The sequence below is a fragment of the Ursus americanus genome, chromosome 7 (genome assembly GCF_024610735.1).
Source record: "Ursus americanus isolate L20-20 chromosome 7, mUrsAme1.1.p, whole genome shotgun sequence".
Taxonomy (NCBI): domain Eukaryota; kingdom Metazoa; phylum Chordata; class Mammalia; order Carnivora; family Ursidae; genus Ursus; species Ursus americanus.
In genome coordinates, this window is record NC_142133.1 from 5,314,353 (window position 1) to 5,458,053 (window position 143,701).

At 47.1% G+C, this 143,701-nt stretch overlaps 2 protein-coding genes across 3 annotated transcripts; one reads left to right on the forward strand and one right to left on the reverse strand.

Annotated features, from left to right (window-relative positions):
* The first annotated feature begins 2,036 nt into the window (after window positions 1-2,036).
* On the forward strand, window positions 2,037-67,930 carry TGFBRAP1 (transforming growth factor beta receptor associated protein 1). Of its 2 annotated transcripts, none has more exons than XM_087863235.1 (12): window positions 2,037-2,180; window positions 26,301-27,001; window positions 36,173-36,367; window positions 38,657-38,811; window positions 48,606-48,688; window positions 51,534-51,875; window positions 53,837-53,894; window positions 55,683-55,826; window positions 58,375-58,518; window positions 59,082-59,241; window positions 62,189-62,622; window positions 65,295-67,930. In XM_087863235.1, exons 2-12 carry the CDS (start codon window positions 26,314-26,316, stop codon window positions 65,469-65,471), a joined length of 2,580 nt encoding a protein of 859 aa, XP_087719361.1. In that variant the 5' UTR covers window positions 2,037-2,180; window positions 26,301-26,313; the 3' UTR covers window positions 65,472-67,930. The 2 variants fall into 2 exon arrangements, with proteins under 2 accessions (XP_087719361.1, XP_045627578.1); XM_045771622.2 differs by lacking the exon at window positions 2,037-2,180 and adding an exon at window positions 5,598-7,872.
* A 20,927-nt stretch (window positions 67,931-88,857) lies between these two features.
* GPR45 (G protein-coupled receptor 45) lies at window positions 88,858-89,991 on the reverse strand. Its single transcript, XM_045771586.2, has one exon. It carries the CDS (start codon window positions 89,974-89,976, stop codon window positions 88,858-88,860), a length of 1,119 nt encoding a protein of 372 aa, XP_045627542.2. The 5' UTR covers window positions 89,977-89,991.
* Window positions 89,992-143,701: the final 53,710 nt, after the last annotated feature.

Genomic DNA, 143,701 nt, shown 5'->3' on the forward strand with positions numbered 1-143,701 from the left:
ATAATTATTTCTGAATTATCTTTTTTCCCCTCTTTTTTGTTAATACACATTTCGACTTCTAGATTGTTTAAAGCAGAACACAAATGCTCCATCAACTACTCAATCAATAGAATTTAACTTTATAAAAAAATTCACTGTGTTGTTGAATTCTGGATTCTTTTTCCTGCTCCATTCTTTCTTTTTTTTTTAAGATTATTTATTTATTTATCAGAGAGAGAGAGAGAGCACGCGAGCGCGCACACAAGCCAGGGGAGCAGCAGAGGAAGAGGGAGAAGCAGGCTCCCCGCGGAGCAAGGAACCTGTTGTGGGACTCAATCCCAGGACCCTAGGATCACGATTCGAGCCAAAGGCAGACGCTTAACCAACTGAGCCACCTAGGTGTCCCTTTCGTGCTCCATTCTTACCACTGTGGAATCTGGGACAAGTCTTTGGGACTTTGCCTCAATCAACTCACCTATAAAATGGAGACATTAGTAGTGCCCACTTCATAAGGATATGGCAAGGCTTAAATGAGATCATTGCTATAAGATCATTGTCCAGCATTCAGGAGATGGTCACCTCTGCAACCAGTTTTGCACAACTCTCCATATGTTGATACAGTAGGGCACTAAAATGGAAAAGCACAAATTCTAGGCCCAGCTGGGTCAGTGATTAGCTGATGACCGCTCACATATTCTCCCAGGGCCTGGGAGACTGGGCTGGATTTGCTCTGATGCCTTCCTGCTCCCTGGCTCCACTGGCTGCTGGCCTCCTTAGATTTGAGTCCATTCACTACCATTTGCCCTTGAAGTCCAACTGCTGGTCATAGCTCTATGCTTCTGGGAAACCCCTTCCCCATCCCGGGGCTAAGCTGGTTCCATTGGGCAGAGCTGAAGCACTGTTTGGGGGTGGGGCATGTGTGTGACCATGAACTCACAAGGGAGGTGGGCTAAAGGACAGGCCACAGAAGATTGCTTGTTGATGGTTCTTTATTTCCTTCATTTAACTTTATTGGGGGGAGGGGCTCGTTTGTTCTCGCTTTGAAACGGAAGACCGCAGAGTAGAATCCAGTATTTGCCTCCTGATTCAGGATAACATCTTTGTTTTACAATCCCGTGGGGGTGGGGGGCAGAAGAAAGCTGAGGCCACAGGTCACTGTTGGGTTCTAAAGTCAGGGGAAATCATTCAGAAAATTTGCCGTTTATATGCTAATAATTGAACGCTGACAACTCTGGAGGGAGCTTCCTAATTGTTTCATCTTAAAATTGGATTTTGACTATATATTGAAGAGAGAAGTTCATGGATTCATAGTACCCCAGGATTCTTCACTGTGGCTGGTGACGCAAAGGAATAGCTGCTGATGGACTTTACTAAAAAGTGTGGGTAAAATAGACCCAGGACTCCCTTTTCAAATAAATACGTCATGCAAATGTACAGCTCTCTAGGGATTCCTTTCTGCCCCAGGGGCCCTGGATTAGCGGTGGGCCTGGGGGTGGTGGGCAGCGCCCTCCCAACGGGACATTTCAGCCCCACAGCAAATACCACCAGCTAGTCAACTCCCCGAGCCCAACTTTGTCAGATGGCAGCGTGGTCAAGCCTTTCCAGGACTCATTGATTGATTGGTTCATTCATTCACTCAGCAGGTATTCCCGAGAGTCTGCACTCTGCCCAGTGCCCCGTCGGTGTTAGAAATTGAGCGGTGAGCAAATCAGGCAAGGCCGGTGTTTTCCTGAAGCTCTGCGTGCCGGTGGGGGAGGGGAAAATACATTAACAACAACAGTCCCCGCCAGCATTTCTGGAGCACCCACCCAGGGCCAGGCGGTGTTCTGAGTGCTTTACACGAATTAACTCATCTGACCCTGCGCACCGCCCCGAGGCGGGCGCCGTTGTCCTCCCGGCAGGCGGGAGGAAACTGAGGCCGAGGGGCGGCCCACGAGGGCGCCGCCCGCTGATCAGGGTCGCCCCGGGCCCGTGGGCGGCGGGGCGGTGGGGGCCGCAGGCCCGGCTGGAAGGCGCGGGGACCGCGGCGCTCCCGCCCTCCGCCGGCGCCGGGCGGCCGCCCCACGTGACGGGAAGCAGCGGCGGCGGCGGTGGGGCCGGACCAGCCCAGGAGCGGCGGGCCGGGAGCCGGCGGCTGGCGGCGCGTAGCCCCAGGCCGCAGGGCCGGCGCGGGACGGCGGAGGCCGGCGGGCGCCGCGCCGGTGAGTGCTAAGGGCGGTGGCCCGGCTGGGCCGAGCGCGGGGCGCGGGGGGGCAGCGCGCGGAGGGGGTGGCCCGGAGGGAGGGGGCTGTGCGGGGGGCGGCGAGGGGGTGCCTGGGGGGTGGGGGCGGGGCGCGAGCCGGCAGGTGTGTGCGCGCGGGGAGGGGGATAGGTGTGTAGGCATGGGGGGCTGGGGGCTTGTTGGGATGATCAAGTGTGCACGTGCGTGTGCGCTGGGGCAGGTGTGCCCGAGCGTGGGGTTAGCGGGTGTGGACGGTGTGGGCTGTGTGTACCTTTAGGCGGGTTAAAATCCAAGAAGACCCAGTCCCGGGTTTGGGGCAGGCTTTCGGTTTTCGGGGGGTGGGGGGTGGGGGAGGAGCCCAGGACTCCACCCCTGCGCCCCTAGCCTCGCCACCCGGTGTAAGGAATGGTTTTGTCGCTGTAATTGATGTTTCCTGGAGCTCTTGGGATTTCAGAGTTCAAATTCCGGGTCACGTTCGGGCCTGAATTGTTGCCCGCGAACTGGGAGACTGGGGCAGGGGTGTGCCGGGGAGAAGGGAAGAGACCTCAAGGGCTGGAAGCTGCCACCCCTATGGGATTTTTCCTTTCCATTGCCTCCTGGAGGTATAGATGGAAGTTGGGTTCTCCTGTGGGTTATATGGGTACGACTTTACAGACAGAAGCTATGGTCTCCACTTGTCTGCACCTGTCATTGCTTCTGTCCAGGGGCTGTTGGGTGATCCTTAAGAAAGCCCGCTCCCCCACCCCCAGGCTGGTGGTCCTGGGGATTCTAGCTGGCTGCTGGAAACTGGGGTTCACACAGCTTCTTATTGCTAAAGGACTGTATTGGGTGGGCGCTGGGGTCAAAGCCTGTCCGAGCAGGGTTTAATCCTTGATGAAGTGCTCCTGGGTAGGCGTCTGTCCCTTGGGAGTGAGGGCAGGCGCTGCCGGCGTGATTTTAGTGACACGTTAAGGAATTGACAGAAGTGTGTGAGGAGGGTCCTAGGGCAGTGTGAACTGGCCGACCAGAGTCAGAACCGAGGTCATGGGTGGGCCTGCCTGTGCCCACTGCTCCCTCCTGGTGGACTTGCTTCTCTTTGTTGGTCAGCAGGAAGCTCCTAGCCCTATGGTCAGATAGGAAGGAACTTCGGGCTGGCTGCTTCCTCTGCTTTTTCCTTCCATTTCTGCTGGCCCGGCACATACAGCAGTCATCGAATTGGCCTCTTTGATGTGTGGCACCAGAAAGAGTACTGACCAGAATCCCTCGGAACTGTCTGCAACAAGCCTTCCCGGGCTTCAGTTCCTCTGTAAAACGGGGACAGTGCTGCTCCATGGTGGTGATGAGCACAGGACTGTGGGTTCATACCCTGCCCCTGCCGGTTTCTAACTGTGAGCCTTGGGCAATATACTGAAAGTTCTGCCTCTCGATTTCCTCAATCAAAATAGTGGTCATACTGGAAAGATGCATGTGCTCTAATAAGAAAATGTGCATTTGGCACAGGGCCTGACACTTAGTAGGTGCTCAGTAAATTATTACTAAATGTAAATGAGGCTATAGAGCTCTATCTCAGCTCTGAAAATCAGTAGTTTTATGCTCTGAGAAGTTGGGTTTTTTTTTTTTAAAGATTTTATTTATTTGTGAGAGAGAGCACGCGAGTGAGCACAGCCAGGGGGAGCAGCAGAGGGAGAAGCAGACTCCCTGCTGAGCAAGGAGTCGCATAGTGGGACTCGATCCCAGGACCCCGGGATCATAACCTGAGCTGAAGGCACATGCTTATCCGACTGAGCCACCCAGGCGTCCCTGCCCTGAGAAATTGTTAACCCAATGAATATTTTAATCTGGAGTTAGACTTCTAGTGGGTTCTGAATTCTAATTTGCTGTACACATTCACAGTGGACATTTTACAAAGATTTCAGGTGAGAGGTGTGGCAGTGCCCCTCGCTTTCAGCTTCTCTGCCTTTCCTCCTGCGCTCATGAACGGAACCTTGGTCTGAGATCTAGCGGAGAGCTGGTCCACCACGGAGGAGCCCGCGATGCTTCAGCCTCACCCAACCCTCCAGCAATAGCAATTTGTAAGAAGACATCTTCCTCTAGTTGATGAGTTTTAAAAGCACAAAGCTCCCTATTTTTTTTTTTTAAGATTTTATTTATTTATTTGACAGAGAGACAGCCAGCGAGAGAGGGAACACAAGCAGGGGGAGTGGGAGAGGAAGAAGCAGGCTCCTAGCGGAGGAGCCTGATGTGGGGCTCGATCCCAGAATGCCGGGATCACGTCCTGAGCCGAAGGCAGACGCTTAACCGCTGTGCTACCCAGGCGCCCCACAAAGGTCCCTATTTTAAAAATGCTAAGTTTTCTAGGCCTTATTTGGAGCTAGCATTTCTGTTCAGGGAGGAAGGGAAAAAAAAGTAGTTATTATAGTTTCTTCCTTCACACTAATATTAAAAATGTGTGATCCTTTAAGAAAGCGTGAGGAAATTTACTTACTGGGTTAAGCCTCTTCCTCTTGGTCTGAATCCAGTCCTCATTAGAAATACATTAAAGTAATCATTTGTGGCGGCCAGGTGTTTGGATACTGCTGGAATAATTTGGCCAGGACTCTACAACTCATCTCCTCCATGGCGAACCTGACCCGTTTTTCTTTATTAAAAAATATGTAACTCCTAAATGAATGTAGAAATAACAAGTTAATTTGGGGCTGCCCCAAACGAGCTTGAGTGTTTCATGCAAAAGAACAGGAGCACTCATTGAGCATGTTGTGAAATCTTGCAGATGATTGGAGAGCAAGATCTTTTCTCGATAGTCAAGTAACTGCTGTTGAGTAAATCAAAGACTCAGGAAAGGGGCGTCTGGGTGGTGCAGTCGTTAAGCGTCTGCCTTTGGCTCAGGGCGTGATCCCGGTGTTCTGGGATCGAGTCCCACATCAGGCTTCTCTGCTCAGAGCCTGCTTCTTCCTCTCCCACTCCCCCCGCTTGTATTCCCTCTCTCACTGGCTTTCTCTCTCTGTCAAATAAATAAATAAAATCTTTAAAAAAAAAAAAAAGACTCAGGAAAATACTGAATGTAAAAGAGGACAATGGCCTAGCTTCCAGCAGGCGCTCAGCAATTCTTTGTGGCTCTTTGAAGGTCCAGTATTAAGGAGATGCTCTAAAGGAGATACCCTTGAGACCCAATCCCCCCTCTACTCCCTTCCGCCCCCTCCGTCCCTTCCCAAATCCCTTCAGTTACAACAGCTGACAGTACTATTATAGGATGTATATAATATATACTTATATAGACATACCATGTCCATGCACGTGGTGTGTGTACCTATATACATTGATGTTTATATATACATAGTATATACATACTTACGGACATCTGCATACCACACATATGCAAATGGTGTGTGTATATATTTATATGCAGTATGTATAAATGGCGTATGTATATGTATGTGTACACTTACATATGTATATTTACATGTATTTGCCAAGGAAAAGGATACCAACCATGGATAGTTATATATAGGTATGTGCCAGGCTAATATCTAGATGACAAAGGAGACATTAGCCATTAGCTGTGTTTTTTTCTTCTTTAAGATGCACTTTCGGGTCACTGGAGCAGATTTATTGTGGTATAGCTAGTCTTACACTATTCCTGTCACATGAGAGCAAAGATAACATGAAGTGCTTGTCAGGTAGCGTCCTAATCAAAAGAGGGAAACGTCCGTGGTACAAGTCAATACACTTGCTGTTGATTCCTGGTGAATTTCAAGATTGAGTCATGAAGCAGATGGCTGTGAGAAAGCAAAGAACACAGGGGGCCAGCAAGGGGTACCGTTTCCATAAGAACAATTGAAGTTACATGAGCATATATCCTGTTTTGATACAGTTACTAGGTTAGTGGGGCAGAGTGTGAGCATATATCATTTCTGTATCTGCAAGTTAGTAAGATGGTGCTGACACTGAACCCCATTTGGTCAGAGGCATTTATTTGTGGCTAAAGTTGTCTAGGGGGCCGTTGTGCCAGGGGTAAGCCGTTTGACAGCAAGGGGCTAAGCTGAAGGGTGATAATAGGGTTTCTCTTCAGGACTCAGGATGGGAGAGTGAGGGCCCTGCTGGGAGCTGGTGTTCCTGAGCGGGAGCTACCGTGGGGCATCGTCTGAAGGCCTCGTACCGTGGTGGCCTCACAATGGGAGTTGTCGCTTCCTTCAGGAGGATGGAATTCTAAGAGAGGATCCGAAATCAACTTGCCTCCTTCCGTCCTTAGAGCGGAAAGAATATGGCCCTAGAGTCAGAAACAGGAACTGGGGTCGAAGGTGGTTTCATCACCTTGTAGCCGTGCAACCTTGAACAAGCCCCTGAAAAATGTCTTCATGTCCATAATAGTATCCACCTCTCAGAGAGCTGTGGGAGTGGAAGAGAATCATTTACATCAAGTATGTGGTATCCAAACCCAGTGCTTAGGGGCTCTGCAGGGGTGGCCGCCAAGGCATCCGCCAGGGCTGTCTCTGGTCGGTGCCCATCCTCAGTCCATACTAGGAGCAGTCTTTACCCCGGGCAGGCTGTGTGTGCAGTGTTTAAGGGTGTGGGTGCTTGAGTCAAGCTACCTGGGTTGGAATCAGCTCTCCACGGTCATTTAACTTTTCTAAACCTGTTTCCTCCCCTGCAGAATGGAATAATGATAGTACTCACCTGTAGGCTCCTCATGAGCCTGGAGATAGCACTTCGTACAGAGTCTGGCACACAGTGAGTCTTCTAGAAGTCTTCGCTCCCCTACGGTACTGTTATTACTACCCTTCCTCCCGAGGAGCTAGAGAGTAGTGCAGGGGGAGCTTGTAGTCCAGTCCAAATTTCTATTTTACAAGGAGGCAACAGGCACAGAGGCCTGAAGTGACTTGCCCAAGTTCATAAGCAGGTGTCCAAGTCGTGACAGCTCAGGAGCCCCAGATTGAAAATTCCTGCTTTGGACAATTCCTGCTTTGCCACGGTTTGCCAGGTTAGCTCTGGGACCTGAATCCTTACAGAGGGCATTGGAAGCCTTCACCTCTGCTCTTTTCCAGCTCTGCTGACCCACAGCCCTACTGTTCTCCATCAGAACCGTTTGCCTGCCCGCTTCTCCTGAAGCTCATAGCATATCAGATTTTGTCCCAGCGGGAATAAGTTCACATTTACCCCAGTTCAGTCTGAAGTTGGCTGTGGGAAGAAACAGTTCAAATGAGCAAAAGTCCCAAACTGTCCTCTTTGAAATGCATTCTCAGGAGAAAAAACAAAACAAAAATGATAAACTTAGTTTATAGGCATTATTCATACCTGTCATTTTAAGCTAGGACACCACATTTGAGAAGAATCAACTCCAAAAGTAACTCAATAAAGCAGGTGGTAAAATCGCCCCTAAGTGCAGCCTGAGGCTCTGGGGGCATTCTGGTCATTGCGTGCTCCCCTCCGTCCTTCTTAGCGACACTCAGATCGTTCTGAGCATCTCCTTTCGTGCTAGCAAAGGAGATTCCCGGAGCTGCCTTTTCTCTTTTCAGTTACGCGAAGGCAGGATAATAAACCAATAAACTGATTACATTTATCTTTTTAACTTTCTGTTTTGAAGTGGCTGTGGGCTTACTGAAGAGTTGGAAAAGAGTATAGAGCTCACATATACTCTTCCCCAGCTGCCCCTTTTGTGAATACCTCGTGTGTCTATGGTACAGTGATCAAAACTGGTAAGTTAGCATCAGTACTATTAACCAAACTACACGCTCTATTCGTTTTCAGCAGTTTTTCCACTGACATCTGTTTTCTGTTCCATGGTCCTGCTTCTGATCCAGTTTCCCTACATGCAATGTCTCCTTGACCTCTGATCTGTGACACTTCCTCAGTCTTCGTTTTTCATGACCTTAGTAACCCGTGAAGAGAGTCAGGGATCTTGTAGACTGCCCTCAGCCGGGGCTTAGCTGGTGTTTTCTCGTGATTAGGTTGCAGTGATAGATTTTTGTCTAGAACAGCACAGTGGTGACGTGCCTCAATTACATTTTAATTTAAGGTTGGCATGCATTCCATATCCCCACCTCCCAACCCCGGAAACAGCAGGGGAGACTGTGCCGAAACTTTGCTGGGTCCCTAGCGCTCTGCCCAAGCCCCACTGCTGGATTCCTCTGTTCACGCCCCTGCCAAGCCAGGTCAGAAAGGTCCTCTTCCCGGGGATGTACTGTATGGTGACTAACATAATATAATAAAAAATCATTAAAAAAAAAAAAAAAAAAAAAAAGAAAGGTCCTCTTCTTCCCCATCACGTCTGTCTTGTTTCCATGTGCCCAGCTCCTTAAGTACCCTGCTATATTCCCTTGAGGATTTAGGTGAGATTTTTCAGAGGAGCGAGTTGCAGTTTAAGAAACAAAAATGTCAAGCTTTCTTATCATTAAAAAAAATTGTGTGTGACCACTGAGCCTTTAAGTCCTATCAAATCTCATCTTTCAAGTGGTTACTAAGGTAAGTTACATATATTTTTTCTTGATCTCGAGATTATGTCAGTTGTAGTTATAGTCGATTTATATTCCTAAGAAGAGAGCTGATTGGCTTACAAGACTCCCAGAATTCATCTTTAAGGTGTGAACTCAAGTTTTGAGACGCCGGTGACATTAAATGTGTTATTTCTGCAGACTGAAGGCAATTGTCAGTGCCCACAGGAACCGGGGATGTTTAGCCCTTCGTTTTTAGTAGAGGACTTTGATTAACATTTTATTTTGCTAATTTAGCACAAAACGCATCTGAGGGTAGTTTGCAGAGGAAGAATTTTTGCTTGCAAGATTTGCCTCTTCCACCCAAGAGTGAGTTTTGAGTCTGTGACTTGGCTGTTCATTCAGTCAGAGGCATAACATAGGAAATAGAGGCTTCTAGGCCAAAGGAAAAAAATGGGTGTCCAGTCCTACCTACCTATCCTGCTTGATGCCCACAATGAACGTGTGGTGGGAGGGAGGAGGATGGGCAGGTCAGAGTGGTGCTCAGGGCCACCAGGTACAGAGACAGAGGCTGGACACCAGGCAGCAGGTCCCAAGCCACTGCCCACACTGTTTCTGCTTTCTGTAGTAAGCTGGCCCGAGCTGGGCTGATACCACCTAGCCAAGTCTATCTCCTGACGTTTCTGGCTGGCCCAGTGCAGGCATCAGGTCAACCTCCATGGCTGGGACCACAGAAAATGGGCCCCCTCACTGGCTTCTAACTTTTCCTACCCGAAATGGCCCTCGGGACCAGCCTGAACCAGCATGGCCGTCCCACAGAATGTCGTGCTGTGCTGCGGAGCCCTCCCTTCTATCCTCCTTCTTCCCCACACTGATGTGCTATCAGCTCTGCCCTCTTCGTTTCCACTGCCTCTCCTGATCACAGGGGACCATGTAATAACCCGTTGATGCGGAGCCAAAGACAGCTGATGGAACCCAGGAGGCTGTTCTGTGTGCTCTCCCACCCCTTTCCAAGAACGTGAGGACGCATGACGGCTTTGCATAACCAATCCCTTCTAGGTTTGGTTTTTAGAGCTGGTGTTTTCAATTTTCCCAAAGATTTTCCCCCGTAATGGGTATTGGCATCTGCTTATGGCTTCATAGTCTTGATAAGTATGTTTACCTGGCGTAAGTGAGAAACTTCTTAAGAAACATTTTTTTTTTCATAAAAGGAAAGTCTTTTATTAAAGTGGCAAAATATAAACTTTTTAAAAGTCCTTGTTTCGTATAGAAATACTGCAGGTCGCAGGAAGATTCAGGAAAGCAGGCACACTTCCACCTGATTCCCGAATTCCTGTGATCACCCAGTGTGGGGTTAGGGGTAAGTCTGTAGTCCCCCTACACCCACCTTCGACCCCAGTTTTGACCCTCACATGTTACTTGTTTCCACATGTACAAGTGACTACAGTTGGCAGATGGGAACGAGGCAGTGTTTTTTACTTTAGGGATTGTTATGTTGTTAAATTCAAACAAACCATTGTAGTTAATGGTAACTATTTCCTGACTCATGGTTTCAGACCCTTGAAAACGTGCTCAGAGAGTAGCTTTAGCTCAGGATCCCTCTTCACAACTAGTTGGTTGGTGGAGTAGCTTGGACACTCGAGACTTAGATCCTGGTACTTTCAAACTCAAGCAGCTAGCGGACTCAAGAATTGGGAACTGAATGTAGCCGAATAATCAGGAAACAAGGGACTACCAGGGACTGGTGTGAATAGGTCAGTAGCTGTAATTTGTCTTTATATATAGGAGCAAAAAGGTTGGCCAGGGTTGGATTTTTAAGGGCTGCCTATCTTTTTTTTTTTTTTTTTTAAAGATTTTATTTATTTATTTGACAGAGAGAGACAGCCAGCGAGAGAGGGAACACAAGCAGGGGGAGTGGGAGAGGAAGAAGCAGGCTCCCAGCGGAGGAGCCTGATGTGGGGCTCGATCCCAGAATGCCAGGATCACGCCCTGAGCCGAAGGCAGACGCTTAACGACTGAGCCACCCAGGCGCCCCTAAGGGCTGCCTATCTTATGCTGAGTTCGGAGTTTATCTGTGAGGCAGTAGCATGAAGCCTTTTAAGGAACGTGACAATATGATGATGTTTTAGGCATGAGGCCCACGTTCCTGCCTGTCCTCATGTATGGCTTTGAACCTGGCCTGACTTCAACCCAAACATTAGGATGACCATTTGATCTCTGTTCACTTATAATGGATTACTAGAAACTCAAAAGAAATTAATGTAAATTGACAAAAATAGCAAATCTAACTTTTGGTAGAGTGTCCTTTTTAAAATGTAGATGAAGAATTAATCCTTAGCTTGCCATAGGAAGGCACTTCCTATCGTACCCATTGATGAGTGTTTGAGTTTTGACCCTCTGGCGCGATCGATCTCTGGCACACAGCTGATAAGGCTCTGAAGAGGTTGTCTCGTTTTAAAGTGTTGCTGTAATTCTCCAGCGCGAGACTGTTTGCAGACGCATGGGACACCGTGTCCATCTTGAGGTTGCTCTCGTATTCCGCGCACATTCAATGACAGCAGCTAGCAGAGCGTCATCCTTTTGGTTCGAGAATAATAATTAGTGGTAAAGATCTCATCTTAATCAATGTCACTTTGTCATAGCATTCTTATAGCAGAATGTATTTCTCTTTTTTTAAGATTTTATTTATTCATTTGACAGGGAGAGAAAGAGAGAGAGCACAAGCAAGGGGAGTGGCAGGCAGAGGGAGAGGGAGAAGCAGGCTCCCCGCTGAGCAAGGAGCCTGATGCTGGGCTGGATCTCAGGACTCGGGGATCATGACCTGAGCTGAAGGCAGATGCTTAACTGACAGCTACCAAAGCATGCCAGAATGTATTTATTTCTGTCTCAGATTAGGGGTCTAGATAGATAGATGGATAGGGGTCTAGATAGATAGATGGATAGGGGTCTAGATAGATAGACACACACACACACACACACACACACACACACACCAATATGTGTTTTTTTCTTTAATCTTATAATGTTGGACTATAAGCCTCTTTCTACATGGAGATAATCTCTTTCAAACATTGTCTTAGTCCATGTTTATTCTTTCTGTATGACTTTTTAAAATGAGGCCTGGCCTTGGTGGGATTTAGTACAGAGAAAATGAAGAGGGGAACAAGGCAGTTAGTAATACCAATCTCGAACTGGTTGAAAAATAAGAGTGGAGATACAGTTGACTTGAAAAACATGGGTTTTGAACTGCGTGGGTCCACTTACACTCAGATTTTTTCCATAAATACGATACAGTACTGTAAATGTATTTTCTCTTCCTTATGATTTTCTTAGTAGTAGTTTCCTTTCTCTACTTTATTGTAAGAGTACAATATATAATACATATAACATACAAATGTGTGTTAATCCACCGCTTATGTTATTAGTAAGGCTTCTGGTTAACAGTAGGCTACTAGTAAGTTAAACTTTCAGGGGAGTCAAAAGCTATACATGGATTTTGGATTGTGCTGGGGGTTGTTCAAGGGTCAACTGTGCTTGTGTGGAAAGTGAAGCTGGGGAGAGGTCCAGGAGGGAAGAGGCTGGACTCCTGGGAGCTGGGGCCCCAGAAGATGCAAATACCCACCCTGTGCAGGGCATTTACCTTCTTGGGCATCTCATCACATGTTAGCGTTTTCCTCTGTCTTCCAAGAATCTAGGGGGATTTGTGGAAATCGGTGAAAGCCTGCCCTGTGTTGGACTTTGTAAATACGGGTACAATGTAAAGTAAGCACTGGATTTAGATGAATCGAGAAATAAGAAGTAAACCACTTACATCTATGGTAAATGTTTTCATTAAATGAAATTTTAGATGAGGAACATGCATCTTGTGAATCTTACCAAGTTTATTAGGCTGAGGTTCTGTATCTATTTCCACAGTAAGCTGGTTTGGGGAAATGAGTAGGTTTTTAGTGTGTGTGTATGTGCACATATAATTTAATTACTATTCAGTACACCTAAAGGAATATTTATAGTCTAAATTAAGATATAAGGAATAATAATAAAAGCATCCTCAGTTTGGGGCACCTGCGTGGCTCAGTTGACTAAGCATCCAACTCTTGGTTTCGGTTCAGGTCACGGTCTCAGGGTCCTGGGATTGAGCCCTGCATCAGGCTCTGTGGTCAGTGGGGAGTCTGCTTCAGGATTCTGTCTCTCTCCCTCTGCCCCTCCCCACCAATAAATAAATAAATCTTAAAAAAAAAAAAAAAAAAGGAAAGCAACCTCAGCTTAAGAAGCAGAACATTACTAATACCTTTGAATGTAGCCTGTCCTCATTCTCTATCCTGCCTCCCTGGATTTGTGTTTATCATTCCCTTCCTTTGCTTTATGATCTTAGTATGTATGGCTGAAACCCTGTCGGATGGGTTGTCATGTCTTTGAGTCTTACAGGGCCTTGTACATCAGTCAGTGTAGCGTGCTCTGCAGCTTGCCCCTTAGCTTGCGACCTGTCCTTGTTGGTAGCTGCAGCTCTCTCTCTTGCCGTGGAGCGCTGCATCCTGTCCAGGGATCATGAGCAGTTTCCCCGTCTCAAACGAGATTGCAGCCAATGACGTTCTTGCCTATGGCCTGGTGAACAGAAATTCTGTAGGCCAGGTGCCTAGAAGTAGGATGGTTGGCTTACTCTTAATGTCAGAGGCTTCTCCACGGTGCCAGCATGGTCTTGCCAGTTTAGAAACTTCCACCAGCATTGTGGAGAGTTCTCATTGCTCCCATGTTCTTGCAGGCAGCTGATGTCATCGGACTGCAAATGTTCTGTCAGTTGCATGGTATAACATGAAGTCTCACTGTAATTATAATTTGCAGTTGCAGATGATGAATCAGGGTGAGCTTTCTTTCATGTCTGTTGGCTGTTCTTGCTTCTTCTGAGAGACGCCTGCTCATGTATTTTGCCCATTCATCTATGAGGTCATTGTTATTTTCTTTCTGCAAGAGTTCCCTGTATCATCCATGGGTCTTTTTTTGTCAGATATGTGATGTCAGTGTCCTTTCCCATCTTAACTTGTCACTTTGTCTTCACGGTGTCTTTTGAAGAACAGAGGTTTTACATTTTAACATGAACAAAGTTCTCTTTTTTCCTGGCGTTTGTACTTTTTCTTGCACCTTATTTTAGAAATTCTTCCCTACCCGAAGGTCATAAACATATTTTTTCCATGTTTTCCTCTCAAAGGTTTAGTTATGCCTTCCATTCTTAAGGATCTTAATCCACCTGAAATAATTTTGATACGTGGTATAAGGTAGGAATTGAGTTTCTTTTTTTTCCTCTACGTGGGTATCCAGTTGTCCTGCACTGATTACTGACCACGTATAGATTCCATATACACCCCATGATATACAGGGCCGCTCTTGTCATAGTTCGAGGTTCCAGATGCACACATCTGTTTCCAGGAGCCCGGACATGTTCTCTTGGGTTCCCGTTATCTTAATAACCGTAGCTTTATGTTACATTTTATCTGTTGAGTCAAGTCTCCTTACCTTTATCTTTTCTAGAAATGCCTTGCTTTCTTTGGCCCTTCTCTGCCATATGAATTTTATAATCTGCATGTTGAGTCCCACACACGTGTCTAACGGTGAGAATTTTTACTGGAATTGCGTAGATAGACCCTAAGTGCACAGCCCAGTGAATTTTGATGAATATGTACACCTGTGTAACCAATACCCCAAACAAGATCTAGAATATTTCTGTCACCCCAGAAAGTTTCCTTGTGTCCCTTTCCATTTTGTCCCCCTTTCTCTCCAAGGCAAGCACTGTTCTGATTTCTCTTGCTAGAGATGAGTGTTGCCTACTTTTGAACTTCATATAAATAAACATATACCGTAAGTGTCTCATTTCTTTCATTCAGTGTTTTTGATTTCATTCATATTGTTGCTTAGCAGTAGTTTATTCCTTTTTATTTCCAAGTCCTGTGAACACCCCACACTGAAATGGATACAAATGAGTAAACCTGAGCTGTTTCCTATTTGGGGCTATTATGAATAAGGCTGCTGTGCACATTCTTGTTAAAGTCTTTCTGCAGATACTGACATACACTCAAGAGAACTGGAAGCCTTCAGAGTGGAATTACAGAGTAACAGGATAAATACATGTTTAACTTTATAAAAAACCACCAGGTTTCCACAGTGATGGCATCATTTTTTTTTTAATTGAAATGTACTTGACGTACAGTGTTATTAGTTTTAGGTATACAACGTAATGATTTCACAACTCTATACATTACTCAGTGCTCACCATGACAAGTGTAGTCACCATCTTTCACCATACAGTGTTATTACAATATTATTTTTTTAAAAAGATTTTATTTATTTATTTGAGAGGGGGAGAGAGAGAGAGAGCAGGAGCAGAAGGGGAAGGAAAGGGACAAGCGGACTCCGTGCTAAGTAGGGAGCCAGATGTGGGGCTCGATCCCAGGACCCTGAGATTGTGACCTGAGCCGAAGGCAGATGCTTAACTGACTGAGCCACCCAGGTGCCCTTACGATATTATTGGTGTATTCCCTATGTTGTACTTTCCAGCCCTGTGACTAATTTATTTTATAACTGTTGATTTGTACTTCTTAATCCCCTTCACCTATATCACCCATTGTTCCAATCCCCTCCCCTCAAGTGACCACCAGTTTGTTTTATGGTTCTATCTCTATTTTTTGTGTTTTGGGGGGGTTGTTTTTTGTTCTTTGCTTTTGCTTTTTTGATTCCACATGTAAGTGAAGTCATATGGTATTTGTCTTTCTCTGTCTGACTTATTTCACTTAGCATAATACCCTCTAGGTCCATCCATGTTGTCACAAGATATCATTCTGTATGGCTGAGTAATATTGCAGTATCTATATTTTATATGGATACACACACACACGTATATGTAACATATACATATCATGTCTTCTTTATCCATTCCTCTGTCAACGGGTGCTCAAATTGCTTCCATATCTTGGCTATTGTACATAACGCTGCAGTAAAACATAAGGGTGCATGTATCTGTTTGAATTAGTGTTTTCATTTGGGGGGGTGGTAGATACCCAGTAATGGATAACTAGGTTGTATGGTATTTTTATTTTTAATTTATGGAGGAACCTCCATACAGTTTTCCATAGGAGTTGCATCAGTGTACCTCCCCACGAGCAATCCATGAGGGCTCCCTTTTCTGCACATCCTCACCAACATTTGTTATTTCTTGTTGTTTTGATACTAGCCATTCTGACAAGTGTAAGGTGACATCTCGTCGTGCCATGATAACTGATGTTGAGCATCTTGTCATGTGTCTGTATGTCTGCTTTGGAAAAATGTCTGTTCAGGTCCTCTGCTCATTTTTTAATCATATTATTTATTATTTTGGTGTTGAACTGTGTAAATTCTTTATGTATTTTGGATAGTAATCCTTTACTGGATATATCATTACAAATATTTTCTCCCATTCAGTAGGTTGCCTTTATATTTTGTTGATGGTTTCCCTCACTGTAAAAGTTTTTTATTTGGGGACATAGCTTATTTTTGCTTTTGTTTCTCTTGCCTGAGGAGACCTATCTAGAAAAATGTTGCTGAGGCTGATGTCCAAGAGATTACTGTCTATGTTTCCTTCTAGGAGTTTTATGGTTTCAGGTCATACATTTAGGTCCTTAATCCATTTTGAGTTAATTTTTGTGTATGGTGTAAGAAAGTGGTCCAGTTTCATTCTTTTGCACATAGCTGTCCAGTTTTCCCAGCACCATTTATTGAAGAGACTGTCTTTTCCCCATTATATATTCTTGCCTCTTTTGTCATAGATTAATTGCCCATGTAAGTGTGGTTTTATTTCTGGACTCTCTGTCCTGTTCTGTTGATCTATGTGTCCTTTTTTGTGCCAGTGTCATACTGTTTTGATTACTACAGCTTTGTGGTAGATCTGGAAATCTGGGATTGTGATACGTCCAGCTGTGTTCTTCTTTCTCAGGATTCCTTTGGCTATTCAAGGTCTTTTGTGGTTCCATACAAATTTTAGGATTATTTAGGATTATTATAGTTCTGTGGAAAATACTTATTGGTATTTTGATAGGGATTGCAGTGAATCTGCTTTGGGAAGTATGGACGTTTTAACAATATTAATTATTCCAGTCCATGAGCATGGTATATCTTTCCATTTATGTTATCTTCAGTATCTTCCATCAGTGTTTTATAGTTTTCAGAGTACAGGTCTTTTACCTCTTTGGTTAAATTTATTTTTTGGTATTTTATTTACGATGCAATTGTAAATGATACATTTTTAAAAATTTCTCTTTCTGCTACTTCATTATTAATGTATAGAAATAAAAACAGATTTCTGTGTGTTAATTTTGTACCCTGTGACTTTACAGAATTCATTTTTTTTTTAAGGATTTTATTTATTTATGTGACAGAGAGACAGCCAGCGAGAGAGGGAACACAGCAGGGGAGAGGGAGAGGAAGAAGCAGGCTCCCAGCCGAGGAGCCCGATGTGGGACTCGATCCCAGAACGCTGGGATCACGCCCTGAGCCGAAAGCAGACGCTTAACGACTGCACTACCCAGGCGCCCCTACAGAATTCATTTATCCTAATAGTTTGTTTTGGTGGAGTCTTTAGGGTTTTCTGTATATAGTATCATGTCATCTGCAAACACTGACAGTTTTACTTCTTCCTTACCAATCTGGGTGATTTTTATTTCTTTTCCTTGTCTGATTGCTGCAGCTAGGTCTTCTAGTACTATGCTGAAAAAAAAGTAGCAAGAGTGTACATCCTTGTTTTGTTCCTGGTCTTAAAGGGAAAGCTTTCAGTTTCTCACCATTGAACATGATGTAAGCTTTGGTGATGGTACCATTTTATACGTCTTCTAACAAAGTATGAGATTTTTAGTTGCTCTGCATCCTCATTAACGTGTGGTGTTGCCAGTCTTTTTAATTGTAACCAGTCTAATAGGTGTGAAATGTAATTTTGTTATGGCTTAAAATAAATTTTTCTGATGACTAGCGATGGTGAACATCTTTTCATGTTCTTATTGGTCACTCATATACCCTTTTTTTATAGTTTATTTATTTTAAGTAATCCCTACCCCCAACATGGGGCTCAAACTCATAACCCCAAGATCCAGAGTCACATACTCTTCCGACTGAGCCAGCCAGGAGCCCCTCATATACTTTCTTTTTTGAATTAAAAAAAAAAAAAGTTTGTCTTTTAATTATTGGTTTGCAGGAGTTTTTATATATTCTAGATATGAGCCCTTTGCCGGATATATATATTGCAAATTTTTCTCCCAGTCTGGGGCTTACCTGTTCATTTCCCTAATGGTGTCTTTCAGTGGACACAAGTTTTTAATTTTTATGAAATCCGGTTTATCAACTTTTTTTTTTTTATGGTTAGTGCTTTTTGTATCCTAAGAAATCTTTACCCCAAGGTCTCAAAGCTATTCTTCTGTGTTTTCTTCTAGAAGCCTATAGTTTTACTTCTAAAATAATTTTATGCATCTCAAATTAATTTCTGTATATGGTGTGAGGAAAGAGTATTTAAGGTAAATTTTTTTCCCTCATAAGGTTATCCAGTTGTTCCAGCACCATTTATCAAAATGATTTTTGGTATTTGGTACTGGTGCCTTTGTCAGCAGCCAGTTGAATGTGTATGTGTAGGTCTCATTTTGGACTTGCTCTTCTTCTTTTTTTTTTTTTTAAATGATTTTTTATTATATTATGTTAGTCACCATACAGTACATCCCCGGTTTCCGATGTAAAGTTCGATGATTCATTAGTTGCGTATCACACCCAGTTCCATGCAATACGTGCCCTCCTTACTACCCATCAGCGGTCTATCCCATTCCCCCACCCCCCTCCCCTCTGAGGCCCTCAGTTTATTTCTCATACGGACTTGATCTTCTGTCCCATGGGTTATTCTATTCCGAAATTCCATTGATCTGTTTGTCTTTCCTGATACCTTAACTTCTGCAATTTTATAGCAGTTTCTGAAATCAGTTAATGTAAGTCGTTCAGGTTTCTTCTTCATTTTTAAGGTTGTTTTGATGATGTAGGTACTTTATTGCCGTTTCAGTTTTAAAACCAGCTTGTCAATTTTGGCAGGAAAGTCAGCTGGGGTTATAATTTAGTGTTTCTTAATGTTGGACGATAAGATTGTATGTTTTTCTCCATAATTCCGTCATACTTAATTTTTTAATACTATTATATCTTTTTTTTTAAAGATTAAAGTGTTTAATTGTGGATGGAAATGCAGATTACTTTGATATGTTGATTTTTTAAATTAAACAGTATTTCTAAAATTTTAGTAATTCTAATAGGTTATTTGTGAGTTTCCATGTAAACAGTAGTAGCATCTGTTTTTGTTTTTGTTTTCAGGTTTTTATAACTGTCTTTGTTTTCAGGTTTTTATAAGTGCCCCTTAACTGGCAGAAACTCCCAGTACAGTGTTGAGTAGAGATGGTACATTAGTGTGCTGGGGCTTCCATAGCAAAGTACCATAAACTGGGCGGCTTCAACAACATAAACTTAAATAAATACGCAGCATAAGCGTATTGCCTCACAGTTCTGGAGGGTAGAAGTCTGAGGTCAGGGTGTCGGCAGAGTTCACTCCTGAGGGCTGTGAGGGACTCCTTGTAGGCCTCCTGGCCAGCCTTCCGGTAGCCTCAGGCATTCCTTGGCCACCTCCCTGTGTTTTCACGACTTTCCGCTATGTGTGTCTGTCTTTTATTCAAATTTCCCGTTTTATAGTGACACCTGTCATATTGGATCGGGGCTCACCCCAATGACCTCATCTTCACTTGGTCATCTTCAGTGACCCTGTTTCCCCATAAGGTCCTATTCACAAGTAGTGGGAATTAGGACTTTAGCGTATTTGGGGGATATAATCCACCCATAACAGATGGTAATAGTCTTGTTCCTTGTTTTATGCTTTTTCTCTTTTATTTTGTAAATGTGGTGAATTAAACGAACAGATTTTATTACCTTAAGCCAATTTCACATGCCAACTTCTTCATTCTGTGTGTCTGTGTTCAGTGTGCTAATATTTAATACTTCTGCCTGTTGATTTTATAAGTAAGAATGATTAGGATTTTCTTTTTTCCTATATCCTTATCAGGTTTGGATAGTAAAGTTACATTTTATACTGGCTTTATAAAACGAAGTGGGACATGTGCCCCTCTTTTTTTTTATTCTCCAGAGGATTTATTATTTAAACTTGGTATTCTCTGATTCCTCATTGTTTGGTAGATCTTGTTAGGAGAGCCGTGTGGACATGGTGCTTGCTTTCTGGGACAGACAGTGTCCACAAAAACAATAAAGCTGGTGCTCTTGCATTGCTTATAAACTCATCCACGTCAGCTCTCCTGGGCCTCTAGAACCTTCTATAACTGGTGTAACGGATCTTAAGTCAAGAACACGGAAGAACATCTTTAGAAGCTCATGGCTAACCTCAGAATTGCTGCTGCCCAGCTCGGTGTGTAGCAGAAAGAATGGAATTGTCGTTTTTTGAGGTGAGGTTTAAGAAACATAAAGAATCTGAGGGCAGATATCAAAGCAGCAAGACCCTTTCACAGTGGCTACAGGCGTGAACTAAAAGATAATGTTTCTGTGTACTCCCGCAAAAGGAAACGCGTATTTTCCGTTAGCATTTCAGAGACGCTCACTTAGACTCCGATGTCACCAGCGGGGGTGTGGAGGCGCCCAAGGGGGTGGCAAGTCATTACTAATGTTTTAACTTGGTCCTTAGCACGTACTGTTTTACACTGGTACTTGCTTTTTTTTCTGGTCCTTTTTCCTTAATGAGATTGGGATACTCTTGGGAAATGGAACGGTGCCTTTCTTTTGTTGCACGCTTAGAAGTGCTTGTTGCGTATGTAATGTTATCCTTATTTAAACTGTTGTCTGTGAGTGTGCTAATATGTTTCCGTCTCTTTCCCTCACTAGGTCTGTATTTTGCAGTTTTGAGAAAAATGTTAAAATGTTGCTCTTTCAAATGATAACCATGCTTTTAAGGTGACGTTCCGTCAAAAAGTTAGTCTAATTTTCAGATCAGTTTGAGATTACATAATAGAGTCTAAATTGTACGACGTGGAGAAATTTTCAATTTTATTACCATGTTAAAACCTCTCCGACTTCAGACCCTACGCAGTTGGACTTAATGATAATACAGAGAGGCATGGCCTACAGTTTATCTTTTTATGATTCATATTGTCTCTAAGTGAGTTTAGCCTATGAATTAGATCGTGGAGAACATTTCCCTGCTGCTTAAAGGAATAAACCATTTTTAAGTACCAGAATGTTATTTTGTTAGCTTTTAATTACCCCGTGTGATTCTGTTTTAGCGACTGTGAAGTTTATAATACATTGCTGATAATCGGGAGGCTGCGCATTTATCCCCTAGTTCCAAGTTGGTGCCCTAGACAACATTTCCCCAGTTCCCCCCCCACCTCCCCAACCTCCGCTAAGCACCATTGAACTCTATTTTTATGAGTTTGGCTTTTTAAGATACCACATATGAGTGAGATCGTGCAGTGTTTGTCTTCCTCTGTCTGACTTATCTCGCTGGCATAATGCCCTCCAGACCCGTCCATGTTGTCGCAAATGGCAGCATTTCTTTCTTTCTCATGGCTGAATAATAGTCCATTGTATATATACACCACACCTTTTTTTTGATTTATCATTTTATTTATTTACATAAAAAATAAAATCTTAAAAAAAAAACCAAAACAAAAAACCTCTAAACCCAATGTGGGGCTCAAACTCACGACCTCACCATCTAGAGTCACATGCTCCACTGACTGGGCTAGCCAGGCACCCCACGATTGATTATTTTAACTTGCCTATTTTAAAGCATGTAGGTTATTAACTGAGATTTGGGTGAAAATTATTTCTGTAATCAAATAAGTATAGGAGATGGTCAGTTACTCTGTACTATGGCACATGGATCATATCTAGCCCTCTACCAATTTTTTTTATTACAATATGTTAGTCACCATACAGTACATCATTAGCTTTTGATGTAGTGTTCCATGATTCCTTGTTTGCATGTAACACCCAGTGCTCATTACAATAGGTGCCTTCACCAGGCTATCCCATCCCCCTACCCCCCTCCCCTCAAAAACTCTCAGTTTGTTTCCCCGAATCCATAGTCTCTCACGGTTCATCTCCCCCTGTTTACCCTCCTTCATTTTTCCCTTCCTTCTCCTAATGTAGTATAACTAATATAAGTGAGACCATATGATAAGTGTCTTTCTCTGCTTGACTTATTTCACTTAGCATAATCTCAATGGAATAGTACTCAGCCATCAGAAAGGATGATTACGCAACATTTGCATCAACATGGATGGAACTACACCACACACCTTTATCCATTCCTCAGTGGAAAGACTCTCCTGGCCTTTGAGGGAAAAATGCAAAATCCCTGGATAGCTTAATGGGGTTCCTTTGAAGGTTACAGTGTTTTTTTCTTTTCCCTTTGGCTGCTTTTAGAATTCTTTCTTTATCCTTGATTTCTGACAGTTTCATTATAACGTGTCTTTTTTGCATTGAGATAATAGGGTGAACTGTTAGCTTTGTGAACTTGGGATGTCCAGTTCTCTCCCTAGGTTTGGGAAACTCTCAGCTATTATTTCTTTAAATAATTTTCTGTCCCCTTTTCTCTCTCCTTCTGAAACTCCAGACGTTCCAGCATTTGTTCTTTTGATGGAACCCTATTGATCGCTTTGGCTTTCTCCACTCTTCATTCTCTTCTCTTTGTCCTCCCAAACTGGGTTGTTTCAAAATCCCCATCCTTTCACCACTTATTCCGTCCTCCGGACGCTTTACTGCAGATGCTGTATTGCATTTTTCATTTTACTCCTTGAGTTCTTCAGCCTCGGAATTTGTTGGGTTCTTTTTTTTCTTATTTCTCTTTGGTAAAAATCTCGTTTTGATCATGTATTTTTTTTCAAGGCTTCGTTGAATTGGCTGAGTTTTCTTGTAGCTCACAGTTTCTTCAGAGCAGCTACTCTGAATTTTTTATCAGCTAGATCACAAATTTCATACCTTTGAACTCAGTTTTGGGGGAGTTCCTACTCTCTTTGGGATGGCACGTTTTCTTGGTTTGTCACGTTCCTTGTAGTTTTGCGTCGCTACGTTCACATTTGCGGTAGCGGACAGCTCCTTAAGTCCGAGCGAGTTGCCTTGAGATGGGGTGTTCTGTGCTATGGTGGTGGGATGTGGGTTTTCGCCCTGTCTGCATGGTTGCGCCCACGCTGCTCCTTTGCTCCCTCTTGTGGCGGGATTCCTAAGCTTTTATGTCTTCTCGGGTTCTTTTTTTTTTTTCTGCTTTAATTTAATTTAATTTAATTTAATTTTTTTGCGCTTTGATATTTTATTTTTATTTTTTTAATGTTTTTTTATTACATTATGTTAGTCACCATACAGTACATCCCTGGTTTCTGATGCAAGGTTCGATGATTTATTAGTTGCGTATAACACCCAGTGCACCATGCAATACGTGCCCTCCTTACTACCCATCACCAGTCTGGCTACTGGAAACCTCTCCTTTGTTTTCCTGAACGTGGCGCTGTGGCTCTTTTGTGGTTTCTCCCTGGCCCACAGACCTGGGCCTGTTGTATGAGCAGCTCTCTGTCTCCTGAGCTGTCTCTATGCTGCACTTGGGAGCGCACACAGGAGCTGCTATTCGGTGGGAGGAGGTGTGGGGCTAGTACTCAGGCATTGGGGGTGCCTGGAGACACACTGGTGAGATTCCCCGGGTATGGTGCTGCCACAGGCTTTCTGCTGCACACCGTCCCCCTAATGCCCTTTGAAATTCTTACTCACCTCTCTCCCAGTCTCCTTCCTTCCCCCAGGTGTGGACATCCAGCCTCAGTCCTGGGTCTTGCTGGAGAGCAGTGGAAGTCTGCAGTTGCATCCCACACCGCTGGGGTCGCCAGCACTCCCGCACCCCTGCCTCCCCGTGGCAGAGGCTGCCCCAGAGTGCCGGACCAGTGCCCTGCAGTGTTGTCTTGTGGGCCTGGCCCTGGGAAGCTTTCTCTTAAGGCCACCTCTGCTGCGGCCAAACTCAGATTGTTTTGTTTTTTGTGTTTTGTTTGCTCCAGTGGTACGCTGGAAGCTTCCCTTGGGAAGACTGGACTTCTGCATGTTCTGTCTCTTGTGTGCGTAGCCACGCGGGTCGGCGTTCTGCGGGGTTTTCCCCAGCCACAGCGGCAGGGGTCTGGGCAGGGTTGGTGGCGGTTTGGTGGCTCCGCCGGTTGCGCAGCCCATCCCAGCACCCAGCATGGGGCTTTGGTCTGTGGGTGGATGTCTAGTTTATTGTAGAAAAAGGGATAAGAAGGAGGAACATCTTAGCCACCATGATGCTGACATCGGTCTCCTTCTGCTTCTTATAAACCACATTTAATTTTTTTTTAAAGGCCTGTAGTAGGGAACTTCAGCAAGAGTTGAGTAGTTGTAGTTACCACATAGTGAAACAGTATTGCATTTCTTCTTAAATACTTATACTATAAAACTTAGCCAGATGCTTCTCTTCCAGCTCTAGCTCCCCGCTCCCTCCTTTTCTGTCCACCCGGCCCTTAGACTAAATATGAGGTGTTTGCATGTATTCTTCACCACAAACGTGTCTAGTTTATCTCTTGTGCGATGCGAAGACACCACACCTTCCAAGAGTTAAATAGGAGTTTACTTATGAGTGCCAGAAGCCTGTGTCTCTGTTCCTTCTGCGAAGGGAAGGGTACAGTTCACACTTCCAATAGCAGAGTCATTCCATCATGTGATTCTAAAAGACAGCCTTTATTGATCAATTAGTGAAGGCAGAAGTATTGCATAATACTTTGCTTTCACAGACTTAGGATGTCTCACAGCCTACATTTTCAATACCTGTGTTTTAGTCTTTGGCATTTAAATGGAGAAAATATATATCCAGTTTGGGTTTTGTGGTTCTGTTCGGTCATGACAAATAGATGGTAGTGTTTAAAAAACGACTGGTGTCAAGACACTGAAGCTTACTTTTCCCCCAACCCTGAGCTTTCCCCGGGACCCTTCGAGTTCCCACGGCCCCAGATAGATGGACAGGATTCGTTTCTGTGATGCCTTCTGAGCCTCACACCCCACTTTCTTGCCTCTCTTCCATAGTCTCTGTGAGGACACCTCATGTAAGTAAGTGTGACAGTGCCTGGGGCGGAGGAGGCTGTGTGTGAGCGCTTGTCTGGCTTATATTTCAGTCTGTCCTTCAGTGTCAGCAAGGTGGACACAGGTGACATAGCTAAGGGCTGAAGACAGCATTATTTCATCTCTCGGTACCCGGCTTGGGAAGTAGAGACCGAAAGTAGGCTGGGGCTTTGAGGGGGATGTATCGAAGATTAGCTCAAACACTTTTATCGGGTACTTGCTATGTGCCAGATATTAAGTATTTTACTTGAGCTGACGTATTTAATCCTCAAAGTCTCGTTATGAAGCAGGTACCATTATTACGTTCATTTTACAAATGAGGAACTGAGGCACGGAGAAGCCGAGTGACTTTCCCCAGGTCACATAGCCAGTAAGTGACAGAAAGGAACTCTGATGGTGTCCAGTTGAAATACCTCATCCCCACACCTGAGATACCTTCCTTCCTGGGGATTTCAGTGACTCAGGGAAGGAGACTGGAGTCCTCCTTGTGTAGCTGTTGCTGCCCCAAGAGATATCAGGGTATGTAAGAAATGATAGCACTCTACATTCTTTCTTGAATATTTCCAAGAGTTCTTCCCGCCTTGGCTAGAATGCCTCAAAGGATTAAGGAATTTAGCCTCTCTTGAGGCGACCCTACTTCTGGACAGCTCGAAGTGCTGGAAAAGTCCAGCTGGCTTCCCCTAACTTCCATCAGCCTTCCGTGGACCTTTTTGGAGGAACATTTCTCCCCTCCTGCTTGAGTGGATCGGGGAGCCTGTGTGAGTTGCCTTCCTGCGGGCTGAGACATCAGGGAAAGGCCATCTTGCTCATTTCTGCTGCCTCTAACTTTGTGGTGTGTGAAACCAGAGTCCTCTCAGACACTGGGGCAGTCGGTCTTCCAGCGGGAGCCATCCATTCACTGACATGTCAGTGGCCTTCTCCCAGGTCCACTCGATACGTCCTCCCCTGACAGACGTAGAGATTTGAAGCACGTCTTCACCACTCTGCATGACCGCATTTCCTCGGAGCGCCGAATAGGGTGCTGGGAAGAACACAGCGTTCTAGGTGTGGCCCCTACCTCAGTGTTTCTGACAGGATCTGAGGGGCAAGATGTAAGCACCTGAGGCAGTTGCGTCCCGCTGTTCGCTTAGACGCTCAGTCAAGTGGCCAGAGAAGCTCAGGGGAAGATCAGTGAGGATCGTGTTTGCCTTTCTCCAAAACGTTTCTGCTAGCTTGTCTCTGGGTGGATGTGTGGTTGTCTTCTGCTTCCAGCTACATCTCCCAAGAACAACAGGAGGAAACTCTGTGTCAGTCTCGGCTCTGTTGAGCACGGGCAGGATGGCCTTAAAGCCCACGCATGTGCTGTCCTGCTGGGGTCTCCCATTTGCCTGGTGGAAGGAGACCCAGAGGGAGAGCTTTTCTCCCCAGTACTGTTTCTTAACAGTGTCCAACGGTTTCCTTTCACTGAGATCGTAACTGAGGAATCAGGTGTATTCATTGCGACCCGACATGGTTCGCTCGTTGTTCGCTACCCTGAGTTGACGTTCCTGTCCCCCTCCCCGCAGGTCACCAGCAGACATGATGAGCACCAAGGCCTTCACGTTGGTCTCTGCCGTGGAGTGGGAGCTGCTGGCAGGCGACAAGGAGCGGGTGCACATAGAGTGCGTGGAGTGCTGCGGGAAGAACCTCTACGTGGGCACCGGTGACTGCGTCGTCTACCACTTCCTGTTGGAGGAGCGGGCGCTGCCCACCGGGACGGCCACCTTCTCCGCCACAAAGCAGCTGCACCGACACCTGGGCTTCCGGAAGCCAGTGAACGAGCTGCGAGCGGCCTCGGCCCTCAACAGGCTGCTGGTGCTCTGTGACAACTCCATCACCCTGGTCAACATGATGAGCCTGGAGCCCGTGCCCTCGGGGGCGCGCATCAAAGGGGCCGCGGCGCTGGCCTTGAACGAGAACCCTGTGAACGGAGACCCGTTCTGCGTGGAAGTCTGCATCATCTCGGTCAAGCGCAGGACCATCCAGCTGTTCCTGGTGTACGAGGACCGGGTTCAGATCGTCAGGGAGGTGTCCACGCCGGAGCAGCCCCTGGCCGTGGCCGTGGACGGCCACTTCCTGTGCCTGGCTCTGACCACGCAGTACATCATCCTGAACTACAACACGGGCTTCTCCCAGGACCTGTTTCCTTACTGCAGTGAGGAGAAGCGCCCCATTGTCAAGAGGATCGGGAGACAGGAGTTCCTCCTGGCAGGTCCCGGAGGACTGGGTGAGCCGCCGCCAACCTCCACCCCCCACCTGTCCATTCCTTTGGCCTTACCTCCGTGAGCCCTTGCCCAGATCCGGGAGGGAGAACTTAGCTGTGGAAGTAGATACTGGTGAAGCGTATTCGCCAACGCCGAGGGTGTGTGGCAAGATGTAAACAGATGCAGAGCCAGCGTTTGCTAACGTTCCCTTAGGTTGTGCGGTGAATGTGGGGTTAATGGAACACAGATAGGCCGGTGGTAAAGTGAGCCAGCTTTATTCTGTGCTAACGAGGAGCCTTCCCATGGCTCTGGGGAGGAAATTCCTCTGTTAGACTTCCTTATAAGATTTTCTCACGTGGCTGGGTTTGTCAGTTGACTGTTTTTACTCTTTGTTATGAAAAGGAGTGGAGCTCACTTAGACAGATTTTCAGGCACGGAGACTTCAGTCCGTTATTTGACTGACCGCAGTTTCATCCCACCACGGGGTCCTGTCGCTAGCCCCCTGAAAGGGCTTTGGCTCTGTCACATGGCCTTGCGAGTTCCCTGTGCTGCCTGCTCGAAATTGAGGCTCAGAGCTGTTCACGGCATGGGTGACTTGTACTTTCTTTTCAGCCGCGGATGGCTCGTTTTCGGGTGCGTGTGTGTCTGTGACACGCAGCGGGTGCTGGGGAGGGTGAGTCCACCTCACCACCTGGGCTCGTGAACCGTAGTCTCTGTGTAGGCATCTCATCTCAGAGCAGGGGTACGGATTTTCTGGTGATAACAAAAGTTGAGGGCGTGAACTCTGGTTAGTGTGCACTGACTGATTTTTACTTTTTAAATCCGTTTTATTTTTTTGAGCCCTTTGGGTTCATAGCACAATTGAGCAGAAAGTACAGAGTTCCCATATACCCACTGCCCCCAAACACGAACGTCCTCCTGCACTATCCGCATCCCCCCAGCAGAGTGGTACATTTATGATAATGGATGTATCTACAGTGATAGGTTATAATCACCCAAAGTCTATAGTTTACATCAGCGTTCACTCTCGCAGTTGTACGTTCTGTGAGTTTGGACAAATGTATAACGATGCGTATCCATCATTATGGTACCATAGAGAGTATGCTCACTGCCTTCAAAATTCTCTGTGCTCCACCTGTTCTTCCCCTACACCCTCAGTCTCTGGCAATCGCTGATCTTTCCAGAGTGTCATGTAGTTGAAATCATACAGTACGTTACCTTTTCACGTTGACGTCTTTCACGTAGTAATATGCATTTACGGTTCCTTCATGTCTCTTCATGGCTCGATAGCTCAGATTTTTACTTTTTGGAAAAAAATTCTTTACCCAACCACCTTTTTCTTTAGCAAAAATTCCCAATTTTAATGAAAAATTTGTATTATGGAAAACATATATAGATTTAAGAGAATATTATAATGAACTCAAATGTACCCATCACTCAGCTCCGGCTATTACGAATTCCTTGCCAAGTGCTTGATTTATACACCTAGCTGTTTCCCTGACTTGATTACCTGCAATCACGGGCATCATAGCACTTCTCCTAGAAACTGTCCATTATGTAGTTCTAAGTTCCTTAAAAAAGAAAGAAAAGAGGAACGAAAAGCACAATACCATTGCATACCTAAAAAAAGAAAATTTTTTCTATAGATTTTATTTATTTGTCAGAGGGAGAGTGCGCACACAGGCAGGAGGAGAAGCAGGCAGAGGGAGAAGGAGAAGCAGGCTGCCTGCTGAGCCAGGAGCCTGATCCCAGGACCCTGGGATCACGATCTGAGCTGAAGGCAGATGCTGAGGGCGGTTGGTTGACTGAACCACCCGGGAGTCCCACATACCCTAATACAGTGTAACGTCATTCCTCAATGTCATCAGATATCAAGGCATGCCATATTTCTCCTGTCAGCACACATCCACAGAGAGATCTGTGTAAATTTATGTTTAAGGGTACGTGTGTTTATTTTTCAGTTTGAGTCAGATCCCACGTGAGACATGTGCATTGCAGTCGATTGATCTGTTAGGCTTCTCTGCGTCTGTAAGTTCTCTTAAGATTCCTTCTCCTCTTTTTATTTTTCCTTAACTTTTTGTTGAAGAGGTTGGATCACTACTTAGAGCATCCCACAGCCTGAATTTTGATGATTTTTATCCCCTTATATTTTTACTATGTCAGGTTGACCTTTGCGTTTCCCGCCACCTGGTAATTAGGGTGCCAGGTTTTGTCAGATTCAAGTGTGGGGTGTTTTGTTTGTTTTGTTTTGTTTTTTGCTTAAGACTTCCTCATCGGCGGTGGAGGACTTCCATCAGGGTTGTGCAATTTCTTTTTCTCCCTCTGTGATGTCAGTAGCTATTGATGAGTGATGCATAGAGCCTTTAAATCATGGGGGACTGCCAGATGGCAGCGTTCTGTTTCTGTCCCTTCCTCCTTCTTACATTAACTGGACTGCTTCAGTGAAGAGAAACTTACTGTATTTAGTTGCCCCCCAGGTACATTGTGTAAGAAAGGCAGAATGAAAAGGTTCTCAGTAAGGTGATCCCTTCTGTCTTCCAGAAGCGACTTTTAAAAAAAATATCATGATGCATCATGGATTCAGACACATATGGTGCGTTTCCATCTACTTGTGCTTGGATGGGGTTGTCTAGGTTGACTGCCAAGCCCCCTTCACATGACCCTCAAACTCGGATGGCTCCCTTGCCTTCTCATGTGGAAGGTGATCCAGGTTCATTTTGTGCATTTCCTGCCCTAGATCGGGTTTCAGCCATTTCTCCAAGGACCCTGATGTTTACAGACCACGGGCTGGGTGCTAGAGCTGTTTGTTGCCCATTGTGTTCAAGCCACTTCAGTGGACAGAGTTGAGAAGGACGCCTTTCTGTAAAGGTAAAACCCATTGTGAGACCATACGGATAGAACCAATTCACGGCTGTAGGGCATTGACCTCATCCGTCTCTATGTTCCTGTCTGCTTTCAACCACACCGAGCGTCTTAGTAAACCACTGCCTGACGTAATTGTTCCTTTGACAAACCGCACAGTACACAGAACAATACTGACACCACTGTTTCCGCCGTGTAATGACTGAAGACAGTTTGAGTGTTTATGGTTCTTTTTGTCTTCAGTGTAGGATGCACGTAAACCCATCAGGAATGGATGGTCACATTTTTAAAGTCACTTGGAAGAGTCCTCCTCTGTTTGGTTATGCCACCACCTGGATATATAGTTAATTTGTCTTATTTTACTTTTGATTTTTAGGAATTGGCTTTCTTTTATTGTATATTTTTACTCTGTAAATATGTACAAGGTTCCAAGTCAGGTGGGCTATAGCCAGGTATACTCAAAGAGCTGATAGCCTGTCGTCTTCACTTCTTCTCTTCTTCCCCCTTAGGCAGCCTTTATGTTTATGGTATTTTTATGGTTTATCCTTTCATTTTTTAATAAAAAATACAAATAAATATGAAAGTATTTGCATCTCTTTCTCAGCTCTTTTTTTTTTTTTAACTTAGCAATGTATTACGGAGACCCCTTTGTAATATAATCCAGAGCTACCGCTCATTTCATAGCTGCATGCTACTCCGTCGTGTGGAGCTAGTATGGGTTTTTCTAATCAGGCCCCTACTGGGGACATGTGGGTTTTTTCCAGTTTTATGGTTTTACTAGGGACTACTTTTTTTGTATTCTCCTGGTATATCTATGGAAAAGCCTTTTATAGGTGGGATTGTTGAGTCAAAGTACAAATGCATGTGAGTTTTGCTAGGTATTGCCATATTCCTTCGATAAAGTTTGTACATTTTCTGTTCTCCCAAGCAACATATGACAATGCCTGTTTCCCCTCAGCGTTGCCAACAGAGTAGGGTATGTTGTCAACCTTCCTTCCGTGTTGTCCCCGGTCCTGTACATGAGAAGTGGTATTTTAGCATAGTTAATTGCACTTCTCCTGTGATGAGCAAGAATGAACTTTTTAAGAAAAGATTTATTTATTTCGGGGGTGGGGGGAGGGGCAGAGGGAGAGAGAGTTTTAAGCACACTCCTTGGAGCCCAACACGGGGCTTGATCTCACGACCCCTAGGTCATGACCTGAGCCAAAACCAAGAGTCGGATGCTTAACCGAGTACGTCACACAGGCGCCCCAAGAGTGAAATTTTTTTCATACATTTAGGGGCCACTGCCTTTCTTCTGATGGGGATTATCTGTTCTTTTCTCTTGCCATTTCTTTTAGTGCTCTTTATGCGTTCGAGATACCAACTTGTCGCCTGGCGTAGGTTTCAAATATTTGTTTCCCGTCTTTACCGTGCAAAAGCTTTTCTTCAACACTCCTATATAATCAAATGTATTAACCTTTTTACTTTATTGCATCTTGATTTTGAGTCATAATTAGGTGAGAATTCTACCACTGACCCACCAATGCACTGATTTCAAGTCATAATTAGGGACATTTCCCTCTCTCCGGTTATAGACAAACTTACCCATGTTTTCTGCTAGTACTTTTATGGTTTCATTTTTTATAGTGCAGAGTGTAAGGAACGGATTCAGTTTTTTGTTTTTTGTTTTTTTTTAAGATTTTATTTATTTATTTGACAGAGAGAGACAGCCAGTGAGAGAGGGAACACAAGCAGGGGGAGTGGGAGAGGAAGAAGCAGGCTCCCAGCAGATCCCGGAACGCCGGGATCACGCCCTGAGCCGAAGGCAGACGCTTAACCACTGCACCACCCAGGTGCCCCAGGAGCGGATTCAGTTTTATCCTTTTCTCTGTGACTGTCCGTTATCCCAACCAACCGACTGCAGAGCCCACCTGAGGTCACTGATGTAGGCAGCTGCCTTTAATGCACACCGAATTCCCTTCTGCCATTGGTCTATCTCTGGATTTTCTCTTCTGTTCCGTCAGCGTGTGTGGCTGCTTCTGAGCCAATACCTTACTGTTTCAGTTATAAAGGCTTTCTAGGGAAAGCATTTGACTCCAATATCACTTGTAAGCTCTCTTATACGTTTCCTATATACAGGTTCTGCATGCAACATAGTAATCACCACTTGATTACATGGCTCCAGAATTAAGTTCAAGAATGGGCCCCTGGGTGGCTCAGTCCGGTAAGCATCCACCTTCAGCTCAGGTCCTGATCCGGGGGTCCTGGGATTGAGCCCCCTCCCCATGTCACTCAGCAGGGAGTCTGGTTCTGCTCTGCCCCTATCCCTCCCCCTACTCATGCTCTCTCTCTCCCCCCCCAAATAAATAAATAAAATCTTTACCAAAAAAAGAATTAGGTTCAAATAAATTACTATAATGAATGCAAATGCACCTTTAAGCATATGAAAGCTATAAATTTTCATTTTGCTTGTTTCTCCCTAAAGATTATATGCACTCACTCCCGTGTCATGAGAAACCACTCTTAGCTTTTTGCCTTAACTTAGATTTTCCTATTCTCAGCAATACTTTATTGAAATTTTCAGAACGTGATTGAGTCTTGTGACTTTATTTTTTTTATTTTTATTTATTTATTTTTTTAAAGATTTTATTTATTTGTTTGACAGAGATAGAGACAGCCAGCGAGAGAGGGAACACAAGCAGGGGGAGTGGGAGAGGAAGAAGCAGGCTCATAACGGAGGAGCCTGATGCGGGGCTCGATCCCATAACGCTGGGATCACACCCTGAGCCGAAGGCAGACGCTTAACCGCTGTGCCACCCAGGCGCCCCTTGACCTCTGACTTCTGCCCATTTCATTATGAGAACACTCATGTCAGGGCCTCTGCACTGCATACCTCCTGGGCCGGGTGATACCCAGCCTTATGTGGGTAAATGCAGTCACCCGGATTTAATTCCAGGAGGAGGCCGGACAGCGTCTTACTGTCCATGTTCCCGGGAGATTGTGCTATACGTGCTTATTTGACCCGAAATTTGGGCGTCCTCAGGCTTACTGTTTACGATTGCCAAGTGCCCAGGGGAGTGGTGTGCAGGAGACCATGCCTTTAGGTTCTTTTCGGCTGGCTGGCTCTAAACGCACAGAAAAGTTAAGATAGTGCTAACCGAATTTCCTCCTCCAAAGCTCAGTCCTCATTCCAGATTCTTAATGCTTCCCAAAGCTTTACGCCTTGGTTTCTCTCCAGCAGTTTTTAATGCTGTCGGAATACTTGGGCAGTGCAGTTGGTAGGCTAGTTCAGATGGTAATTATGTCCTCTGTGTTCTGGTAGAACACTGGCAATGCCAAACCCAGGGCCTTCGGTCCCATGCGCTGTCCAAGCTCGGCGGCAGAACCAGACTGCCCTCATTGTTTCATCCTGCCTTCCAGCTCTGAGTCATCGTGGTGGAGTTCTGCGAGTTTTCATTGACTTCTTACCTGCTTTGCGAAGAGATGAGAACAAAAAGCCCCCACCAGCCTCAGGAGCAGTCCTCGGTTACACCCTGCAGAGACGGTTCCTCTCGGGTCATCCTGTCCTCTCTGTGGCTTTTGGTGGGCTCTGTGGAAGCATGGTGTCCTCCTTCAGGAAGCATGCTACTCCCACCCCTGAGAAAGCCCTGGAACTCCAGGCTTCCCTCTCCCAGAAGTCTGTGTCCTCTAGTTCCGGGAAGTGCAAACACTGTCTCCCGACCAGCCCTGCATCCTAATCCCTCTTTCGTTTCAGACTCAGTGCAGTGCTGTTCAGTCCTGAGGCTGACACCCCCACGGTAGCCCTTGACTCACTTTCTCTCTTGCTCCCACTGAGTCAGCGGCCAGGTTCCCCAATTCACCCCTGGAAGTGACCGTCCCTCTTTTGTGCCCCAACCCTGGCCTGGCCAAGGCCTCCTCCTTGGTCGCAGGCAGCCGTCTGGCCCTCCCCTGTGTGGCTCCTTGCACACAGCAGTCACACTTCTGCCAGGCTGGCCTTCGGAAGCCCCTGTGGTCTGTAACAAGTGCAGGCCACACTCTTCAGCCTGACTAGAGCCAGTGCTGCCCATTCCAGTGCCAACTTGGCCTTCGGACAGGGTTTGCCCTGTCCCGGGGACATGCGCCCTCCCTTCTGCTGCCCCCTGCACGCGTCCCCTTCCCTGTGCGGGCTGGGGTCTGGTCACCTAGCTCCGTCTGGACTTGACCTCCATCCTCACTCCATCCGTTCTTGGAAAGTGTTTGACACCTTTCTGTGCCCGGTCTTTATCTCTCATGTGGTCATTATTTACGTGTTTCCCTTAACCACTTCACCCCCCGTGAGCCCTTGAATCTGTCGTCCGTGTCTTGGTAGCGACCTCCGTGCTCCCCACAGCGAATGTTCCGTGACCTGAAACCACTGCTCAACACACTAACTTGTAGTTCTTTTCGTCTGTGCTCATTTAACAGAGGGGCCTTCTTGTCTGATCGTGGTGCACTCACCCACAGCCATGTCATCTTTAACGTATCTACTCAGTTTTACGCTGTTAGGAAAAATATCGTGGAGACCACCCTTGTACTTACCAGTTGGCAATAGATTTAAAAGTAGAATCAATCAAAGCGGGTGAGTGTATATTCAGTTTTGGTAGCTGCTTCCCAAATCATTCTCCAGAAGGTGTCTCCTCATGCTGTACCAGTACTCCGTATTTTCGGTCTATAGCCTTTGGCCGAGCTGGTGGGTAAAAGTTGTGTTTTTACTGGTTTTCATTTAAATTTGTGGCCTTGGCTATTGACGAATATGGAATCTCTTTGTGAATTTATTAGCCATTTGCATTTTGTCTTTTGTGAGTTACTAATTTATAGCCTCTCTTTCTGTATTGAGTTTGGAGACGTTGAAGGGCCAAAGGGAAATACTGAAGATCAGAATGGTTTACATTAGGCAGTTGTGACTCCGTAGTAGAGGGACACACACACACACACACACACTCTCTAGGCTTATTGTTCCATCATCTCTTTTTTTTTTTAATTCAGGTTAGCTAACATATAGTGTAGTTTGGTTTCAAGAGTAGATTCAGTGATTCATCAGTTGCCTATAACACCCAGTGCTCATCACAAGTGCCCTCCTTAATGCCCATCACCCATCTAGCCCATCCACCTGGCCACCTCCCCTACAGCACCCCTCGGTTCCAGTTGTTGCTCCCACGTGCCGAGAACCTGCATGTGAAGTGTTAACTGGGCCTGATGGTGCTCTGAGCACAGTGTTGTTCTTCAGGGAGGGCCTGGCGTGTGTTAGGTAAAAGCAGGGTGTGTGTACGCATGCGTGAGGTCCCACGTGATGCCCAGTTTCAGGAACAGCCTAACGTAGAGGAAAAGACCTATGTTTGTAATAGATTAACTGCAGTATATTTTAGTCTTTGTAACTACAGAAAATTTAGGTGGGTGGTTGGTTTCACAGGTTTAGGAATTCTGCTCATATGATGTGGTTGAGATAGTTGCCCTTGTTTGAATCTTGAAATTCTTTGCGTATCTCTGTGTCTCCTCTCCCGGTTCTCCAGCCTGTACAGCGGAAACCGGCCGTTGCAATAGCAGCTGATGGTTTGCAGGTGACAACACGCTGTTTTTAAAGGTGTTTTACGTCACCTGGTTTGAACGCTAAGTTACAATGGATTGACTTGACTTTGCAAATGTATTAATTTTGGTAAACCCCAGTATCTGTGGACTATATGTAGCTTACTGGGAAATGGCTAGTTTGGTAGTTTATGCACAAGACAGTTAAGCTGTCATTTGCTATGGAAGTTACTGATGGACACTCAACAGCAGTATGTCTTGAAGTGCAGAATTGGTTCTGTCCCTACATTAGAGGGTGTGTGTGTCCAATATTGGACTTCAGCTCTGAGCAGGGACAGTGCCTGATAGGATGTCTTGTGCAGTGCCTGGCACATAGTAGGAGCTCAGTAAATGTTTGAGGGAATGTATTCAATATTCATTCAACAAGGAATGGCCGTAACTTAGAGACGCTAACCAGTTGGAGGATTGGATGTGAGAGAGAGCTTGCAAAGCTGCGTAAGCTGCTGGGAAGTAACTTTTTCCACACAGGTGAGGACATGTGCTTTATAAACCTTTGGGTGGGTACATGTAGCCTTTTTTTTTTAAGCTCATTTTTAATTGGAAGTAAATGAAAGGTACACATCCAGGGCAAGGTAGTTCTCTCTTAATAAAGTCACATAGGCTTCTTCACACCTGTGGCGTATTATATTATCTTTCTGATCTTGAAATATAAGGAAGGAGGGGATGGTATTTTGCATCCAGACACATCTACAGAAAGGAAAAATGCCACAGTTCTTCGGAGGCCCACCTGACTCTTCCTGTTTTCACAGGCATGTTTGCCACAGTTGCTGGCATATCTCAGCGAGCCCCTGTGCACTGGTCGGAGAATGTGATCGGGGCGGCCATTTGCTTCCCGTATGTCATAGCGCTCGATGATGAATTCATCACAGTGCACAGCATGTTGGACCAGCAGCAAAAGCAGACCCTGCCCTTTAAGGAAGGACACATTCTACAGGATTTTGAAGGTACTACTTTGCACAGAAATCTTAATGAAATTTAGTTATCAACCCATTTGTGATGTTTCTTCCGTAAATGTTATTAAGAGTCCATTTGGAGCTGGACCTCATGCTAAATTTCGAAGCTACACAGGGGATGGTAATGCAGTCTACAAGCTCTGGGGCTCCAAAGGTCACGGGGAGATAGACATTTGGACAGATAGCAGCAGTTGAAGAGCTTAATAGGCATGAACCAAAGCCAACTGAGAGAGCAGGAATGTTTCCTGGAAATATCAGGGAGGGCTTCCTGAAGGAGATGGTATTTGAGCCAAACCTTTAAGGATGAGTGGAGTGAGCCAATCAAATTTGGTGTGAAAGAACCTCAGGTAGAGAGAAAGGTGTCTGCAGGTGTGTGCAAGAGGGAGCCCTGGGCTTCAGGCCGTGTGAGCAATTCAGGGTGACTGTAGCATGTCATGTGTCAGGCCAGCCTGAGAAGAGACTGCAGCAGATCAGGGCCGTCAGGAGGGACCTCCCCTTGTGTGCAGCAGTGAGCCCAGCAAGGGACTTCTTTTACTTTTCCTGAATTTTATTATGAACGTTTTCAAATGTACTGAAAAATCGAAAGAAAAACAAAGTGAAGCACCATATACCATTCACCTAGACTCAACACTTGTAAACATTTTGCCGAGCCATTCAAAAGTAAGTAAAAGACATCATGACATTTAATCCGAAACACTTCAGCACTCATCTCCTAGGAGTTAGAGCATTTTCCTATATAACCACAAAGCCCTTTCACCCCTTAGAAAATGAACTCTAGTATCCTGGCTGTGTTCACATTTCCCTAGTTGTCCTAAGAAGGTCTTTTATGATATTTTCTTCAAACCAGGAACTGATCTAGATTTATACATACATTTGCCATTTAAGGATTTCAGCTCACCATACGTTGCCCTTCCGGTTCTAAATGCGAGGGATATAAACTCACTAAGATTCTCGGCCCCCACATTAAGTGTGTCACATTCCACTCGGGGGCCCCAACACACACATCAGAAGAGCATGTCCCCTAACGATATCACGGTGCTGCAGAGGAGTGGTAGAGGTGGGCATGGGGCCATGGGCACATCGAGGCTGCTGATGTAAACCCCCCCCAGGTGCAAACAAGGAGAGGCTTCCCAGGAAAAGGGACACCCATGCAGAGAAGACACAGCATCTCAGAAAAATGACTTTGCTTGTGATACAGAAGGCAGATAATCTGGACAAGAGAGCAGAGCGGGAAGATGTCCAGGCAAGGAAAGATGAGGCCTTCCATGACATCAGACGGTGGGGCTGGCGTGGAACGATAGGTTTCCAGGAGAGAAGAGCGGAGGAGCCGGGAAGGCTTTGCTGACATTGAGTCGTCCTTCAGACAGGCAGGAAAGATCATCCATTGCTTCCTGCGAGAGGGTGGTAGTTTGCTTACAGAGTGTGTTCAGAAGGGGCAGAACTCAAAGCTCCGTAGCAGGAGCACGTGTTGGACCGCAGCTCCGGTTCTGTGGCCTGTCTGCACAGGGTCTTACAGTACTCCGAGGGTGACGGCGTTGGCCACGGGTCGGGTGAACCCACAGGGCTGTGGGGGAATGAATAAGGTCAGGCTGAGACTTGGGTATTTGGATGGTAAGTGAGTAGGAAATATCTTGTGGTTCAGAATGTAGTATTAGAATCTTAGTTTCTTAGAAACTAACATGGAAAGAAAAGAATTCTTAGAAAAATTTTATAGGAAGTATATCCTAATTCTTGTAGATCGTTGGCCATACTTGATCTCTATAACTTCTTTGGACTATATGTTATGTATCTACTCAGATGATTTTACTTTATTTTAAGATTTTATTTGTTTATTTGAGAGAGAGACAGAGAGAGCATGCGCAGGGGGAGTGGGAGAGGGAGAAGCAGAATCCCCGCTGAGGGTGGAGCCTGACACGGGAGGGCCGTGGACCCTCGATCCCAGGACCCTGGGCTCATGACCTGAGCTGAAGTCGGATGCTTAACCGGGTGCCCCTCTACTCAACTGATTTTAAATTCATCAGCACTTTCAAACAAATAGCAAAAAAAGCATATTTTGTACTTTGGAAATGTGGTATTAGTGCCCACCCTTTTTCTGACAGTTGACAATATGGGAAGAAGAAAAGAAAAGCATAGTAATTTATAATTTCTGTAGGAATTTTGTGTTGGGAGAATTACGATGAAGTCAGCCATCAGATCGGATGACAGGCCCGTTTCGGGGAAGCAGCGTGTGTCTGTGCAATATGTTCTTTCTCTTTCCAACACTGTTGAATTTTTTCCCAGGAAGAGTGATTGTCGCTACAAGTAAAGGAGTTTACGTCTTGGTTCCGTTACCCCTGGAAAAACAAATACAGGATCTTCTAGCAAGCCATAGAGTGGAAGAGGCTTTGGTTTTAGCAAAAGGAGCCCGGAGGAATATTCCAAAAGAAAAATTTCAGGTTTGTAATTAAGTTGGTTACAAGAAAGCGTGACGCCAAGCCACCAGCTAGAAAACATTCAGATTTCACTAGCATGTGTCGGCCCTCCCTGTGCGCCTCAATCTTGCAGATTGCTTTTGTATTTGTTGTTTCGTTTCCTCAGCCCATCCACATCATGTGGAGACGGAGGCAGGTTGCAGAACAGTCCAGGACAGCTGGACTGAGGTCTCACTGCCAGCCGAGGCCAAGCCAGACTGTGAACCTCTGGCTTGATTCCTGGGTCTGATATGTATACCAAGTGATATTTCTCATCAACTCTCTTCTTCACTGGGCCTTCGGAGAGGAGTCAGGGGCATAGTTCCGATAAACCAACAGAGTAACAATATCAGCTTAATTTGTCTCCTAATTTAGAATTTGTATTTGTTGGGATGGGGTTGGATGTTAAAAGTTCAGACTTCTAGTATCTATGGGAAAAGCTTTGTTAGCCATACTGATAAACGGCCTAAGACTGCAGGAATCCATCTAATTAATTTCCAGAGGAAAAAGCTTAATGCATTTGAGACGCCAACTTTACTCTAGTTGGGGTGATAAATAAAACTGATCCAAGAGTCACAAGTTATTCTTATGTCCAAGGAAATCAGGTTCCCTAAAAATCGCTGCGTGATCGCTTGTTAGGTTAGTTCACGTTACTCTGTGTATTTGAGAGTAATGAGACATCCTGTGGGGGTGTGTGCTTCACTGCATATCGAAACCGATCATGAGAACTTCCGTGACTTAGTCGTGACCCCCTGATGGTTGCCGATCAGTCAGGTTTCCACACAGCTCGGTGGCTGTTGTAGAATGAAGTCATGCCTTCTGGCCTCAGTTGCTTTATGTTGCCAAGTGAAAGAAGACCGGACGTGTGATGTGTGATTATGGATATGAAAGTGGGCATCTTGTTTTGTAATTTTTTTTGAGTGTAGTTGACACACGATGTTAGGCTAGTTTCGGGTGTACAACATAGGGATTCATCTGCGGACCTGATGCTGTGCTCACCACATGTGAAGAGGGTGTCTTCTCTGTGTTTAAAGATTGATAAACGGTTCCTCTTTGTTCCTGATTTTTTAAAGTGAGACTGATCTGTTAGCGTTCAGCAGGGGGCAGCAGAGGCAAACAGAAGAGCTGTTCAGGAGCTGTGCTGCGCTGAGCACACTTCCCCTGCAGCCGGTGGGTCACGTCCAGGTGGGGTAGCCAGGCCTTCTGTGCGGTCTGAGGCCTGTCCTTGCCCTGCTTGCTCTCCGCCCCATGAGCTGCCTCCTGTGGACACGTTGGATGTCTGGGTGAGCCACACGCTGGGGTGCCCTCTCCTTGCACGCACACCGTACATGTCTAAGTGTGCAACAGTTTCTTACGGAAGCACCCAGTATTCCTTGTCTGATCTTCGCCTCTCCTTTCGCCAAGTAGCGCTCTGCAGTCAGTATTGGGTCACGGGAGTTGTCACCTTGCCCAGACGTCGTCTCACTGTCATCTAGATATCTCAGTTGGAGGCTTTCCCTTTCTCGCATGCTCCCTGCCCTCTCCCAGGCGCTGCAAACTCCTACATCCAGACCTGGAAATAGACCCTCAGAATGATCTTGAATCCAGCCCTCATTCCCAGTGCCCATTGCTGTTGCTTGTGCGCAGACCCTTCGATTTTGCCTGAGTGATTATTTTAACAACCTCCGCGTGTGTGTGTGTGTGTGTGTGTGTGTGTGTGTGTGTGTGCAGTCCATCCTCCATGCCACTGTGGAAATGTTCTTTCTGAAGATGGACTCCTTTGCTCAGCGTCCTCAGACAATTTAGCAATAACCAGCGCCACTGTCCGAAGACGGGAAGGCCGGACAGCTGAGCCGGCTTTGCACATGGATGCCTGTCCAGTTGCGTCGGTGCCGGGCCCGCGAAGCGGTGTGTCCTCCCGCATGCTTGCCCCCTGCTAGCGGCCAGTGCCCTGTGCTTTCACAGACCTCTCCGCCCTCCCCCTTTCCTGACTTGTGATTTTTGCTGGGCCCCTTTACTGGGCTGTGCTTCCAGACTCGACAGCATGCTTTCCGTACCTCGCCTACCCCTCTTCCCTGGGTCCTCCGCGTCCCCCCAGGCAGAACCCCCCCCCCCGCCCCGTGTTTCTGCAGTTCGTGTGTCAACACTCAAGTGCAACTCAGTTTGCACCTCAGTTCAGGCTCTGCCCTCCCGAGTTCCTAGGCAGACTCTGCCCTCTTTCTGTCCCTTGGCACCCTGGTCCTGCCTGGGTGGAAACCCCCTGCGCTTCAGGCAGAGCCAGTGCGTAATGGATTGCAGAGCAGAAGGTTTGTGTTAAAAACAGACCCGGAAGGGAAAAATAACATTGACAGAAAAAGGTTTAGAGAACGTGTATGTGTTTTTGAGGATGAGATGTGACTCTTGAGATGATGACGTACGTTACTTATTTTAACTTTCGGGTGCTTGCGACCCAGTGCTGGACCCTGGGCTTAGAGAAGCCAGAAAAGGAGAGGAAGAGGGATCACAGTCCAGTGGACAGGCTTGTCACTGCCCCCCCCTTCATTTAAAGCAAGTGTCAGTTTTGTGTCACTGACTTCTGAACTAGGGAGAGATTTATCAAGAAGTTTAATTCGGGGACTGGGATTAAAAGACTAGTGCTTCCAGATCTCCCAAAGGGCCAGAGAGTTTAGATCTTTAAGACAACTGGGCTTCCATTATATTGAGGTGTAAGATGTTGTAAAGAAAGTGGCAGTAAGGAGACCTCCTGCATTAACAAAGGCTCGTGTCAGAAAGTTCTCCTGATTTGTGTCGTGTACTTTGGATAGTACTCATATTTAAGCTTGAACTCCGATACCTGTGGGGTGTTTTTTCTATTTCACCGAAAGCTATTTGAGTATGTATCTTTAAAAGGCAAGATGTCCCCTTTTAAATGTAACCACAGTGCGGTCTGCGAAACTCCCCATAGCCCTCCCAGAGTCCTTCAAAGAACAGAGTCCCATCAGTGTTCACATTTCCCAGTTGTCCTGTGAGTGCTGCGTCCTGGCGTTCTCTGTCCTCCCGGGAAGTCTCACGGGCTGTGCCATCAGGCGACTGTATGCCTGAGCCACTGGGGAGCGTCCCCTGTGCAGACCTGCCACCACGTCTCTCATATATGTAGTTAGGGTCCTTTGTTTCATTTGACTTGTATTTTCTAGGGATCGCTCTTTGGAGTTTAATTTTGTTTTATGATTACGTAAAATATTTATATAATTCAGAAGTCAAATCAACAAAACAAAGTTCATTCAAAGGAGTCTCTCCTCCCTCACCTGTCTCCCCCCCCCACCCCCGGTCTTCTTTTTGCGTGAAGCTTGCAATTTTTGTTCTAATGGTTATCCTAATGGTATTAAGTTTATAGAAGCCCTTTGGTTTTCTCTTTTTCTTGCTGGGGGGAGCTTCTGTTGTCTGTTCATTCCCCACTTTGAGCAGCATTTAGAATTAGCTGGTGAGGTCTTAGCACCTCCCCTTCCTTCCCCGCCCCCCCGCCGACCCCGCATCAGTGTGAAAGGCACATCCCTTTATCCCCAGCATGTCCGCAAGCATAGTCTACCTCTTTGTCATCTCCCCACGGGCCCCCGGTTTTTGATGGTCACATTGTCTCTACTGTTTGCACGCGTGCAGCCATCTCCTGTCTCTCTTGTATTTATCCTTCTTTGTTCAGGGCAGATGCGTACTGAACGCTCAGCGGCACATTCATGCTGCTGACTCTCCAGTCCTCTGGTTTTCGGCAGCGATCGATCCTCCGGCAGATGTCCCAGCGTGGGCGTATGGGAACACTGTCCCTGCATGTTGATAACAGTTCCTCTGCAGTTATAACGTCTTTGACTCACATTATCTTTCAATGAGAAACTTAAAGTTCCACCATGATGTTTTGCCACCAAGTGTTGACAAATATTGGATGACAATCTGAATTCCTTGCCCTTCTAGTGACTTGGTCTTTTGCCTTGAATGCCCAAAGGAGTTTTTCCTGGTCTTTCAAGCTCAGTTTCTCATTGTTGCCACTTAACTAGCAAATTGGAGCCAGCAAAGTCCCCTTCCCCGTCTGTAAATGGTCTGCCAGGCTTTCCGGTGGTTCCTGATAGTGGCTTGGGAACTCTGGCTTTTGTGGCCTCACAGCCCCCTTTTCCTCTCTCCGCTTCTCCCCCCAGTTTCTAACGCCACCCAGTTCCTGTCGTTGGTGGTGTGTCCCCCGCGGCTCCCACGTTTGGATCTGTGGGCGTGCTGAGTCACTTCAGCTGTTGGAAATGTTGGCAGCAAGTTCTTGGTTGTTACCCCGATTGTTTTGTCTGTTTGACTTGGGGTAAAATACACATTAACATAAAATTTACCATCCTAACCATTTTAAGTCTGCAGTTCAGTGGCAGCGAGCGCGTTCACATTGTTGGTCAACCGTCACCACCATGCATTTCTAGAGCTTCGTTGTCATCTTGCAAAACTGAAACTCTGTCCTCATTAAACACTAACTCCCCAGCCCCCTCCCCATATCAGCGTCATACCTTGTCAATGATTTTGACTATTCCAGTGTAAGTGGAATCATGCGGGTTTTGTCCTTTTGTTCCATGGCTTCCTTTACTTTGCATAATGTCGTCAGGGCTCATCCATAGTACAGCGCTGTATGTCAGAGTGTCCTTCCTCGTTAAGGCTGAACAGTACATTCCGTTGTGTGGGTATACCACATTTGTTTATCCATCCATCCACTGATGGACCCTGGGTCGCTTCTACCCTTTGGCTGTTGTGAACTGCTATGAACTAAGTGTTCTGTTTTTAGTTTTAAAAAGTTTTAAAAAGACTGCATTGCCACTCTCTTCCCTGATACCTTGGTTTTGAGACATGTTAAAGTGATTATTAAAATTTTAATAGATTTACACACGTACACTCACAGACACATTCTACATGGCAGAACCTACTAGAAATAAATTAAAAACAGAAGTAGCAAAAAAGGACTTTCAGTTTAAGGCACAGAAGGTAGGCTGATTTCTCTAAAATGTCAGGGCCTCCTTCGAATAAATAAGAAAAAAATGAATAGCCCAGGAGAAAAATGAATTGAACAGATATTTCATAGAAAGTGAAATCACCTGTCTTACAGATGTATGAGAAGATATTTTGTCTCACTCATACAGAGATGTGCAAATTGAAAGTTCACTAAGTTATTCTCCATTCAGATTGATAAAGATCAGAGGGTTTGAGGATACTCTGTTGAGGGTGTGGGGAAGTGGACACCTGCAGATACCGCTTCTAAGAATGTAAATTGCCTGCGGGAGGACGAATCGAGAATCTCTCTCCAAGTTACAGGGTACAGTTCTGCTCCTAGAGGGGTATTCTATGGGTCTAAGCACAAAAATGCAAAACAACCAATGGAGAAGACGCTTCACGATCAAATTGGTTGTTTAAAAAGAAATCCAAAGCCCCAGATGCTGCTGGTGGAGGAGCGGTTGAATGCGCTGTGGCCTAGCAGGCTGTCAGGACGCCGCACAGCCAGGAAGGAAAGCCAAGGACTTTGTGTGTCGAGGCAGAAGGATCTCTCAAAGACGCTGAGTTAAAAATGTAGAGAGTGCAGGCAGGGGTATAATGCTACTAAAGTGGGGGCAAGAGTTGGCTTATAAATACATCACATATTTCTGCAGCCGCCCAAGAAATTCATAGCATCGATTACTTCTGGAGCACTGCTGGTGTGGGGCGCTGTGTGGGAGGGAGACTCTTCATTAAATCCCTCTGAATGTTTGGAAATTTGAGTTATATGAATGCATCACTTCCATTACAAATCTTAAAAAATATGGGAGAAAAAAATACATGCATGTGTGTAAAGAAAAAACAATCGAAGAGCAAGGGGGCTTTTGCCCTTAGAACATCATTTTTCTTCCTAAACAGCTATGTGTTCCTATCTCTTAGTGTAACCTTTGCAAGAGTTTGGACCTGTGCTTTGGGTAGGTTTCCTTATGCATGCTGAGTTTCCTAGGCCCTCTTCTCTGGCCCCTGCTCCCGCCGGCCTGCACCATCCCCACCTGTGGAACTGACCACTTTTCCTGCTTTGCACGCATATCTATCCCATGGCTGATTCCGGAGCAGGGCTTCTAGTTTGCATGTCATCAGACCCTGGCTCTGGGACAGGGATGGGTGCAGGGTGGAAACGTTCTGTTTTACACAGTTGCATTAACTGGGTTTCTTAACTGGAAGATTTCTCAGAGCTTTTAATATACTAATATAATATACTAATATCTATTGTGATCCCTAAGAGGCCATATATCATGTATTATATTTTTATTACTATTTTTCTGTGAATTCTCAGGAAGGGGTATATGTAAAATACATTATGTTATACATTATGGATTTGTATTACATATGTAGATGTGTGTTTATGTGTGTGTGTGGCATGTAAATACTTTTATGTATATATTTTATATATTGACGTTTACAGTAAACACATACATGTATATGCACACACACATCTGTTTCCAAACTTGATCAGGATGGATTGCCTTTTGAACAAGAAGAGGATGTCATGGCCCCTTCGGTGGGACTACTGTTTAAGATTTTATTTTTTTATTTGACAGAGAGAGGGGGAGAAAGCACAAATAAGCGGGAGCAGCAGGGAGAGAGGGAGAAGCAGAGCTTCTCTCCTGAGCAGGGAGCCTGATGTGGGACTCGATCCCCTGGGATCATGACCTGAGCCGAAGGCAGACACCCAACCAGCTGAGCCACCCAGGTGCCCCTAAGTAAGAAGAGTTTTAAAATAAGTTTTTAAAAAGCCTAAAAGCCACCACTGAAGTATGTATTACAGGAAAAGGTATGAATACAGTTAAAACTCTAACATTCATACCAATTGTTTAGAGTTTGGTTGTGCTTATTTTACAGGAGTGATCTGTGTATACCGTATATCCCAAGCCTTCTTGGTCTTACAGGGCATTGTAACCTGACTCTTATGCGTAGTCTCATGTCAATAGCAGGGTGTCCTCTGGATTTGTAATGGTTTGTATCTGGTTTGTAATGACCACACATGGCGGTTCGACTGCAGCAGATCTGCAGTCATTCTTGGTAGGAAGGGGGTGTGCTCGTCGGCCCTGCTCTGCCGGAGATGAGTCCACGGAGGAAGCCAAAGTGCCGAGCCCTTGACGTGGGAGGGGGATCCAGGCCTGACCCTAGAAGTGGGCTTTTCTGCCCTTCAAAAAAGCCTCTTTCTAAATCAAATAGACTAGAATCTTCTGTTTCACAAAGTTTCTAGTTACCCGAAGCATGAAAGTCAGAAATCCCAATTCAGAAATAGAATAGTAGGAACAGAGGTTTTTTTTTTGTTTGTTTGTTTCTGTTTTTGTTTTTTTTTAAAGATTGTATTTGTTTATTTGTCAGAGAGAGAGAAAGTGAGCAGTGAGCACAAGCAGGGGAAGCAGCAGGCAGAGGGAGAAGCAGGCTCCCCGCTGAGCCAGGAGCCTGATGTGGGACTCAATACCAGGACCCCGGGATCATGACCCGAGCCGAAAGCACACGCTTAACCAACTGAGCCACCCAGGTGTCCCGGAACAGACACAGAGCAGATCTTGAGTGGCACTACATAGAGCTCTGTTTTGCTAATTTACGCTCTCGGCCTGGGACTTCTGATAGCTGCCTCATGCCAAGGGACAAATTAGTTGAAAAGACAGCTGACGATTCTGTTGCGTTAGCTCTGATGCTGGGGAGATCAACAGACTTTCTTATTCTCTCTCCTCACACGGCCATCCTTCCTGTCCTTCTGCAGGCTGACCAGCTCCAGGTTTGTAGCTCAGCATCACCTGAGCAGAGCTCCAGAGGAGCTGTCTGCCAGAGCGGGCAGTCTGGGAAGGAGACGGTCACTTTCAGAGCGCCAGGAATCGGCCGTGCTTGCTGAAGTTTCTCATCAGGTGTTCGTAGGTCTGAGTCAGTGACGTGTTGTGTATCATCTGTGATTTCGCATCTAGGTGCTTATATTCAGGATGACGGGATCTCTTTGCATGCTTCTAAGTCTGCCTGTAGCATTTGAGGAGTAGAATACAGAAAAGAACACCATAATCTTGGAGACTGGGAGGGTTCGCAAAAGTGGTTTTTATTTCCCTTTAGGAAGGGAAAGAGTAGATGGCGTTTGAATCCTGCGACCACAAGGAGTAAATTGTGATTCGGCTGATTTCTCATCGACAGGCCAGGGATCAAGAATTCTTCTACTGTAGCTGATGGGTCCTTTTTACCCTTTTTGCTAAGTGGGTGGTCTGCATCATCTCTGCTTCCAGAAATGGAGCTGGCATTCCCGTACCATAGAACCTTGACCCTCTCCCATCTGCTTATTGTTGGGGGGTATAAATAGGCCAGTTTTTAGGCCACAAATGGCTGCTGTCAGGAAAGAAAGGTAAAGGCAGGTGGTAAGATGAAAAAGCGACCTGCCTTTTCTGACTTCACTCAAGGAATTTCTATGTGGATAGGGAGGGAATGCTGTACTTTTGAGAACTCTTCAAAAGTAAGCGAAATGCCCTTTAAAAGCTGATGTGAGGGAACAGGATTGACAGCCTCTAGGTGCCGACTGTCTCCACTTCCCTCACTTCTTCAGTGGGGAGCAGTGTTAACTGCCTGCTGTGTACCTGGGCAACTCAGTGAGTGGAAAGAATTGGGCTTTAGAATCAGAAAGGTCTGCTTTTTAAATCCCAGCTCAACCACTTGCGACTTCACTAACTTTGGACTAAGATCTTAACTTCTCTGAGCAGACTGTCCCTACATCTGGGTTCACGAATACCGAGGAGATGGCTCTTCAGATCCAGAAGCCCTTCCTGAACGGCAGGTGTTATGCTGGGGTGTGGGGCTGTGAAGAGGAATGACATAGGCACTGTGCCTCCACTGTGGCTCATACGACAACACAGTGGTTGGAAGGTGGAGGAATTGAACTCTTCACAGGGTCTGAAACATGATTGGAGTCTTTGGTTGTGAGGGGGTGACAGCCTGACTGTGGGATGGCACCAGTATGAGCAGAGCAAAGAGACATGTCCTAGGGCTACTTCAAGCAAAGGCTGCTTGCAACTCCAGCACTGACGAGGTTGGACAGCGACAGGAAGAGGTGGAATTCAGACACCACAGGAGAGCTCTCCGCAGTGCGCTTTGCTCTTGCTGGACGTTACAAGAAAAAAGTTCTGTGGTCAAGGAAATCTGGGCGATCCTGGATGAAACCGAGATCCCCCGGCACCTTGACGGCAGGAATTCTGACTGTGGAGTGTGACCGTGGGCCGTGCAGCTCCAGGAGAGGGAATGTACTGCGTTCCCCCAGCTTGGGCTAGGAAACCATGTGGATTTATCTATTTATGATTAAATGGCATTGGCCCTGTGCTCTGAGAGGTACTCAGAAGTGAAGTGTCAATTCCAGAGGAGTGGAAGCAGGGTGAGCAGCTTCTGGACCTCCAGAGACACCGGAGCTGTTGCTACCCATCTGAGCCACCAGAAGTAGAAGCCATCACTGCAGGCCTGCGAGTTAAGGAGGAGGAGGACAGAAGATACAAGAACATATTGGGAAAGAAAATGAGATTTATGGGGAAGATCCGTGGAGAAGGTGAGGGAAGAATAGTCAAATAGAGAGCAACTTTATTTCAGGAATGAGGAGTTGATTGACACACACATGGACATAAATGTATTTGTATTGAAAATAATTTCATATATGCCCCATTTTTTCTTTACCTTGTAACTTCCAATTTCTATGGAATCATGAACATTTGGCTTGGGTTCTGATCAGAAAGTTTCTCCCCATTGTGTTGGTTTCACGGTGTCTCTCAGAGATGAATTAAACCTGTGTTTCCTTGCAGGTAATGTACAGAAGGATTCTGCAGCAGGCCGGGTTTATACAGTTTGCACAACTTCAGTTCCTGGAAGCTAAAGAGCTCTTCAGGTAATTTGAGGTGTTGGTAGCGAGCCTCCCCACGTGTCCCTCCATGGTCAAAGCCTTCATCTCGACCTTGATGCCATGGTTAGATCGTGCTTCGGGGGAAGTAGGGAGGCTTGCTGACAATAGCACCGACCACCGGTGTTCACTCCTCCCACCCAGACTTTGTCTCTAACAGGGTGGAGGCTGATGGGGACGAGGCGCCCATAACGGTCCCGTGGAGAGAGGAGAAGGGAATCCTAGAGTGAACTCGATCCCGCGGAGGATTCCTAGGATAATGCTATTCTTGCTCACTTTTCTTCCTCTTCAGAATTCCTTCTAATTTTACAGGGAATTAGAAGTTTAGGAATAGAGCAGGTGCCCCTAGGAAGACTGGTGGGAACTGTGCTCCTTCCAGAGACTTCACAAGGAAACATTCATAAGGACAACTTAGGACCTAAGTTTTCAAACCGTCACTAGGACTGGGTCCTGCACAGTTTAGAGCCACATCAAGGATAAAGGGTATATAAAGGGTCCGAACAGATCCTTCATCTCCACATAGCGGCCAGAGCAGGGCACGGCTCTGTAGCACACAGTCTGTTGCCTGAGCCGTAGGCCATTGGACTCACCACAGCTCCCGCCTCCTGCTCCGTCCCATGGCCAGAGGAGCAGGTTTCTGAGTCAAGGAGTCACTTAGTGAATAGCGATGCGCCATATACCTTACGCTGATGAAAGCTCTGTGTGCTATTCTCATCTGTTCCTGGCAGGATCAGTAACTGTGGGACTTACGTAGATTCCTTGACCCTGTGGGCCTAGCTCTTCTCTGTCCTACCCGTTCTATCCCTGCCGTGTCAGAAACCTCCTCGTTTGGGTCCATCTTCTTCTCGTGGGTTAATTTGGGACAGTGGGTGAATGGTCGTAATCTGTTGCTGGAAGAGTTCACAGATTTTGTAACAGAATAAGTACAGGGCCTGTCAGTCATTGGTACAAGGTTCCTCCTATCTTTCCTGCTTCAGCCCCTTCGTAGTGTAAATTGCTCCGTTTTTGTCAACGATGTGACTGAGAGAATTGGTCCTTGACGCAGGCATGCCCAAGGCAAGCGTGATTCCACTTTCCCTTCCTGTGCCCATGGCAGACGTTGCTAATCACTTGGGATTTCTTTTTTTTTTTCTCGTTGATGTGGGACTTGTCCTCGGATTCCTTCGCAGTTCAGTGCTAAAAGCCACAAGTGCCAACGAGGCATGGTCGGCACCCGAGAGAGAACCTCTGTGTGACTCACGCTGTGGGCCCCTCCACTCTGTGTCTGTCACCCTAGGTGTGATACAGCCTGTCCTGGTGTCCAGTCAGGTCAGCACCCCTCCCAGGAAGCAGAGCTGGCCCAAGCCTCAGAGCCAGAGTGCCAGAGTGAGACTGCCGCCTGCTCTGAGGGTGTGCCCGTGCGAGTGTGGACTGTGGCCGTGTGCCCGTCGGGCAGCCGAACAGGTGCCACTCTGCAGTGGGGTTGGCGCGCTCTGGGGACAGGTGCAGAGCACGGGCTTGGATCAGGATTTGGCCTATCTTAAATGATGAGAAGCTTCCCGAATTGAGAATCATACAGTCAGGACCTTTGGGGCTGTATAATTTGTTAAGGGATGCTCTCATGTGCATTACAATGCACCCGGCCTCTACCCACTCAGTGCCAATAGTACCCCCTCCCGTGGTGACCGAAAATATCCCCAGACGTTGCTCAGTGTCCCCCAGGGAGCAAAACTGCCGCCACGGAGGGCCGTTGCTTTAGGCAGAAGGAACAAGGCGGCAAAGGCTGAGGCATGAAGCGTGTAAACTGGAGAGGTGATGGGTCGAGCTGAAGCGTCAGAGTGTAGGAGGGACGGTGGAAGCCGAAGCTGTAAGGGCTTTGGGAGCAGCTGGGAAGGACCCAGAACGCCATGCTCAGAGCTCTGGGGCTTATCGTAGAGAGGTCCAGCACCATGAAAGGTGGGGAGGGGGCAGGAGTGGAAGGAAGGAGAACCAGAGGCCAGAAGCTGGGGAGGAGGAGAGACTGTCAGAGCCTGAAGGAAGGTGGATGCGGTGAACGCTGCAGGAAGTGTAGACCCCAGGCCTGACCTGGGGTTCCCATTCACGTCTGGGAGCCCTGCATTTGTTTGCAAAAGGGGGGCCCACAGGTGGGGCTGCTCTGGGGCCAGTGTTGAGGTCTGCAGCTCCGTGATGCCACCAGTTATCACTGTGGACGGGATGAACAGGCCGGAGGGCAATGAGGGGACGGGCCACCAGGGAAGCAGGGGTGGGATGTCACCACATGGGCTCCCTGGCCTTCCAGGGTTAGGACACTGTTTGAGTTGTGGCCTAACCTTATGCTGCAAGAGGCCCTTGAGAGTCACCACTCAAACAGCCTCACAAATGCTCCCGCGGCTCCCGTCGTAAGATCTTTGATGAGGAAATTGTAAGTCACATTCTAGCGAAGTCTCTTCTTTGTGGACCAGTGAGCAAACCTGTTTATAGTCTGGTGCCAGGAGAAATGTTGGCTTCAGAAGGACGGCTCGTCACCTTTGCCCAGACAGTGCAGTGTTCCCTCCGCGTTCCTTTTGTGGCCTTGGTTTCCAGGGAGTCTGCTGCTCCCTTGGTGTTGGGGCCACGTCAGGTGTCTCGACACTGCGCGTCAGCCCTGGCAGTGTGTGTGGCTTTCTGCGTGGCCCCCCCTATGCTTCCCCGGAATCACGTGGTGGCACCCAGTTCACTGAGCTCTGCCGCGCTCGCGCACACATCCAGCTCCCCGTGAGCGGGTGCGGACGTGCTCGCCCCCCGTGTTGTTTTGTGCGCCTATGTGTACTCTTTCTCTCTTTTTGCTTCATTTAGTTTGACACTGTAATTGCAGAAGCGGCCAGCTTGACGTCCGGGAGCTGATCTCTCTCTACCCCTTCCTGTTGCCCACCTCCTCCTCATTCACACGGTCCCACCCTCCTCTCCACGAGTACGCAGACCTGAACCAGCTGACCCAGGGGGACCAGGAGAAGATGGCCAAGTGTAAGCGCTTCCTCATGAGCTACCTGAACGAAGTCCGCAGCACAGAGGTCGCCAATGGCTACAAAGAGGACATCGACACGGCCTTGCTCAAGCTGTACGCAGAGGCCGACCACGACAGCCTCCTGGACCTCCTGGTCACCGAGAACTCCTGTCTCCTAACAGACAGCGCTGCCTGGCTGGAGAAGCACAACAAGTGAGTGTTCCCTTCCCACGTGCGGCCGGGGGCCCTGTGAGGGGACTGCAGCCGCTGCACGCGACAGCCCAGCACCCCTCGGCACGGTCTGCACACAGCTGGAGGGGTCTCGGAAGCATGCGCTCTCACAGCCCGTCATAGGCCCAGTTAGGAAATGAAGCGATTCTGTAGGAGTCACCCGTGGACGACACCACGTGTATGTGGGTAAAATTCGTAGCACGCGTTTGTCACTGATGACCAGATCGCACAGGTAGATAGACATCTGGGTAAATAGGTTAAAAGGGAGACTTGCTGATCTTGCTGACAAAGGCGTATGGCTTGAAACAGCCTTCATTATGAACGTGAGTTGGGATAGCCGCCCCCTTGCCTTCCGCACAAGGGCCGTTAACCACAGTGACTGGGGAAGAGCTGGTAGCCTCTCCGTTCTGGGCAGGTACGTGGTGGGGGGAGGTGGGGGGGCAGTTCTTTAAAAGTGTTACATGGTCACTAGACTCCTTTAAGCCGTAAGATTCTTCATCTGTGATATTTGTTGCATATCTGAAATGGTAAAAGGACTGATGAAGTCCCACGGGAACCATGGGGGTTACGGAGCCAGATCCTGTTCCCATGGAACAGGGGCTTGTGATTGGTCTCCATGTGGGTATCCGCTCTGCCCAGCACTTTCCCTCAGTTTCCCAGATATGCTATGGAAGGGAGTTACTTTGTTTAGGAACCAGGAAATACACCGAAGCCTCATGGTAGGGACGTGGAATGGTAGGGTCCAGAGAGTCACTGTAACTCCCCAGAAGGCTAAGGAAAGAGGAGGGCACCAGCGAATAGTCCGATACTTTGAGAGTTCGCTTTCGGAGGGAGTTCTTCCCTTGCTCGCGTCACCAGCTGGGGACGGGGAGGACGGCGAGCAGGACACCCCTGTGGAACTGGGGAGTCTGGAACAGCCATGCCAGTGTTACCACTAACCTTTTCCACGCACAGGTGAGGAGATGGGACGGCCGGGCAGGCATTGCACTTGCTCAAGACTGTACAGTCCCTAAGTGACGGAACCGGAGTTGGAACTCAGGGCCTAGAGCCCTGGGTGCCCTCCCTGGACTCTCCCCGACCTTCTCTTCTCTGCGCTGGCTAGGCGCTGTGGGCCTGTGTTGCTGTCCGTGTTCAGACTCCTGGCCCTGTCTTTCAGTAACAGCTCAGACGACACACCTTCCGAATATTCTTCTAACACTCCGCGATGGGTTGACAGTGATCACCTGAAGAGATACAAAATTAGGGGCGCCTGGGTGGCACAGCGGTTAAGCGTCTGCCTTCGGCTCAGGGCGTGATCCCGGCGTTGTGGGATCGAGCCCCACATCAGGCTCGTCTGCTGTGAGCCTGCTTCTTCCTCTCCCACTCCCCCTGCTTGTGTTCCCTCTCTCGCTGGCTGTCTCTATCTCTGTTGAATAAATAAATAAAATCTTTAAAAAAAAAAACAAAAAAACAAAAAAACAAAATTATATTAATATTTGAGGAAATTGTAATGGAATTCCAAATAGGATTTTCTGTAGTATAATTGTGATTTTATATTTCAGCTTCTCCTAGACTTGAATATGATCCTTTTTGGAAATTGATAGGACATACATTTTATTTATTTTTTTGAAAGATTTTATTTATTTGAGAGAGAGAGAGCAAGTGAGAGAGAGAACACGAGCAGGGGGAGGGGCAGAAGGAGCCGGAGAAGCAGACTCCCCTCTGAGCAAGGAGCCTGATGCAGGGCTCGATCCCAGGACTCCAGGATCATGAACTGCCCTGAAGGCAGACACTTAACCGACTGAGCCACCGAGGTGCCCCAGTAGGGCATACGTTTTAATACCAGAAGTAAATAAGCAGAAATGAGGATCTCTTTGTCATTGGAAATTTGTTGTTGAACTCTGAGTTGAATCGAATACGGGGTACCAGGGAGAGGGTGTACTTACCACCTTGTTTTCTTTCAGGTATTTTGCACTCGGACTGCTCTATCATTATAACAATCAAGACGCGGCTGCCGTCCAGGTGAGTTCAGAAGCATTTTAGCCTGACTTAAAAATCACTGTCATTTGACTCAGTATTATTTGGGGAAAAAAACTCACAAGTTGATAGAGACCATTTTGGCCTGACCTACAACGTTTTTACAGAATGAAAATAATACTGTTTTAGAAAGGGAATTCCTTGAGAAATGTCAGCCAAGGGTTTTCTTTTCTTTGTCTTTACATCTCTTTCAAGGACAGTGTCAAGATTGAGTTTTTGAAAATTTAAGAAAAAAACCAATTGATTTCTTACCGAGCCGTAAGGCATATGATGTCCCGGCCTTACTGGGAAATTAAGCCTGGGGATAACAGTTGGCTTGTAACTCCCACTGGTGGTGACAGTACCTGTTGTTGGCGAGCAAGCAGGGTACATCGTTCTCCCCACATCACCTGCGACAGAACGAAAGCCGATCGAGGCCGGTCCTTGCCCAGGGTCCCAGCCCTGCTCAATGCTAAGACGGGGATTTGAACCACTGCTCCAGATGGCCCTGGCAAAGATACTGCGCCGGAGATAAAATGCCCCTCGTCTCTGTCTCCTGTCTCGTCTCACCTCTCGCATCTTGTGAGGAGACATTCTCCCCTCCGTCACTGGTTACCGCTGGTATCCATGTTACAGTTTCCTCAGGGGCCTTTCTGTTTTGCTCTGTGAGTGGGCGAGAGGGTTAGCATGGTCACCGAGCGAAAGTCAGCCTTGTGACTTCAGCAAAGCCACACGTGCAGTAACATGATTGCAGGTGACCTTAAAAAAAATGGGTTTCCATCAGCACGCCCAGGGGCTTAGAGTAGGTTTGGATGTCAAGGGCAACAGTTTTATACTGTAAACGCGCAACTCCGGGAAGTACGGCTTGATGTAAGTGTAACAGTAGCATCAGCAGAGCTGTAGAGAGGGGAGGGGTTTGCAAAATCGAAGTGGTATGAAAGAAATCTTTCTATATGGCAAAGTTCTGTAAAAAAACACCAAAAATGACGTATTTCTGTGTGTGATTAGCTTATTTGGTTTGAGGAATTCGATGTTAAACTGGTACCATAAGAAAGGTTCCCATGCTGATAGCAGAATCACGGAGCTGACACTGCCAGCCCTGTTTCTCGGGCTTCTTGAGGGTGGCATGGTCCTGAAGTGCGGCACGGTGGGCCCGCGGGCCAGGGACGGGGGATGTGGTGCGGGCTGTGGGGCAGCCTCCGTCTCCCCATGTGGTTTCTGAAAGGAAGCTTTGGTTACACAGCAGGGAAGTTTCTGGATGAAATAGCAAGGGACTGTTATTATTAGCTGCTCTCATGAGCCCCCATGCGCCAGACAGAACACTAGGGGACAGAATGAGAAGTATTTTTGAAGGCCGCAGTGTCTAACTATCATAGTCCACGAGGGACTTCAAAGTTAAGGATTCCCGTGGTGGAGAAGGTGGAGACAGCCCTGGGACGGAGGCAGGTGCGTTTCTTCTTCTGTGTCGAGACGCTGTCAGTGGCCATTTATTTCACAAAGAAACATTTTTAATACATCTACCTCTTTCCGTATATTGTGTTTCCTATTTGTATTACTGCGCTGTCACAAGAAAGGAAAGAAAAAGAATCCGCGGCTTTATCTCCTTTTTTTTCTGGACCACATCTGCTACGTGGCTTTATTTCTCTGAAAACCTTAAAACTGACTTAAGCATTCAGAATTTGTCCTACCACTTTCAAGTATCAAAAGGCCAAATAAGTAAATGTGTGCTCCTCCTTAGCTAATTCTAGAAGGTATGTGACCTTCCATTTCTTTTTCTTCTTTCCTCCTCTCCAGCTCTGGGTGAACATCGTGAATGGGGACATTCATGACTCCACTCGCTCGGACCTGTACGAATATGTCGTCGACTTCCTTACCTACAGCTTAGACCAGGAACTCGTGTGGAAGTATGCCGATTGGGTCCTGCAGAAAAGTGAAGAGGTTTGTGCGTCATAAATGCCCTTTTTGTGGGGGTGGTGGCATGTGGCAAAAACGGAAAGCTTGATTTCCGGTGAGAAACAAGCCAGTAGCCTGCAGCCTCACCCGCCTGTAGTTTGCTCCCTTCTAATACCTCTCCTTGAGCCACCGGAGTGCCAGCTCTTAGGAAAGTTCGGCATCTCAGTCCTTCTGAGATGTACTGTTCTGCATGTCTGTCTGGAGCAGGCCACTTCTATAGAAAGGCAGGAAGCATAGCCAGGTCACATTCTTAGCGTCTTCTGTGTGCGTGCCCCTGTGAATCCCCACGCCCGGCCAAGGGTGGCACTTCTGTTTTTGGTGACTGTCGCCTTGCAGGGCATGGGGCCCCGCCCCATGTGGTGGCCCCGCCCCATGTGGTGGCCCCGCCCCATGTGGTGGCCCCGCCCCATGTGGTGGCCCCGCCCCATGTGGTGGCCCCGCCCCATGTGGTGGCCCCGCCCCATGTGGTGGCCCCGCCCCATGTGGTGGCCCCGCCCCATGTGGTGGCCCCGCCCCATGTGGTGGCCCCGCCCCATGTGGTGGCCCCGCCCCATGTGGTGGCCCCGCCCCATGTGGTGGCCCCGCCCCATGTGGTGGCCCCGCCCCATGTGGTGGCCCCGCCCCATGTGGTGGCCCCGCCCCATGTGGTGGCCCCGCCCCATGTGGTGGCCCCGCCCCATGTGGTGGCCCCGCCCCATGTGGTGGCCCCGCCCCATGTGGTGGCCCCGCCCCATGTGGTGGCCCCACCCTTGTCCTGTCTCTGCTCCTGGCGTGGAAGTTGTGGGTCTGGAGGAAGGAGGGAGCCCTGTGCAGGACTTGCCGTCCTGGAGGTTGAGAAGGGACAGCAGGGAGAAAGTGCCCTGAGGAAGCGCTCGGTGGCTGCTGGCTGTGGGGGGTGTGGGGGGTGTGTGTGTGTGTGCAGCAAACTCAGGACTCCTCAGTGAAGCCCCAAGATGATGGGAAAGAGATAATAACAGCATTTCGGTTCTCACCATTGAAAACATACACCTTTCCTTGGCTCCCCTTGGAGACACAGACTTAGCTTTGTGACGCAGGACCTTCATCATAAACGTCGAGTTTTCCGTATGTCGCATCTGCCATTCTACAATGTCTGCTGGCGTATGTTCTCCATGGTGCTGTCTGACCCGGAAGGTCCAAGCCCATGTGCTTCCTGGACTTTTTACTCCATCTTTACTTTGCTCTGTGCACACGCACATATGACATACAGACCCAAAGCTGTCGAAAGCTCTGGGCTCTTCCCAGTGCTGATAGATGGTATCAGCGGACTATTCCCAGAGTTCTGTGTGTCTAAGGTTGTGCTGGGCACTCAACATATGTCGTCTCTTTTAAATGCCACAACAGCGTCACGAGGTAGAGATTACAGGTGAGGAAGCCAAAGCTCAGCTTTGGAAACTTCCCCAGGGTCGTATAGTTGGTACAGCACAGACACAGATCCAGGCTTATAGAACTCAGAATTTACACTCGGGAGAGCTGTGCGGTATAGGGGTGGGTGTGTGTGTGCTTGTGTGTGTGTGTGTGTGAGTGACAGTGAGCACACATCAGTGCCCGGGGAGGAACGGCATGCGTTTACTTTCCTACTTGACCCATCAGCGTTCCCTTGGAAGATGGAATTGCCACCATTCTCCAGGCACAGGAAGGCAGTGTGGGCACTTGCTCCGGGACTGGCCTGGGATCTGCATGGATGAGCCACGTAGTGGGTGTCAGTGGGCTGAGCTCTGAGTTCACAGGATGCTCAGGACTGTACATATTCTGTCACTTACGGTTCAGCAAGGGACCATCCTTGTTCTCAGATGACCTTCATAGTACAAAGGGTAGAGCTTCTTGGGTTGTCCAAACCTGCTACCAATAAATGTTTCTTTCTTTCATTTCTGACCCTTCGAGAAGAAATTCCGGCTAGGGGTATGAAGAGGTTTCAGAGTTTAGGTCTCCCTTCCTGTCTTTGTGTCATGCTCTGGCCTTTGTCAGTGTCCCACCTTGCACTGTTTTCCTGTATCCCCATGTTTTTGTTTTTTTGCGGTTTATTTGAGAGGTGGGGGAGGGGCAGAGGGAGAGAATCTCAAGCAGGCTCCCCGCTGAGCATGGAGCCCAACACAGGGCTCAATCTCACAGCCCTGAGATCATGACCTGAGCGGAAATCAAGAGTTGGACACCTAACCGACTGAGCCACCCAGGCGCCCCCTATATCCCCATGGTTTTTCTGGTTTTTTTTTAAGATTTTATTTATTTATTTGACAGAGTGAGAGACAGCCAGCGAGAGAGGGAACACAAGCAGGGGGAGTGGGAGAGGAAGAAGCAGGCTCCCAGCGGAGGAACCTGATGTGGGGCTCGATCCCAGAACGCCGGGATCACGCCCTGAGCCGAAGGCAGACGCTTAACGACTGAGGCACCCAGGCGCCCCATATATCCCCATGTTTTTGACAATTTTACCCAAACATAAATGGGCAGTGCTCGGAATAAAGATAAGGTGGTGTCTTTGAAAAAAGTACTAGCTAAATTGCTATTCTTCTTTCAGGTCGGAGTTCAGGTTTTCACCAAGAGACCTTTGGATGAACAGCAGAGCAGTTTCAGTCCAGACAGTGTAATCACTTGCCTTAAGAAATACCCTAAAGCCCTTGTCAAGTACCTGGAACATCTCGTCACAGACAGGAGACTGCAGGTGAGTGCGTCGGACCTTAGACTAACGTGAGGGCTGCCACGTCACAGTCGTGACTTCAGAGATAGAATTGGACCAGAAAGCCTGTTGGCAGATGGTGCTAACGTAATATTTTAAATGGAGATGTTTTAATGTAGTGTTTTAAATGCCCTGCTCCCTGGAGACTTAGCCCGAACGTGTGGATGGTCTGGAGTACTGGAGGGTTCTGAAGGAGATCGCAGGGACACGCAGCCTTGTCTTTACCCTCCTCTGTTAACTGTCCTTAAGGGAAACGAGAGAAGCTGCACCTTTCTGGAAAATACCTATACCCTGGGGCCCTCACTTCTCAAATGAGAAGCGACCCTTTTATATTTTTTCTCGTGGATTTGAAGTCTACCTTCTGTGTAATGTGGTTTCTGAGATGTTTTCGATCCAGGGAGCGTGTTCTGTTAACTGCCCCCGAGACCCGGCCCCGGCTCGCCTCGCTGGCAGCCCAGCCCGGCTCTCGGGAGCACCCGCGGGCTAGGGGAGCTCCGGCCTCCCGCCTGCAAACGCCGTCTGTCTGCTTGGATCCCCGTGTCCTGCAGAAGGAGGAGTACCACACGCAGCTGGCCCTCCTCTACCTGGACGAGGTGCTGCGGCAGAGGTCCGGCGCCGACAGCGAGGCTGCAGAAGCCACAGAGGCACAGCTGAAGCTCCGGCGCCTGCTCCAGAAGTCTGATTTGTACCGAGTCCACCTGCTGATAGGTGAGGGGCAGCTCACTGTCTCCCCTTGATCCGCTTCCCCCCGCAGGGAGGGGGAGGGGCCGGTGAAGGCTCTGGCATAGCTCCTTGTCTGGAGTCCCAGGGGTGGGGGGACGGATTCCTTGAGCCTCTTTTGGCACAAAGTCAGCCTGCCTAAAGGGTGGGGCGAAGCTTCTCGGGCCTCCACCCTCTAGAAATGGACATGGGCCCTTTAGCCGAGGACACGAAGCTGCCCGGGCGGTTTGGAAGTCTGGGTATCTGTTGAGCATACCTTCATTTAAACTGCCTTATTTGGCTTTGGTGTGCTCGAATCCCAGGTCCTTCTGATGCCACCAGGGTCTGGGCGAGCCTGTGCCAGCTGGCACTGTGCCCAGCAGCCCACTCAGACTGCTGAGGCTCCGAGCCCTGAGCCCTGAGCCATAGGAAGGCGGGCAGGTATCTTGGACGGGAGCCTAGTTTTCATTTCCTTGGGGTGCAGAGTCCATGGTTTTTGTGTTGTGTAAAGCACCACAAAGCAGCACAGTGCTTACACCTGGTAGAATTAGCTAGCTTCTTGATGTATTTGACATCGTAGAATTTTCAGATTTGTCCTTGCTGGGATTAATAATGTCTTTCTCTTTAACAGCATTGACATTGTTTTTTGACCATTAACTACAGTCCGTTCTCATTATTCGCCATCATTATGTTCTATAAAGCCTCCCCACGGACACTGAACCCTGAATCCTGAGCCATTGCTCCCAGGGAAATACAGGGTCAGGTTCCTGCAAACCGCTGATCACAACATTTTCATCAACCGATCAGTACATAACCTTGTTTTATGAGTGCTTCTATTTAAAGACACCTTACTTACTAGGCATTGTTGATCTGTTAGCACTGAACTCCGAGCCAGCAGAACTCCAGCTCAGGCTGAACGAAGCTCAGCTGACACATGTTTTCTCCGTACGGCACGTCACGGCCGCCTATGCTTGGAAACACTAGGCCGCACCTCTGCACTGTGCTTGGGGCCCTTTTAAGTGGCAGTGTCACCAACAAAATGCACAAAAATGGAAAAATTGTGGCACTAAGTAAACCACAGAGAGGACTGTTTGCAGAATGAGGGCTGCCACGAGAAGGCAGCACATCGATCACCTTCCAGGACCTTGGCTGGGAACCAACGTGCATGGCAGGTGGCTTAAATTTTGTGCCACCCTGCACATGTCCGCAAATAATCATAAAAGCACCGTGACTTCTGATTTTGGGGTTACACAGGAATTTGGGCAAGCAGGCAAATTGATGAATATAGAATGTGTGAATAATGAGGACTGGCTGTCTATGCCCGGCCCAGGTCAGTATGCTTAGCGTGCATTACGACACTTTCCACACGACCCTGTGAAAGAAGTCCTATTTTTAAGAATCATTTTTATTATTATATTCTGGCCCATGTTTGCACCAAGGCAAACGTCCAGCCATGATGCTCACCAGCTCCCTGGTCACTCACAGTCGCTCTCTCTGCTTATTGGTTGGGGCCCAGGCTCTACTGGCTGTTAAATATTTTCAGTATCAATCGCGACTTAGCCATACTTTACGCTTTTCAGATCCCTTACCGTGGCTCTCGCGCTAGTCATGGTTTGTTGATTAGGCTCTCGCCCAGCTAATGCGTAGAGTACCAGACACCGCAGCGAGGGTAGAGAGGTAGACGTGATTCGGTTCTTGTCCTCAGCGTGACAGGACCTCGGGACAGGGGCTGACCAGAGCTCCATGCGGGGTGGAGGGGAGAGAGCAGGGAGAAGGTGTCTGAGCCGTCTCCAGGGTAAGTCTGGGCTTGCGGGTCAGACCAGATCGGGAGCTTGCAGGAAATGGGGTGTCTGCCAAGGCACTGTGGAAGACCACTGGAAACTCAGGGACGAGTTCTCTCCCGTCGTTAGGTGACTTGGGGGAGGTCAGCGGGCACATGGCGATAGCAGTTCTCGTGCAGCCTGAGAATCTCACGCAAACGGGATGATCAGTGTCAAGAGTGTAGGTCACTACAATGACCTTGTCTTAACTGTCTTTGCACCTCGCCGTGCCTTAAGCCCGGTAGCTACTTAGTGGTTACTTGGTGGCCGTTCCTCATGAGGATGACAGGCGTGCACGCCGCAGCCTCTGTGTTTGCTGCCCTGGCTGCCACACGTGGCAGAACCAGCCCTTGGCTGCAGGCATCTGCTGCGTTCTTCAGGCCCGAGTGTGGTCCGGCTCCAAAGGAATGCCTGTAATCTGAGGGTTAATGTTGGCCCCTGAGATCGGACTTGTCTTCTGAATAGCTTTCACGGTAGGAAAAGATCCTAGGTTATCTTCCTGTGTTATAGAGGGAGTGGGAGGCAAAGGGCCTCTACCAGGAAGACACAGCCCACTAAGGGCAGGGCCTCGGTCAGAACTTTCTGTGGTGGTGTCGTTTTCCTTACAGCCTGAAAACTTAGACTGCAGGAGAAACAAAAGAAGAGCTATAGAGTAATGCCAACAGGGATTTTTAACGATATGAACCCACACTCCTTCACATGAAATATAGCTTAAATTGGAATAAAGGGGTTCACTGCCCTTTTTTGCCAGGGAGGGTTAGCGTCTGAATTTAAATCAATGAAGTGCCTTTCTGCTGTAGTTGAAAGATCCCGTACTGGGAAAACAGGAACAATGCTGGATTAATTGGAAGCCTGCAGCCCAGCCACTCATGTTTCACCAGGGCCTACTGAGATGACGGGTCATTTGTTTTATTCAGTCGCTCAGCATTATTAAAAATGTGTATTCTGCAATTAGGCTCTGTAAGTAGGGACAGGCTTCCCTTTTGGGAACACCCAGCTCTGCAGCACGGAGGCACAGGCAAGCCTTGCGCGGACCGTCTAGATAGCCGGGTGTGCCTGCCCTTTCTTAAGTGGAGAGCACTGGGCGGGCCGGGGTGAGCTGGGGCTGGCTCTAACCGCTGGCTGCTGCTGCACAGATAGAATCCGGGGCGCGGGGCTCCCCATGGAGAGCGCCATCCTGCACGGGAAGCTGGAGGAGCATGAGGAGGCCCTACGCATCCTGGTGCACGAGCTGCGGGACTTCCCGGCGGCCGAGGACTACTGCCTGTGGCGCTCCGAGGGCAGGGACCCGCCGTACCGGCAGCGGCTCTTCCACACGCTGCTGGCCATGTACCTCCAGCCCGGCCCCGCCGCGCCCGAGCTGACCGTGGCCGCCACGGACCTCCTGAACCACCACGCAGCCGACTTCGACGCCGCCCAGGTCCTGCCGCTGCTGCCGGGCAGCTGGTCGGTGCAGCTCCTGCGCCCGTTCCTGACCGGGGCCGTCAGGAGCAGTGTGCACGCCCGCAGGACCACTCAGGTGGCTCTGGGCCTGGCCAAGTCAGAAAACCTGATCTACAAGTACGACAAGGTGAGAGCCGGGCCCTCCGGCCAAGCCGGCATCTTGACCCCTGGGGGGCCGTTTTATTTCAGGTAGTTACCTCGGGAAAATTATTCTCTGTCAGTGTTTTTCCTCTGCACCTTCAACACTTCAAATATCTGATTCCGCTCACGTAGAAACTGAGGTACGAGGCAGCAGAGGCGGGAGCTGGGCTGGCAGGTGCCGTTCTTCTGCCCTGTTAGACGGCGATGCTCGGGAGAGGCTGGCGCAGCCCGAGCACGTATCCCGTTCCGGGCAGCGACCTGCGCGGGGCAGCACGCGGTCAGTTCACCATCTCAGCTGTCTCATGCACTGTCTACGGCTATGCTCTCCATGTCACAGAAGGGGACACTGAGGCCCGGGGAAGTCACACAGCACATGGAGTCCAGACGTGGATTCCAGGCCAGCTCAGAAGCCCACATTCTTGGTCCCCGGCTAGTGAGCTGGGGCTGTGAGAACCCGTGCCACAGCCGGCGTGGCTCTTCGTGGGGTGCAGACAGCCGCCTTTCACGGTGTCCTCACATGGCAGAGAGAGGGCAAGCGCTGGTCTCTCCTCCCCTTTTTTACATTAGTCCCAGGTGTACAACACCATGATTTGGTATTTGTGTGTGTGGTGCTGTGATTGTCACAGTATGTCTGGTTGACCTCTGTCACCGCACGAAGTTACAGGCCTTTTTCTTGTGATGAGACCTTTCGAGATCTCCTCCCTTAGCAACTTTAAAATATACAATACGGTACTATTAACTGTAGACAGCATGCTCCACGGCACATCCCAGGACTTACTTATTTTATAACCGGAAGTTGGTACCTTTCGAACCCCTTCACCCGCGCCCCCGGCCTCTGGAAACCCCCAGTCTGTTCTATGAGTTGAGCTTTTTTTAGATTCTACATATTAGTCAGATCACACAGTATTTGTCTTTCTCTGTCTGAGTTATTTTACTTTGCATGACACCTTCTAGGTGCATTCATGTTGTCACCATGGCAAGATTCCCCTCCTTTTTTATGGCTGAATAGTATTCCATTGTAGAAATATACTGCATTTTCCTTATCCATCGAGGGACACCTAAGCTGTTTTCATGTCTTGGCTGTTGTGAATAATGCTGCAGTGAACATGGGGGTTAGTGTTTCTGGTTAGTGTTTTAGTTTCCTTCAGATAAATACCTAGAAGTGCGACTGCCTGATCACGTGGTAATTCTGTTGGTGCTTTTTTGAGGAAACTCCATCCTGTTCTATACCGTGGCTGCACCAGTTTGCATTCCCACCAGCAGTGCATGAAGGTTCCTTTTCTCCACATCCTGGCCCCTTCTCTTCCTCTCCTTGTAATGGCCCCAATCCCATCCTGGGGGCCCCACCCTCTTGGCCTCAGTCACCTCCCAAAGGCCCCAAATACCATCCCATTGAAAATCAGAGCTTCAACATAGGAATTTGGGAGGTAGTGGGGGATATAAACATTCAGTCCGTGACAGTCCCCAGTGTATATCCCCTTCTGGAGACTTCTCTCTTGTGAGGCCCACACTCCCGTGCAGCCAGCCCAGGGATCTTTCCAGAGCGGGAACCTGATGTGGTCCTCCCACGTGGAAGCCTTCATGACTCCCCAGGGGAGGAATGAAAGCCTGGAAGGTCCCGTCTCCCCTCCATTGACCCAGCCCTCCTCCATCTCTCCCTGCTTCCCAGGACATGTGGAACCTCCCTGATGTGACATGTTGTTTCATACTTACTGCCTTTGTACCTGCGGTTCCTTCTGAGATATTCTTAACCTTTCCCTTTGGGCCTGGTAGCTGCCGACTTAAAACCCAGCTTTAGTATTTTTTCCTTTGTGAAAACTTCATATCCCTTCAAGCAAGTAAATCCCCTCCTTTGCCCACCCACACATCCCGTGCACACATCCGTCATCGTCTCTCTTCATTATTAGACTCTGGGTTCTCTGAGGGCGGGGAACTTCACCTGTTTATCTCAGTATCCCTAGAGCCAAGCGCGGCGTCTCAAAGGTGTTGAGGACTGATGAAAACTGGGGAGTACAGGGTGACTTCACTAAGTTGTTTGATCCTGCCGGTGGGCCGGCTTGTCTGGGCTGACACCAGTGGACTGTGCAAAAGGCTTCTCATCTTGCAGAACTATAGTCCTGTTTGTCAGACAGGGTCTGAGGGGGGTACAGCCTGGTTTTGTTAGTGACCTTTAAACAAGTGAAATTATGTTTCTGAGGACCAGGCAGGACTGTGCCACTAATCAACCATATGGCTTTGACATAGTCCTTCATTTGTGCCTTACATTTCTTGTTTGCAAGTGAGAGGACCCGGGAATTGGATCACCTATACGGCCTTACTCGGCTCTGACATGATAGGCCTTGGTCAGACGCAGAACTCAGAGAACATTCGAGAGAGGGTCTGGGTAGAAATGCCTTGGCCAAGTAAGCAGCAAGTACTTTTTGTGAAATAAGAAAGCAGTTTTATAGCTTTTTTTTTTTTTTTTTTTTTTTTTACTTCTCCAGTTAGTCGGGATGTTTTTGTTTATTTTCGCCTCCAAGATTGTGTTTCGAGAGGTCGATGTGAAAGCAGTCCTCATGAGTAATAATAATCCATGGGGTAATGTGTGTCCGCTCCGGTGTAACTCTAGATGACAGGGTCCTCAGTGTTTCTTTCTTTCTTCTTTTTTTTTTTTTGCAGATGAAGTTGAAAGGAAGCTCAGTTCAGCTCTCGGACAAAAAGGTCTGCCAGATGTGCCAGAGTCCCTTTTGTGAGCCTGTGTTTGTTAGATATCCAAATGGTGGGCTCGTCCACACCCATTGTGCCGCCAGCAGACACACGAACCCCAGCTCCCCTGGCCCCGGTGCTCGGACTTGAAGAGGCCCACCCGAGGGCGCGAGGAGGACCCTGAGTTCTTTACCAAGCCTGCTGGGTGCAGAGAGCGGAAAGCCGCTGCACTAGTGTCAGCCAAGACCAAGGAGTGACATCTGGGCGCTGGGGAGACTTCAGTCAATGTGAAACAGGGGCTCTTCGCTGCTGACCACTCCACACTGAATGTATGTGGAAAATCCCGGAAACAGAGACACGTCAGGGTTCGCCCGTCCCGGGACATAGTAATCCAAAACAAATGTCTACTTCGTGAGAAAAATGAGCCGTCCCCATGCCGTCCAGACAAGCTGGACCCCCTACCCCCACCCCGGCACCCCGGTCTTCAGACATGCATTTGCACTGGAAACATTCGCTTCAGGGTGGCACAGAGGTGGACCTACACTGGGCGGGGTGGGGAGCACGGCCTTGGGGGGTTGGGGGTCTGTTTCCGGGATTACCTCGTGGGCTCTGCCTTTGCCCTTAGAAACGGCTGACCTGGGGGGTCCTTTTAGTTCCTGCCTGCTTCCCATCTGGCTCTCAACCCCTAAAGGATTCTGCCTTGTTTACCCGAGCGCCCCCTCTCGGGGAAGTCCGTATGCTTCTGGCTGCCCCGCAAGCGAGGACCCGCTGGAAAGTGCTAAAGCCCCAGGTGAGAAGCTGCTCGGCCCACGTGCAAGAGGACAGGGGACAGGAGGCCTGCGGCAGGTGAGGGCCCAGGTGTCGCCGGTCAGTTCCCGTCCTGTCACACCACCTGCTGATGTGAAACTCCACAACTGACACGTTTGACTAAAAATTGTTATTTGAAGTTCTGTCATCTCTGCAGTTTTTCTCTTCTTTAGAAATTCATCTGTCATATCCATTAGGGACATTTTTTTCCTGTTAAAATGTACCTCCAGCTGACCACTCGGGAAACGAAAAGGGAAACGTTATGAGCACAAGCCACGCAGAATATCACGAGAGGCCGGTTTTAACCTCACACCCGTAGCAGGGCAGGCAGTGGGTGACAGCTGCCCTTGCCTGTGACCGAGACGTCATCTCTCCTGCCGGGTACTTCCGCGCGCCCCGATGAGGAAGTCCAGTCAGGCTGCCTTACCTCCCAGCACTTTACATGCCTGCTCTGAGGTTTCCTGAACACACGGGAGGAGTCCCTCTTGTTCACCACAGACTGGGGATTCGTTAGGTTTCTGCCAAACAGCGCGGAGAAGCCAAAGCTGTCCTTACTTCACTGCCCTCTTTTGGATTTTTTCATTGGGATGAATGATTCTATTAGGAACTCGCACTAGACACCGTAGCCCTGCCGTGACGTGGGGAAAGCAAGCATTAGCGTGTACGTGTCGCAGGAGCGGACCCTGGAACGCAGCCTCTCTCCGTCAGCCCGAGCCTTACAGAGCGGGGGCTGAAGAACTCGTGGTCCCGTCTCGAAACAATGTTCTCCTGTACTAATAATGGTCAGTCTTCTTCTGTGATGCTGAGTGGCCCAAGAAAGCAAAGGCACCCCTGCGTTCTTCCCTAGCCGTGTCTCCATCTAAAGAATCAATAATGAAGAAATTCTCCTTGTAACTCAACCGCATACTATGTCAATGGGGACGAAGTCGAAGCCCGGTCGCGAGTCAGACCCCGTGGAGGACTGCTACGGAACGGTTATGCTACCACGCACGTTACCGTTACAGCTCGCACGATCGTGTTTCTTCCTCAGAGAACAAGTCCCCAGCGCGTGCAGTGTCGCACTGCTGAAAGCACTGTTGCACTGGACACAAAACGGGTACGATCTGGAGAGCGCCTTGTGATTGCTCATTCCCAGCTTGGGGACGCTAGTCTCCGCTCTCTCTGAACACTGGTCAATTTTTTGAAAACGTTTGTCATCCTTTAGAATGACAGGGATTAAAGTCGAGTCGTCTCCTGTGTTCAGAACTGTACCTTGCTCTCCTCTTTCTCTGACTCCCACGGGCCCTTTTCACAAATCAGAATTTTAAAATAAATACATGGTTCTTTCTAAAGGCCTGCTGTTTCGTGACTGTGGCGTTGAGTAGAACAATTAGAACATTGCTCGGTCCTTTCCGTCCCTCATTAGGTTCTGTGTAACCATTCTAGCTAAAACAGCATGAACTGAACCCAGTTGGCATTCATCTTCTGTGGGCAATACTGTTGAATTTTAGGAACTGCCGTTCCCTGTCAGGTATTAACACGTGAGTGTCCTGCATGGCGTGGAGCACTGAGCCTGAGCTCCTGCCCACGAGCTCGGTAAATGTGCTTGCTGAGGTCAGGAGTCCAGAGCGGCTTGGGTGGCCACGGGGTCGCACCATCAAACTGAGGCCTGTCACACAACGAGGGTAGCCCTCGCTTTTTGCTTGCTCCCCTATGGAAACCTTTGTCCTTGCAACTTTATCCTTCACCCCTGGTCGGGTCCCAAATACACAAGATGTACAAATGTAAACTTGTTGATTTTATTAAAATTCTTTTAATTCTTTGTTCTTTCTGTAATTTCTTTTATATAAAAATCATCTTGGCAAAGTGATGGCTTCCACCTGCACAGTACCCAGACGGAGGAGTTCTGGAACTTACTTACCCGGACCTCATGGCTCCTCCCAGCATCTGCAGCCGGCATGCAGTGGCCGCCCCTTAAATTCTTTGTTATTACTCTAGTGAATTTTAAACGCTCTACTTCTGAATGTATCTTCTGCATATTCTCAAGGCGCTCCTTGACTTTTACCTTCACGTCAGTCGTACCCTAAGGACTTTAGCAGAGGAGATTTCTGGTCACTGCTTACATACCTCACCTGGTAGCCAAATGCCCTTAAGTAAGCCTGTGGCCCTTGGATTTCCCACTCTGAACACAGTCAAGAACTAGAACTTTGTCCCCTTTTAAATTTTCCCTCATCCTTAGAATCTTGTTCCTAGGTCTTTGAGAAAGCCTGTTGAATGAATTTCATAGCACGTTCCCGTGTTCCTTTTCTCATTCTGGGCGCTGTGCCAGCCCTGAGGAGAGGCCCTGCCTGCTCTCACCCTAATCTGCACGCCAGTCAGGCTGGGAGATCCCAAGTACGTGTGGGTGATGGTAGAGTGCGGTGTCGGGCCCCATCCATATCTCCAGCTGAAGGAACTGAGGCACAGGTTGGTGGGGTGATTTTTCTTGGGAGGACAAGACCCAGAGCTCTAGCCCCACCCGCAGAGTTCCCCTCCTGGCGCTTCGCCAGCCACCAAAACCAGCAACCAACCCAGGGCTGACTGAAAGCGGTTGTGCCGCTTTCAGAAAGTCACGAAGCAACAAGTTCCATATCCTTTTCTTATTTCTGTATTATATCCTGTGGCTCATTAGCATATTAAAGATTAAAAGGAGGGGGCTCGGTCAGTTAAGCACCCAACTCGATTTCAGCTCAGGTCATGATCTCAGGGTCGTGAGACCGAGCCCCTCGTTGTGCTCTGGGCTGGATGTGGAGCCTGCTTGGGCTTCTCTCTCTCTCTCCCCCACCGCCCTCCCCACCCTGCTCACATGCTCTCTCAGAATGAATGAATGGGTGCTTAGGCTTACACACCTGACCAGAAAGGGAAAAGTGATAGATTCACGCTGCCTACCAGAATATGACAAGGCCAAGTGGCTGAGAGAGAAAAAGAGTGTTAATTGATGTCCTGAATGGGACTGTTGGTAGAAGCAAAGACTGGCGCCTGACTCCGTGAAATGGGCTGTGACTCCTGTTAGATTAATTAGATACCGACTAACACCCCATTTGCTCCTTTCAGATCGGTCAGCCTTAGCGTCTGAAATGAAAATGTACAAGAATCTAGACCATATGGACCAGAGGCCCTTTCACCTCAAAAACGGTAAATGGCTGGAGCGCCCTCTAAAAGCTTGTTAATACCTTGTTCAGTGATAAGCACTGGAATTAATGAAGCCTGCTTTTCTTGAGCTTGCAGCCAGGGAAGGGAAACAAATAGCTATCGTTCAGTCTGGAGTCCAGAGCTGTAAATCAGTTAAATGAGACATGCGGCAAGCAGGGGCTCAGAAGCACCACATGCAACTCAACAGGCCAGGTGTGGCTTGAGAAGGAAAATGTCCCCGCTAGACGTGGGGGGCGAGGCCTCGTCGGGCTCTGACACACTCAGCTGGGGGCCGGGGCCAGTCCCATCCCCTAGACCTTGGTGGTGTCTTCTGTAGACGGGAGTTGGAGCTGGGTGGTTTCTGAGGACCCTTGCAGGAAATCAGGGCAGAGGAGTGGAGTGGGTGTGGTCCAGCCTTTGAGACCAAATGCTGCCCCAGAGGATCTTGGGTCTCAGGCTGTGCCCACGCTCTCAGTCCTTCACCGTGAGGGTCATCTTCCTCTAGCGAACGTTTTCCATTGGTCTCACTTGACCAATTTTTTCGTTGGTGTCCCCGACCAAGCTGGGGAGGCAGCGACCCAGCCTCATGTCACTCGGCTTGTGAGCTTTGTTGATACACAGCACATGGCACCATTGGTACCCATCTCACTGACTCATCCTAGCCTCTGCCTCTCTCGTCCACACGCGTCAGTGATTTACCTGGAGCACCCAGTGGGCACCATAAAATCCGCATAGTGGGGGTGCCCTCCCCCTCCCACTCTGCTGTCAGCAGGGTATTAACCCCCACAGCCAATCTGACGCGTTTGTCAATACATTGCTAATTGACCATCAACTGTTGACTTCAGCTTACAAATAAACCAAAACGCTAAACTTTTGCTTTCTTCAGAATTAGCATTTCCCCAGTCGTTGTACACGTCTAAAGGCATTTGAATTTTTGGTGCTTTCACTTAATTTACAAGACCGTGTTCGCTTTTTTTAGGAGTGAGAGTCAAACTCAATTTTCTGTCAGAAGAAAAGTTAACCATAGTACTAATACGGCTGTATGTAAATATATTTTCCGTGTGGTTAGTCTTCTTGCCATTTTCATGGATTTTTTTTATTATAAAATATACATAAATAAAATTTGCCATTTTAACTCTTTTTCAGTGTACAGTTCGGTGGCATTAAGTGCCTTCACAAGCCCCTCACCACCATCTCCAGAAGTCTTTTCTCTTCCCAAACTCAACTCTGTGCCCATTAAACACTAACTCCCCACCCTCTTTCCCCCAGGCCCTCAGAACCCCCCTTCTACTTTCTGGCTCTATGAATTAGACTACTAGGGACCTCCTCTAAGTCACAGTATTTGTCCTTTTGTGACTGGTTCCCTGCAGTCAGCATAACGTCCTCAAAATTCACCCATGTAGCGAACGTCCGTATCTCCTTCCTCTCCAAGGCTGAGTAGGACTCAGTTTCATAGCTTTTATACAGTGTATTTCGTTACACAAAGTGTGTGTACATAGACCATCTGCCGATATGTATTTTATATAAAATTAGAATTGCTACTTTATATATTCTTATCCACATGGAAGATGTAACGCTGTGACAACCACGGAAAAGTCATCCATTCATCGTCCTGGTCTCTTCCGCTGGATTAAAACAGACCCACGAGCAGCGCTTACAGACGGCCTTATGGGGGCCCTTTGAAAATGGGTTCAGAATCAGCACAGATCTGTGTGAACAGGGAAAGACACAAAGCTTTCCCCATCGTGAGGCGACACCGTTCGTCCGCAAGGGTCCGCGGAAAGCTGGCTCAGAAACAAGGGCCAGACGAGCGTAGACGAGAAAGTGGCCCAGGCGGGCAGCTTCCTACAGGCCAGAGCCCACGCCAGAGTGCTCGAGTGGGGGTGTGGGCATTTCCCTCGCAGGCCTGGGAAGGAAGGTGGGCGCGTGCCTTATCCAGGGTTTTCCCAGCCCTCTTTACACAGCCTTTGCGACGTCAGGGAGGAAGCGGGTACGCCTGCGCGGAGCCCGGTCCTGCCCCTTCTTAGGCTGTTCCTCCAGACAGTGTGGCTCTGGTTCCTGCTTCCAGTAGGTCCCCGAGTGTGGAGTCCGATGATGCCAAATACTGGGTGGGAAGGGGGCATTCTCCTCCTCGCCTTCCTGGGAGAGCAGGAAAGTGACAGCGGGCAGTGTGGACAGCGTGTGTCGTATGTGCCGCGGTCTGGGAAGGTGAGGGCTGGTCTTGCCTACCTCTTCCACACGTGGGCAGCTGGGAAGCTACCGCAGCGAATGGCAAGCAGCCTGTTCCCTTCAGTCAGACTCCTTGCGCTGCCACGAGGAGTCTTGGGACTGGGGAGTTCCAGCATGTTTCTGCACCTACCGCAGACGTCTGTGCTGGGTAATGACAGCAAGGGCGAGATCACTACAGGGGAAGGGACGTCGGGTGCGCGAGCATCATCTCCGCTCCCCTAACGCCAGGTCATGCAGTTGAGCGGTGGCAACGGGCAGGTGCGATACCAGATTCCGATTTGTGCCCCTACCTGATACGGTTCCCAGATATCTCGTGTCGATGGAAATACTAGAAAATGAGCTGCTTCCTCGCAGCTGACGGGGAAGGTCAGCTCTTCACAGCGGCGGGCGGCGGTGCCTGGATGCCATCCAGTGAACAGTGAGGACGGCCGGCTCTGCGTGGGAGCTGCCCGGGGCTGTTCTGGGGCCAAGCGGCTGCGGTCCCTCCTGGGGCAGCTACAGCCGCGGTGACTCACTCCACGTTGCCATCCTGTTCAAGCAGCTGCAGAAAGAGAACCCACCTTGCCATAGAGGAAGGCAGCAGGGGGGCTAAAGGACTCCCGTTCCCAGGAACTGTCTTTAATGCCAATTTAATGCAGTTTTCCTGTTTCTGTTTGTGCTTTCATTTAGTCATATATTCACTCACTCCTTCACCTCTCAAGCACAGGTTGGAAGACCGCTACAGGCCAGGTATGGTGCTAAGTTCTGTGGATAAAATGGTGAAAAGGGGGCACCTGGGTGGCTCAGTCGATTAAGCGTCCGACTCTTGGTTTCAGCTGAGGTCATGATCTCAGGGTCCTGGGATCGAGCCCTGCGTCCTCAGGCTCAGCGCTCGGCAGGGAGTCTGCTTGTCTCCCTCTCTCTCTGCCCCTCCTCCTGTTCGCATGCGTGCACACTCTCTCTCGCTTTCAAATAAGTATTTAAACAAAATACATTGAAAAAGACACGTCTGGTCTCGGCACTGCTAGAGCTCGCCTTAGAGATAATCCCAGCACAGGGGGACAAATGCCAAGAGGGGACAGAGCACATGCACCCACGGCACAGACAGGGAGCCCTGGGTTGGAAAGGAAGTGCTCCCAGCAGAGGGAACAGCAGAGCCAAGCCCAGAGGTGAGTAGGATGGTAGCCCCTTGAAAACAGAGAATCCGTTTGTGGCTGGGAGACCAGGGAGGGAGTGGTGACAGAGGAGGCTGGGGGCTGAGGCTGCAGCCCACTTCTCAGCGGAAGAAAAAACGCAAGCGTTCGTGCTGTGGAATGACCCGCTGTCTGCACATGCCGGGGCAACCACGGCCGACAGCTGCAGCCAGGATTTGACCTCTTCACCTCTACATGGTTTTTAATGACATGGGAAAGGACCCCCCCAGAAAGACACAATACAAACTGTGTTAGCCAGTTTATTTGGAGAATCCTTTGCTTTAAAAGGGAGTGTATTAACAGACAAGTTGAGGTATAGGAAAGCCAGCAGACCGGGAGACGATGGCTATTGAAAAGATAGTTTTTATACTCAGGTCCCCAAAGGAGGTGCCCTGTGATGCCATCAGGGCTACACAAGGAATCCCGGGCGGTGAGGGGGGGAGTCAGGATGCGCAGGGAGAGGGTGGGTAGTGTGGGCAAGAGTCTTTCTTGTGGTTTCCCAGGGAAGGAATGGGTGAGGCAGGGGAAACAGGCTTAAGGGTGTGTGGTTTGAATGATTTCAGCAGGCTCTGGGGTGTGTAGAGGCTGTCCCGGGTTGTCTGGTCCCAGGCCCGCCTCCCCAGCAGGGGAGATGGATAGTGGCCGGGAGTGTGGGAGCCTCCGACGAGGTGGTGGGGTGTGGGCCCTGGATTGGGGTTTTGTATTTACGCGATGCATTGGTAGGCGAGGTGTACACTCTCTCTAGGAATTAGCTAGCCCTGGGAGTGGCATTCTCTCCAAGGCCACAATGTCAAAGCATCAGAAGACAGAAAATAAGAGAAGTGGTTAGTACACCCTTTGGACCAGGCCACCAACACGGCCGCAATTACCTTCTACTCTGCTTCCCAGGTCAGGGAATTGAACTTAAATACTTAATATGCTTTGAACAGCAGGGTAGAAAAGGTAGCCTGAGAGTCGCAGAAGTGTGAGACACGGAACATAGAATGGTCTGGAGATGCTTCCTAGGCCCAGCCCGCCAGCCGGACTTCTGCTACTTTCAAAGGGCTGGCTGACTCAAGTTGGCCTGCAGTTGCCAGAAATAATCCTCTCAGCCCAAATTGGTTTCTGGGAGGTATAATATCTTTAACAGTTATTTCTGTGACTCCATTCTGTACGTAATCAGTGAGTATATATTAATTGGCCTTGGCTTTTGTAAAACTGGAGCTCTTGTGTAATGCCTCCTTAGTCACAATGGCTGCCTGTTTTCTCCCCCAGCTACCTCGATGCCCTAATTCTCATGATCCCGCTGAGACCCGAAGGAGCTCTGCCCGGCTTCTTGGCAGAGGGCCCATTGGTGGTTAATGGGAAGTGCTTCATAACCTGTCCATACACTTTCTCAAGGTGTTGGTAATTTTTTTTTTTAAGATTTTTATGTATTTATTTGAGAGAGAGAGAAAAAGAGATACAGAACATGAGCAGGGGCGGACGAAGAGGAGAAGGGGGGGCAGAAGGGGGAGGGGCAGATGGGGAGGGAGAGGCAGACTCCCCACTGAGCAGGGAGCCAGATGCAGCTTGATCTCAGGACCCTGGAATTCTGGCCTGAGCCAAAGGCAGATTCTTAACCAACTGAGCCACTCAGGCACCCCTCAAGTTGTTGGTAATTCTAAGCACACCTGGTGAGAATAAATTTCCACAGGCTTTCTTCTTCTTCCAAGAAAAAAAATTTATATATAAATATATATAAATATAAATATATATTATAAATTTATTAAATGTAAATATATATTTATATATAAAGTTATATATTAAAATATATATTTATATATAAAATTATATAGAAAATTTCTTGGCAGAGAAATTTATGCCAAGGAGGTTCATGATAGCATTTTTAAAAAATGATGAAAAATGGAAAAAATATACACAAAAGGAGAAGAGTTAAGATGGCGGAGGAGTAGGGGACCCCTTTTCAGCAGGTCCTCTGAGTCGAGCTGGATAGGTACCAGACCAGCCTAAACAACCGTGGAACCAGCCTGAGACGCAGGAAGATACATCTGGATCTCTACAAATGAACATCTCCAGTGCTGAGTATTGAGGTACGAAGCGGGGAGCCATGAAACCACACACAGATATCGGAAGATAAACGGAAGGGGGAGGGAGCTGCCGCGTTTGGGCGCCGCCGGGAAGCGGTAGCCACTTGCACGGGGGAGCGGGCGGGCTCGCAGTCGGCACCTCGAAACAGCAGACTGAGACCCTGAACCGGGTGTGCGCGCCACCAGGCATCTCGCGGAACACCGGAATCCCGGGGTGCTCACCAGAAATAGACTGAGACCGCGAGCTTCCAGAGCGCCGGGGGGGGGGGGGGGGGGGCGGCTGGCGGCATTAGAAACACAAAGGACAGAGACGCGCCGGCCCTGGAAGTGAGGGCTGGGACGCCGGGTGTGGGGCGCACATCCCGGACGCTGCAGGGTTGAGCAGCACCAACAGTAACAGAGTTAAAGTGGCCAGAACATCGTGGAGAACGGGCCGCAATCCCTCTGTTCTGTGTCAGAGGCTGAAATTCAGCCGCTGCTGCTCTGACTCTCAGAAGAGGTATAACAGACCGCCAGGGAAAGCCGCCAGAGGACAAAAGCCTGGAAATACCGGCTCAGAGAGTACCCATCCCCATCCCCCCTCGCAGGGGACACGGAGACTCTACCCAAACAGGGCTGCCTGAGTATCGGCGCGGCAGGCCCCTCCCCCAGAACACAGAAGGCAGGCTGAAAAATCAAGAAGCCCACAACCCGGGGCGCCTGGGTGGCGCCGTCATTGATCCTGGCGTTCCGGAAAGGAGTCCCTCATCGGGCTCCTCCGCTGGGAGCCTGCTTCTTCCTCTCCCACTCCCCTGCTTCTGTTCCTGTTCTTGCTGACTGTCTGTCTCTCTCTCTCTCAGATAAATAAATAAATAAACAAATAAAATCTTTAAATAAGAAGCCCACATCCCTAAGATCCCTATAAAACAAGGGGCACGGCCTGGGACCCAGTCAATAATTTGGGCTCTGGACAACCCCGCAACCTCTCCTCATCAGAATGACAAGAAGGAGAAGCCCCCCCCCCCCAGCAAAGAAAAGACAGTGAGTCTGTGGCCTCTGCCACAGAAATAATGGATATGGATGTAACCAAATTATCAGAAATGGAATTCAGAGTCACGATGCTCAAAATGATGAGTAGAATTGAAAAAAGTATTAATGAAAAGGTTACTGAGAATATAGAATCCTTAAGGACAGAAATGAGAGCGAATCTGACAGAAATTAAAAATTCTATGAGCCAAATGCAGGCAAAACTAGAGGCTCTGACGGCCAGGGTCACAGAAGCAGAGGAACGGGTTAGTGAATTGGAGGATGGGTTAATAGAGGAAAAAACCAAAATAGAAGCTTCTCTTTAAAAAATCCAAGCCCACGAATGTAGGTTATGGGAGATTACTGACTCAATGAAACAATCCAATGTTAGAATCATCGGCATCCCTGAGGGGGTGGAGAAAAACAGAGGTCTAGAAGAGATATTTGAACAAATTGTAGCTGAAAACTTCCCTAATCTAGCGAGGGAAACAAACATTCGTGTCCAAGAGGCAGAGAGGACCCCTCCCAAGCTCAACCATGACAAACTTATGCCACGTCACGTCATAGTGCAATTCGCAAATATTAGATCCAAGGATACAGTATTGAAAGCGGCCAGGGCAAAGAAATTTCTCATGTACCAAGGCAAAGGCATCAGAATTAGGTCAGACCTGTCTACACAGACCTGGAATGAGAGAAAGGGTTGGGGGAGCATATTTAAAGCTCTTTCAGAGAAAAACATGCAGCCAAGGATCCTTTATCCAGCAAGGCTGTCATTCAGAATTGATGGAGAAATAAAGACATTTCAGAATCGCCAGTCATTAACCAATTTTGTAACCACGAAACCAGCCCTACAGGAGATATTACGGAGGGTTCTATAAAAGTAAAAAGGCCCCAAGAGTGATACAGAACAGAAAGTTACAGCCAATACAAACAAAGACTTTACTGGCAACATGGCATCATTAAAATCATCTCTCTCAATAATCAGTCTCAACGTAAATGGCCTAAATGCTCCCATAATGCCACAGGGTTGCAGATTGGATAAAAAGAAATGACCCATCCATTTGCTGTCTACAAGAGACTCATTTCGAACCCAAAGATGCATTCAGACTGAGAGTAAGGGGATGGAGTACCATCTTTCACGCAAATGGACCTCAAAAGAAAGCTGCGGTAGCAATTCTCATATCAGATAAATTGGATTTTAAACTACAGACTATAGTTAGAGATGCAGAAGGGCACTATATTATTCTTAAAGGAAGTATTCAACAAGTGGATATGACAATTATAAATATATATGCCCCCAACAGGGGAGCAGCAAGATACACAAGCCAACTCTTAACCAGAATAAAGAGACATATAAATAAAAATACATTAATAGTAGGGGACCTCAACACTCCACTCTCAGAAATAGACAGAACACCCTGGCAAAAACTAAGCAAAGAATCAAAGGCTTTGAATGCCATACTCAACGAGTTGGACCTTATAGATGTATATAGAACACTACACCCCAGAACCAAAGAATACTCATTCTATTCTAATGCCCATGGAACATTCTCAAGAATAGACCATGTTCTGGGACACAAAACAGGTCTCAACCGATACCAAAAGATTGAAATTATCCCCTGCATATTCTCAGACCACAACGCTCTGAAATTGGAACTCAACCACAAGGAAAAATTTGGAAGAAACTCAAACACTTGGAGACTAAGAACCATCCTGCTCAGGAATGACTCGATAAACCAGGAAATCAAAAATCAAATTAAACAATTTATGGAGACCAGTGAGAATGAAAATACAACAGTCCAAAACCTATGGGATACTGCAAAGGCAGTCCTAAGGGGGAAATACATAGCCATCCAAGCCTCACTCAAAAGAATAGAAAAATCTAAAATGCAGTTTTTATATTCTCACCTCAAGAAGCTGGAACAGCAACAGAGGGACAGGCCTAATCCACACACGAGAAGCAGTTGACCAAAATTACAGCTGAAATCAATCAAGCAGAAACCAGAAGTACAGTAGAGCAGATCAACAGGACTAGAAGCTGGTTCTTTGAGAGAATCAATAAAATTGACAGACCACTGGCAAGACTTATCCAAAAGAAAAGAGAAAGGACCCAGATTATTAAAATTATGAATGAAAAAGGAGAGGTCACAACGAACACCATTGAAATTGGAAGGATTATTAGAAATTTTTATCAACAGCTATATGCCAATAAACGAAGCAATCTGGAAGAGATGGAATCCTTCCTGGAAACCTATAAACTACCAAGATTGAAACAGGAAGAAATTGATTTCTTAAACAGGCCAATTAATTATAAAGAAATTGAGTCAGTGATAAACAACCTTCCAAATAACAAAACTCCAGGCCCGGACGGTTTTCCTGGGGAATTCTACCAAACATTCAAAGAAGAAATAATACCTATTCTCCTAAAGCTATTTCAAAAAATAGAAACAGAAGGAAAGCTACCAAACTCATTCTATGAGGCCAATATTACCTTGATCCCCAAACCAGGCAAAGACCCCCTCAAAAAGGAGAATTACAGACCGATCTCCCTAATGAATATGGACGCCAAAATCCTCAACAAGATCCTTGCTAATAGAATCCAACAGTACATTAAAAGGATTATCCACCACGATCAAGTGGGATTCATACCTGGGATGCAAGCGTGGTTCAATATTAGCAAATCAATCAGCGTGATACATCATATCAACAAGAAAAGACTCAAGAACCATATGATCCTCTCAATCGATGCCGAAAAAGCATTTGACAAAATACAGCATCCTTTCCTGATTAAAACCCTTCAGAGAGTAGGAATAGAGGGTACATTTCTCAATCTCATAAAAGCCATCTATGAAAGCCTACTGCAAATATTATTCTCAATGGGGAAAAGCTGGAAGCCTTTCCCTTAAGATCAGGAACTCGACAAGGATGCCCACTCTCGCCACTATTATTCAACATAGTGCTAGAAGTCCTTGCAACAGCAATCAGATGACAAAAAGGGATCAAAGGTATTCAAATCGGCAAAGAAGAAGTCAAAATGTCTCTCTTCGCAGATGACATGATACTCTATATGGAAAACCCAAAAGAAGCCACTCCCAAACTATTAGAAGTTATAGAGCAATTCAGTAACGTGGCGGGATACAAAATCAATGCTCAGAAATCAGTTGCATTTCTATACAAGAATAACGAGACCGAAGAAAGAGAAATTAGGGAATCCATCCCATTTACAATAGCACCAAAAACCATACGTTACCTTGGAATTAACTTAACCAGAAACATAAAGGACCTATATTCTAGAAACTATAAATCACTCTTGAAAGACATTGAGGAAGACATAAAAAGATGGAAAGATATTCCATGCTCATGGATCGGAAGAATTAACATAGTTAAAATGTCCATGCTACCCAGAGCAATCTACACTTTCAATGCTATCCCGATCAAAATACCGAGGACATTTTTCAAAGAACTGGAACAAATAGTCCTTAAATTTGTATGGAAACAGAAAAGGCCCCGAATCTCCAAGGCACTGTTGAAAAGGAAAAACAAAGCTGGGGGCATCACAATGCCAGATTTCGAGCTGTACTACAAAGCTGTGATCACAAAGACAGCATGGTACTGGCACAAAAACAGACACATAGACCAATGGAACAGAATAGAGAGCCCAGAAATGGACCCTCAGCTCTTTGGGCAACTAATATTTGATAAAACAGGAAAAAACATCTGGTGGGAAAAAGACAGTCTCTTCAATAAATGGTGCTGGGAAAATTGGACAGCTACATGCAAAAGAATGAAACTTGACCACTATCTCACACCATACACAAAAATAAACTCCAAATGGATGAAAGACCTCGATGTGAGACAGGAATCCATCAAAATTCTAGAGGAGAACATAGGCAGCAACCTCTACGACATCGGCCAAAGCAACCTTTTTCATGATACATCCCCAAAGGCAAGAGAAACAAAAGATAAAATGAATTTATGGGACTTCATCAAGATAAAAAGCTTCTGCACAGCCAAGGAAACAGTCAGAAAAACTAAGAGGCAGCCCACGGAATGGGAGAATATATTTGCAAATGACACTACAGATAAAGGACTGGTATCCAAGATCTACAAAGAACTTCTCAAACTTAATACACAAGAAACAAACAAATCAAAAAATGGGCAGAAGATATGAACAGACACTTTTCCAATGAAGACATACAAATGGCTAACAGACACATGAAAAAATGTTCAAAATCATTAGCCATCAAGGAAATTCAAATGAAAACCACACTGAGATATCACCTTACACCAGTTAGAATGGCAAAAATAGACAAGGCTAGAAACAACAATTGTTGGAGAGGATGTGGAGAAACGGGATCCCTCCTACATTGTGGGTGGGAATGCAAGTTGGTACAGCCACTCTGGAAAACCGTGTGGAGGTCCCTTAAAAAGTTAAAAATTGAGCTACCCTATGATCCAGCCATTGCACTACTGGGTGTTTACCCCAAAGATACAGACGTAGTAAAGAGAAGGGCCATATGCACCCCAATGTTCATAGCAGCAATGTCCACAATAGCTAAATCGTGGAAGGAGCCGAGATGCCCTTCAACAGATGACTGGATTAAGAAGTTGTGGTCCATATATACAATGGAATATTACTCAGCTATCAGAAAGAACGACTTCTCAACATTTGCTGCAATATGGACAGCACTGGAGGAGATAATGCTAAGTAAAATAAGTCAAGCAGAGAAAGACAACTATCATATGATTTCTCTCATCTATGGAACATAAAAACTAGGAAGATCGGTAGGAGAAGAAAGGGATAAAGAAAGGGGGGGTAATCAGAAGGGGGAGTGAAGCATGAGAGACTATGGACTATGAGAAACAAACTGAGGGCTTCAGAGGGGAGGGGATGGGGGAATGGGATAGACTGGTGATGGGTAGTAAGGAGGGCACGTATTGCATGGTGCACTGGGTGTTATACACAACTAATGAATCATCGAGCCTTACATCGGAAACCGGGGATGTACTGTATGGTGACTAACAATATAATAAAAAATTATTTAAAAAAATACACAAAAAAACAGAGAGTACTTCAATTACTCAGCTTGTGGTATTCCATCCATACAATGGATGACTACCAGCCACCAGAAAGCACTTTGAAAAAATAAAAACAAAAGCAAAATAAAACAAAAACAAAAACAAAAAAAACCCTAGGCTACGAAGTTGTGGTGTGGTTTAGCATGATCTGAACTTTGCAAAAGAAAATATACATTTTTCATATTTCTTACATATAAATACAACTGTGGCTTTTATTATGAAACTTCAGAAAATGTTTAATTTTGTGTTGGGGCTGAAAAAATCCAACTATTGTTTTCATTTCTGTAAGCAGCAAATCATAATTGAAAAAAATCTATAATTGAAAAAAATTAGTAGATACGGTCTTTACAACTTTTTTTTTTTTTTTTTTAGAGAGAGAGAGCAGGAGTGGAGGTGAGGGAGGGAGGGAGGGAGAGGAAGAATCTTTTCTTTTTAAAAAAAAAAGATTTTATTTATTTATTGGACAGAGAGAGACGCAGTGAGAGAGGGAACACCAGCAGGGGGAGTGGGAGAGGGAGAAGCAGATTTCCGTCTGAATAGGTAGGCCGATGCTAGGTTCAATCCCAGGACCCTGGGATCATGACCTGAACTGAAGGCAGAAGCTTAAGGACTGAGCCACACGGACGCCCCAGTGAGGGAGAATTTTACGCAGGTTCCATGCCCAGTGCAGAGTCTGATGTGGGGCTCAGTCCCACAACTTTGAGATCATGACCTGAGCTAAAATCAAGAGTCAGACGCTTAACTGACTGAGCCACCCAGGCGCCCTGGTCTTTACAACTTTTCTTAAGACTAGAGAACATTCATTCCTTTTTAAAAAAATTTTTATTTATTTATTTGACAGAGAAGCAGCGAGAGAGGGAACACAAGCAGGGGGAGTGGGAGAGGAAGAAGCAGGCTTCCCACTGAGCAGGGAGCCCGATGCAGGGTTTGATCCAGAACGCTGGGATCATGACCTGAGCCGAAGGCAGACGCTTGACAACTGAGCCACCCAGGCGCCCTGAGAACATTCATTCCTAAGGATGGAGAATATACCGTTCTTTTACAGAATCTAAATCTAAACTTTAGGGGCACCTGGGTGGCTCAGTCGATTCAGTGTCCGACTCTTGGTTTCGACTCAGGTCATGATCTCAGGGTCCTGGGATCGAGCCCCACGTCAGGCTCCCTGCTTGGCGGGGAGTCTGCTTGTCCCTCTCACCTCTGCCTCTGCCCCTGACTCATGCTTACTCTCTCTCTCTCACTCTCAAATAAATACATAAAATCTTAAAAAAAATAAACTTTGATAAATTAGTGTCCCCACATATCGAACTAAAAGCTTACCCATATCTCCTTATTGCATTATCAGAAGGAGAATGGAAGATCTGAGAAAACCAGAGGAGTGGGCCAGGGAATGAAGAGGACCTGTAGGCAGAAGAGGCTCACATGAAGTGTAACAGAGATCTAACTCCTTGTAACAAAATCTTGTGGGGCATCCTCACCACACGAGGGGCTTGGGGAAACAGCCAGGAGTCCCATCTGGGCCTGAGCGAAGCCCAGAAGTGCCGGCCACCACCGTGTAGGTCTCAGGTGGTTGCATGTCAGAAGCCCCAGGGCTCCCCACAAAGGGGGAGGTGCCTTCTAAATAGCCTGGACTGACCGCTTCCAGAGAGACCCAGAAAATTGCAGAAAGTATATAGGAAGCCTCCTGTTTCCCCATATTTGCCCATTGCCTCTATTCACACTTTGAAAGCAAATTGAGCTTTCCATTTTTCCATATGCATATTTGAAACTGTTCAGTCTTGTTTGTCCTTTATGGTGAGCTGAGTGACCCTCTCTTCATGGTTTAATAAAACATTGGAGGGGTGCCTCGGTGGCTCAGTCATTAAGCGTCTGCCTTCAGCTCAGGGCCTGATCCCAGGATCCTGGGATCGAGCCCCGCATCGGGCTCCCTGCTCCGCTGGGAGCCTGCTTCTTCCTCTCCCACTCCCCCTGCTTGTGTTCCCTCTCTCGCTGGCTGTCTCTCTCTCTGTCAAATAAATAAAATCTTAAAAAATAAATAAATAAAATAAAAAATAAAACATTGGAAAACTTCTTGACACTATAGCAGAATACTATGACAAGGGACTAGGGCAGTGGCACTTTAACGAGGGGATAAATGAGAAATACAGTCCCCTAATGGACGATTAATAAGGAGCAGCAAACCTGTCTTTAAAAATGCTTCCAGGGGTGCCTGGGTGGCACAGCGGTTAAGCGTCTGCCTTCGGCTCAGGGCGTGATCCCTGCGTTATGGGATCGAGCCCCACATCAGGCTCCTCCGCTGGGAGCCTGCTTCTTCCTCTCCCACTCCCCCTGCTTGTGTTCCCTCTCTCACTGGCTGTCTCTATCTCTGTCAAATAAATAAATAAAATCTTTAAAAAAAAAATGCTTCCAGGGGCGCCTGGGTGGCTCACACAGTAGAGTGTCTGCCTTGGGCTCAGGCCGTGATCCCGGATCGCTGGGACGGAGCCCCATGTCAGGTGCCCCGCTCAGCTGGGAGCCTGCTTCTCCCTCTCTCTCTGCCTCTCCCCTCTACTTGTTCTTTCTCTCAAAGAAATAAATAACATCTTTTAAAACATAAATGCTTCCAAAAGTGAGCTGGGCTGCTTCCCCTCAGCTGCAATGATTGGCAAAGGGCTAGCAGTTGCCAGAGGCAGCAGGTGAGAACGCAGAGAGGGTGGGACGCAGAGATCCAGCACAAGGGGTCTGGTCCACCCACCCGGGCCTTGGGGGACTTCAGGCATTTCTCGGAGCACCTCAGAAGGCTGAACTCGCTTATCAGTGTCCTTAGATATGTGATCGCAAAAAGGTAAAATACGGACATACAGGTAAGGTCTTTCTCTTCCTATCAAACTAGTTAGAAAAAAAAAATCTGTCTGTGCCACAGCCCCTCCTGGTTTGCTCTCTGAGGCAGGCAATCTCGGGCATCCCTCTTGTTCCTAGAACACCTCGTCCCCTGCTTCTCCAGGATGAAAGACAAGAGAGCAGAAGGTAGGCTGGAACTGTCTTTTAAAGTTCCTGCCCGAAATAATGCAGGTGCCCATGTGCGCACACAGAGACACATACCAGGCTTTTGTGTTCAAGCCTCTTTATTCTTGCAGGATCCAGATGTTAACCTCCCAGCTGGGGTCCCCAGGCCCTTGCTTTTCATGAATAGTTAAATTGCCTCAGCCTGGCCCGAGCCCCCTCCCACGCTCCCTGGTGGTCCACCTTGCCGTGGGCAACCAGTCTCCACCGTGCCATAGGCAAAACTTTGAAATTATACTCTTGCCTTGAACATAATTGAATTCTTGGGCAGAGTTGGTATCAATCACTGTTGACTGTCTGTTGTTTTAAATAGTAATTTTTTTTTTATCTAGGCCAAACTCATTTCTTTGTGACTGCAAATTTATAGTTAAACTTCCCTGTTTCTCTTCTGCATCTAGAAGATTAAAGTGGCGGCTTTATCTCCGTAGCTCAGGCATAAATGAGTGCGCTTTTTCTCTGTGGATGTACGTCCCTGTATGTTGAGGGCCAGAGGTGGAGAGGCACCCCTCTTGGGTTGATGGGATAGAGGTGTGTTCATTTTACAATGGGCAAAGGCTCACTTATGAAATTTGTGCTGAGGATTTCAGAATTGGTGTACCTGCTAGGATCCCTTATTTTTCAAAATCATGTGGTATTTTGGTAGAAACTGCTGGGAATCCACCAAATCCTCTCTCCTTCCATGCTAAGAAAGCTGTAGCTTGGCACAGGGTCCCCCAACTAAGGACTCCATTTCCCAGCCTCCTTTGCAGCTGGCTGTGGTCATGTGACTTGGCTCTTGGCTGTCGAAGACCAGGCGAGTGTGGGTGCATCTTATCCCGCCATTCCTTCCTCAGGAGCCCCAGGGCTAAAGAGAGGATGGAACCCAAAAGCCCTGGCTGCAACCAAAATTCACCACAAAGATGAAGACAGTGCCCTGGAGGGTTAATGGGAAACTGGATGGAAGCAAGTTGAGTTGAACAACGCCATGAGCAGAGAGCCAACCTAACTGACGTGGACCTCAATGAGAAGGAAACAAGGTTATTGTTTTAAAGATTTTATTTATTTATTTATTTATTTATAGAAAGAGAGAGCGAGAGTGGTAGGAGCAGAGGGAGAGGGAGAGGGAGAGAGAGACTCTCAACCAGAGCCCAATGTGGCGCTTGAGCCAAAGACCTTGAGATCACGACCTGAGCCGATATCAAGAGCTGGATGCTTAATCGACTGAGCCGCCCAGGCGCCCCTAAGAAGTTTGCTCTTTGACGTCTGACCCATGCTCCTGGCTTCTGTGAATGCTGTGTTCTTGTCAGAGGAACCCTGAAATCTTAGGATATGGCCTGGACGGCCGGTCTCTGAAACATATTTCTACCCTTGCCCTTAAAGGACAAACCTTAACCATAAAGCAAGTTGGCAGTACAGCTGTGACCATTACTGCCACCACATAATCAGCCTCTACCGGGGACCGGGCCTGTGCTAGGTCCTTTATCCACACTATTTCCTTTATTCTCCATAGGGCCCTGGCTGCAGGAGTTCTGCCATTTACGAGACGAGGAAGCTGAAGTGCACAAATGCTCCATGACTTGCCCAGAGAGAGAGCAAGGCGGCCCTCGCGTTTAGACTGTCCCGTTCCAGAGCACATGTCCCTCCCCCTCTACTGCCCATGCGTTTCCAACCTGACCCCCAACTGCAGAAGTTCAAGGCCACACTGGTTTTGGGCACAGCCCATACCTCACCCATCACTATCTGCTGAGGCAAGCAGAGCAATGTAGGAAATACTTAACGTGGTTTGGTTTTGTTCTGTTTTTTAATCAGAGAGACAGAGCCCATGAACCAGGGGAGGGGCAGAGGAAGAGGGAGAAGCATCCCTGCTGAGCAGGGAACCTGACTCAGGTCTCCATCCCAGGACCCTAAGATCATGACCTGAGCCAAAGGCAGACGCTTAACCCACTGAGCCACCCAGGCGCCCCCATAGTGGGATTTTAGTCCAAGCAACATGTGCTGTAATTCACGTTGGGGAAAATATTCCCAGGGGTCAGAATAGCAAAGTAGGAATTGAGCTAGAATTTCGTTGCTCGGCTTGGTTGCCAGAACGTCCTAGAGAAACTGCTTTCATTTCACCCCAGCAACAGGGATCCAGGTTCAAGACAAAAAGGTAGTGGATTTTTAGGGGTAGTCAGAATTAGGATGACACTTCTGAGGCTTGTGTCTCATTTTCTGAGGCGAGGCTCTCCCAAGGAGCTTCTGGAACAGTTATTACCATAGTTGCTGCCCAGGCCCCACAGAAAAAAATTCAGGAGCCCCAGGGCTAAAGAGAGGATGGAACCCAAAAGCCAACAAGCACCACTTTCCATGCAAACCTTGGGGAAGGAGATAAGAATCTGGTAGTCATACACTGTCTTAGGAAAGCAAAGTTCATTAAAGTTTCGGCGAGGCTGGAGAGAATTCTGAAGGTGATGGACCAGAAGTCAGAGGTGAAGGCTAACTGGCTGGAGTTAACTAGTGGGGCCATGATTGTTTTTAAAAGTGGGCACCCCGGTTGTGACCCCCATTGTTCAAATAGTCTCCCCATTGTCATCTTCTCGTTAACTTCCTGTGGTCATTCCAGCTTGGTTTTAGCAACGTCAGGGTTCTAGATTTCTTGAAGCTGTTTTGTCCTAGGAGGTGTTAGGCACCAGATTCGTGGCTTACTCTTCACAGGCTTGGTGCTAATTTTGGTAAGAACATAGTCTTGTACACTGAAAGAGCAATAATACTTTATTTAAAATATATACAAAATTATTACTTTAAAACATATATATTACTGTCCAACATACATCATAGAACACTGATTGATAGAAATTTTGATACTTTCATTCATTCAGTTTGTGATTTCTCTTTTGCTCCTGAAGAACATTCTCTTAAAGACCCACCAGAGGGGAGGGCCCAGTGGCCTATTTACCTGGGTGGTCTGGCTGTACTTATGGACACCGCTGAAACCACACAACTGTCTTGTGGGAACTGAAGGCAAAACCTGGCCCTGCCGGGTGCACTAGGGACACAGAGTTGATGGGACCCACCTCAATTAATCACACCCAGATGCCAGTCTTTGGTCTGTCTCTCTCTGTCTCTCTGTCTCTCTCGTCTATGTATAAATGGATGGGGGAATTGGTGAGAAAGTGGCAATTATTTCCTTGACAGACCGTCGTCTGGGCTTCAGTGAATGTGAATCGTGTTCTCTTTCTTTGCCTCTGTCACCAGTACACAGGAAAAGAGCATCAGAATGGGGAGTCGGCCTCTTAACACAATCTTGGAAAGAAAATGAGAAAAGAGACAAAAAGAGAGCTTCTGTGCTGCTAGACCAAATTCAAGTTACAATTATCCTGAAATAAATCGGACAACGGCTTTTCATCACAGCCCATGCCTTATTCATCACTATTCCCCACAGTGCCTTGCATCTACTAGGCACTTAATAAATGCTCATTGCATGGATAAATAAACAAACGCAGGGGATCTGGTGACTCTGAGTAGGAAACATACACCCTTAGAATATGAGTGTCTGCAAAACGTCAAGGAACACTGGAGATCACCTAGATCTCTTTCCTCACTGGGCAAATGGGGAAACTGAGACCCCAAGAAGTATGGTGAAATGAACAAGTTCACAGGACTAGCTCCTGACAGAGTTAGACTTGCAATAGGATTTTCTGAATCGCTCCTTGAATTTCCCACTCTCTTCACATCTGAAACTGTAGCAAGGCCTTAGTGGCCTCACGGGCATGCCTGAACTTGAAAATCATTCCCTGACATCAGAAGCTCCTGACGGTGATGAGTGGCCCTGGGCACAGTGGCCGAGTGGATGGTACAAGCAGAAAGGTCCCCTCCAGGCAGCTCTAGTCCTAGGGTCCTAGTTGCAGCTGGGATTAGAGGCCCCAGGCTTGGGCAGGTGGCCCAGACAGCAGCGGTCAGACTGCGGATCTGAATGAGGTAGGAGGAAGGCAGAGCTCAGTGGGGAACCGCTCAGAGGGTCGGGTGTTTCTGATGCCCCCCGCCCCAGCCCCAGTGCTGAAGTCCCAGACTGCAGCCCCGGGGCGTGGAGAGGAAACATAAAACCAAGCCCCCTGACCACTTCCGAAACTGAAAGCAAGTCGCTACAGACACTTGCTGAAAAGATGAGTTACAGGAAGAGTGGGTTTCTTCTGTGCACGGGATGGATGGCATGAAACAAAGGGAGGCATGGGGAAGAGCGGAGGGAAAGAAAGAAGGGGCAGAGGGACTGTCACAGCCAAAAGGGAGGGCCAAGGGCCAAGGGCCCAGGGACAGGGCTGGGCCAGGTAGGAGGGATTGGGTACATGCAGGGCCACTTGGGTGGGCTTCTCATTTCAGATGGGTTACCCCTGATCATTCTCTGGGCTTCGAGCCACTGAGGCCTCCCATGTGTCCCACTGGGCAACTGAAAAGCACAGGGGCTCACTCTGTTTCCCGGTGTGATTTTGGTTTATAGAAAGGGTGATTCGGCATGATCAGAAATGCACACCTGACCAACATAAAGAGCCCTGGGTGTTTCCAAAGCTCCACAAACATAAACACCTGTGAAGAATGCTGGCCGCACATGAAATGAGTGGTAACCCAAGAGAGGATCCCTATCGGGTTTCCCATCGCAGAGCAGGGCACCACAGGGCTGCTCGGAAACAGGTGCACAGGCAGCTCTTTAGACAGCCTTCCTCCGGCCCCAGTTGCTTGCTCCCTGCCCCCCTCCCTAACTTATTCCCTCCACGTGCCCACCCCATTCCCACTTTGTCTCAACTACCTTCCAGTTCCCATCAGACCCCAATACTGCTCTTCCTCCGCGAGAAACAAAAGCAATTCGTCTTGCAAACCTGGGAGCTGCAGCCTATGCGGTAACAAATGGTATGTTTGTGCTTACAGGGAGGGCCACCCAAAATGCGGACTGCCACCAACGCTCCAGGACGCGGAGCCGAAGGACGCACGAGTGCCGCCCTGGAACCAGTCCACGGTGCTCCTCCCGCGCGCGTGCTAAACGGCGGACTGGTTTTCATTGCACACGTACACCGTGCTCGGCTGGATTCTCCTTCGGATCCGCTCAGGCACTTTGGGGAGGATTTGGACGGTCTGGGGCAGCAACTCAATGCAGGCCTCGCGGAATTTTTTGATTCTCCAGCAGTAGACGATGGGGTTGAAGACGGACTTGAGGTAGCTGAGCCACAGGACGCAGGAGCTGGTGGTGTAGAAAGAGGAGCTGCAGTAGAAGCCGCGGCTGAACACCGACAGAAGGCTGTAGACGGAGTGCGGCAGCCAGCAGAGCGAGAAGCCCGCGAAGAGGGTCAGGATGGTGGTGCAGGCCTTGGTCTTGAAGCTCAAGTCCAAGCTGACCTGCTGCTGCCGCTGCAGCCGCCGCAGGCCGGCCCCGGTGAGCTGTCTGAGGTCCAGGCTGTCGGACTGGTTGTGCACGCGGACGGCGTTCTTGCGGACCGTGTGCAGGATGCACAGGTAGGAGCCCAGCATGACGCCGAAGGGCACGAAGAACACGGCCACCACCAGCGCCACCACGTAGGCGCGCTCCGCCGGGAACTCCGTGTAGCCCAGCACGCACTGCGGGGCCCGCGCCGGCACCTCCACGAACGTCCGGCCGGCCAGCGAGGGCGCCGAGACGCAGAACGACAGCGCCCAGGACACAGCAATGATCCTCTTGGCCCGCCGCGGGTTCAGCTTGTCCTGGCGTTGGACGATGATGAGAAAGCGGTCCACGCTGATAATGAGCAGGATGGCCACGCCCTCCAGGACGAAAAACCAGTAAAGGGTGGCCGAGAGCCGGCAGAAGTAATCCCCGAAGTGCCAGCGGACCGTGATCAGGGTGACGGCGGTGAAGGGCATGCAGCATAAGGACAGCATGATGTCGGAGAAGGCGAGTGTCGCCAGCAACAGGTTGATGGCCGAGCGCATGGCCGGCCGCTGATACACGATGATGCAGACCACGGCATTGCCAAGGAATCCCACCACGATCATCAGCATCATGATTATTGCCAAGGATATCCTGAGAGGGGCGGGGGGCGTGGTGACCCCAGAGTCCGACACATTGCTCCCGTTCAGCAAGTACGGGTAGGTCTCAAGGGTGGAGCCGTTGCAGGCCATCATGGAAAAAAACTTGGAGCAGGGACAGAAAGGACTGGAAGGACTCCCCTCAGCGCTTTGGTGGCTGCCATTTTCTGTCCGTGGGTTGCATGTCTGGGATCTCTAGGGGATTGGAATGGTAGTGAGAAACTGTCTTTCTCTGGGAGCAGTAGCCAGGATTTGCAATTCATCAATCACCACCTCATCATCTGCATGACAGCCGATTGTGCCAGAAGCTTCCTACTTGGCGCTCTCTGTAGCCTAGAGCAGAGAGGAACAGGGGAGAGAAGGCAGTGAGACTTTCCAAGAACGTGCTGCACACAGCAGTGTTTAGATTTTACGGTATTATAAACACTACGGTGGAGAGAAAGAATGACTCATTGATTTACCATTCGGGACGAGGCTTGGCAGTCACAAATACTGAGCCTTGTCAAGTAGCCCAGGGAAATCTAATCAGACCTACTTTGTGTGCGATGAGGAAATGAATACTCTGTAGTCAATATTTATGTAATGAGCATGCATTTAATAAATTTCATGGTAAGGAACCTGATCAAATGAAGCTCTGGGACAAGCCAACTTCCATCAGAATGCCAGCTTCGTGAGGGCAGGGATTTCTGTGTGTGTCTTGTTCTCTGCTGTATGCCCAGCCCTTAGAATGGTGCCTGGCACAGAGAAGATGCCCAATGTTGAGTTGAAGTTAATGAATACGTGGTAGTTGATGCTGTTGTCACAATATTCGTTTAACTTTATTTTGAGATAAGTGTAGATTCACATGCAGTTGTGAGAAAAAAAAATCCAGCGAGATCTCACATGCCCTTCACCCACTTTTCCCTAATAGGAATGTCTCAAGTCACGGTAGTGCCGCCATAGGAGTCCTTTCGGAAATGCTGATGGAAAGGAAGAAACTCTCCCTAAAATAAGTTATTTTAAAAGATAGATGTTAATTTTTGTTTCGTGGCTCACAGGTGTGGTAAGAGCGGTGTCCAGTAGCTCATGTGCGGACCCAGACTGCTGGGCTGGGTGAAGTCTGCCTCCACTACTTTCTAGCACCGGCACCGTCTGCAGGCTGCTTAGCCTCTGCTGATAGGACCTCCGCCTCTGTAGCGTGCGAGTAAGAATTCGGCTCACTACAGAGGAGCTGCGGAGATTGAATGAGAGAAGACCCATGGAGTGATTTAACCACCCCTAGATCATGGACGGTAGTCAGTAAATGTTAACTGTTACCACTGGAGCCCCGAGGAAAACCAAACACAGTGTTACAATGGCTATTGCTTCATTTCTATGTTCTGCACACGGGCGCTTCTGCATCTGTTCTGGACCTGCCGGCAGGTGAAGCGGCTCTGCCCAGGACGAGGATGTTCCTAGTACGTTTCCCGTGAGCTCACCCCTCCCCATTTTCAGTACAGGCATTCCTCGCTTCGGGGCACTTCCCTTTATTGTGCTCTGCAGATGACTGCATTCTGTGTGTTTACAGACTGAAGGTTTGTGGCTGTCCTGTGTCGAACAAATCTATCAGCATCCTTTTTCCAACAGCATTTGCTCACTTTGCGTCTCTGGGTCACATTTTGGTAATTCTTCCAATATTTCAAACTTTTTCATTATTATTAATAATGATTATTATTACTAATATTAATATTATAGATAATACTATATAATATATAATTATTATTATTAATCGCTGCTATCTCATGTTAAAACCTTAACGAATGAGGAGTTGCTTTTTATGGATGAGTAAAGAAAGTGGTTTCTTGAGACAGACTCTCCTCCTGGTGAAGATGCTGTGACGATTGTTGAAACGACAACAGAGCACTCAGACTACTACATGAACTTAGTTGATAAAGCAGCGGCAGGGTTTGAGGAGGGACTCAGTTGTGAAAGAGGTTCTGCTGTGGGTAAACTGCTACCAAACAGCATCGCCTGCTACAGAGAAATCGCTCCTGAAAGGAAGGGTCGATCGTGTGGCAAACTTCATCGTTGTGTCATTTTAAGAAATTGCTACAGGGGCTGGCATGGCAGCGGTTGGGGCACAAGGAGAGAGAGAGAAAAAAAAGAAACTGCCACGGCCCCCAGGCTTCAGGAGCCACCACCCCGATCGGCAGCAGCTGTCAACACGGAGGCAAGACCCTCCACCAGCACAAAGATTACAACGGCTGAAAACTCAGATGATGGATAGCATTTTTTTTAGCAATAAAGTATTTTTAAATTAAGGTATGTACATTTTTTTTAAAGACATAATGCTATTTGACACTTAATAGACTACAGTTTAGTGTAAGCACAACTTTTATAGGCACCAGAAAACCAAAAAAGTCATTTGACTGACTGTATTGCGACATTCCCGTTATTGCAGTGGTCTCGAACGGAACCTGCGATATCTCCGAGGTGTGCTTGTCTAGCTGATTGGACAGGCAGCTGACCCAAGGACAGCTAATCCATAGCCTGGCCAATGACGGCAGAGCCAAAAATGCTCTCACTCACTCAGCTGGAAATCTGAACTAGGAAATACTGGGCCGCTACAGCAGTTGCCCCGAGGGATACAACAAAAGTGTATAGAGAGAGAAGTTTCAAGGCCGCAAGGGTATGGTGGATACTCTGCCTTTGCTTCTCCAGATCTCCTGGCCGCTCTCTCCCCTGCCGCTGCCTGGGAGCCTGGGCCCCCTTGGCCTCTGTGGGGAGGGGAGGGGAGGCAGGGGAGAGCTTTCTTGCTCTGGCTCCCTCCCACCTGGTTGTGGTTGCAGTGGTTTATTCCTCTCCCAAGTTCTCGGCGCCTCCAGGAAGCCTCCCCTGCAGCCCAGCCTCTCTGCAGATTCCCTACTCCTCCCTGCCTCAACCCGCAGGCTTACGGGTGACGGGGCTTCCCGAGGCTGCTAGCCCAGGGTGCTTCTCCAGCCCTCCTGGGTTTCCCTTAACCTGCCTTCTCCTTTGATGAGAATCCCTTATTAATCAGGGGCTCCTTCCTATCTACACCCTGACTGAATCAAGGGGTCCTGGCAGACCAGAGCTATGAGGAAGCAGAAACTAAGAGTAAGTAGCTATTAGGAGAGAGAGGAAAGTCACATATGTGTGGTATAAGGAAACGGAAACACAGGGAAATCTACCTCAGTTCCTGACAGGTTTCCAATTAAAGTTGCATTTCCAAATGTATATCAATATTCACGCCTTTGTTTTTAATTGCATTCTTAGCTTTTCACTTTCACGTAGCTGTTGGCCATTTGTACGTCTTCTTTGGGAAAGTATGTAATCAAGTCCTTTGCCTATTTTTTTTCCATCGGATTGTTTTTTTGTTCTTCGGTTGTATTTCTTTATATATTTTGGATATTAACCCCTTATCAGATACACGGTTTATAAATATTTTCTCCTGTTCTGTAGGCTGCCTTTTTATTTTGCTGATGGTTTCTGTTGCTGTGCAGAAGCTTTTTAGTTTGACATCGTCCCACTTGTTTATTTTTGGTTTTTGTTGCTTGTGGATGTCATATCCAAAAAATCACTGCCAAGACCAATATCAAGGAGCCATTTTCCTATGTTTTCTTCTAATAGTTTTGGGTCCTACATTTAAGCCTTTAATCAATTTCAGATTAATTTCTTGTGAGTGGTATGAGATAGAGGTCCAATTCCATTCTTCTGTTTGTGAATATCCAGTTTTCCCAGCATCATTTATTAGAGACTATCCTTTCCCCACTGAGTATCCCCTGTTAAATATTGGTTGACCATACACGTATGGGCTTATTTCTGGGCTCTCAATTCTGTTCCTTTGATGTATGTGTCTGTTTTTAGCACCATACCATTTGGGTTACGATAGCTTTATAATAAAGTTTGAAATCATGAATTGTGATGCCTTTAGCTTTGACCTACTTTCTCAAGATTGCTTTGGCTATTCAAAGTCTTTATTAGCTTGTTTTGTTTTGTTTTGTTTGCTGCTGTCATGTTTCCTTGATTTTTTATGATCCCCGTGGTTATGGATTGGTGTCTGTCCATTTGAGGAAGTAGGCACTTCTAGTCTTTACAGACTGGCTTCCACAGGCAAGCTGGTCTAGAGATTCTGGGTGTGTCATCTGGTGGTGTCTGGGTCAACAGATGGGCATCCCTGATGCTTGGGTACAATGGGCCAGGCTTGGGGCTTGAGCCTGCAGTTATAGGCCCGAGACCTGCTCTGTGTGGGTGAGCATGGATCCTGGGTACACAGGGGCCAACCAGGCTCTAAGGACCACTGCAGTGGGCCCCAAGTCTGGGTTCACAGGGCTTGGTCCAGAGGCCGGGGACATGGGGGTGGCCTATAACCTGGGGCTTCAGAGGGCAGACCTGGAGATGGGTCTGCAGGAGCCAGTCTGGTCCTGGAGTAAGCCAGGAATCTAAGTCCATGGGAGCTGTTTGGAGTGTGAGTCTATGGGGGCTGGTTGGTGCTGTGATGGGCTAGGGGCCTGGGTCAGTCCATAGTAGCTGGCCTGGAGCTGGGGCTGATTGAGAGCTGGAGGCCACAGGAGTTGCTGGGTCAGCAGGAGCCAGATGACACTGGGGTGAGCAGGGAGCCTGGGTTCACAGGAGCCCGCTGGGAGCTTGGTGCCCTGGAGCCACCTAGGGCCACAAGAAGTGGCGTGGTACTGGGGGTCCCTGGTGAAGTCAGGTGCTCATTTTTCTTCTTCCATGGAGACAGTGTCTCTCTCTATGCTGGGCTGCTAGGTCTGGGGTGGGAGGTGATGGAGGGAATGTGAATCTGTCTTTCCTTGCCTCCTTTATTATTTCCAGGATAGCGGATTCATTTAGCTTGGCAAATGTTTCCTTAAGATGGAATACACTTTTGAATCGTTAAACAATATATCATTCCTTATGTACTTCATTTTAAAATCACCTAATAGTAATATAAAATAAATGCACAGAAGTCTGTTGTATTTCTATACACTAACAATGAAGCAACAGAAAGAGAAATCAAGGAATCGATCCCATTTACAATTGCACCCAAAACCGTAAGATATCCAGGAATAAATCTAACCCAAGAGGCAAAAGATCTGTACTTTGAAAACCATAAACACTTATGAAAGAAATTGAGGAAGACACAAAGAAATGGAAAAATATTCCATGCTCAGAGATTAGAAGAACTTGTTAAAATGTCTACCCGTAGCAATGTACACATTCAGTGCCATCCCTATCAAAACACCACCAGCATTTTTCACAGAGCTGGAACAAACAATCCTAAAGTTTGTATGGAACTAGGAAAGACCCCAAATAGCCAAAGTAATGTTGAAAAAGAAAAAGTTAGAGGCATCTCAATTCCGGACTTTAAGCTGTGTTACAATGCTGTAATCATCAAGACAATATGGTACCGGCACAAAAACAGTTGGACACATAGATCAGTGGAACAGAATAGAGAACCCAGAAATGGACCCTTCACTCTCTGGTCAACTAATCTTCAACAAAGCAGGAAGGAATATCCAATGGAAAAAAGTCTCTTCATCAAATGGTGTTGAGAAAACTGGACAGCCACATGCAGAAGAATGAAGCTGGACCACTTTCTTACACCATACACAAAAATAAACTCAAAATGGATGAAAGACCTAAATGTGAGACAGGAATCCTTCAAAATCCTAGAGGAGAACACAGGCAGCAACCTCTGTAACCTTGGCCACAGCAACTTCTTGCTAGACACATCTCCAAAGGCAAGGGAAACAAAAGCAAAAATGAACTTTTGGGGGCGCCTGGGTAGCGCAGTCGTCAAAGCGTCTGCCTTCGGCTCAGGGCGTGATCCCGGCGTACCGGGATCAAGTCCCACATCAGGCTCCTCCACTGGGAGCCTGCTTCTTCCTCTCCAACTCCCCCTGCTGTGTTCCCTCTCTCGCTGGCTGTCTCTCTCTCTGTCACATAAATAAATAAAATCTTAAAAATGAACTTTTGGGACTTCATCAAGATAAAAAGCTTCTGCACAGCAAAGGAAACAGTCAACAAATCTAAAAGACAACCTACAGAATGGGAGAAGATATTTGCAAATGTCTTATCAGATAAAGGACTAGTATCCAAAATCTATAAAGAACTTATCAAACTCAACACCCAAAAAACAAAAAATCCAGTCAAGAAATGGGCAGAAGAAATGAACAGACATTTCTCCAAAGAAGACATCCAAATGGCCAACAGACACATGAAAAAATGCTCAGCATCGCTCGGCATCAGGGAAATACAAATCAAAACCACAATGAGATACCACCTCATACCTGTGAGAATGGCTAAAATTAACAAATCAGAAAACAACAGATGTTGGCGAGGATGTGGAGAAAGAGGAACCCTCTTGCACTGATGGTGGGAATGCAAACTGGTGCAGCCACTGTGGAAAACAGTCTGGAGGTTCCTTAAAAAGTTAAAAATAGAGCTACCCTATGACCCAGGAATTGCACTACTAGGTATTTACTCAAAGGATACAAACATAGTCATTTGAAGGGGCACATACACCCCAATGTTTATAGCAGCAATGTCCACAATAGCCAAACTATGGGAAGAGCCCAGTTGTCCACTGACAGATGAATGGAAAAGAAGATATATATCTATTATATCTAAGATATATGTATATAGATAGATAGATAGATAGATATACATATGTATATGTGTACATACATATATACATATGTATATATACATACAATGGAATATTACTCAACCATCAAAAAGAACAGAATCTTGCCATTTGCAGTGACATGGATGGAACCAGAGGGTATTATGCTAAGCAAAATAAGTCAGAGAAAGATAATTATCATATGATTTTATTCATATGTGGAATTTAAGAAACAAAACAGATGAACATAGGGGAAGGGCAGGAAAAATAAAATAAGATAAAAACAGAGAGGGAAGCAAACCGTAAGAGAGTCTTAACTATAGAGAACAAACTGAGAGTTGCTGGAGGGGAGGTGGGTGGGGGGGATGGGATGACTGAGTGATGGGCGGCAGTAAGGAAGACACTTGAAGTAATGAGCACTGAGTGTTATATGCAACTAATGAATCACTGAATTCTACCCCTGAAACTAGTAATACAGTATATGTTAACTAAATTGAATTTAAATAAAATTTTTAAAAAATCGCCTAACTATAATAAAATTTTAAAATGTAGGAATCTAATGAGCCAACAATTTGACAAAATGTTCTTTTTACAGGCCCAGGTTTTTTTTTAATTTCGGGAAATAAATGTGTAATAATTTCAATAAAGAGAGTGTTGTAGTTATAAATGTAAGGTGAGTAGAGTGGCCAGAGGACCAGCAGGAGGGGCGACAGCGCACAGCATTCTCTGTTGCCATAGCAAAGGGATCATGTGGCAGAACTTCCCTGGGGGTGGGGTGGGCAAGGCCTGAAGAAGAGCTGTGAGAACACACCTGGCCACCTCCACACCCCTTCCATGGCTAAAGGCACCAGAGTGAAAGCGGTAAAAGGAAACTTGAACTTTCTTCATCCTTTCACTTTCCACCAGAAGCCAAACATGGGAGTCAGGTAAGAATTAGACTTGACAAAGGCTTCCAGAAACCCCGCAGGGACACACTTTGACCTCCTGCTTTTCTTCTTCCTCGGAAGCCTTCATCCTGCTTTCCCCTTATCAAGCTCCACTTCTTCCCCTGTGCTTGCAAGAAGTGTCCTTTTTCGTAAGCGGCTTCTGGTTGATATTAGAGATAAAAGGATCCCCTGCTTTTTGCGAGTTTGCCATACAGCACTTCACTTTTCTGTAAAACCAACATTAGTCCCAGTTTTCACTAACTGAAAGAAATCCAAAGAAGATTCTTGCTTCTACCAAATAAAAGGTAAAAAGTGCCAATAGCGTTCCGTGTTGGTTTTGCAGGGAGCCACGACAGAGGCAGTGCGGCCCCGCGCTCCTTCCCGGGCACCTGCGCTCATTAGCTCGGCCTCACGCCGCCAGCGCGCTGACCGTGTCTGCGAGCATCTGGGCTTTATCTCCATTTCTGCCGCGCAGCCGCTAGCAAGATGTGCCTGCGGGTATCCGAAAAACCCAACAGAGGTTATCTTTTAGGTCTGGGAGTCCTGAATTTTTTTTTCTACATAAATTAACGGTGATTGCTTCTTTGGTGGACACCATTTCAGCTTGTGAAAGATTTTGTAGGAACGCTCTACGTTCAAATCTCAAACTGAAGGGATATGGTGAAGTAAAAGCTCAGGAGACTGAATACCAGGCCAGCTCGCCTCAAGTTTCTGGAGGTGGCGATACCTTGGTGATATTACCTCGGTTTAGATACAACCAGTCCTCAGTGCGATAGGCCTAGAACTGTTTTGGCCAAGCACGCCCAGAAGGGGTTCATCTCTCAGTGGTGGGTCCAGTTATCCCAACTCCTGGTGGGTGAGCTGTATAATCAGAAGTCTGGTGTGTTATTCTCCAAGTGAGGCATATCCCATGCGGACCACAAATGCTTGCGTTAGCGTGATACAGCACTTTTGTACCTCGGTTTTCTAATCTGCGAAATGGGGATAATTACCTATCTCTTCCCAGAGTTTTAAAACACATGTGCAATGCCTGGTACAAAGAAGGGTGTTACCAAATAATTAATAAACTAATAATAAATCAACTCCACATCTCTCGTTATTTCAAGATCATGGGTTTCTGTCTCTTGAATCAAAGAGTAAGAACTGTGACATGCAGCTATGAGGCCCTCCTCATGTGGATGAAGCTCTTCCTGGAGCAGAGAATAAGGGGCACCGAATAGAAAACACACCTTTGGGTCCATGTGCCTGTCGATCCTCGCTGGTAGCGAGTCCTTCACCCGCACCCTTGTGATGCTGTAAGATGGGACTGTCCCTACCGTGACAGTTACAGAGAGTGATTTCATGCTTCACCAAAGGAACAGAGAGTGCAGAGAATTTTTTCTAAATGTGTTGTGTCTTGGGGTTGAATCAGATTAAAATTGTTTGGGCTTCTGGGCAACAACTTGTCTTAGATATTTTAATTTAGCGTTTTGGTCACAGTCCTGTTGTTAATATCCAAATCAACGCTTTTATTACCGGGCACGTTGGCCAGTTAAAGATCAAAGTAGAAGGTAGCAAGTGAACAAGGAATGTTCCACTACCGAGCTTTCAGTTTGAAACAGCGCTCATCATCTCTCTGGTGGTTTCCACTCTGAGGAATGGGAGCCACGGTGTGAATTATAAGCCTAGGAAGAAGCAGCCAGCTGGGAAGGGAACCGTTTCAAAGTACTTATTATAGTTTTTCCTATCCAAACCATCTCACTCTGGAATGGGGAGGTCGCACGGGGGTTGGAAGATAAATAAGCTGAGGAAAGGACATCCAGCCCGTGCGTTGCCTGTGTGCTCTGGGGTGAGTGGAAGCATGCTGAAAATGTCCTCAGTGAGCTGAATCCGTGCAAAGGATAGAAGGTGCTTTGGACCTTGAGCAGAGAGGAAACACTGCTATCCATACACTGAATTTACTGCAACGTTTCCTAAAGCTCCTTCAACCACCCCGCCCCCACTCCCCTACCACCGTGCCTCTGCACAGTGAGTACTCCTTCCCAAGCCCCCAACCATGCCCTATCCTGCCATCCTCACAACTGGGGGAGGGAGGCCAGGAAATGAAAGGGACCCTCTGATACAGTCATGAGAGCTCCAGGTCACAAAAGCAGGAAAAACGTGGAGCCAGGGCTGGACACCAGGTTTCTGGTACTGAGACCCCAGAAGGGGGACCAGTCTTGGTTAGGACCATGTGAGAGTGAGGGTGATTTCAGGTCTATGACTCTCAAAAGCATGGGGAAGAGAAAAGAAACCCCCCACCCTAAACCATCCGAGAGCAGGTGCAGAAAACATTGAGATGAGATCACACCCTGTTCTCCTTTCCAGTAGGTGAAGAATGGATGTTTACGAACAGAGCTTTGGTGGTCGAGAACCACAAGGGTGAGGAAAGGAATCTTTTCCTCTGCTCTTCCTATATGACAGCTCAGTGTGGGACCACCGGCTGGCGCCCTGAGCGGTCACCCTGGGCACAGGCCAGCCACAGGCTGCCAGGAAGCGCTAAGGACTTGCCAGTGTTGTCACTCTGGCTTGCCTGCCTTTCTTCCTCCCTCCCCAATCCCGTCCCTTTCTTTCTTTCTCTTTGTCTCTGTCTTTCCTTGATAACTTTTTTTTTAAAGATTTTATTTATTTATTTGACAGAGAAAGCCAGCGAGAAAGGGAACACAAGCAGGGGGAGTAGGAGAGGAAGAAGCAGGCTCCCAGCCGGCAAGCCTGATGTGGGGCTCGATCCCAGAACGCTGGGATCACGCCCTGAGCCAAAGGCAGACGCTTAATGACTGCGCCACCCAGGCGCCCCTTTCCTTGATAACTTTTAAAACCTTTTTATTTTAATATGTTTCAAACCTACAGAAACATAGAAAAACTAGTATACCAAACCCCATATGACCAAGCTTTTGAGATGTTTCTCCCACTTCCTTCCATTTATATGCACAGCAGCTCTGCAATTCCTTGTCCCTACACACCTCCTCTTCGGGCTTTGGTTCCCGATCCATGGAGGAGATTCTGCCAGGTTTTCTTGGAGAGAGGAGGCCAGGGTATGAGGTAGAGGAGTGCCCTGATGGACAAGGAGAGGAACACAAACCAAGGAGAGGGTCCTAGAGGACAGGAGGGCTACAGGGGGAGTCAACTTTCCAGAAGGTGCCTCTCCAAGCCTTTCCAAGTATTTGACCCAATCTAAGAATGGTGGACCTGGAGATGAGTCCGATAGGCTGTTTCCTCTCTGTTTCGCAAACCTCTGGTTTCAGGCAGCGAATTATGTCTTTAGCTGGGAATATGTCTGGTTTTAAACTGATGGGCAGGACGGAGTCCCAAATGACTTTCTTCTTTCCTTATCCTCAATGTCAGGTATGAAAAGATCAATCAGTCTGTAAACTTGAAACCTGGAGAGCCATAAAGCCTGGAGGGAAGAGGGGAAATCAGTGTGTGGGCAGAATGGAAAGACTGAGCAGGGGATGGTGGGAGTCAGGGGAAGGAGGCTGGAAGGGCATCAGGCGGTTGCCACGTGTACAGGCTCACTCCTGGCAACTGGGGTGATCAAGCAGCAGCATGAGTTTTCAATGGAGGGCTCATATCTCCTTCCCCGATGCCTCTAAGACAGAATGGCCAAAAGGCAGGTCTGCATGCAGACAGTGGAAAGCATTGAGTCCAGTCCAATCCAGAAAGCTTATGTCACTGCCGTTCGGGTGTCAAGAAAATGAGTGAATCTTCCCACTCGACAGTGACTCCCAACTCCGGAGGTGAGCTCCTTTGCGACGTCTGCCTGTCCTTCAAGCAGAGCAGTCGCTGGCCCGTCCCTCTCCCCTCATGGCTCTGTCCCTGTACGTAATGGAACATCCCTGGCTGTAAGCTTCGCCGGGTGTGCGCGTTCCCGTGCACCTGCGCGCCCGAGACGTGAGGCCCCGCCCAGTGTGTGTTCCAGAGGGTGGGGCCACGACCTACTCCTCAGAAACAAAAGGCTCCCGGTGCCATGCCAGAGAGTAAGTAGTTCTTTTGGAACTATTTTACACAAAGAGTAAAGAAGTCGGGTACTCACTGTATGCACAGGTAAATCTACATTTTAATTTACAGATTTAGAAATATACACATATTTACATATATGTGCATATATATATACATATGCAGATAATATATATTATAGCATATGTATAGATCGCCAGTAGAACTTGCTGATTTTGCTGGTTCTAATCAAGCTGCATGGCGGGAAATTGGGTGAGCCCTTTCTCCGGAGTGGTTAATATTGCTTCAAGTAACCAATTGTTGTTTGTAATACTGGATTTTTAATTCCTACTCCAGAAGAACATATCGGTTCACAATGCCAAATCTAAGAAATGAAATCAATTTTGGCAGATGGGAAAGTTTGCTGTTGAAAAAGCTTGACTCTGTCATTACCTGCAACCCTGTCACCTGTCTTTTTGATACAAACTCTCAAACAGATGGTATATTTCAATTTCAATAACTTTATTGGCAATGAAAAAATATGCAAGAGCCGCCAAAAGTAATATGTCAAGTAGCTGTGTTTAGAAACAGGTGTTAACCCCGCGTGTCTAAATTTCTAAGAAAAGTGAGCTGAAAGAGACCAGATTTTTTATTTCTCAACTCAGGCAGGACTCTTGGGGGGAAATTTTCAAATAGAACAGAATTGGGAAGCTTTTTAAGGGAGCAAATCTTTATTGTGTTCCTTAGTAGTACCTAAAACGTATTGTGTGCTTATTACGTGCCAGGCTAAGTCCTTTTCAGGAGCACAGGGCTTCTCTGAACTTGCATGCGCTGTCAATATCACCAAGGAATTCGCTTCAAATGCACATTATCGGGGCCAGCCAAGACCTACTGAGTAAGAGCTCCAGGAGAAAAGGGAGAGGGGAGAGGGGGTAGAGGGGAGGAGGGAGGGAGGTGGGCTCTGCAATCTGTTTCAACAAAAGGTCCAGGGAGTTAGCTGTTCTCAGTTGTTGGAACCACAACCATAGCTTATCTCATTGAACCTGGCTATTGACCCAGCTTTACAGATGAGGAAACCGGTGGGCTGTTCTTTACCTGGAAAGTAGGTTCACCTGCATTGGAACCCAGGCGTTCTGGTTTAATCCCTGCCTATGCCACTTCCATAATGCTGTAAGTGTTGGTTCATTAAGACGTGTATATTGGCGATGAGTCAGTATGGCAGAGCCAGAGCAAGGCTGTCAGCAGGAAGAGAGAAGAAACACAGGGAGTGGATGGAGGGACCCTTCGTAAGACTGGCAAGAGCTGGGGTGTAGCAGAGCCACCGGCCGTCCTGAACACCAGGCTGCCCTCCCACCTGAATTACACTCTGTGCCCCAGATGGACGAGCTCACTCAGATGCTTCTGGAGCCAATGTGGATGGGACCTACTTGTCCACCAACTGAAGATCTGCTGACTGTAGAGGAGGTAGGATTTAATGCTAGATCCACGGGGGACTGAGTGTGGCATGGGGGTTCAGCCACTAACCCAGTCTCTGTTCAATCCTTGCTTCTTCCCCGGATGCATACAAAAATATTTGTGTGGGCTACTAGAATGACAGTCGGAGGGCTGAGGAGAGGATTAATTCCTTAGACACGCCAGTAGCCCATTCACTGATCCAGGGCCATGCACCCTCGTCAGGAAACTCTAATCCTAAATAGCCAACTTTTAGGGCTCTGCAAATACAGGGTCTAATGCAGACTGAACTTTTGCTCTGACAAAAGAAACAATAATAATATCTAGTATTTGGATGAGACTTTGAAACATACAAAATGTTCCCAAAAATGTGTTCTTTCTTTCTCATAGCCATCGGATGATATATTCTTATTTCCATTTACAGATGAAGAAACAATACGGATTCGGTGATTTGCTTAAAACAGGACAAGTGGAAGAGGACGTCTTCCCCTTGTAGGTGCTTATCCCCTCTCCTTTGTCCTGACTAGGGTCCAGGTCAGGGACTCCCACCACCGAACTCAGGATTGCACTGTGCGCACAAATTCCTTTCTACAGATTCAGATCATGGTTCAGGTCAACTCATTAACTGGTTACCCTTGACCTAGTTATGAGAAAGAACCATTGGTATTTTAAGTATTTCTGAAAAGTCCCAAATAACCGCCCGCCAACACTCACAAAGTGTCTGTTCTTATGTCTGCATGTGTTACCACCGTCCTCTAGAGGAAGCCACGGGACATTACTTCCTGAGGGTCGTCAGTTTCCAGGCGCATCTTTGAGAATTTATTTGTGCATTTAACTGTTAAGAGCCAACTTTTTTTTTTTTTTTTTTTTTTTTTTGCTTTCGGAACTAGTTTAGAGGTGTCATATCTAAGATAGGGTTTTTAAAGTCTCTGAACCATGCCTGAAGATTTTGCTAGAGGCACAAAGCATATGGTGCTTATTTAAAAATGGATATAGCTTGATATTTTAATGAAATCGGAGACACTTAATGCTTTTTCAAGATGCTAGAAGTAAGACCTGCTGATGCCAAATGTCCCAAGTAGCCTCACCTGGGGGGCTCCCGGACAGCTGTGGCTTCCTCATATCAGAGAAAAACCTGATGCCAGCACCTCCAACTTCTCAGGTTGCAGCCAGGCTCTTTGCAAAAACTTTTCCCTTCTTGAAAATCACATCTACAGGCGCCCTTCCCCCACTTGTATTTGACTTTCTCAAAAACCAATTTTAAACTTCCTTCTGTATCTTTTGCAATTTTTCTAACATTTCATGCTTCTATTTTGGGAAAAAAAAAGAAAACCTAAATCTGGTTAAAAATATGCCTTTTCATTTGTAATAAAGACAGACACAGCTTATGTATTTGCTTAAAATTATTTTTGATGGTATTTTAATGTTTTCAACAGCTTTATTCAGAGAGAATTTACATATCATAAAATTTGCTCATTGTAAGTTTATAATGCAGTGATTTTTAGTCAATTTATAATGTTGTGCACCTGTCCCCACTATTCACTTAGAGCATTTCCACCACCCTAAAAAGATCCCTCATGTCTATTCGCTGTCATCTGATTGAATGGTTTAATAGTGATTTCAGTTTATTTTCCAAAAATGAGTTCCCCAAACCACTCAAGAAATTGACAATTCTAATGGAAGGCTGGCCATTCTGGAAGGTCCTGCCCTTACGTTCTTGCCTGGGCCCACGACATATGGAAGAAAGTGGCATTGAAGAAGCTACCTTCCTAATAAAGAGGAAAAATCATTGAAATCACTTTAGTTCTTCAGCCCTGGCCCATGTTGACATTCACGACCCTGACTTTACAAGCAGCAGCTGGGTAGGGAGCAGGGCAAGCTTAACTGATTCACCCAGGCTTCCACCAAAATACTAACCGATTCACATAAGGTCAAGATGAGGGAATGAAGCGGAGGAGGCAATGGGGCCTGGGTAACTCTCGGGGAACTCCAGAAAATCTAAACTATGGTCCCGGCTCTACTTCTTAGCCCTGTCACCTGGAGAACAATTCCCAACTTTTCAGCCTCTGATTCTTTTTTTGTACCTACCCCCACCCCCCCCACCCTAGTGCTGTTGTGAACATTAAATATTTATAAAAGCACCCGGCAAATCACCAGGCAGTAGGCAAGGTCAGGAAGGGGCTTCTATCAGGGTAGACGGCAAGTACGGTCCCATCAACAACATGCTAGATCTGGGGGACAGTCCCAGACAATCGTGGGTATGGGGGTCCCTGGGGGTGCCGTCCTGAGGTTCTCCTGGGGGTTTTGCTTTTAAATAAATTCCATTTTAAATATTTGGCATTTCTGCTTTGCAAAACGTTTCATGACCCCGTTCCTAGTGCCACTGAACTCCCATGAATTCACCACATGGGCGCATAGTGAAGCTGGAACGCAGCACCTGGGTCTTCCCTTTCAAGTTCCTCCAAGTTGGACCTTTGTGATACTTCTCTGGCAGAGGTGAGAACCCCCCACCGGGCAGAAGGGACAACTCCGGACTTTCAACACTTTCTCTTAGCAGAGCTTGAGCCCCCTGGCATTTAAGGTGCATACTGTGACATGAGCCAATTTGTCTGTGACCTTGCTCATTGTTAATGAGCTAAGAGGGTCTATTTAAAAGTAAAACCACCATAGAAGAGTTTGATTTGGTCCATTATATGGAAAACATAAAATCTAAGGGGGAGATATATTCACTTTCACTTTTTGGAGTTGTATGTTAAAATGGAAGTCGTAAATCTTTAGAGAAGTATTCATTGAATTCTTGGGTTAAAAAAAGATATTAAAACATCTAGGGGCGCCTGGGTGGCTCAGTTGGTTAAACATCTGCTCAGGTCATGGTCCCGGCCATGCTCAGCGGGGAGTCTGCTTCTCTCCCTCTGCCCCTCCTGCCCTCAGCCCCCTCCCCCACCCCTGCCCCCACTCATGCTCTCTCTCTAGCTGGCTATCTCTCTTTCTCAAGTAAACAAATGAAATATTTTCAAAAATTATTAAAACATTTAAAAGGGATTTGTCAACTTTTACAAAACTTTAAGTTTTATAAGCCCTACATAAATTTCCCGTGGACAATTTCAAGTGAGCAAGCCTGCCTATGGCTCTCCTGCTGTTACACAAACTTCGGCCACCTATGCAGTGGCTGTGAATGCAATGGCGATGCTTCGCAGCTTCCTGGGGTGAATGTACGTAACAGCAAACGCCAAATTGGAAACATTCCTGCTTGAGTGCATGTCTGATAGAAATGCAACGTCTCCTGAGAAACAAGGGTCCAAGATGTTGGGGAGTGACATGGGGGGGAGGGGTCTAAGTGGAAACCTCAGAATGAGTCAGACTCAGTGTTTGGTCTTCCTGCGAAGTCATTTGTCAGTAGCTCAAAATATTTATGTTTTATAAGCCTCAACAACATTATCTGTGAAATGGGTATAATAATACCCATCTCTTCAGCCTGTAAGAACTAAATGAGAAAAAGTGTGGAAAACATACACATTGTGTCTTTCGTTGACTGTAAGGGCCAGTGATTTTAAGATGCTTCATTGTTTTACATACACTAAGGAGGTAAAAACACCGTCAAGCAAACCCCGGCTCAGAGTCTTAACAGTGGTCCTGTGCCGAGTGGGAATGGACACCAGCACCTCTCCTTGCTTTGTGATTTCTCTCCTCTATTCTGAGGTATTTGGCAACTGTATCATTTGGTGTAGAACGGCTTCTTTTTTTTTTTTTTTTTTTTTTGGTATATGTCTTCGTAGCAAAACAACATAGCTTCATATGCATATTACAAATATTTAAATTTTCTATATATTGTAATGTTTTGACATCTTTTTTTTTTTAACATAGTGTCTGATTTTTTCCCCCAAATTTTTATTAAAATTCTAGTTAATTCTTAAAAGACCTTCCTGGCTGGGGAAATCTGCCCCTCCGGGACCACCCAGTCCTTAGAGACTGCAAAGAGCCATGCAAGAGTGTGCCTTTGATACGCAAACTAACCAGTCCTGAGCCTTCTCTCTGGCCCCTATGGCCCAAGAGGCAAGATGCCTCTGCCTTAATCGTCCCAGGGCCAGATGCCAGGCAACTAGAGACCACCCCTAGAGCCCAAAGCCCGCCAAAATTATTCAAACTCGCCAATCCTATGGTGTCCACCCTGCCCTGCTTTGCCCTTCCCGGGAAACCCAATAAAGGCCACGGTCGAAACGTCTAACCCTTCCCCTGGCTCCTGTCTTCTGCCTCCTGGCCACCTGCTGTCTTCTCCATGTCATCCCCCATGGTGGGCCTCCTCTCTGTAGGACCTGTGAGTATAATCCCGTTTTCCGGAGCCTCTCCCTGTCTCCTTTAGTGGCCACATCTGACTGAACTTCTCTTAAAGAACACAGAGCGTTCTGTGTGTAGCTTTCTTTCTTTCCTAGGTCCCATGAAGCATTTGGTTTCTGTGCAGCAAGAAAAGTGGAATTCAAGTAATTCCTGGGCTGACCAATCTTTGCTTTACTCGTGTGACACGTACACCCCACTGTGCTGTTTGTGCGTAACTTAGCGTGCGTGCCCGGAACTTTCCATCGTGGCACAGAATGAGGATGTCACCTTTCAACAGGGTAGTAGCAGTGCTGCTCATTATTGATCCGTATGCTGAAGTAACGACGTGAACCACTGTGACCAGCTCCCCCACCACACACACGTAATGGCACACGGATGACCACCCCCGGCCAACAGCCGTGGCTGTAAGATGCGCCCTGGTTTTAGAGACGTTAGAATGTGAGGGGAAAAAAAGCAAAGCAAACCAAACAAACATACAAACAAAATGTGTGTGTCTTAGTACTGACAGATTCTTTGTTTGACCAAATTTTAGTCAGGCTCCTGAACCTTGTCCAACGCCCTTCTGTGTACTTCTTGTCAGATTTAGTTTTAGCAAGAACCTGGCTAAGTCAGTTTAACCCGAAACCCTAACCTTGATATCTGGTGACCCTCAATGTCTGACCAGGTTCCTCACCCTCCACCCTTCCCCCCGTGGTGATGTCTGATCGTCCCAACCCGCCTTCAGCAAGATTCCCGTTAGCTGGGCTTAGCCAGAGCCCGCCCTTGGCCCTGATGTTCCTCTCAGTAATTTTCCACCCACTGACCCCCACTCTGCTCCCTGGCTCTCAGCCCCCGCTTGCCCTTGCTCTGTGAGAGGTTAGCTCCATCTCTCTCCCCCTCGCTGCAAACTCCCCCTGCACTGGGCCCTCTACCTATCTCGATGGTCCTGACTAAAGTCGGTCTCACCATCTAGAACAAGCATCATTCAATATACAGTTGACCCTTGAACAATACAGGTTTGAACTGTGACGGTCTGTGCAGAATTTTTTAGATAAATACAGGACAGTACTGTACATGTGTTTTCTCGTCCTTATGATTTTCTTAATAGCATTTTCTTTCCTCTAGCTTATTTATTATAAGACTATAGTGTCTAATATATGTAACAGACAGAATACGTGACTCGACTGTTTATATTATTAGGAAGGATTCCAGTCAACAGTAGGTTATTAGTAGTCAGGTTTTTCGCCAGAGTCAAAGTTATAAGCACATTTTTGACGCATGGTGGGGAGGGGGTTCGACTCCCCTAACTGCTTCATTGTTCAAGGGTCAAATGTACGTCAAATTTGTCCGTCCAAACGAGCAATGTTAGTAAGTGCTCTGTACACGTTAGAAAGAGACAAATTCTCACACTATGCTATTTTCTTTTACTGTCATTTCACACACACACACACACAAAAGATCTTAGATGTAAAATCCTGCCTTTGGTCAAATTTCTAAAACCGTGGGCAAGAAATTAATTTATTCATTTATTTAAGAAATACTTAGCGAGCGGTGGCCACGGGCAAGCGTGAGGCATGCAGTGGTGATCTCTGCCTTTTAGGAATTTGCAGTCTCGTCTGTTTTCCTCCAGGTGTGGTCTGCGGGTGAGCTGTAGGGAGCTGGCCTGGCTACTTGTTGAAAGGGGACCCTGGGGCCCAACCTCAGACCCGCTAGAGCAAAATCTCTGGTTGGGGACCAGGAATCTGCCCCCAGGGGACTTTCAGGGCCCCAGTCTTTGAGAGTGGCAGTGTCTCGAGAAGCAGAGGATGGGCTTGGCCCTGCGGCCCTTTGCACCACCTGCCTCCCCTCCCCCGCTCCGGGCCGAGGGAACCCAAGATCTCTGCTAGAGTCACATCCCTGTGCCGGACTCCCGAGGGAACAAGAAGCTTTGGAAGATCCTGACTCACAAGGTTAAGCTGGGGCATCCGTCCGTCACCTGCACCTGCTGCTGTGAGACAGGCGTGCCGAATTCTACTGTGCACACTCACATGTGAAACACACACGTTGGCTAGAAAACGCTCACGTTAGGCTGACGGAGGAGGCGACCACTGGGTGTTTGCCGATGGCGGGAAGACCACATCCGCAGGGGAGCTCCTCGATCGTTCTGACCCTCCGGACACAGCACAGCTAGAGAGGGATGCCCCGTGGTCTAGCTCATCAGATGGTCCTCTGAAGTCACCCAGAAGCCACCCTCGTTACGGTGGTGGCTACTCCAGGGGTTAACTCTGGCGGGCTGCTTTGGAAAGCCTCTGGAAGCGTGGCGCTGTGGCTGGCGCCGGGGTGGGCTTTGGAGTTGGTTCTTACAAAGCCGAGTGACTGCGGGGAAAGCCCTCAGGCTCCCCAACCTCATTTCCTGCCATATAAAATACGGACAATTATATTCATTACCCAGAGTGTTATAAGGAATCGATTAAATAAAGCAGCCTATAAAATGCTTAAAAGAGTGAATGATGCTGTGACTACTATTATGATGATGATAGAATTTCCTCGGTCTCCTCCTGCCTGTTCTCTTACTCCTCCTCATCCCAGGCTCTGAGGTCCGTAAAGACTTGGTGCTCTCACCCCGGCAGGCCCTGGGGCTGCTTCGCTTGGAGCCTGCTACGGTCTCTGAGCTGAGGCCCTGTTGATGCCAGGCCCTTTGGCTTTGGGGCATTGATTCCTTTCTGTGGCCACTGTAGCAAATTGCCACAAGCTCGAGTGGCTTAAAGCAACAGAAATTTACCCTGTCGCAGTTCTGGAGGCCGGAAGTCTGCAATCAGGTTTTCAGCCGGGCCATGCTCTCCCTCTGAAGGCTCTAGGGAAGAATCCTTCCTTGGTTCTGCAGGTTCCGGTGGCTCCTGGAGCTCTCTGGTGTCCCTTAGCGGTGGCTGTATCGTTCCAGGCTCTCCCAGTCTTGAGGCTACGTCTTTAAATGTGTGGTCACTCTGTTGGGGACTCAAACTTCTGAGTTTCCCAAGGGTACTAATCAGCATTTATTTTTTGTCTCATGAAGTTTATAGCAAAACATTTGATGTCCCGTAGGACTTTGGTTCAAATAGGAAGAAAGCAGAAAGCACGGTATAGAATGCAGGGTGGCATGGAGCAAAGGGTGTGCTATTTATCTTTTATTTAGTGAGGTAGGCTGGACAAATTACAATGTATTTGTTTACAACGGAATGATTCGGTATCTGTATATATTGCAGATGGTCACAATAAGTTTAGGTAATACCCATCATCAGACATGGTTACGATTTTTTTCTTATAATGAGAATTTATAGGATCTACGCTCAGCAACTTTCAAATACAGATGTCCCCCGCTATCTGAAAGCAGAGTGTTCCTATGAAACTTTTCTTAAGCCAAAATAATGTAAAGCTAAAAAGTAATTATCATTACTTTATATGGGAAAAAAATGTTGAGTATTCCTAGACCCAAAAAAATAGCCTCTTTTAGGGTTTTCTGACACCTTAGGGACCCATATTGCTAATCAAGGCAGAAAATAAATGGAGGTAAAGCACAGGTGCTCGAAGACACAGTTCAAAGCTCTGGCCGCTTGATGCTGAGATATGAGTATAGTTCTGGGGAAGAAGGGGGGAGGCGCCACTCTCCCCGAGAGCGGTAAACACTGTCTGTACAGTGGCTGCAAAACAAATGCTGTCCACTCTCACCACCTTTATTCAACATAGTACTGGAAGTCCTAGCCACAGCAATCAGACAAGAAAAAGAAATAAAAGGCATCTAAATCGGTAAGGAAGAAGTAAAACTGTCATTATTTAAAGATGACATGATAATCCATATAGAAAACCATAAAGACCCTCCCCCAAAAAACTACTAGAACTGATAAATGAATTCTGTAAAGTTGCAAGATACAAAATCAATTTACAAAAATCTGTTGCATTTCTAGGCACTATTAATGAAGCAGCAGAAAGAGAAATTAAGAAGACAATCCCATTGACAAATGCACCAAAATAATAGGATACCTAGGAATACGCCTAACCAAAGAGGCGAAAGACCTGTGCTGTGAAAACTGTAAAACACTGATGAAAGAAATTGAAGATGGCACAAAGAAATGGAAAGACGTTCCATGCTCACGGATTGGAACAAATATTGTTAAAATGTCTATACTATGCAAAGTAATCTATAGATTTAACAAATGCTACTTTTGCTTTTCACCTTCATTTTGTAAAATGGAAAATCCTCTTCAGATTTCTTTCAGTTAATGAAAACTGACTTATGCAGATCTTTCGTAAAAGTGAGGTGACGAACCACAAACTGGAAAAGCAGGGGATTCTCTGTAAATGATATGGTATTAGTAACTATGGTCACTATGCTGTACATCCCCAGGACTTATTTTAGGTAGGTTTATAAAAGTGCATTCTGGGCCAAGCCCCAACCTCTGGGATCAGCACTTAGGGTGGGGCCCAGGGGCTGTACTTCCAGCCGCAACCCAAGTGCCCTGGTGAGATCTCCTGGCCCACATTACTTCTACAATTCCTGTAGCAAATCTGCAGTTGGTGCTGCCCTAGAGCTGACACCCCGTTTCTGGGAAGGAGCAGCCTGAGAGTTATGGGAAGAGAAGCAAAATGGGAGGAGGGCGGTTCCGGGAACCAGGAGGGGGGGAAGTTCGATATTGGCTGCACTTTGGTGCCTGTGCCTTCCCCAGGAAGACAGAGGTGAGGCCTGGACATTGGGATTTTTCAATCCCCCACCTCCTCCCCGGGGTTATGTCCTGGGGGGCAGCCAGGAATGAGAACCCCTGTGATAGTGGATATCAAGTAGGGTGAAAGTTTGGAACAAAACAATGGAATTGTCCTTAGGAAGCAACAGAGCCCCGTGAGAGAGGGGACTCAGTTCAATGTGGAGAAGGGGGAACGTAAGAACTAGATTTTCTTGTTTTCTATATTCTGATGCTTTGGCACCTGGGGCCTTGCCCACTGACCCTGGGGAGACTGCCTCTCCCAAGGGTGGCCGATTCCTGGAGAGAGTAAACACCTCACCTGTGAGCACGCTTTTCAAATACAAATCACCAATTCAGAGCCCACACCTCCACCACCTCCCTTATGGGGATCCCACACTCTGGGCTACCGTCCACTTGCTCTGATTACCCCAGGCCATGTACCAGACAACCAGGGACAGCCCCTGTGTCCCAGAGCCCAACTGTAAGCCTGCTCACCCTGCCTCTCCCATTTCTCCCCATGGAAACCACAATAAAACTCTTGCCCACTTCCACCCCCTTTCCCTCTGTCTCCTAGCTGACCTGGTGCTTCCCCGGGAGGCCTCCCTTGGGGCAGTGTGCCCCTTTCTCTTGGGAACCGAGAGCAATAAACGATCTTTTCAATGGTGGTCCTCTCTTGGTCTGTTGGCCTCAGAACACCTGATAATAGAACACCCCTACATTTTAAAATAGGGAGATGCAAGCTAAGTTCTCAGCACGGCCTTTGCCCCAGATACAGAATGAAGGGAGCATGACACCTGTCTCCTGTGGTTGTCGTGGGACCACTAAGAAGATGGGCATGAAGGAGGTTTGGAAATTAGAACCAGAAAACATGAAGTGCCTTCACGCCTTGACCATCAAAATTAACACTGTAATGGGAAAGGTATGATATTAAGCACATCATTTCCATTAAAAGATACGGTAAAATACACACACATAAATGTTACCATCTTACACATTTTTAAGTGTATAGTTCAGTAATGTTACCTACAAAACGGACACTCAATAGCCACCTCTCCATTCTCCTCTCCCCCCAGCCTTTAGCAACCACCATTCTACTTTGTGTTTCTCTGGATCTGACTACCCTAGGTACTCCATAGAAGCACATTATTTCCTTTCAACGCAAATTTGTGTTCTGGTAGCCATGAGTTAGGTGGAGGAAAACAAGCCTGGGAAGAGGAGAGAGGGGCTCGGGATCTAGATCTGAATGAGGCTGCAGGCACTATGAGCTATAGTTTCCGCAGAGCCTGGACTGGGCCAGGTATTAGCATAGTAGACTGTCTCACTCAGCCCTTGCCACAACCCCCGGGTAGGAGTTATTTCGACTTAGAGAGACTGAGTAACTTCCCTGTCCAGGGTGGCAGGGCCAATAAGTGGCTGAGTGGGCCTTTGAAGGCCCCTCCAGGGAAGATCCTTTCATCCCTGGGCTGGAGGACACCTAGAACGTCATGACCCCTTTCTTCCCAGCTCACTGGCATCGTGCCGTGTAGCCACTCGGGAAATGCCTGCCTGCCTGGATCTCCAAGATGCAGTCCCTGGTGTGAACATCTGCGGAGGACCCCTGTCACCAACCTAACGTGGCCCCTTTGGAACAAAGGGCTGAATCTGGAGAAATGCCTGTTAATGCTCGCCCAAGTTCTTGTTATGGAGAAACCGTGTATCGAGGGAATCGCACTTCAAAGAAACCCCGTCAGAGCAATGGTAATTATTGCTTTGAAACTGACTACCATCCATTGTGTCCAATATCATACCTGGTCCCTCTGAGCATCTGGGACAATTCGCTCATACTTGCTTAATTGACAAAACAAGTATAACCTATTGTCACCTTAAAAGAATTGACTTAGAAATTCCCACTCTGGGAATAGATTCTAGGGAAACAATTATTAATCTTTGCAAAGATTTTGCAGCAAGGATGCTTATGGCAATGGTATTCATAAAAGGCAGAGGTGGGTTCTAAGTTTAGTGACAGTAAGGCCGTCAGAGGGGCGGGACCAGAGGCTCAGCGCTTGGGTTAAATATTAACTCTGCCATTTACAAGCCGTGTGGAAGCTGAAGGAGTGCCCTTGGTTTCCTCATCTAAAAATGGCATAATGAGATTCCCGGTCTCCCAGCGCTCTTGGCAGGAACACCACAGTGCCTAGAATATGGTGAGTGCAAGGTCAGGCCAGCTTTATTTATTTATTACTTCTGCTCTGCCATATAACGTCCTAAAACAGAATTGCGTCGGGCATCAAACATCACACTGGAGACAGATAGTCAATGGCGTGGAAAGGAAAAGCTGTTCATGAAAAACCAAGTGGGGAATGAAGGTTAAAGACTAGTTTATGGAGTTTGATCCTTCATTTATAAATGTGTGCGTTAAAAACAAAGGCCACTCACAGCCATTCTCTCTGGCCATCTCCCTGCCTCCAGCCCCCACTTCCCACAGCCCCATCTTGGCACAGTGGCCAGGGACTCCTGGCAAAATGTAACTTTTGTGCTTCAATTATTCCACTGACTCCAAACTCACTCAGAAATGAAAGTGAAAGCCAAGCTTGTCACTTAATCTAGAAAGACCGACCTCCAGCCCCAGTTTCCCTCTTTGTCAGCTTCTCCCTCCTTTCTTACTCTGCTCCTCCACACTTACTTCCTTGCCATGTTGCCAACAAATGGGGGAGGCCTTCTGCCTCAGGGCCTTTGCACTTGCCTTTCCCTCTATCTGAAAAACTCTTGCCCCTGCTGTCCTCATGTCTCCTTCCCTCACTTTCTTCAAAAGTCACTTCGGCAGTGGGTCCTTCCCTGTTCATCAATCTACAATGTTAAAAACCATCCCACTGATAATTCATATTCTGGCTCCCTTCTAAACACTTATCACAAGAAGACCGGGAACCTGCCGAGGTGGGTCATTCTTGTATCTCCAGCCCCTATTCCAGTTTCTACAACTTCACAGCTGCTCAGCAAATGTTCAATGAATGAACATTTTTCTTCCATTTCTTTCCTTTTCTTCCATTGTTAATCTATGTGTGTGAAGCTTTCTGCAGGTGACACACCTTGTTTTTTCTAATAAGAAGAATGGTCAATTTGAAAAATGAGTAGCATTGTATCTGTATGTGTCAGTCTCATCCCATTTCTGTTTTGACCTCCAGATAAACTGACGTGATGGGCAGGGATGAAAGACAAGGACCATGTGATGCAGGGAGGGAGACAGACCCAACCTGATTTCAGGCCACTTCCTAGACAGCTGCCAAGTCCTTTGTTAAATCAAGAGGCTGGAATTGAATACTCCTCCTTATCAAGAAAGCCAACTCACTGATTTAAACCTAGGGCCAAAAGATTTCAATACCAGCTGCTCCAACTTCTAATAATTTTCAACATATTTTTATTGTTCAGGTTTCTAATAACATCAAACACATACCTTATCCAGCATGAGGAATACATTTAGTTCAAAAGCAGCCAGGATGGAAAACATTTCAAGTTACGTGGCCCAGCCACAGGGGTGAGCCAGCCCCCAGGTTAGTAATTCCATGTGGGCTGTCCCCACATTCAGCCAGAAGAAGAGGTTCCTTTGCTATAATGGAGGCTCAGTTCAGATTTCTTGAAATAATGTTTAACAATCAGCTCGAACACACAAACCTGGTCTGTGTTAACCTCATCTGAGTAGTATTATCCAAAGGTCTGGAGTGTATGGGAGATGATGACTTGATTCTTACTTGGAGACAGGGATTATTCTAGAAAAGAAACAGGGAATGTCCCAGGGTCTGTCTTTGCTTTCCTCATAACAGATCACCTCTCTTCAAAGATTTCACACCCTCGAGATACTGCTCAGTCTCAATTCCACAAATCCAATCCAGCACATTCCTTGAGCAACAAAGTCCATGGAAAATCAACCATTGATTGATTTCTCACACCCAACATACCCAAACCAGAACTCAGTACCCTCACCCCCAAATGGGACTCTCTCCCATTGCTCTGTATCTCAACGACCAGCACAATTGTCCCTCCAGAATCCCGGAGTCCTCCTTGACTTCCTGTTCCCCACTTCATGTCGCCAATGAATGATCTATTCTCCATCTTAAGAATCTCAAAAATCAACCCACTTCTCTATGCTTATACTGCCACTCCTTGCATTTGGGCTGCCCTCCTCTCTCAACCAGGTCATAGCAATGAACCCGTCCTAGAGTAGCCCACCTCACTCCCCCAGAGCCCACCCTCTGCTGCAGCTAGAGCTTTATTCCACGAAGGAAACTAGGCCAGCTTGCTCTTGGCTTAAAGCCCATCAATGGTTTCCTACGAACCTTGGGATAAAGTCCAAGCTCCCTATGATTATTTACAAGGGTGTGTAGAGACTCATTAGAAGATTGTAAAATCAATTTTGGGGGTCATAACCAGCAATGAAAAAAAAACCAGAATAGAAATAGAATACTTTGTTCATGGTAAGGGTAAGTGCTTTGTGACAATTGTTTCATATACATGTGTGTCCTGAGTTACGACTTAAGATGTATTTCTTGCTGTGTGTTGCAGTGAAAGAAAGTTTGAAAACCACTAGTAGACAAGGCCTTTCATGACCTGGCTTTGGACCACTCTCCAGATTTCCCTCTGCCTCCTCCCTCTGCTTGCAACATTCTCTAGGTACACCAGTAGTCTCCCTGAAGTTCTTTGCTTGCCCTGCATCCCCTTAGCTGCCCCATCTTGGCTTTGCATGGCTAGTTATTACTCTTTGGATCTCAGCTTAAATGTCCCTTCCTCATGGAAGACTACCTTGATCCCTAGGCAGGGGGATACGTCACCTGCCTACGTCCCCCAACACCCCGTCCTTCCCCATGGTAGCACGCGTTACACTGTAGTGCAATCAGTCCCATTTTGTGTCTCCTTTCCTGCTGTTTACTCCATTAAAGTAAGAATTACACCTATCTTTTCATTTCTGGGTCCCCAGCACAGCAGAGTACTCAATGTATAGCCGGTACTCAACGACTACATGTAGAATGAACAGACAAAGAAGCCCATTCATTAATTTAAGGGCTATCTATGAAAGGTCGCTGAGCCCCTCTTATGTCCAAGACCCCATGGACATATAGAAACAAACATGGTGGCATTATTGCCTTGAATTCAAAGGTAATACATCCCTGACATCTACAACAGACTCATCTCCCCTAGAGAATGGCTCACAAGCAAGTTCACGAGCAAAGCATCCTACAGGGTGCTTCTAGAGGATGAAGGAAGATTCTTTTGTGTTCCAAATAAAAAGCAAACCTCCTCCAGCTCACGTTTCCGGCATGAAAATAGTTAGTTTTATATGAAATTTTTATATGGAAATTATATTTCCATTCCATAAAAATTACATATGAAATAATGTAAATATGAAACCCATGGTTTACCCTGAACTTTAATATTTTGGGGGAAACGACAAGGTGTCATTAGGCCTAAGCCAGACATGGGGGCTTTGCCAAGCTTCTAATGCGTCTACACAGAGGGAAAAATACACTATAAATATCAGTTATTCACTCCTCATTAATTTGTTAATTCACATTCATTCCTTATTAATTCTTTCTGAAGTCAAGTGATGTTGAGCAGAATGGGAAGAGACTACAGAATTCCAGCCCCCGTGACTAGGAGTCTGAGAGCAGAGGTGGAGGAGGAAGTGGGGCTGGAAGGACATTCTCTGACTTCTGCCTCCATATGGTGGAGACAGAGGGCTTTGGGGTCAGCCAGCGCCAGTCCTGAGCCTCGCCCTCAGGGTCACCCTGGTCCAGACATTTAATTTGCCCAAATCACATTGACTTCCTGTAAAGAGGGGTGATAAACTCTGTGCCTGAACTTGCTGGGAGAATGAAGACAGAACTTTGAGGCTAACTGTAGTGTTAGGTTCTCAAAATGGGTGTCCTAGTAGGGTAGCTGGGGAAGTACCTTCACTGGTGATGAGGCAGGACAAGTGGGCTCTCCAAAACAGAGAGGGGGTCTCCCAGTTCCCCCAGAAAGCTTCGCCAAGTGGAGCCCTAGGGGTGGGCGACTAGGATCAGGCAACTATCACAAAGCTGGGGCTAAGGCATGGGTCAGAGCATCCGCCATTACAACGAGAAGTCACACTGCCCAGGATTAAGGAACTAAAGAGACCTTTTGAAAACCATTAAGCCATATGACATACTTTTTCATTTGTTTCCTTTTCTTTTTCCTTTATGTATATTGTGAGCTTCTGTGTCTGGTAATCATCCCCCCCAGCAATGAACGTTTTCTTCAGTGGCCACGTCAGTTTGAGGAAATAATTACGAAGTGAATAACTCGCGCTTTATTATTCCCTGTCAGCCCTCCAGCCAAGCTGCTTATCTGATGTAAATACGCCGCAGGAGCGTCCCACGACGGTGTGTTCTCCATTTCCTGCCGTGCTGGAAGCAGGGAAGGAAATGAGAGGGGAAGGCTGGGCCAGCTGGACCCAGGGAAATCGAATACCCATCGCCTTTGTTCAAAATAATCTTAGCCGATACCTTTGAGAAAGCTAATATAAACCATGCGGGGGAGTCTTTGCATCTCTTCAAACATCTAATGTAAAACATACACAAAATTGTCATCAGGCTTTGAAGGAAAGGTGGTTGGTTTTCCTCAGACAAGTCTGGAGGTCAGATTTTCGGTGAGTTTCTATAAGAAATTTGTGAAAGTGAGGAAAGTGAGGGACCTACTTGGCCTTTCTAGTTTGGGGTGAGGATTGGTGTAAGGCGGCAGGGGGAAGGGATTGTGATCGTATTAGGTGGAGTATAATGGGTGGGGAGGTCTTCCCTCCAGTTCTCCAAAGTGGGTGTGACTGTAAATTTTGTGTGTCAGCTTGACTAGGCCATGCTACTCAGATATTGGTTGAATATTATTCTAGATGTCTCTGTGACAGTATTTTTCAGATGAGATTGACATTTAATCCAGTAGGCTTTGAGTAAAGCAGATTAGGCTCCATAATGTGGGTGGGCCTCATCCAATCAGTTGAAGGCCATAAGAGAAAAAGACTGACCTTCCCGAACAAGAAGGCATTCTGCCTCCAGGCTGCCTTCAGACTTGAGCTGCAACAGCAGCTCTTCCCTGGGTCTCCAGCCTGCCATCATGTCCTGCAGAATTTAGATTTATCAGTCCCCCCAATTGTGTAAGCCAATTCCTTAAAATAAATTCTGCCTCCCCCCCCCAAGCATCCTATCAGTACTGCTTCTCTGGAGAACCTGATCAATACAGGGAATGAACACTTGTTCAGCCCAGATATGGAGAAGATGGTCAAACCGAGGAAGGAGCCAACGAGGGGCCCCTGATAATGATGGATCTCCAATAATATTTCTTGACGGGGAGCAGGTGGAGTTAGGCTAACTTCTGAATAGCAAAAGTCAAAAGGGATGCTTGTACCCCCACCAAGCTAATGGCAAGCTGCTTCGGAAAGGCTCAGGGTCATACGTCTCTCCCTTCACCCGTTCATTCGCATAACAAAATCTGACTACAAGGCACTCTCTCTAGGCACTGGGAATTCAGAAGTGACCAAAGCAAATCCTGCCTTCCTCAAGCTTGCAGTCTAGGTGAAAGGAGACAATAAATAGATAAATAAGGATGAGAAGAGAAATAAAGTAGAAGGATGGAGTTTGATGGACTGCTTATCCTGAGGGCCCTCAATGTAGTGGACTCTGTGCTAGGATAATGAGAGAAATACCCGCCCTCCCCACGGGAGGTTACCGGCTCCTGCCAGAGACCAACTACTTAACAGGCTTTCTACGCAGCATCCTGTGAGGTCACCAAGAGCCATCAGACACTTAGGAATTGTTCCCGGAGGAAGTGGCCTCTGAGCTTCCCCACAGCTGGAACCCTCCTCAGGCCTTCTCTTTAAGGAAGCCCTGTGAAGCCCTCCCGGGTGGGCTTTGAGGGGCTACGTCTTGGCTCAGACGCTCTCTGGGCACTGCATCCTGAAGTCTTTACCTATTGAGTTAATCCAGACAAGAGGGCTGCCTCCTACCAGGACGAACCAGGATGAACTCCTACCAGACTTATGTGAATCTGCATTGTTTCTAGTTGAGGATGTAAGAAACATGCCTGCCCTGTACAGAAAAGCCCAGGTCCGTTCAGGGGATGGAGAGCCTAAAACTGGGGTTCCGGCAGGGAGGGAAAATTGGACTGGGTTTCCACATACAGAACCCAAGTAGGTAATGACTGTGGTCTCTGTGGTCTCTGGGGAAATCACCAGAGAGAAGAGCCTGGGGCTGGCTCTGCATCAGTGGGACTCCTGAGCTAACAGAAAGTGTTCTCTATCGCCAACGACTTAATGGAAATAAAGGCTGCCCACACTGTGTGGAAAGTGATGGCCCTTCTCTGCCATTATTAACTGCTCCTGAAAGGTGAGGCTTCATCCAGCATTAGTAACATTCGTAATTTGTGTGTCTTCCTCAGGGTCCTTTCATTTTGCTCAAGTGCCTGACGGAAATGCCCTCTTAATTGCTAGTTACAGTGGTAATAAGGCACCTCTGCGTCTCACACAAAATGACTGTGGAGGAAGCCCAGCTGGAAACAAGCTAAGCATTAGTAACAACTGCAAATGGAATTAATGATCGCACCCTAGCAAGAGCAGAGCCTGCGAGCGAGCAAAGAGGTGGCATTGTGAATATTTTCTCTTCGGGACTAGACGTTATTTGAGAGGAGGGGTCGTGTCTTTCTACTTTTATATTCCTGCTACTGGAGTTGGTAGAGAGATTTATATGTGAGTAAGCACAAACAGTATTTATTAGATCAAAATGCATGATAGTGAGCTCTTCATTTTCCACATCGATGACAGTGGATAGCATGAGTAGAAGTAATATCAATAATATAAACAGTAACCACACCCTAGAGACCTAAACATAAGACCAGAAACCATAAAAGTCCTAAAAGAAGACACTGGGGAAAATGCTCATGACATTGGATTGGGTAATGATTTCTTGGATTTGACACCAACAGCACAGGCAACAAAACCCAAAATAGACAAATAGAACTACATCAAACTTCAAAATCTCTGCACAGCAAAGGCTACAATCAACAGAGTGACAAGGCAACGAATGGAACGGGAGAGAATATTTGTAAATTATTTATCCGACAAGGTTTTAATACCCAGAATATATGAAGAACTCCCACAACTCAACACAACAACAAAAATAACTGGATTAAAACAGGAGCAAAGGATCTGAATAGACATTTCTCCAAAGAAATATAAAAACGGCCAACAAGCTTATGAGAAAATGCATAACATCACTAATCACCAGGGAAATGAGAATCAAAACTATAATGAGATATCACCTCATGCTCATTAGGATGGCTATTATCAAAAACCAAAACCCAAGCCAGATAAAACAGAAAATAAGCATTGATGAGAATGTGGAAACATCGGGACCCTTGTGCACTACTGGTAAATGGGGTGGTTGCAATGGGAATCAGGATGGAGGTTCGTCAAAAAATAAAAAATAGAATTACCTTGTGACCCAGAAATCCTATACCTGGGAATGTATACAAAAGACTTGAAAGTAATATCTCAAAGAGATATTTGCACACCCATGTTCACTGCAACATTATTCACAATAATCAAGAGTAAAAACAACCCAAATGTCCATTGATGAATGCATGGATAAACAAAATGTGGTACATACATACAATGGGATATTATTTAGCCTTAAAAGATGAGGAAATCCTGTCATATGCTATAACATGGATGAACCTTGAGGACATCACGCTCAAGGTAAGTAAGCCAGTCACAATAAGACGAATACTGTATGATCCCACTTATATGAAGTATCTAAAATAATCAGACTCGAAGAAACAAGCAGAACGGTAGTTGTCAGAGGGTGGGGGGAAAGGGAAATGGAAAGTTGTTTGATGGATATGGAATTTCAGTTTTGCAAAGATGAAAGAGTTCTAGAAACCTACCGCACAAAACGTGAATGTACTTAACACTAGTGAAATGCAAAAAAAAAAAAAAAAAAAAAAAAAGGTAGATTGGCAAAATTCAAGTTATGTGATGTTAGCACAATTAAAAATGGAAATATTTTACAATTAAAAAAATACTACCATTTGTTGAACACTATGTAGCAGGTGACCAAACTCCTTACATATATTATTTCACATTAATCCCCATAATGCACCCTGCTGAGTTTGGGATTATTAACTGGTTTTGCAGAGGAAGTAGCTAAAGCTGAGAGGGTGAGCAAAGTGCCCAGTGTCACATGCTTAGATTGAGTAATATGCTCTAAATGATCCCACTGATAACTGACTGGGCGGGGTGAAACCTCACCCCAAGCCCGTTCCCATAACTACCCTAACATATTGTGTCGCAGTCAGAGAAACCGGGCTTTGACACAGCTGTGAGATATGCTAGGTGCTGGGGAAGGAGGCAGGCTTCTTTGTTTGCTAAGGAGGCAAGAGTGACGGTTCTTGTGCACCGTGAGGAGTACATATTAAAAAAAAATTTTTTTGAGATATAATTGACTTAAATATCATATTAATTTCAGGTGTACACATAGTGCTTTAACATTTGTGAGGAGTATACATTTCAAAATCAATACAGAGGGTCTGAGAAAGGCTGTTGCACATGCCCCATTCTCCTGGTCCACTCAGCCTCCCTCTCTCCCATAATCCCTTTCCTCTCCGAATCCCATCACTTCCTGTGACCTCACTTCCTGCTTCCTGTTACCTGTCAGCGGAAGTAAGGGGAACAGAACCTCCGCAGGCCACCTCTCAAATCCACACTGGTGACTCTGCTCTGTGCATAGACTGTCTTCCCATGACCAGGGCTGACCTGTCTTCGGTCTTGAGGCCAACCGGTCCCTATAAGAGTACTACGCCTAGCAATTCTCCTTTCCGTCTCTTGCAATGCCATTTTTTTTCACTATTGAATCTTTCCCACTAAAGTAAAACTGCTTTTTTTTTTTTTTTTCCTGAGGACACCCAGTGATCTCTACAGAAAGGTGTTCCTGGCGTGCTTCATGGCCAAATGAATCGTTTCAACAATCTTCCTCTCTACCACGCAATTATATTCAGTGATAATCACTGTTTTCTTGATTCATTCTCTAGTTTTAAAGCACTTAACAATTAAAAAAAAGAAATTTCCACTGTAAAGCTATTCGAATTCAATATATTTCATGACTGAAATCTGCACTTATCAAACCAAAATGTTATGCCTTCCTGTTTGTGCAGTATTATACTGTTCTAAATTTTAAACACAAAAACTTCAGTTGGGCTCACAAAAATGACAGTATTGAAGTAACTCAAATTCTGCTTGGGTAAGTATACATTTCTAAATCAATGCAGATTTGTTTTGACAATGTCCCTGCCATTCTCTGAGCTCAGGGAGAACCCGGAGCCACTGCAGAAAAATTGCTCCTTAAAAGCAACGAAAAGCTCCCAAATACAGGTGCTTGATTTTGCTCGTTTTCGTCATGGAAAACGACCAGGAATGTGCCTGATTGCTTGGCTGAAGACCTCCTACAAGGCTTAGGCCTAGGATGGCAAATTTGTGACGCAGACTCTTTCCACCCTCCCTTCTGAGATCTGGACAGATGTCACTATTCAGTCATGGCCCTGGGTGTGGTCTCTGAGGTGTCCACCACTCACCAGCAGCTGCTGTTGATTACTAGACTCGGCCTGCAAAATGACAATTATTTGCCATCCTTCATTTAAAAATAGTTCAGGGGCGCCTGGGTAGCGCAGTCGTTAAGCATCTGCCTTCGGCTCAGGGCGTGATCCCGGTGTTCTGGGATCGAGCCCCCCATCAGACTCCTCTGCTGGGAGCCTGCTTCTTCCTCTCCCACTCCCCCTGCTGTGTTCCCTCTCTCGCTGGCTGTCTCTCTGTCACATAAATAAATAAAATCTTTTAAAAAAATAGTTCAATGTATATATGTTGATCCGTGTTGAATTCTGAAGCTTAGTTTGTAATTTATCTGAAGGATCAAGAGATTTAGATGGGTTGAGGTAATGGCGGGATGGAGCTCTGGAGCCCCTAAATGGCCCCTCCAGAGCTGGCTCACAGCACTGGGTTCCCCAGAGGCCCTCAGGGCAGCTCGAGACCCCTCGTTCATCCCAACTCTGCAGAAGAGTACTCTCCCTGGAGTTCAAAATCTCCACTTTTAATTAATTGACTAGTTAATTAATTACTTTTTAAATTAAGAATCATCTAGCCTAAAATGTCAACAAAATCTCCACTCCCAATTGTCATCTCTGCTTGGCTTTCTCAAAGGCTTCCCTTACTCAAATGCCTAAATCAAAGCCATGTTCTTCCCTTCTAAACAAGGGCCTTTGCCCACGCACATGGCCCCACCATCCACCCACTGCATGAGCCAGAGGACCTTGGGGGCAGGCTGGACACCATATTCCCTTCTAATTCATCATGAATGCCTGTTGATTTTATCCCCCAGTCTCTGTTTTGTTGCCCATTTCTTTCTAGACCATAATCATGGGGTTAATCACAATCTGAATTAGCATATTAAAAACCCGAGGAGTTCTGTACAGAAGAAAACCTTACAACTTGGTTACCTGAGGCTTTCCAAATCATATTTGACCCTGGAGCACTTGATACCTGCACCCAATCTCCCAAGACTGTGCCATGGAATGTTCTTTGGGAGACATCCCCTGACTTCTCTCTGGGGAGGCCCTATAGCATTTCCACTCTGTCCTGATCAGGAGCGAGGCCACCTGCTGAAGCTGTGTCACTGGGCCTCAACATGCTTCCTTGGCTCCCTTTTCCTTCCCCTCCCTCATCGAAAGAATGAGGTCATTGAATCCATTGTGCATGGAGCATACTCTAGGACCACTTACCAGGATGAATGTGGGCAACATCAAGAGTTTGGGAGCTTCTTGTTTTTAATCAACAACATTTCAGCAGTGGCACCAGGAAGTTCTCTTTAGGCTCACAGACAGCAGGCCTGAGCACTCTTCTAGAAAGTACGAGAAGCGCCAACATATGGCCAAAAAGAGACAACGTGCTCTTCCAGGCTTCCAAACACACCTGTCGGACCATTTACTCAGATGCTTCTGCCTCTGTTTTCTTTCCCATCCTGCCTACATTGTTTTTCTTCTAGGGGTACATTTAATAAGGCCCACGCCGATCCCCAGGTCAGGGAGGTGGCCCAGCCATCACCACATTCTTCCCCACTCTGTGTGAAATTTTTGATGCTCCAATCTCTAAAAATCACTCACTCATTGGGTGATTGTTAACTAGCATGTTCATTTAGGCTTCTAATTACACACAAGTTTATTTATTCAACCAGTGGTTATTGTGTTAGACACTATTTTAGATGCTAGGGATTCAGTGGTGAATAAAACCATCAAAATCCCTGCGTTCAAATGGCAGGGAGATAGACTATAAACAAATAACAAAAACTATGAAAACCAAGTCCAATGGTGGTAAGTGCTACGAAGACAAATAAAGCAGGGCTGCAGGCTGATGGAAGGGCCTGGATCTTTTGAATCAGGTCGTTGTCTAGGGAGGCTGGGTAAATGGGTTGTTTGGGGTTGGGTACGGTGAGGGTGTCATGAGGGACCAGAGGCCCATGTAGGCTGATGGACCACAGTTGCTGTGGAAACGGGCCAAGATCTTGGGATTGGCCTTATAACAGTTAGCTGGCATCGGTAGTGGCCTCTTCTATCTCTTTTGTAAATAGGCATATGAACAAATGTGGGTCAGGACTCTTCCCTGTGCGCAGAAAAAGAATCGCGTGCTTTAAAAAAATTCCTGTGTTAGCAGATAAACTTAAATCATTGCCTGTGCCTAAAAACGTGCATGTTTTCTTGAAATGTTTACTTCATCTTTGAGCTTAAATATAGAAAGTGCTTCTTGGAGACCGGCTTTTTCTAACTTTGGCTACAAGATGGCTTCGAGAGGGACACAGGAATGGAGAAGTGAATGACTCCTTAGCACACCGACTTCCAAGTAGGATATGAAACTGCAGTACAGATGTCCTCTGTGCCAGCAGGGCCTGGAGACAGTCTCCCTCCTGTCCCCTGAGCTGTCTTCACAACCGAGTACTGCTTCCCTATGCAGGTACTCACCACATCATAGATAAACTGTTGAGCTCCAGGAAAATATGGCGCCTGGGGCAGTTTATGGAGACCTCAGTGGCCTCCATGTATGGAGATAGTGGGGTGGTCAGGTGAGAGGGATGGTTTGGTAAAATTTTTTAAATGCTAATGGATTTGAATCCTAACTACTCCTTACAGGTTCTACCTCCTTTGGATAGATTTCTCTGACCATCCCAGCCCTCAACACCAGCCTCCTTTTCTAGAATCACAAACCCTCTCTGTCTGGCTTCATTGATGTCACTCCCATAATGCCCTGTGGTACACACTTCCCCACTCAATGGTACTTGGCCGAGTGGGTGGAGAAAAGAGCCTCTCCAGCTTCCCTTGGGACCACCTGGAGTCTGGTTACAAGGCAGAATCAAATTCACTAGGTTTGGGGTGGGGCCCGAGATTGTACACGGCTATCAAGCTTCTGGTGCGGCTGGTTGGAACCCATGCTTTGAGTAGTGAGGGGGCAGGGTTTGAGTTTGGCTTGCAGACAGACAAACCTAGGCTCAAATTCTACTGTTCCCTTAACAAACTATGCAGGCTTAAGCTCTTTACGACTCAGTTTTTTAAACTTAAAATGGGCATAAGCACCTGGTAAGTTTGTGGATAATGGCTATTACCCACAACGTTGTGTATTCTTTTATGAGATGTCAGTCAGGAGTGGCCACAAGAGGAGACAAAGAGAGGCTCAGGGAAACAAAGTTAACTACACTCCCAGGTCCTGGAGACAGAGGCATGCCAATCGAGGTCACATGGGAAAGACACCAAGGGGGTCAGGAAGCAGAAGACGGGAGTGAAGGTTTAGGGCACAGTCTTTATTGGGGTTTCCACAGGAAAGACAAACAGGGCAGGGTGAATATCCTAGAATAGCTAGTTTGAATAATTTTGGCAGACTTTGGGCTCTAAGGGTGGTCTCTAGTTGCCTGACACCTGGCCCTGGGATGATTAAAGCAGAGGCATCTTGCCTGCTAGGCTATGTGGGGCCACAAAAAGGATCCGGATTGGTTAGCTTGCATAGCAAGGCACGTGCATACCTGGCCTTTTGCTGTCTCTAATCCTTGGCTAGCGCTGAGAGATGCAGCTCTCCCCAGCCAGGAAACTCTCTGAAGATAACAAAACATCATAATATAAATAGAGAGAAAGTAAAATATATACAATACATACATAAATGGAACTCCCGGTTCATGAGTTCCCTACAGCTTTCATTGCTTCCTTTTATCGTGCTAGGTCTACAGGCCGATCCGCCATCTTGTGACGCTCCGCACAGGGCTCGTTGGGGGGCTGCCTGACGTGATGGATGCAGAGGGTGAGCACACGGCCTGGCCTGTGGCACTCCATAAATGGCTGCGTGGCTCTGGTTATTTTTATTATTCTTGCTCAAAGCTTTCCCAAATCCATATGACTAGCAGAGAAGAACTACTTCCTGCGCCGCGCCACTGTCACGTCCCAGAGCACACTGACAGGAACTTTGTGTGCCGACTCTGAGGATGGAGCAGGATGTCTGCCGCAATCTGTTTATTCCGAGGAGCCCGAGCTGAACGTCAGCCCGCTCACTCCTCCCTTGCTAACCCTGAGCCCATCCATCAAGACCCTCCACTGAGAGGAACAAATGATAACGATCTGGGTAAGAGGCAGTTTAAACTTACCTTCCTGTTGCTTATAAACCAACTTGCAACCCAAACTGCTGCGAAATCCCCGCCTGTCAGATATTTTCCTCCTAATTGATAAGAAAGTGCTCAAAAATAGAACTGTCATCTGACAAATTCTGGAACTAATTGCCTTACACATCGCAGGCTGCTAGATGGGACCGCATCCTCCCCTCCGCTCAGTGGTTCCCAAGGAAACGAGGTTAATACATTCAGGACTGACATTTGCCTTGCGAATCCCAGTTCACTGCAATAGGCATATAAGGCACGAAAAGTGCTGAGGACATCGTTTCATGCATGTTCCCCCCTCTGCTTGAAGTGCAACACATCTCAACCGAAGAGTAAACAAATGCTCAGCCAACCATCAAGAATTAATCCACATCTACACTTGTCCCATACTTACAATGCCTGCCTGGGGGTTCTACTGCTACTAAAATACAGAGGCATTCAAAATCCCAAAGCGTAGTTAACCCTTTAGTTATGAGTGGTTAAATGTTCCTTTGGTGCATTTTGGTAATTTCTTCATTTGCTTCCATCAATCTGTGTTACTTTATTTTTTTAAAATACTACGAAACACCAGTCTCCAGAAAACTGTAGATATTATTAAGATGAGCACTCATGTATGTTACCCAGATCTTGTTTCACATTTATAATCAGGAACACAGTAGTAATGACAATAACAAAATCCCTAAAATCCTCCACAGCACTTCCAATTCTGTTCTTCCTGACTTCCGGTTTCTGACATTGACAACACTGTGGTTCAGGCAGTCAACATGAAAACCCCGGAACTCTGGTTGAAGGTTACCTACTCTTTAACCTACAAGTCCACTTGATGGTACCACCAAGTTCCTTGAAAAAATCCTATTTGTTCATTCCCATTGCTACTTCATTTCAACAGCCTTAATCGCCACCCTCTTCCTCATTCTAGTCATTTCTAGGTCAACGGTTTTAAAACTTTGAAGATAACATTCCCCCATCTCCTTGCTCCATTAAAATCTGAGAAGTCAGCCGAAAGTCTAATTCCCTTGTGTATAATCTGTGTTTTTTTAAATCTTTTTCTCCAGATGATTTTAAGATCTTTTTAATTTATATATTTTTAAAGTAAGCTCTACACCCAACATGGGGCTTAAACTCATTACCCCGAGATCAAGAGTCACACACCCCACCAACCGAGTCAGCCAGGTACCCCGGTGATTTTAAGATCTTTTATCTTTGGCATTTCTCTGTTATGACTAGTTACAGATGTATTTTTTTTCAAGGTTTATTTATTTTAGAGAGAGAGCTCACGTGCGGGGTGGGGAGGGCAGAGAGAGAAGGAGAGAGAGAGAATCTCCAGCAGACTCCCCGCTGAGCGTGGAGCCCTGAGATCATGACCTGAACCGAAATCGAGCTGGACACTCAACCGACTGAGCTACTCCGACACCCCAAATGTTTTTTTAAATATCCTAGTTGACATTAGTTGGGCTTCCTGAGACCGAGGAAGCTAGTTTTCTCATCATTTGTAGAAATTCTCAAGCATTATGTTATCCAATGTTCCTTCTCTCCCATTCTTTTTGCAACTTTAGTTAGACATTTGAGAGGAGTTTTCTCTCTTTTTAAAAAGATTTTATCGATTTTTTTTTGAGAGAGAAAGAGAGCACACATGAGTAGAGGGAGGGGCAGAGGGACAAGCAGACTCCTACTGAGTGCAGAGCCCAACACGGGGCTCAGTCTCACAACCATGAGATGATGACTTGAGCCAAAATCAGGAGTCAGATGCTTAACCAACTGAGCCATCCAGGTGCCCCTTCAAAGCAAGATTCTACAGCAGGAGCCGCACTGAAGTGACCAAAAGCCAGCAGTGAGACAGTATTTCAATATCTCAATCCCCCTGGTTTTTCCACCATTCATTCTAAGAAAAAGCTATAGTACCAGGTTGACTTTACTAAAGCAATGCTTATAAGTGGGCTGACAACAGAATTAGCCAACTTTTTTTTTTAAGATTTTATTTATTTATTTGACAGAGAGAAAGACAGCCAGCAAGAGAGGGAACAGAAGCAGGGGGAGTGGGACAGAAAGAAGCAGGCTGCCAGTGGAGGAGCCTGATGCGGGGCTTGATCCCAGGACTCCAGGATCACGCCCTGAGCTGAAGGCAGACCCTTAATGACTGAGCCACCCAGGTGCCCCGAATTAGCCAACTTTGACTCAGTAAGTAGAATTCTACACCTGAAATTGGAAATATTAAGCCTGCTGTTATATATACATATGATATATATTAGATATATATATGATATATATATATATGTATATTACTTTTCCTCAAGTAATAGCACCATGAATGGAAAGAGCCCTAAAATACAAATTCTCTGCAATTTAGCAAATGCAGGGACAATGTAAAGTCTAATAATAAACTTGAGACAGACTAAATACTGCATAATTAGCACACTTGAACCAAAGGCAGAAGAAAAACATGTAATTAAATCTGAATATTTTAGGAAGAAATAAAGATGGTCCAATAACAGCTAAATCAACCAGAATGAGAGAGATTATAAAAAGCAACCTCCGATTGATTTCCCCAATAAGAAGACTTGAGACCAAATAGACCAAATTGGAAGAGAGAGGGGAAAATACACCTACCGATCCAAAAAAGTGAAGATGATGTCATTTCAAAGAGCAAATGGTTGCTTTCCAGCAACACCCTTGAAGGCTGAGTTCCCTTATGGCTGGTAAGAACAAATAAAGGAAAATGCACGAAGTTCGGTTTACCTGTGCTCATTAAATCACACAATACCCGAGGTCATGTTGCCCTGGGGACAAAGGTGTAAGGGGCTTGGTGCCTGCACCTGTGCACTTAAGACCCTTGGGGAAACACCTTTCAGTGAGCAAAAGGAATGTGGGGGCTAGAGCAGAATGTCCAAGCTACTCTGATTCACACAAGATCGGAACTGTCTGTGCTTTTGCTGAGACAGGGGCTCACGACAAACTCTGCTTGAAGGGCAATGAAACGTTCTCCCAGTAGGAACCCTAGCCCTGCCTCCTTTTTAGTCTGCAGTTCCCACCCCTCCAAGCCCTCCATTTCAATTCAGTCACTGTTAGACCAGAGTAAGGTACAGAACCCCCTCAGGTTAATTATTAATTATGATCTTATTATCTTATTTTGAGAGAGGGAGGGGCAGGAGAAGAGGGAGAGAGAGAACCTTAAGCAGGCTCCATGCCCAGCGTGGAGGCCAATGCAGGGCTCGATCCCAGGACCCTGAGATCACGACCTGAGCCAAAATCAAGAGTTGGGCGCTTCACTGACTGAGCCACCCAGGTGTCCCAATTATAATCTCATTTAAATAAGCATAAATAGAGACGTTACACAGCCTGAAAACCCAAGCAAACTACAAATTCAATACAGATCAAGTCATAAAATTTTAGGGGCACCTGGGTGGCTCAGTCATTAAGCGTCTGCCTTTGGCTCAGGGCGTGATCCCAGGGTTCTGTGATCAAACCCCATGTCGGGCTCCCTGCTCAGCGGGGAGCCTGCTTCTCCCTCTGCCCCTCCCCCCATGCTTGTGTTCCCTCTCTCCCTGTGTCTCTGTCAAATAAATACAAAATCTTTTTTAAAAAATGATAAAATTTTAGAACCTCCCAGGAAGAGCAACAAGCAATCTGCCCCTGCCCGCGCCCTGCACAAAGCAGACACACGACGTGCACGTGTGGAATGAATGCTGGAGAGTGATTTTACTGTTGTCATGAGGCTTTTGAACCGACTTCGTAAAGACGTAGGAAAAGACTGCAGCTGAAGCCCTCGGTGGAGCATCTCTGAGCTCCCTGCAGAGACGGCAGAACTTTGCTTGGGAGCGAATGGGGAGGCGCTCATCCTGGGGAGTAGTACCCCCTGGCCAAGAAGCACCCCAGAGGCAGGGACCTCTGCCAGTCTAGTCCCGTGTACCCCCTGCCCCGGGGACAGTGTGGCACGGAGTGGAAGCTGCGCCCGTGTCTTAGCCCCTCTGAGCTGTTATAACAAAGTACCACGGACTGGGTGGCTTAGGAACAACAGAGGTTTCTTCCTCCTGGTTCTGGAAGCTGGAAGTCTGAGATCAGGTCCCAGCAGGACCGGGCGCTGAGAGCCCTCTACTGGGTTGCAGACTTTTCCTTCATCCTCATATAGTAGAAAGACAGGCAGAAACTCTTGGGGGTCTCTTCTTAGAAGGTGACTAATCCCATTCGTGAGGATTGTCCTTCATGATCTAATCCCCTCCCAAAGGCCCCATCTTCTTCTTCTTTTTTTTTTTTTAAAGATTTTATTTATTTATTTGACAGAGAGAGAGACAGCCAGCGAGAGAGGGAACACAAGCAGGGGGAGTGGGAGAGGGAGAAGCAGGCTTCCAGCCGAGGAGCCTGATGTGGGGCTCGATCCCAAAATCCTGGGATCACGCCCTGAGCCGAAGGCAGACGCTTAACGACTGAGCCACCCAGGTGCCCCCCAAAGGCCCCATCTTCTGAAACCATGGCACTGGGGGTTAGGGTGCTCAATGGCTGTCCACACACCGAGGGGAAGAGGGGCACCCCTGACCTGAAAGCTCGGGCGCCTGGAAGAAGTGAGTACCTTGAACACTGAGGTCATTTCATTAATCATCCACTGGTTTTGAAATTCTGCTTCTACCTGCTCTGGCCTTCTTGTCTTTCCTGTAACAGAGAAAACGGAAAAGCTAAACTCCCAGCAGTTCACCTGATTGCTGGGGAAAGAATGGCTGGGAGAAAGGAGAGGGTTGTTCGGCTTCAGCAAGCTGCTCTGCGAACCCCATGCTTAGCAGCCATGAGCCCCGTCCCCAGCGCCAGGCCCTACAAGGTGCAGGCAAGTGTTCTCGGAGATGATGTACCTTCTGGGGCTGGAGGATGAGAGGAGAATGGGCAGAAGGTTTCTGTGGCTGGGGCAGAGCCCTGTGGACCCTCAGTAGGGACCTCTACAGCAACCCCCCCTCCCCCACACCCATGCAATTTACAAGGCTTTATTAGGCCTTTTTGTCTCTAATAAATGTGCGCTTCCTCCACTTCCTTCAAAATCTCCCAAGGCTTCCCATTGCACTCAGAATAAACCTCCAGAGCCTAACTTCCTGCCATATTCAGCCCCACCTCTCTTCACTTCTCGGCAGCCACGTGGCCCTGTTTCTACCCCAGGGCCTTTGCACTGTGGTTCCTTGCCTGGAATACTCTCCCAATGATGCCATGGTTCACCCATTCACAACTCAGCTCAAATGTCACCTCCACCAAACCCTGGCAAAAATCACCTCCAGGGCTCTATCTGTCTCCTATTCTGCTTTCTTTTTCCTCAAAGCACACACCTCTACTTAACCCTGTATCATACATTTGCTTGTTCTTTGACTTCTCTGCACATGCCCTGCAAGGGGTGGGGCTTGGTCTTTTACTACCCACCATGTCCTTCGTGCCCAGAGTAGTGCCCGGCTAGAAGTGCAGGAATAATAAGTACATGTTGACTGACCAATCAAACATAGCTTCCCAGAGGACTACCCAGTGAATCTACCCAAAGCATTGACCAGTTGCTTCTGCAGAAGCTGTTGGCTGAGCTAAAGGAATGCATGTATTCGTCTGCACTATCACTGGTACAAAGATTAGCATTGAATAGTGGCAGCCGCCCTGTGTGAGGGTGCAGCCCAGACCAGGCACTAGGAATGCTATTTGCATAATATTTGTTTTTCACGAACACCTCACTAAGGGGGTATACTGTCTCTGGGAGAGAAGGGGACCCTGAAACCCAGCGATCTTACTGAATTGCCATGGAGAAGCAGGACTCAGGACTGTCCAGTGCGCAGCCGGGGGAGCTGGAGATGAGCCGGCAGGCAGCCTGTTTCTGCAAGAAGGCTCTCCAGGAACCAGTAAACCTCGGATTGCCAGAAGATTCCTAGCTCTCTGGCTCTTCTCCAATGTTTGTGCAGAAAAAATAAGAGTATAATTACTTGCTTCCTCCACTCTTTGCTAAGAGAGCCCCCAGAGGAGGGATGGCTGGCTTTCCGGGGAACCCACCAGGCTCTGGATGTCACAGTGATTCCCCGCCTGGGCAACACCCTGGAATCATCTGGGGAATTTAAAAACTACAGATGCTCAGGCCCCGCCCCCTGACATTCTGTTTGGGTTGGCCTGGGGGTAGGTCAGGGCATTCTCATTTTTTAAAAAGTGCAACAATTGTTTCCAACATGCAGGAGGGAACCATCAGAACCCCAGAGGAGGTGGGAGGAAGGGAAGACTGGGACAGGGGATTGAGTCTTCGTTTTTAACTAAAGACAGGATCAGAAGTACTGATTTTTCCTTTTGCCTCAGGCTCCAATATGACCCAGCACTGTGAACAATCCTATCTTTGTTTAAACATTTTGATATTTTGTTCATTGTGGATTTTTTACATTAATTTGGATTTTTATTTTTATTTATTTATTTTTTTAAGATTTTAGTTATTCATTTGAGAGAGAGAGTGAGCGAGAGAGAGCACAAGCAGGGGGAGAGGCAGAGGGAGAGGGAGAAGCAGACTCCCCGCTGAGCAGGGAACTCTACACGGGGCTTGATCCCTGGGCCCTGGGATCACGACCTGAGCCGAAAGCAGATACTTAACCAGCTGAGCCACCCAGGCATCCCTAATTTGGATTTTTAAAAATATTTGCATTAAAATAATATTTATGTTGATTGTTTTTATGGGGACACCACCTAAAATATTGTGGTCTATCCCAGGGGAAGGGAGTGGCCATTTATTGAGAGCCTGCCGCCCCTGGGCACTTGATGAAGACCTTGTACATTTCCTCTCAACAATTGTTCATTCATTCATTCATTCATTTGTTCATTTACAACAACAGGCACCACTTATTAAGAACTCATTGCCAAGCTCACTCTGGATGCTTCAGCACCATTCTGTCTAATCTTCTCAAGGGGGATAGCATCAGGCCATTCTGCAGATGCTCAGAGAGGTTTGTTGAGTGACCTGTCAGCCCCAGAAAAAGATGTCACTTAGGTGTCTCCCTTGCCCTAAAGCTGAGCTCTTTCTGTTAGTGTATACTGACTCTCAAGCTAGAAATGTTTGTTATTTTAACATCGCACCTGACCAGGGCTTTAACGTTATCTGTCATCTTCATAATAGCCCTACATAAAAGGTGTTGTTAGCTCCATTTTACAGATGAGGAAATTGAGGCTCCCCAAATCACACAAGGAGTAAATGCCAGAGCCAGGGTTATCGGTGTCCTTCTCCTCTGTTGGTCCACACAGCCGGCTGCCTTGCACAGATCCCTTGGCTGGAATGCTACACTTTTTTAAGAGATCCTTTTAGTCCCTCCAGCCTCTGTTAGCCATTTATGTCTCTTCTATCTACTCGAGTGTCATGAAGCACATCACCTTCTCTTCTTCTTTCTCACCTCTACTTCTCACAGCGTTTGCCTCCGTTCTGGAGTCAGCACTAGGCCAGCGATGGGGAGATTGTATCGACTGGGAAATCAAGACCAGCGGAGGCCTTTGGGAGATCATGGTGGAAAGAGGAAGAAGCTTTCTGTCAGCAGCCAGACCCGGGTTGGAGGGGCCACAGCAGAGGCTTTTTGTCAGGGTGGCGGGTGCACTGAGTCCTAGAAGTTTCTGTGGAGACGCCTCCGCTGCTTTTTCTGTCTCGCTTACCTGCGGCAAAGCTCAGGACACAGGCTCTCACTAGATCCACCTTCGAGGCACGGTGAGGACTAGTATCCTGAGCGAATCCAGACCTCTAGCCAAACAGGCCCACTAATAAAGTGCCCTTGTTTGAAGAGGGAGTGAAACAGAGGCAAGGCCCACATTTTGCCAATGGAATTTCCCAGAAGTGGGTTTGGAAAAGGAGATTATCTTAAGTGAAGTTTATTTTTCCCCAGGAATGCTCCCATTATTAACGCTGTGGTTCTGTCTCGGGGAAGCCGTGGACAGGACCAACCTGGCCCAGCGAGCGGCAGCCTCCTCACCAGGTGTCCCTTCTTCTGGCAACAGACAACGCGTTTGGTCCAGACACACCTGGGCGTCTGGGCAGGTGAGCTGGACCCTGGTTTGGGGGGTGTGGCCAATGTGATGTAAGGGGAATTGCTTGCGGGAAAGAGACGCACTCCCATCTAAACGTCAAGTTCAGGAAGGGCAGGAACAAAGCGATTTTGTGCCCTTGCGGCTCCACGGGACTGAAAAACCAGGTAAGCACTGAGGAAGAGGGATGTGATGTCCTGGGGGACGCTAAGAAGCGGCCAGTCTAGCCCTGGGTGGCAGACCTTTTGTTCCCTGAATTCCCCAAGTGTCTTTATTGCTAAAACCACCTTTAGCTCGATTTTCTCTTCCTTGAAGCCAAGCACACAAGTAATGGATCAGCCAGCACCCAGCTGAAAAAGCAAGGCTAGAGCTCGAGTTAGCGATGTGTGGACGTTACAGCCCGAAGGGGTCTCTGGGTCGTCCAGTCTGACTCCTTCATTCCATGCATCAGGGACCTGGGGTCAAGGAAGCAGAACGCCTTGCACGGGGGCCCTGACTGGGTAGCAGAACAGCCAGGAGGAAGAGCTACACTTGGAAGGGTCAGAGTGCAGACACTGCCCAAATCCAGTCTTGCAGCCCAGTCCATTAGCTTTGTGCTTCAACCCACCCCCGGCACACCGCACAAGACAGGAAAGCCTTTGGGGACGTGCCTATCTGAACTCACCCCTCCTTCAGGCTCCCTTGGGGCCCTTATACTATCCGGAGCCCCCCAGTCTTAGAGGGGAGTGCTCTAATGAATTAATTCTCCCTAGAGTGGTGGGTGCTGAGTTACCATTTAGGTTTTGTAAGATGCAGGTGCAAAGCTCAGGATAAAAGGAGTAACTTTCCTACAGCAGAATTGCAAGACATTTGTTTAGAACCCCTTCCTAACACCGCATCAGGCCCTGCGTATTCCGCCCTCGACTCCGCAAGGGGCAGCTTCTCAACCCAGTTCATTTTCTTCCTGGACTCTGGACTTGGAGAAGACAGGACCATCTCGTGCTTGCGGAGCACGGCCTTGGCAGCTGTTGAAATACTCTGAGGAAACCAAGAGGTTCAGCAACCTGGGCTCTCCTTTCCACTTCGGTTATTCAAAGCAGGAACAAGGGTGGGAGGGTTGTGCCTGGGTGGCTCGGTCAGTGAAGCATCTGCCTTCGTCTCAGGTCATGATCCCAGGGTCCTGGGATCGAGCCCTGCTCTCTTTCTTTCTCTCAATAAATAAAATCTTAAAAAAAAAAAAAAAAAGAAAAGAAAGAAAGCAGAAACAAGGCTTCAATGTGCCAGGCCCTGGGCCAGCATTCTCATAAACCTTTCCATTTCTTCCCATGGTAATAGCTTGGACTATAAAGGGTTAATGTTCTTATACAGTTGGGGGAACAAGGGTCAGAAGGGAGACCGGCCTCCCCGGAAGCCACATGCACTGGCTGGAGTGGCCTCACTGGAGAGGGAATCCTCGTCTGTCTGGGACCAAAGCGCATAGGTTCTTTCCCTACAACTACAACTTCCTGTTCCAGAACGTGTGACGGGGGCTGAGTTCTCTCAACGGGGTCCAGGCCATAGCTGCTTACAGAGGGCTGTGTGACCTGAGGGCAAAAGGACACGAAAATGACAGATCCAGCATGATTGACAGTCTTCTATTTTTATGAGGTACAAAATAATAACTTCACACATGACTAGAAGCTTTAAGAAGCTCAGGAAGGGCCAATGCGTGAGGGGAAAAGAAATACCTAATTTTCAACTTAAAATAGAGCGTTTCTTGGCTGGTGCACTCATTTCCTAGGGCTGCCTGAACAAGTTCCCGCAGACTGGGTGTCTCAAAACAACAGAAATTTAGTCTCTCACACTTCTGGAGGCTGGAAGTCGGAAATCAAGCTGGTGCCAGGATTGGTTCCTTCTGGAGGCCCGAGGGAGAATCTGTTCTGTGCCTCTTTCCCAGTCTCTGGTGCTTGTCGGGATTCCTGGGCTTGTCCACACCTCACTCCAGTGTCTGCCTCTGCCATCATGTGGCCTTCTCTCTCTGGGTCTGTGTGTGTCTGGGTCCAAATCTCTCTCCTCTTATAAGGACATCGGTCAGTGGGTCAGCCCCACCCCAATCCAGGATGACCTCACCTTAACCTGATTATATCCACGGAGACCTTATTTCCAAGTAAGATCATGTTCACGGGCACCAGGGTTAGGATTTCAACACATGGTTTGGGAAGACACATTTCAACCCGCACCTGATGGTATTATGATTAAAAGAATATATTTAGAGTCTTTATCTTTTCAAATAAATGCCGGAATATTTATACATGGAAACATGTGATGAGACGTAGGGGGTTTGCTTCCGAATATTTTGAATGGGGCAACTGGGCGGGGGTCTAGATGGGCCAGGAGTTCATCACTGTTGAAGCTGAGTGATGTTGTACATGGGGTTTGTTATATGTGTCGTGGTTACCGATTGCTGCGTAAGACTTCACCATAAGACTTAGAGGCTTAGAACAACAACACTCATTTTATAATTCTCTTTCAAGGTCCTAGAGCTTGACTAAGCTTAACGAAGGTGGTGCTTGCTTTGTGTGTTTCATGCAATTACAGTTGTCAGATGGTGGGTAGGCTGGAAACAACTCAAGGTTCACTCACACACGTGGCTTGGTACCTGGGCTGTGAAGGCTCCAGCATCTGGGGCTCCTTGGGCTCTTCTGCCTGCTCTGTCTGTCTCTGTCTCTCTGTCTGTCTTTCTGTAGGATTCTCCCAGGACAGTGGCATGTAGCAAAATATGCCACCCCCAAATAAGCCAGTTTGGCATAAGAATTAATTTGAGCTGAAAGCAATGAAGAAAAAACAGATATAAGAAAAGCACGTCGCCCTCCTTCTATTTGCCTACAAGCAGGACAGAAATTTGTAAAGCTGTTTTCCCTCCCTTCTTGAGCAGGAAGGACAGAAAATAATCACCAGAGACAACTCTCCACCCTTACTGGTCCAAAGATGGCACAAGAGGAAACTACATAAACTTTGCTGAAACGAGTCCTTACTTACCATCAGTGTCCCCAGAAATTTGCTTTCCCACATTTTGCTCCCCCTAGAAGCTCCAAATCCTTTTCCTTTGTCTTGCCACTTCTCTATAAAATTATTGGGCTTACTAGGATGCCCTGTAAGCCCAAGTTTAACCACCCGTTTGAGTGACTCATCCCTGAGTTGTCCGTGTGTGTACGCACATGTTAATAAACTTCTCTTCGTTTCTCTCTTGTTTTTTTGTTTTCTCTCTGTCTTTTGTCAGCCTAATTTACAGGGCGCCAGCCAATGAACTGAAGATGTGTACAGGGAAAACTAATTTTTTCCCAACCCTACAACAGCTCTTAGGATTCCTTTAACAGGGGCGCCTGGGTGGCTCAGTTGGTTGTGTGTCTGCCTTCAGCTCAGGTCATGATCCCAGGCTTCTGGGATGGAGCCCCGCATCGGGCTCCCTGCTTGGCGGGGAGCCTGCTTCTCCCTCTTCCTCTGCCTCCCACTGCTTGTGTGGTCTGTTTCTCTCAAGTAAATAAATAAAATCTTTATTAAATAAAAAGGGCTTCCTTTTACAGTAGCCAGGGGTTGCAAGGTGCACACCCCAAGAGAGAAGCCCGGGCAGACTCTAGTATCTTCCTGGATCTAGCTTCAGAGTCATGCAGCATTATTTCCATCAGACTCTTCGGCAGAGGCCATCACAATGTCCACGCTGGTGTAAGGGGCGAGGGACGTGGATAATGAGAAGGATATCAAATGACTTGCAGACACGTTTCCAAACAACCACAATGCTATTCTCTCTACTTTTGTCTATGTTCAACATGTTTCCATAATACACACACATACCCACAAACAGAGATTTCTAAAATGCTACTTGGGAAGGCCCTTTACTTCCTTAAGTTAATTTCAAATTAAAGTGATGTAAAAGTTTTACATGCATTTTGGAGGCAGGAAAAAGGGGGGGGGGAGAAATAGACTAGAGAAGAATGTTTTTCCACCACCATATATCCTGCTGAAAGATAAACATTAATATCAAGATCTGGGGAAACCCCAACACTGTTTTCTCGTATCCTAGAGTCTGTAACTTTAGTTCTCTTGGCATTTCATCTTTCAGCTCTGGGGTCCGGTCATGTTCGCTGACATATTTATATTCATATCGACTTCCATCAATGAAAGAATGAAAACTTGGCTCTTTCTTAGCCAAGCAGATGCGGGTACCCTGGGGAAGCAGAAAGTGCTGTGTGCAAGAAATGAGTGAGAAGATTCTGCCATGAAGGGGCTCTGCCATCCAGGGGACCCCTCAGTGCTTCACTAGGGGTGCGGAGAGGGCGAGTGGGCAGAGAACGGGTGGGGGCTATTGGGGGAGCCCACCACGCCTCTCTTGTGGGTCTCCAGCCACACTGACGGTTGCCTTCTCAGTTGCCCCTTCAGGTCGGGCATGGCAAGCAACTCGCGCTGGCAGCGAACTGTGAGTTGCGCACTTCTGGGTTGATTTTAAGGGCGATGTGGGTTCGTATGCTCCTTCTCTGCTCTTGGCCCTTAACAGTGGAGCCTCCCTCCGGCTGGGTCCCTCCTTCATCCCTGCATGAAGGTGATCAAAAGAAGAGCCCTGACCAACTTGTGGCAAACATGGAGCATGCACAGTAGTAACTCTTCGTTGCCCTATGGGGCTGTTACCGCGGCAGAACCTCGCTCCTCCTGACCCATGCAGCTGGCATGGACTCAGGGTTTGGGTCAAAACTCTACTCCCAGCTGGGGTTTGGGCAAGTTAGTTGCCCTCACTGAGTAAGACGTACATCAATGCTTCTTACAAGCTACAGAAAATATTTATGAGGCTTCAGTGAAGGACATGTGGGGGAGCAGATGGCACAGGGCTGGGCACATAGTAGGTGCTCAGTAAAAGCTCATTCTCTGATGTGCTGGTTCCTTCGAAGGCCTCAGTTTCCTAATCACTAAGATGAGGTCATGAGCTTGGATTGGATGGTCTCCAAGGGCTGTTCCTGCTCCCATTCTATGACAGACTTAAAGACTTTAATACAGTCACGTTGTGGAGTCTGACACTGGCTTTGTCTCGACAATGATGGATTGTTTGGAGGAGGACACCAAGTGCCCAACCGTGCCTTTCTCCTTCTTGGAAGAGAGGCAGGATTGCTTCTCTGCCCTGAGAATCATTTATTATATTCATAAAACACTTGGCAGTCGCCTGCAAATAAATAAGTGTTCAGAATCATTGGATGTCCCCGTGAGGCTTCATGGATACGCACCCAGAAGGTGACTGGCAGACCTCGAGGGAATCACATACATTCATTTTTTCCCCCAGCTTTTGATTAGCCATTCCAGACATTGACTGTTTATTTTTCACTTGCTTATGTGATTAGATCTGCTTGGCTGACTGCATTTTAAAGCTTCATTCTCAGTAAAACTGTTCTGCCATTTACCAAGCCTACGGGTAGAGGACGGTAGCTGTAAATCCTAGGAAGCCAAGTTAAAGTGACCCTCTGCTCCCTTCAACCCTCTGTAGCATTTTTTTCTCCATCCAGCGCACTTCCATGGCAACACAAATATTTGCAGACTCCTCCCCCCGCAGATCTTACAACCCGACATGGTTCCTTTAAACAACAAGTAATTACTGAGCACCTAATTTACGCGGGGCTCAGCATTAGGAGCTAGGGTTCAGCATGGGGTCTAGCCTCGTGGAGTAGGATGGGAAACAGACTTTTAATGGAACGATCAGCTAACTAATGGAAAGTGACAAGGCTGGTAAGGTCTGAGAAAGTGGTATCTGTGATGCGGAGACCACAGCTGCGCGGGGGACAGTGGGGTCACGGGAGGCCTCCCTCCCCCAATATGCACGTTTTCCAAGCGTGTGCTTACACTTCCCGGCTTCTCCTTTGGGGATCTTACACCATCCCACCTTGTTGCAAGGATTCCCAAATCTTTACCCCAACCCCCACTAGAGCTTTCGGCTTGCATTTTCCAACTGCCAGTTGCCTAACTTGTTATCCCTTGTAATAAAAATCACACATATATCAAGCACTGACTATGTGCAGGTTTTACAAATATTTATGCAGTTCTCCTTATGAGCCCTCTTATTATTCCCATTTTATTTTGGGGGACACTAAAGTGCAAAGTTGTTATAATACCTGGTTAGGGTCACATGACATAGAAGTGGCAGAAAACAGATTTGAACTCCAAGCTCTGATATCAAGCCTGGGTCCTTCACTGCCCACCTGCGTGGCTCTCGGCAGCTCATATTAAAATGTCTAAAACCAATCTCTTCTTCCTCCTCTTATCTACTCCCCCTATCAGAGATCTGTCCTTCTTTCTGTTTTTCCTGAACGTGACGTCTTCACTCTCTCCTGTACTTGCACTTGACACCTTGAGTCATTTTTGGCTCTCCCCGTGCCTCCTCCACCCTGTCTAATCACTGTGACTACTCCCTTGCAAAGTCTTCTAGATCACTGCAATGCCTTCCATGAGACCCGCTTTCAGCCTTACTTCTTTCCAAGTGATCCCACCAATGACATGCAATGTTTGCCCTCCTACATGCTGGGTCTGTTGGGTTCCTTCCTTGATCAAGTGCCTATGGCTTCCTAATGAAAATCACGAATCCTAAGTCCAACTTTCCCCCAAGACCCCTCTTCTGAGTTGCCTTGGAATTCACCCATGGGCACCCAAAACTCAATATGCCTCAAACCCAACCACACCTTCCACTGCAAAGATTCCCTTCTCACCCCATTGATTCTCCCTTTTCCTGTCCCCAGAGTGTTAGTTGGGCACAAGACAACATTTCCCATTTTCCCGGCAGTGAGGTATGGCCACATGACTAAGGTCTAGCCAAAGAGATGTGAGCAAATGGGATCTGGGAAACCTACGGGTCATGACCGTTAGGAAAGAGGTATGCTCTCCTCCCATTTCACTGGAGCCAGGTGGACTTGGTGGTGAGCATTCATGGACTATGTTGATGACAAAACAAGGTAGAAGGAGCCTGTATCCCAACACCATGGAGCTACCATTTTAGTTCTGAACTGCTTACATTTCCACATCTATGTGGAAAATAAATAAGCTTCCCTCTTAAGTCATTTTGTGTGTGTCTTGTAGGGGAGGGAAGTATCTTTTTCTTCTATCCTTCTAAGCTCTTGTCTGGGACCCCTAAAACAAAAGACAGATCAACAAGAGAAGAGCTTACAAATGTATTTAACATAAGTTTTACATGGCACCAGAGCCTTCAAAAGGAAGGGAAGACCAGAAGAAATTGCTATATCTGAAGAGTGGAAGGTCGTGGAAAAATATGATTGGACAAAGGGTACGAGCCAAGTGCACTAAACTGGGGGAGACTTAGCAAGACCTGCTCATTCAGATTCCTGTGTCTGTCCCTTTATCTTCCAAGAGGAAGACGCTCTCTCCCTATGACTGTAGGGAGGGCACTTCTCACATGAGGTTTTTGTGACCTGTTTCAGGGAAAGGTCAGAAAGTGCTTCTTGTACATGTCATTTCTTAACTTCTGCTTGCAATATTCGATCTGTCAAGGAGCCGTAATTTGGAGTACTGTCCTCAACCTCATCATTGTGTATGTGTCTGTTTCATTTTGGTTTTTTTTTAAATATTCAAATCTGTATCCTAATAATACATTGTCCCTTCCCCTCCCTTCATCCAAATCCCTCCTTCTTTTTTTTTTTTTAAAGATTTTATTTATTTATTCGATAGAGATAGACAGCCAGCGAGAGAGGGAACGCAAGCAGGGGGAGTGGGAGAGGAAGAAGCAGGCTCGTAGCGGAGAACCCTGATGTGGGGCTCGATCCCAGAACGCTGGGATCACGCCCTGAGCCGAAGGCAGACGCTTAACCGCTGTGCCACCCAGGCGCCCCCAAATCCCCCCTTCTGATAAGGACACCCACACCCCAAGCTGCTTACATCAGAAATCTGGGGGTCACCAGATAACCCCTTCTTTTCCTCACCCTCTACCTCCAACTCTACTTCTAAATATTTCTCAGACCTGTGCTGCTTTTTTAGCTTTACTGCCTCACCCTGAGCACAGCCAGTCTTTCCCAGTTTCTGCCGGCACCCTGGTTGTCAGGTCCTGTTCAGTCCACCTTCCCCAGGCTGCCAGATTGTTCTAGCAAGCACCCTGGCCCGTGACACACCTCTGCTCAAATCCCCTCAATGACCAAACCCAGAATGTAGGACAAATCACCTGTTCTTCTCAAAAAGTAAGAG

Excerpts from the sequence above, each read along its gene's own strand:
- TGFBRAP1 (XM_087863235.1), top strand. The coding sequence starts at position 26,314 with ATGATGAGCACCAAGGCCTTCACGTTGGTCTCTGCCGTGGAGTGGGAG. Across the intron at positions 36,368-38,656 it reads CATTCTACAGGATTTTGAAG|GAAGAGTGATTGTCGCTACA; the intron begins GTACTACTTTGC and ends ATTTTTTCCCAG. Across the intron at positions 51,876-53,836 it reads TGGCTGGAGAAGCACAACAA|GTATTTTGCACTCGGACTGC; the intron begins GTGAGTGTTCCC and ends GTTTTCTTTCAG.
- GPR45 (XM_045771586.2), bottom strand. The coding sequence starts at position 89,976 with ATGATGGCCTGCAACGGCTCCACCCTTGAGACCTACCCGTACTTGCTG.